Source organism: Ursus americanus, chromosome 21 (assembly GCF_024610735.1).
Source record: "Ursus americanus isolate L20-20 chromosome 21, mUrsAme1.1.p, whole genome shotgun sequence".
NCBI classification, from domain to species: domain Eukaryota; kingdom Metazoa; phylum Chordata; class Mammalia; order Carnivora; family Ursidae; genus Ursus; species Ursus americanus.
In genome coordinates this window covers 26,304,983-26,426,878 of record NC_142147.1, presented here as the reverse complement: position 1 = coordinate 26,426,878, position 121,896 = coordinate 26,304,983, and the positions used below count along the sequence as shown (strand labels likewise).

General features: G+C 43.7%; 4 protein-coding genes across 5 annotated transcripts; 2 read left to right on the top strand and 2 right to left on the bottom strand.

The window, feature by feature from the left end:
- The first annotated feature begins 643 nt into the window (after positions 1–643).
- LOC123800527 (haptoglobin) lies at positions 644–5,028 on the top strand. The gene is made up of 5 exons (XM_045810269.2): positions 644–782; positions 1,908–1,990; positions 2,296–2,397; positions 3,097–3,171; positions 4,121–5,028. Exons 1-5 carry the CDS (start codon positions 778–780, stop codon positions 4,897–4,899), a joined length of 1,044 nt encoding a protein of 347 aa, XP_045666225.2. The 5' UTR covers positions 644–777; the 3' UTR covers positions 4,900–5,028.
- Positions 5,029–6,820: 1,792 nt separating this feature from the next.
- Positions 6,821–14,798, bottom strand: TXNL4B (thioredoxin like 4B). Its single transcript, XM_045810270.2, has 4 exons — positions 14,511–14,798; positions 11,700–11,868; positions 10,205–10,356; positions 6,821–8,425 (listed from the first exon to the last, which is right to left on the bottom strand). Exons 2-4 carry the CDS (start codon positions 11,829–11,831, stop codon positions 8,260–8,262), a joined length of 450 nt encoding a protein of 149 aa, XP_045666226.2. The 5' UTR covers positions 11,832–11,868; positions 14,511–14,798; the 3' UTR covers positions 6,821–8,259.
- Positions 14,799–14,911: 113 nt separating this feature from the next.
- Positions 14,912–32,486, top strand: DHX38 (DEAH-box helicase 38). 2 transcript variants are annotated; one of them, XM_087870559.1, is made up of 27 exons: positions 14,912–15,157; positions 17,184–17,263; positions 17,870–18,057; positions 18,710–18,811; positions 19,359–19,506; positions 19,665–19,783; positions 19,928–20,004; positions 20,449–20,604; positions 21,124–21,285; positions 21,475–21,582; positions 21,967–22,079; positions 23,062–23,199; positions 23,597–23,783; positions 23,922–24,107; positions 24,483–24,623; positions 24,972–25,082; positions 25,170–25,286; positions 25,471–25,578; positions 25,973–26,085; positions 26,449–26,657; positions 26,750–26,904; positions 27,338–27,493; positions 27,591–27,725; positions 27,908–28,033; positions 28,552–28,647; positions 30,491–30,612; positions 31,993–32,486. In XM_087870559.1, the coding sequence occupies exons 2-27, from the start codon at positions 17,220–17,222 to the stop codon at positions 32,075–32,077; spliced, it is 3,402 nt and encodes a 1,133-aa protein (XP_087726685.1). In that variant the 5' UTR covers positions 14,912–15,157; positions 17,184–17,219; the 3' UTR covers positions 32,078–32,486. The 2 variants fall into 2 exon arrangements, with proteins under 2 accessions (XP_087726685.1, XP_045666235.2); XM_045810279.2 differs by having other exon boundaries at positions 17,184–17,523.
- PMFBP1 (polyamine modulated factor 1 binding protein 1) lies at positions 32,141–79,478 on the bottom strand. The gene is made up of 21 exons (XM_045810296.2): positions 79,413–79,478; positions 74,364–74,519; positions 66,014–66,256; positions 62,868–63,089; positions 56,933–57,103; positions 55,828–55,938; positions 52,731–52,857; positions 52,472–52,629; positions 50,780–51,020; positions 48,611–48,800; positions 48,319–48,472; positions 47,108–47,275; positions 46,701–46,838; positions 42,305–42,469; positions 41,594–41,761; positions 41,109–41,276; positions 40,168–40,271; positions 39,537–39,611; positions 37,116–37,354; positions 33,563–33,573; positions 32,141–32,296 (listed from the first exon to the last, which is right to left on the bottom strand). Exons 1-21 carry the CDS (start codon positions 79,461–79,463, stop codon positions 32,141–32,143), a joined length of 3,216 nt encoding a protein of 1,071 aa, XP_045666252.2. The 5' UTR covers positions 79,464–79,478.
- Positions 79,479–121,896: the final 42,418 nt, after the last annotated feature.

Genomic DNA, 121,896 nt, shown 5'->3' with positions numbered 1-121,896 from the left:
CAGGGTTGTGAGATCGAGCCCCATGATGGGCTCTGCAATCAGCGAGGAGTTTGCTTGAAACACTTTCCCTCTGCCTCTGCCCCTCCCCCCTCAAATAAATAAATATATCTTAAAAAAATAATTACAGGACTATAATACCATGAGAACCACTGCCATGGAGTGTGGTTTGTGTCAGCCTACCCTATAGGTTGAACAATTCTGTGTGATTTCTTACAAAGAGCTATCAGAGAAGACACAATAAATACATTTTACAGATTTCAGGTTGGAGAACTTTTAAGCAATAGGAAGATGTCAACACTGGGTGGGGAAAATGATTGTAAAAAGGAAATGCTTTCTTTAGAGCCCTGTCTCAGCCAGGTTGCAAGAACGTCTATAATGGGTTTAAAACAACACACAGAAGGGCTTTGTTTTTCAGTGCTGAAAGCGCTCCAAAACAAAGACACAAATTGACGCTTCCTCCCTCAGTCCTGCACACATTGGTTGGTTTCGGGAAACCCTTTGGCAGCCACATGGGGTCATAGTGTGGCCAGGCTCCTTTGGGGTTTGTAAAGAAACACCAGGGGAAACTCAAGTGTGAAGCAAGAGCTCAACTCTTTACAGGGATGTTGTTTGTGGCTCTGTTACTGGAAAATGCAATGACCTTATTAACAAGGTCAAAGTTGTGTAGACACAGCAATTACAAAATCAAGAAGGGGGTGGAGTGAGATATTGGGGGCATAAAAGCATCAGTAGGTGGCTGCCACAGCACTGCTCTTCCAGAGGCAGGACAAACCGAAGATGAGGTGAGTCCTCAGCTCTGCTGCTTCCCTCTTCCCCTAGATGACTCCGTCCTTCTCTGTATACATCCTTCACCTCCGGGACAGCCCGGTGTAGGAGAAACCAAAGGACAGGTGCAAAACAAAGCCAAAGAAATAGGGTAAATGAGTTAAATTATAGCAAATTAAGTGGTTTCGTGTGCTAAATCTTTTGCTTTTCTGCATCCATGAGAACGTGACTTACTCCAAGGGACAGCTCTTTCCTCGAGGTTACAAAGTTTTCATGCTTGCAGGGGACGCCTGCCAGCAGCTCCCATGGTGGGTTTTCTGGCAATTTAAATAAATTTATTAGCAGATTTTTTTGCTTTTTAAAAAATGTATAGGACCAATAATAACACATTTAAATGACCCAATGACGGCACTGGAATTTTATCAAAATAACAGAAATGTTGCAATTGCAAGACTACAAATTTAACATAGCCAAGGTATCTCTGTAGAGCTGGGCTCAGTCAGCAAGATGGGGGGCTGGTGAGTGGGGCCTGGGCACTGATGCCCGTGTCCTCAGTCAGGCCTTCAAGAAGCCAGTTATCTGCCCGAGAACGTTTTTTGGCATTTTGGAGTTTCCCGAAGGCAAATTATCAGAAGATAGTAGGAAAACTATGTAAGTGTTTTAAATTCTGTATACTTAAAACATCTTATCATGGAAAAATTTAAAAAGTAGAGCGAATAGCGTAAGAAACCCGTTTTCCATCTTCCAGTTATCCACGTTTTATTAGCAGTACCCTGTAGCCCAGGACCTCAGGGGTGCCTGAGGGAGGCTTCTTTTTGCAGGGGAGCTCACCTATTATTGGCAATTTAATGTTTGCGAAATGCCGCCAGAAACTGAGGCCCACATATCTATGTGCCTTCCTGTCTTGGTGGCTCCTCTCTGACGCTTAGGTAGAGTTCCCAGTGGCGCAGAGCACGGGGAACCCAGGTGTCCTGGGAAGCTGCACGAGTGTGTGTGTGGATGGTGGCAGCAGACAACTTCTTGGCACTAACACTTCCACAGAGCTTCTTCTCTGGCTGCCTAGCGGGAGGGGTGTGAGCGCGCACACGCGCATGTGAGGCAGGGAGACCAGTTGCTCACTCCTTCTCGTCTTCTCTTTGCAGAGCCCTGGGAGCTGTCGTTGCCCTCCTGCTCTGCGGGCAGCTTTCTGCGGCGGACACCGGCAGTGAGGCCACAGATCATGGAGGTGGGTGTCTGGTCTGGGCGGGAGCCTCAAGTCCCAGCACTGCTGTGTCCCCTTCTGACCCTATCAGATCTGAGCCCTCTTTGGTTAGAGCCGTTCCTCCTTCTGTGCTCATCTCTGGTATTTCAGTCCAGTGAAGAACACCGGGGAGCCAGCCAGGATGAAGGGGAGATGGCCTTCCATTTGGCTTCCATTTGGGGTGGAGGGTGGCTGATGTGCACGGCAGCTTCTTCTCAACGGACTTTTCACGGTCTCTGGGATCAGTTTCTAAGTCTCAACCTCCACCTCCTATGACTTTTTCTTTGCAGAGGTCAGTGTCCCAAAGCCCCCCGAGATTGAAAATGGCTACGTGGAGCACTTGGTTCGCTACCAGTGTAAGCCCCTCTACAGACTGCGCACTGAAGGAGACGGTAAGACCTGGACACGTGTCCCTGTGCCCTCCCACCCCGGCCTTTCCACGATGAGCGGGGCCAGGGGTGATGGGCCAGAAAGCTGACACGTTCTCCTTGGACCAGAAGAGGTAGATTCTAATAAGGGTTTTGTCACCAGTGACCGGCCTTTTGGGCAAACTAACTTAGCCTCAAGTTTGCCCCTTTGTCAAGGGGAGGTGATGCCATGTAGCCTACTCATCCCAGAGGGAGATCTCCATCTCCCAGAGGAGGTAAAAGAACCAAGGGTGGCGCCAGTGATGACGGCAGGTGGCCCAGACCTAGAACTGTGCTCCCTGCACTAAGGGCTTCACATGTATCTGCTCACTGAGGTCTCATGACCCCCCCCCCCCGAAGAGATCCTGTTATTATTCTCATTGTGCTGACGAGGAAACTGAGGCACAGAGACACTGAGTAACTTGCTCCAGTTCAGGTGGCCTGTAAGAGAGTCAGAATTTGAACCGATTCCTATTCTGTACTGCGTCGCCACGACCACAGATCTGCCCTGTGGGGCTTCCCTGTTGCCCCCAGCACGTGGCTTCTAGCACAGCGCTCCTTCCTTTCCCCTCTTCCCTGCCCCTTCCTTCTCCTCTTTCTCTAATTCTCTTGAAACACCTTCCCTCCTCATGCTAGGTCCAGACTCAATTTCTCTTCCAACTCATTTCTTTCCGTTTGTTTCAGGAGTGTACACCTTGAACAGTGAGAAGCACTGGACAAACAAGGTCACTGGAGAGAAACTGCCTGAATGTGAAGCAGGTAGGAAGCCAGGGTCCCTGGGAAGCCGACCAAGGGAGGGTGTTGAGAGTCTCCTGCATGGGCGGGCATCTTGATCAAAATGTCCCAGACTGGTTTCCTCCGAGCGTATGAGAGCCAAGACGGGGAACCAGGGAGAGCCAGAGTCAGGCTGATAAGTGAACATTTAGGTGAGGACACTCCCCAGGAAAGTTCACTAAGGATCTTGCTCATTTGGACCTTCAGGATATTGGCTGAATCCACTGTCTACACTGCCCTCTAGGGTCAGGCCCTATATGTACACATAGGCCATCCAGGGAGCCCAGGGTCAAGTGTAAAGCGAGCTCCAGGAAGAATGAGTTGCGGGAGGACAGAACAAAACCAGATCCACAGAAGTGTGATGCAGGCTGGAGAGGGGTTAGCACTTCTGTTTCTTGTTATTAGGAAGAGATGTTGCTCTTTCTGTTTCCCTCCTGGGACCAGAGGATTTTGACTGCCCCCTTCTATTAGCGCTGCAGAACTACTAACCTGCCTTGAATTAACTGCAATATGTGAAATCTGATTTCCAGCCAGTGCTGCAACAGATCACTCTTTATTCAGAGAACGAACTATTACAGCTTCTCATCCTTACAAGGAATTTCAGGGAGTTGTGTTCTTTTTGTGATAAATTATTTAAACATACATCAGCCAGGGTTTGAAAATCTCAGCATTACTTTTTTTTTTTTTGAGTTAGAAAAGCAGGAACTAGAACTGTGTCTTAGTGATGTACACGACTTTATAAAAAAGAACCATTTTAAACTGTAAACAACGGAAATGAGAGGAGCAGGTGGTAAAGGCAAGGCATGTCAATATTTCTAGCTGTGCAGAAATTAACACGACAGTTTAGACAGTAGCAACTGCCACCGCCGTCCCCCTCTTCCCCACATCGGGAGACTCACATTCCTGCTCACGACTTCCCTGCTCTCCTTGACAGTATGCGGGAAGCCCAAGAACCCGGTGGACCAGGTGCAGCGCATCATGGGCGGATCTGTGGACGCCAAAGGCAGCTTTCCCTGGCAGGCCAAGATGGTCTCCCACCACAACCTCACCTCGGGGGCCACACTGATCAACGAACAATGGCTGTTGACCACAGCTAAAAATCTCTTCCTGGGCCATACGGATGATGCGAAAGCGAAAGACATTGCCCCTACTTTAACACTCTATGTGGGGAAAAATCAGCGTGTGGAGATTGAAAAGGTGGTTCTCCACCCCGACTACTCCAATGTAGATATAGGGCTCATCAAACTCAAGCAGAAGGTGCCCGTCGATGAGAGGGTGATGCCCATCTGTCTACCTTCCAAAGATTATGCAGAAGTGGGGCGTATAGGCTATGTGTCTGGCTGGGGGCGAAACTCCAACTTTAATTTTACCGAGCTACTGAAGTATGTCATGCTGCCTGTGGCTGATCAAGACAACTGTGTAAAGCACTACGAAGGCAGCACGGTGCCCGAAAAGAAGTCACCCAAGAGCCCCGTGGGGGTGCAGCCCATACTGAACGAGCACACCTTCTGCGCCGGCTTGTCCAAGTTTCAGGAAGACACCTGCTATGGGGACGCTGGCAGCGCCTTCGCTGTGCACGACCAGGATGAGGACACCTGGTATGCGGCCGGAATCCTGAGCTTTGATAAGAGCTGTAGGGTGGCCGAGTACGGCGTGTACGTGAAGGTGCCCTCCATTCTGGCCTGGGTTCAGGAAACTGTTGCAAGCAATTAATGCTGACTGGCTGGCAGCCCTTGCCCGAGGGCAAGAACTCACGCTGGGGGAGGGGGAAGTGGATGGGAGCGGGGAGTAAAACATGGCGTGAAGCGGTGCTGAGCCAATAAAGCGCTCTCTTTTGAGTCATTTCCGTGTGGTTTTCAGCCTCAGACCATTTTTGTTCTCATTTATGGTACAGCAACAGCTAGGTGGGACAGTGCTAATATACCGGGAGTGTGGCAGAAACCACCCCACCCCAACCGGAAACCCCTAAGGCGACATACAACCGTCCCGTACTGGGGTCGCCCTCAGTGACCCAGTGCCTACAAGACAGAGGCCTCAGAAAGGTCAAGGTTATCCGTGTTTCACAGACAAGGAAACAGACTCGGAGAAGGCAGGTGATTGCTTAAGGCTACACAGCTGGTAAGCAGTGCGACTGAACTCCCCGTGCAGCCAGGCCGGTCTGAGCACGAGCCTCAGCTCCCTGCCCCGCACCCTCTGGCTTCTGTGCAGTGCAGTGAGCGAGGGACGCGTGTGGGCTGAGGAAGATGCTAGCTCAACGTGGGAAGAAGACGAGCGTTCTGACCCAGGCAGAATCTTACTATTTGTGCTCCCACACACCTGCCCTTCAGAAAACGAAGTAAGATGGGGTAAAGGCAGCAGTCCTGGACTTGCTGGGTCCAGATCGCAGGGTGGCCATACGTCGGCCAAGGGTCTTCAGTCCCTGCTTTCCTTCCTGAGCAGCTCGACCTGGATCATCTCTAACGTCCCTACCAACAGTCTGGAACTTGGTAAAGAGTTACAGGTCTCTTCCTCAATAGGGTAGGCTTTCCCTGGGGGGAGGAAACCTATCCTTTACCAGGAGCCAAATGCAAGCCATCTGAGTCTTCCCTTTCACAAAGAGAGGCTCTTCTATTAAGGGTTTCCCAGAAGAATGGTTTCAGAACCCTTGTAAGCAGGAAGCTCTCCTAACTTCTTCCACTCTTTCTGGCTGTTTAAGCCTTCAGAATACACTGACCTTTCACTAAGATACCTCTTGTCATATGGAGATGGGGCCTCTCCTTCTCACTGGTGTAAAATGCCCCCCGGTGTCAGTGTTCTTACACCAGGGCCCGCCCTGCACTGTGGAGCTGTCCTCACATGCACGCTCCAGATCCATCAGTGCTTTTCAACAGCTTAGAACTAGTGGACCAGTGGAGATCTTACGCTTCTATTCTAAAATCTGTGAAAGAGAGAAGAGCCAGAAATGGCAACATACTACACAAACATAAACAGACTGCCTTTCAGAATAGTGTTACGGCTTTTTTTTTTTTTATCTTCAGCATTAAGTTTTCTTGAAGAAATAAACCACTCCACTTTTCTTGAAGAATTATCTGATTGCATTAAGTGGCTTCTGGCCACTGTTCAGGAGGAAAATAGCAAGAGGAAAAGCCTTTGACATTTTCTCAATTCACTTATCTTCTCTGGCTTGCTCCCCAGCAGCACCTCCTGCCCTCCTGGGCTAGCCCTTGGGTTTCAGTGACACTGAACTGCATGGAGCTCTCTGAACACGTCTGCTGTTTCCAGCATCGGGCCTTCTTCCTCCCGGCGCTCTCTCCCGAAACGCCTCCCCCACTTTCCACACAAGAACCTCCTACCCTCCTTGGAGGCACAGGCCTTGTCTCCTCTGTGAAGCCTGTTCCGGCTCAGGAGTCACTTGTATTTCTGGAGCACCTGGCATAGTGCAGGGCATTCAGTAGGAACTAATCAGTACTCGAGGAATGGAAAGCCACTAAGGTAGGAACAAAAACACAAATCGGAACTTCAGAGAAACATTCCCTGAAGACCTCAGCAGAGGAGACAGGAGACTTTTACACATACAAGTTCTGAGTTTTTGCTGGTATTTGCACACTTACCCCATGTCAAATACCGTGTGATTAAGCTCTGACAGAAAGTCCAATGAACAGTGACAGGCAATGAAGATGTTTTATTCTGTCAAAGGGGTCTGGAGGGAGACAGGTCCAGAGCTCACTCAGTGGCTCAAAACATCATTAGGGACCCAGGTTCTTTTTATCGTTCTTCTCCCCACATTCACTTTTCACGCTGGTCCTCATGGTCCTAGGATGGCTGCTGCAGTCCCATGGATCAGGGTAACCAGAGCAGGAAGAGGGGCAGAGAAGGTGGTGGCGGCTCTCTTCTTTCATCAGCGAAGGATGCAAAAGCCCCCAGCAGCCTTCCTTCTGTGCCCCATCAGTGGTCACCTCTTCCTGCCAACGAGGCTCAGAAAGGAAGCAGGTGGTAAAGGAGGGACGCACTTGCAGCGACAGTGCTGGTGTGCACGGAGCTGGGCTTCTGTCAGCCAGGAGGCCCGAAACTGCCGAGCAGGTTGATGCTGCCTGGCCCACGGCCCTCCAGCTCTACATCTCCTTTCATGTTCTAGAAAGTCAGGATCCAGAGGCTCTGTGAGGTTTTGAGAGAAGCAGTGACTTGTCCAAGCAGTGGCAGGTTATGCCAGGGATGCCGGAAGAGTGAGAATTCTTCATAAAGTTATTAAAACAGGCAAATACCATAAAGACGTTATTTCTAACAATTCTGACATCTCTTTCCAGTCTTGAGTCCTTGGAGTGAAATTCTCTGCCTCAGAGAGAGGCAGACTCTGACTTCTGGGAGAAACCTGCTCCTACTTAGTATAGGTAGTTAATTTTTTGTTTAGCTCAAATTGGGTGCTGGATCATAAAGGTTCAAGGTCTCACTTCTTAGGCTATCTGATAACATAAAAACTAGTAAAATGAGCAAACCAGGCTACTGTTTTAGAAGTCTAAGCCAGAAAGTTTCCAGAATAAGACAAATTTGCCCACTATCCGTAGAGAATCATTTACCCAAGAGAAACAGGGGTAACAGGGACTGGACATGGGAAAGCACGCGATACATACCTGAGTGGAGGAATGGGCAAGGGCGGCATGCGTGTGTGTGTGTGTACACATCTAGGGTACAAAATAAGTATTTCTGTTCTTGTGGGAACGGATTTTCTATTTCACTTGTGTACCAAATAAACGTAGTTAAATTAAACTATACTAGGCAACGTTTAGAAGGATTCTGTATCATCTTAAGGAATAAAGAGAAGCACAATATAAATTTAAAAAATCACGCTGGGAAAACGGACTACGGTTGTCTTGACTGCTCTGAGGTTTGCAGGGAACAGACATTTTAGCAAAATCCTGCTCACCACGGTACCAGTGTGGCCTTCTACTCGGGGGTGGGGCATTTTCTGTCCGAGTCAGACCTCTTCTCCGCTGGAACGCTGAACACCTTTCTGAAGGAATCCAGGGAGACAGCGTAGCTGGATTCAGGAACTGCTTCAAGATGCGCCTTTGTCTTCAACTTTGAGTAGTAAATGTGCTAAATGTCTTGATAGAGAAGGTCATATTTGGGAATATTCTTGGGATCAATAGGACTTTGGACAATAAGTTTTCCCCTCATTGCTCCTCGATAAATTACTTCAATCAAATCTATGAAGTCCTGCTTGGTTTTGAAACTTCCCACAAACTTAGTGTGATCTGGAGACCTAGAGAGCATGGAAGAAAAACAACCTTGCTCAGAACTTTTGGCGATTACTCGCAGCAGAACTTCAGGATAAACAAAAGGAATCGTCGCTGTGACTTTCTTCTTGTCGGGGAGACTTAAGACATAAAGCCTGACATTGACTTCTCTGTTTGCAATTACTGGGCCCATTTGATACAGGACTAAAACCAGTGCTGTCAGCCACTGGGGTGGCATGTGGGCCCTATCATGTGAAGAGCCTCCACTTCAAAATCTATTTTAATCACTTCTTAGCTCCTTATCCGGTAGAACTCCCTGGATGCTGGCGTGGGCACAGTTTGCTGCTGCTGCTGTTGGCCACGCCGTGTAAAGCCCATTACCCGGTCATCATCTCTGAGTTCCCCTCACTTACACGTTTGAGTGGTGGGTATGAAATCTTTGTTTTTTATTTTTTTACTATTTCAAACTTCAAGTATGATAATTGTAGAACTTTTTAAGGAAAAAAAAATTACCAGTGAGGCCAGAGGCTGCATTTCGGTACTTGTCCTTCCAATCTGTGTGTGTGCGTGTGCATATGCATTTCTTTTTTTCCCAAGATCATGGCAATTATATCATGCAAACTATTTTGTAATGTGCTTTTTCAACTAACATATAACCTACTACTTTCAAAGTCATTAAACTTGCATCCACAACATTATATGAAATTGATATCTAGTATCCCTCTGTGGACATCTATGTTCTTTCCATGTATCTTGCTTTCTAAATAATGACAGGATGAATATTCATGCAGCCAATTTTGCGCACTTTCATGATTATTTTTCCTTCAGAGAAATTCCTGGAAGTGCAATTGCTGGGTTAAAAATTTTACTTTTTTTTTTTTGAGAGAGAGATAGAGTGCATGAGTGGTGTACGGGGAGGAGGTGGGAGGGAAAAGGTCTTAAGCAGACTCCGTGCTGAGCCTAGAGTCCGACACAGGACTCGATCCCACAATGCAGAGATCATTAACTGAGCCGAAATCAAGAGATGGATGCTCAACTGAGCCACCCAGGTACCCCCAAAATTTTACAGACTTTTAAGATGGTAAATAGTGTCATAAATCACCCTTGAAAACGACTGCACTGACATAATACTTAGGTCAACTGTATCCTAGGAGAATAAAAAGCTTTAAAATACTTAAAACAGGTAATATTTAATGCGCCTTCAGAAAGAAAAAAACAGGAACACAGATCTAGATAAGCAGACACCTCACCCACAGAAAGAAATGGTAAGAACTACTACACACTGAAAATACACATTTAGTATTAAGATGCTGACTGGATGTGGCAGCAGGTGTTCAAGATTTCACAGTGCTTACTCTTGACAGAATTGGTTGAAGAATGACTTCTGAGTGGCAGAAGACAGGACAGTTGGCCAGAGAGAAGCATGTTTTAGTTTGCTGGAACGTTCCTTTTCCAAATGCAGTCAACCAGTCCCAGAAGTTTAAGTACAATGACATTATGTTTTAAATAAAATTCCTGGGAAACTTTTAAAAAAGCTGTTGTGTAGTTTCTACACTCAAGGAGGGTCAGTGCTTCCCAAATTGTACAATCTTTCACGCTTCAGTAGGAGGTTAAAATCTGCCAATCATACTGGAAACACTCTCTTTTTTGCACCCAAGTTTCACACAACAAAGGAGTGGATCGGCTGAGGGAACAGCAGCAACACAAGGCTCACAGAGCCACCAGCACAGGCAGGAGAGTTATCGCGACTACTGGAGTAAAAGAAACTCCCACCGCTATAGTAACTTCAAGTCAATCGAACTTACCCATAATCCACTTTCATATGCTGCCCATTGAAGAAAAACACAGTAGATGGAATATAACTGATGTCAAAATAGTGCGTATAAACGGGAGTTCGGTCCACATCTACCAGATATATGGCAGCCATTTTACTCAGGTCAGAGGAGGTCTTAGAAAGCTGCAAACAGAGAGAGAGACTTAGGTCACAATACGAGAGGCAGCTAAGGTTTCTCCTGTGAAACTTTTTGCTGGGATATTCTGTTTGAAAGAAATTCCTGGGGCGAGAATCTCTGCTGAGTTCCACATTAGACACAGTATAACCTTACCATTCAGAGTCTGAGTCTCTGTTGGTAGATGTGTCAGAGGGCCCTGGGTAAACTGTGTGAATACATTTCTCCCTTTAAAAAAAAAAAATCTGTTTTTGATTATAAAAAGTTTTTATAAGCTTTTTGTGGATTTATAAAATCCATGTTCATGTAAACAAGAACAACTCAGAACTATGTACTGTACACTGAAATTCCCCCAAATCTCTTTCCTTCCAATCCCCCCATGAATGATAATTGTAATAAAAATAGTGAAAACTTGCACGGCATTATTATGTGCTAAGTGTCGAAAGTGCTTTACACTTGTTAACGCATTCAATCTGTACAACATTCCTATGAGGTTATTATAGTCCCCATTTCTTAGATGAAGAAACTAAGGTAATCTGCCTCCAGTCACACAGATAGTAAGCAGTACAGCTAGGACTTGAACTCGGGCAGCCTGGCTCCGTGATATTCCCTCCTCTCTACCGCTGAGGGTATAATCCTCTGGCCCCTTTCCCCCTCAGGTTAACATGTCACACACTCATTTTTAATCACAGTAATAAAGATTATTATACAGGATCCACATTGCGGGTGGCAGCAACAGAGATGCTGGGAAGAGGTCTCGGTTCTGGGGTAAGTCTCTCTCCATAATAAACAGAGCCAGGAATAAACCCATTCTGTCTCATACTCCCCTTCTTAGTCATCAGAGTATGAAGATGTGTTATGAAATCGGAGATCATCATCAGGTACACACTGGAGGCAATACACTAGAAAAGCTTATCTGCAGGCAGAGAAAACGATGTTCAAACCCAGCTCTGCAGGTTAGTGGTTCTGTCCTGTGGGCAGTCACCTGACCACCCTGGCATTCATCTCCCCCCATGGGAAGAGTAATTATCCCACTGTTGTGAGCACCAGGTAAAATAATGTTCACAGACGCTTGTTAATAGTGTTTCTTCCTGGTCCTCCACGGCCTTGCTGGTAAAAGTGAACTTGGATGGCTGCTGCTGGAGAAGGACATCTAGGACAGGTTCAGCACAATCAGAGATTTGGGGGCTCAGCTCAGGGAAGGCACATGACCAGCTCCTGGGGAAAGTGTGCCAACAAATGAAAAGCTGTTTCTCTTGGCCTGGCCACTCTCTTCCAAGCACTTTGTAGATACTGAAGTGAGAATATATATATTTTTAATAAAAACCATTTATTTCAAAAATTCACTTACTATATCATCTAGCTGCAGACAGACAGGATCCTCATCTCTCCCAAACCTGAGGACCAACACCTTCTCTGCAGTACTTTTTATTGCTTGGTCTACTTCTTTTTTGCTAGTTAGCTTGGGCAATAGGAAGCTCATCTTGAAATAATCCAAACAGTAATCCTCACCGTCAGTCCTGAAATACAGTTGCAATATTTAAAAAAAGATGAAGTGCATGAGCCCTAATTTAAAAAAAAAAGCAACTTAATTTTTGGAGTAGGTAACATACACATATTTTATTCCCAGAGGAAAAAATGGAGGCATACAACACAGTATCAAAAAAAAGTAAAAGGAAAACACTAAATGCACAAACTGGTGGCAAGTCCACCAGCTTAAAAAGAAGCAATATAGAAAGGTACACTGTGAAAAATCTCCCTCCCCCTGTCTGCCCTCAACTGGCCCCATCTGCACTGGCCTATTTCTTCCCACGCACCATGCAGCTACTTTCATTCACTTCTCATGTATCTTCCAGTTTTGTTATGCATTTACAGGAAAATATAAATATGCATTCCCATGTTTTTCCCTCTTTTACCCCAAAGATAGCCTACTCTATTGGCCAGTGTGCCAGCAGGAAAAAGATGACATTCCCAAATTTGCTAATTTAAGAGATTTTCATGAAGGCAGGGTATAGGAAGAAAACAGGGTGCAGTGCTGAACTGGAGCTAGTATGGGCAGGGTGCTGTTCCCACCCCTAGGCCTGAAGGGGCCATGGGAGGGCGCAGTTAGCAGAAATGTGTAGTGGGGACTGCAGGGTGCAGAAGGCCCTCGTATAGGAGGTCAGCCTGCAGTGAAGGGATGCAGCCACTCTTCTCCCTCCCTCTGATCGTCTGCTAATGTGCCCACAGGCTGACTCAAACTGGAACCAGAGGGCAGGGGAGATGCAGAAGGCAGCCCAGTCTCCTGGTTCCAGAGCAGTCTAGAGAAGGAGGAAGAGTGGAGCTGGAGAGGCAAATGACAGATGTCCGTACACATAATTTACCCACTCTTCTGCACTTCATGGTGTTTTAACACACGAAGATCTTTCCATATCTCTACAAATATTGTCACAGTGACATACTATTTTGTGCATGGACCATACATTTTTAAAAAATTTTTAAAGATTTTATTTATTGAGAGACAGCCTGTGTGCACATGAGCAGGGGGGAGGTGCAGAGGGGGAGAGAGAAGCAGACTTCCCTGCTGAGCAGGGAGCCCGACAGGGGGCTCAATCCCAGGATCCTGGGATCAGGACCTGAGCAGGTGCTTAACTGACTGAGCCACCCAGCCATCCCATTATGCATGTACCATACTTTTTAAAGTCTTTTATTGATGGAGTATTATCCTGAGTCCTGGTTTAAAGATTCTTGGTGCATACCTTACTAGTTGCACCTCACCACACCGCAGCAAACAGATCATTTAAGGGTGTGTGTGACAACCACACACAAAAAGTAAACAAGTCATAAAATACTGAGATAGAAGGGATCTAACTCAATCCCCTCGTTTTACAGAGTTGTTTGCTTACGGTTTTGGTTCTAGCTACAACAAGGACTAGAATACAAGTCACGAAATATCTAGTGCAGTGTTCCTTCTGCTATACTAAATTCCTACTTTTATGGTTGAGAAACTCTTTGATCAAGGCGCTTTATTTTTGAGTCCATCCACAAGAAATTCCATTGAGATACCTGACATTTTCAATTTGGTCCCAAAGTTGGCTAATGCTATGAAAAGGGAGGATTTCTTTATTTTTGTGTGTGTGACAAGTCACATTTTAAGATACTAATAAAAATTCATATAGGAAATGAAATCGTTCCCATAGTAAGTCCTACTTTAAACAGGCAAGCTGATTGCCAGAAGAGCTTTCATCAAATGTCAGTAGCAGAACAAATTATTGATGAAGGGGACAGTCAAAGAGAGGATGGATCTATCCCACAAGAATTCAAATAGCACCCCCAGTATGTTACTGATAAAGAGGAGGAAGTGAGGGGAGGGCAAAGCTGTTCACTGGGGTGAGGGGACTGGATAAATTTTGGAAGGAAGAGAGGAAAACCGATGCCACACCTAAGAATATGTTCATAGCAAAGGATACCAACAGAGACTTCACAAAAGAAGAGGTACAAATGGACAAAAATATTTGGAAAGTTAAGCTTTACTAGTAAAGAAAGAAAAGCAAATTAGAAGATTTGACAAAGCCATTAAGTTGGTAAAGATGAAACAATAATGCGAGAGTGTGAACGAACACTCATTTCATCGTCCCCGCAGGAATGCAGGGAAACAAAACTTTTCTAGGAAAAAAACCGTCTGAGCAACAATTCCATTTCTGAGAATTAATTCGACACATCCACAAAGATTTATGTAGAAAAAAAATATTAACACATTCTTAGTGGTGAAAAACTGGAAACCACCTAAATAGCTCAAAATAAGTGACTATAAACGATAGTGCAATCCTGCAACGTACTATTACACGGACACTAAATATTGTGTTACAAATGAATATTTCAGATACCGAAAAGTTCTCATGATAAGGAAATTATAAAACAGTATACAAAGTGTGATCCCACTGCTCTACAAAACCTAACTATAATACAAATGTATACTTTGCACAGAGAAACAACTGGAAATAAATAACCCCAAACACCATCAGTGATTATCTCTTCGAATGAGACAGGTGGTTTTTATTTACATCGGAGAGAGCGTTTTTCCTTTTCCAGGATATTCGAGATAAATAAATATACATATATTTAACGAAGCCTATGGCTGGGCTACTCCTGGCCTACAACTGCTAAGGAAAACCATACTTACTTTATTTGTACAAGTCACCTCCCTCTCTTCCACTTCGGGACTGTCCGCAACTCTTCTCCAAACAAGTCGGGACACCGGCGGCTCCTTCTACGCCAGGGATAACCCACAGTAGCCCAGCCGCTACCAGCAACTCTCGGTGACCACTTAAGGAAACGGAAACGGAAAAAGAAAACGCACAGGCGCAGTAGGTAAACTTGGGGGTCGATCTCCTCAGTAGTCCAACAAGCTGAAGTGGTTATTCTAGTCATAGCCCACTTTGCCCAGCTTCGGCCGGAAGCCGTAGAGTCACTTCCGCCCTTATTAAACATGACCGATCTCCTTCCCTCACCCTCACTCTGTTCTCGCCTTTCAGACTAAGTGTGATTGGTTGCAACGAGACTCGGAAGTCTCTCTGATCAGAGTTCCAGAGGAGGACACTCTAGCCTTGAGTGCTTTCGGTCCCGCCCTTGGAGCGAGGAACCGGCTTTTTCCGGGCTGCACTCGATGGTATCTTTGGATGGATAGAGGGGATCGCCCAAGGTATTATGGGACAATAATGGCCGCGTTCAAGGTTTGGTACTGGATCTCTAAGGCCGTCTGAGTGAGGGGTGGTGGTGCCGGAGCCCCAAAATCAGGGACAGAAGGTCCTGAGAGTCGGGCTTGGTGAGGTGAGTGTCCCTGCTTCCTTCCTGACCTGCCCTTCCACAATCATGGCAGCTCCAAGCGGCGGATATCGGTCCTTCGCTCAGGTTCCTGCCCGGGTTTGCAAAGTCTTGTCCGTGCCACTCAACTTGCCTTTTTCACCTTAGAGATGCTGCGCTGGTCAGGCCTGGCCCATCCTTTCTCCTTGATCTGGTCAGATCCTGCTGCCTGGCGCGGCCTCACGGAGGTGCAGGGATGCTGTCCAGGGGTCACCCTGCACCCTTCCTTAGGTTTCTGCATTAGCCCCCTCCCAGGCAGAGGCCGAGCACAAGTAGGGATCCCCTCTCTCCCTTTTTTCTGTCATAGTGGTGTCTTTACTAGGTGATCTCCGCTACTAAAGGGCGAGGATTTTTATTTTGTTCTCTGTTCCATTCCTATTACCCAGAACAGCAGCCGGCTCATAGAAGGCAGTCAATGAAAAATTGTTGAATGAGTAAATCTAATTTTTATAAATTGTTGGGTTTTTTGTGTGTGTCTCCTCTGTGGCTTCTTTGTCTTTTATCATTATCCAGAATCCAGTCCTTTAACTCCTTATTTATAATCAGAGCTAATTAAGTATTGTCGGATGCCTTGTCCTGGGCTGTTGCTGTGTTCCTTTGCTGTCTCTAGAAATGTTTGGCTTCCCGTTCTCCATTCATCAGTTTAAATTCATTCATCCATTTAGTCATCAAACGTTTATTTTGCCTGGGTACAGCAACAGCAAAGCAGACAAGTTTCTCTTTTTCCTATTATGGGAGTATATTTTCTAGTTCAGACTACTGCTGAGCAGAACATGTTTACCTTCTTATTTAGATTTCCTCACATGCACACAGATGTCACCAATATGTAGCTCTCCGTTTTCTCTTATGCCTGATGGCATTTTTTCAAAATGCAACTCTTGTATCTATGTTCATATTATGTGTCCAGTATGTTTGGCATTATTTCTCTATAGAGCCATGCATGTTAATTAGAGCTGGGCAAAACATTCTGGATTCCAGTGGTACCCAACACCTTGACAGTGCCTTTGCTTCACTGACTTGCTGAAAGAATTATCCAAGCACACAGAAATCAGTGTATGTTTATAAGTGGATGGTGTGTAATGGGAGGTAAAGAGGAATTTGTTACAAGTTGAGTGTCGGGAAATCTTACAATCACCCTAATACTTTTCGGGAACACCATTTCCTAACCTAATGTTTCTCATCAGTATTTTTGGTGAACATGAATTGTTATTAAACAGATTTCAACTGCAGTGAGGTAATTTTTTTCTACAAAACACAACTGGTCCCCAAAAAGCCATTAACGTATGGATCACATGGATGGTAGCCTTATACCCCAGTGTGGCCTCTACTGTATCTGTAGTTTAAAGGGAGAGAGAGTTAGAAGAACTCAAGTAGAAAATGTTGAGCCCCTATTGGTATATGGGAGCACAGCAAATAAAATAATGTAACACCTTTACGTAACATTGTATGCTTACAGAGAGTTTTCACAAGCACTCTAGTGTTTGATTCTCACAATAACTCCATGGATTAGATAAAGCAAAAAGTATTTCTGTTTAAAAATCAGTATTTCTGATATAGAAATTATGCCTAACCATATATTATCTGCTTACAATCATACAAGTAGAAAATGTCAAAAGCTTGCATTCTAATTGAGGATTCTGACTTAAAATCTAGTGGTGTTTCCCCTCCAGTCCCTTTCTAGATGCTATGATGTTCTAGCAGGTGTCCCTTAGTGAGGTCTATTCTTGCGTGGATGATACCCTCTTGGATCCTGGTGTTTGGTGTGTGTGTGTATGTGTGTGTGTGTCTATTTCTGATGTGTGTTGGGGTGGAAGTCGGAGGATCTTTTGAGATTGTCAGTAACTTAATGGAAAGGTCTTGGCAAGAGGTAGCTAAACAAAGCCTGGTCTTGATGGGGAGGTTAGCCCCCTGAATATACTTCTAACTACAGTTATCCTGGGTTATAGCAGTACATCTTACATCCAGTACAAAATGGGTTGTCTTCCTTCCACAGACATTCCAGAGCCTGTCATGGAGGACACCAGCGAGGATGCCTCGATCCATCGATTGGAAGGCACTGATCTGGACTCTCAGGTTGGCGGTCTTATTTGCAAGACCAAAAGTGCAGCCAGTGAGCAGCATGTTTTCAAGGCCCCTGCCCCCCGCCCTTCATTGCTGGGACTGGACTTGTTAGCTTCCCTGAAACGAAGGGAGCGAGAGGAGAAGGATGATGGGGAGGACAAGAAGAAGTCCAGAATCTCTTCCTACAAGGACTGGGAGGAGAGCAAGGATGACCAGAGGGATGCTGAGGAGGAGGGCAGTGACCAAGCTGGCCGACATAGCCGAAAAGACAGGTAAAGGCTCTAGGATGGGTTGACCCAAAGGGAACGAGAATGGAGACCAGAAAATAACGTCTCATGTTTATGTCTGTTTTCTTCTTGGACATGTAGACCTTTATGATTTTATTATGATTCTGTAATATTGAAGGTAGATAGGAATTGGTGTTTTCTTCAGATTTGTGGGGAACATTCAAAGGCAGCTAAAGAAGAGAGGATGGGGATTAGAAGTGCTTTGGGTTGTTGCTGTAAGTAAGCCTGCAGGGAGATAAAGTGGAAAAGGACAGGTCAGCCAGCCAGAGGTCTGGGGGCAAGGTTTTTCTCCTATGGAAGGGCCTTTTACCAGTTGCCCTCCCTGTTTCAGACATTATCGATCTGCTCGGGTAGAGACTCCATCCCATCCTGGTGGTGTGAGTGAAGAGTTTTGGGAACGCAGTCGGCAGAGAGAGCGGGAGCGGCGGGAACATGGTGTCTATGCCTCGTCCAAAGAAGAAAAGGATCGGAAGAAAGAGAGATCACGGGATCGAGACTGTGACCGCAAGAGAGACAGAGGTAACTGGTCGGCATAGTTCCTATGGCTTGTTAAACATTTGAATTAACATGTCAGCCTCTTTCCTGTTGCAGGAGTTTTTCTAATGCCCAATAATTAGGGAGCCCTGTTGGCTTTGATTTTGTCAGGATTGGTAATAGCAGGCAGTTTAAGAACTGTTACTTGCAACAAAGCTGCTTTGCTTGAGTGTGTGGTCCTCATTTTATCACCACAATTGGTGGTAAAGTTGATAATGGGTAATACATCTAAGAAATCAGAATTTATAACAGTGTTGGTGATAGAGAAAGGACAGTGCTGTGGAGCAAAGCTACACATAAAAGCCAAAGCTGACTTTGCTCAGTATTGTTTTAAGTTTTATAGCTTATAGACTTGTAACTCTTAAGCATCTATTCACTGTAGACTTGTAACTATTGTTTTTTGAATTCTTGCAGGAAAATAACTGTTACTGTGAGTTTGAAACTTTCTAGCCAGTTACTATTTTTTCCCCTTGAAAGAATGGGGATATGTGAGTTTCAGGAGCCCATGGATCGCATTAGAGCAGTGCAGGTTGCACCTGTGAGTGAGTGGGAAGGCCTGTCCTTTCTCTAGGGTGAAGACGGGTGGAAGTTAGGATGGGACACATATATCCTAAGCTCTGTGTGTGGCTCTTGACAGATGAGCGGGATAGAAGCAGACACAGCAGTAGATCTGAGCGAGATGGAGGCTCAGAGCGCAGCAGAAGAAATGAACCGGAGAGCCCGAGACACCGACCTAAAGGTAGACTGAGCTGTCGCTTGTGGTGATTTGTGAGGGGTTGAGTGTAAAAGGCGGGGTAAGCGACTCCCGTCCTCAGTTGATTTGCTGTGGACAGAGTCAGAATTGCTGATTCTGCTATGAACTTCTTGGACTACTTGGTTCTGAGTCAGGTGGGGGGGCCCTGGCCTTGTCGAGATGCATCTGCTCCTTTAAGCTGATAGGCTGGTTGGCTGAATGGCCAGTTTGCCAAATGGCAGGAAAGAATAGGGAGCTGGGGAAGAGGATTTATTACAAATAATTATTTTTATCCAGGAGGAGTATGTTTGCTGAGAGAACTTGGCTGTTCCTTCAAATGTTGTAAATACACTTAAAAAAAAAAAAGAAAAATGTTATAAACCCATGAAAACTGGACCATTAAAATCCAGGTATCTTTAAAAACTGTCCTAACCATCTTACCTGTTACAAATAGATACGAAGTTTATATGTCGGAAAAGAAAGAAATTTGGGGAATTGACTTTTGGTTGATAGCTCTAGATGTTTCTGGTGGTTGTGTTTTTTGTGGCCCCAGATGCTGCTACTCCTTCAAGGTCTACCTGGGAGGAAGAGGACAGTGGCTATGGCTCCTCCAGGCGCTCGCAGTGGGAATCGCCCTCCCCGACACCCTCCTATCGGGATTCTGAGCGGAGCCACCGACAGTCCAGTCGCGATCGGGATAGGTGATGTTCTGGGCAGGGCAGCCTGGTTTCCCTGGGTGGGTGGCAAAGGGTGGACGTGAGGAGGGATCTGGGGATCTGGGCGGGGCGAGCAGATGGCAGCTGGGGAACATGTCTCGGCTTAGTGACTGCTAAGTGATGCTGGCTATACTGTTGCCCAGGTCTGTGAGGAGCAGGTATTCAGATGACACACCTCTGCCAACCCCATCCTACAAATACAACGAGTGGGCCGATTACAGAAGACACCTGGGGTCCACGCCCCGTCTGTCCAGGGGCCGAGGTAAGGCAGGGAGGGAGGAAGAGACAGGAAAGTAGGATGGCTCGTCCTGGTGGGCCGAGCAAAGCAGTGCAGCTCTACAGGGATGGTGGCCCTAGGGGATGAGCTAGGGTCATTGGGACTGACCTGCTACGTGTTCTCCTTCAGGAAGACGCGAGGATGGTGAAGAGGGAATTTCGTTTGACACAGAAGAGGAACGACAGCAATGGGAGGATGACCAGAGGGTAAAAGCTGGACGTCTCTGAGGGACTGAACGAGGGGTGGTGGCCCTCTGTAGGCGAGTGGGCCATGAGTGACGCTCCAGCGGAGCTAGACTTTGATGATGGAGGTTAACACGGGGCAGTCTCGGGAGCGGAGTCCTATTCAGTCCCGAAGCCCTGGAATCTGTTTACAGAGGCACAGGCTCCCAGGGAAACTTCTCACCGGATGCAGGGCCGACCTAACTTTCTAGTTAAGTGCTGGTGCCACCGTGTGGTAAATGTAAGATGTGCCGTCACTAGTCAGTCCTCGTAGTTCTCATCTAGGTGGCTCATCTTCCAGCAGGGCAGCCCTTCCCCGGCCCCGTCTGCACACCAGTGACTTCTTCCCAGACCTCTCCTCTCTGGCCTTGTCTTTCACGTAAACGCCATCTGTCCCTCGTTCTCATTGCTTTGCCCCCTGTGCTACAGCAAGCAGACCGGGATTGGTACATGATGGATGAGGGATACGATGAATTCCACAATCCCCTGGCCTACTCCTCGGAGGATTACGTGAGAAGGCGGGAGCAGCACCTGCATAAACAGAAGCAGAAGCGCATTTCGGCTCAGCGGAGGCAGATCAATGAGGTGGGCTGCCCACAGTCATTGGAGCTGACTCAGCTGGAGTCGGGGGCACGTGGTGGCAGCACAACTCGCCTCCCTGTTGCTGGTGTACCGCGTGTCGCTGTACCTCTGGAGGCAGAGGAGGGGTGGGCGTGGAACTTTTCCGCAGCTTAAGATAAACTCCCAATTTCTAACTTCTTTCTTCTGCAGTCCTTCCTCCAGGGCGGCTGTGGATGGGAACTGATAGGGTGGGTCCTGGCACTGTGTTCTTTGTGTCTCAGTGGGGCTGGGGACACTTGCCATGTGTCTGTCTGTATAAAGGTTCTGACTTAGATATAAAGGGCTGCTTCTTGGAAAAAATACTGTCTGTGATTTGGGATTAGCGACTCTGCTTTCTAAGGAGCTGCAGGGTACAGAGGCCCGGGACACCTCTGTGGCGTCCCCAGGCCCTTGGTCAGGACTCGATGGATGGACTTGCCCGGTGACCTTTCAGGATGCCTTTTGGTTGCAGTCTGAGCATGGTCTCCCTTTGTGTCATCGCAGGATAATGAGCGCTGGGAGACCAACCGCATGCTCACCAGTGGGGTGGTCCATCGGCTGGAGGTAGACGAGGACTTCGAGGAGGACAGCGCGGCCAAGGTGCATCTGATGGTGCATAACCTGGTTCCTCCCTTTCTTGATGGGCGCATCGTCTTCACCAAGCAGGTGAGGCTCCTGGGGCCCGAGAGGAGCCAGCTCAGATAGAACTAAAGTGAAAAAAGAAAGAGGGGGGAGAAAGGCCCCAGCCTGATAGGGTAGCAGTCTGTTCCGTTTACTGGGGCTGCTATGAAGTGGACCTTCCTGTTGAGTTCAACCATTAGTGGGGAACTTCTCTTCTTCCTCAACCTTCCGCAGCCAGAGCCTGTGATTCCAGTCAAGGATGCCACTTCTGACCTGGCCATTATTGCTCGGAAGGGCAGTCAAACAGTGCGGAAGCACAGGGAGCAGAAGGAACGCAAAAAGGTTGGTTTCATGTCATTTGGGGCTGGGGAGTCTCTGTTGTGAGTTTTTTGTTCTGTTTTGTTTTTGGTCTTTCTCTTTTCTTTTTAGAAATTGTATTAGATCTCACAGGTAGGGTTCCTGTTGGAAGTTCAAGAACACTCACAGAGCAAGAAAGAGCTGTTGGAGGAGGGGATTGTGTTCCTCCCCCGGGGCTTTACTGAAGACAACCGCAGGACCTGAGGCTTGGGGAGCTTGAGGTTGAAATGGGGAAGCAGGCTCAGTGCCACTGCTGCCTTGTGAAATTTACCACCTGCTGGATGAAGCGTCTTGTCAAGTGGGATTGATTTTCCATTGACCACAGTGTGTTACACAATGGAGCCAACTTATGTTTTGTATTTTTTTCAGGCTCAACACAAACACTGGGAGCTGGCTGGAACCAAGCTAGGCGATATCATGGGTGTCAAAAAAGAGGAAGAGCCAGATAAAGTTCTGACAGAAGATGGTAAAGTGGACTATAGGTAGGAGTCTTGGTTAGCAATGGGCTGTCTCCAAAGACTGGGGCACTCAAGGACACTTGCTGGGGAACAGTAGAATTTCTGGTTCGTGAATAGGAAAATTGTGTCTTCTGGTCCCTTCTGGTCCCTTCCTGCTGGTCTTTCTCTCCTGCCATCTTTAGCTTTTCCTGAGTATTATTCCTACTGCCACCACCGCTACTGTTGTAGGCGCGACCCCTGCCTGCTGGCCTTAGTCTCGCACATGCTCTCTCCCTGCAGTCTCACGACAGTCCCATGGGGTAGGTGCTGTCCTTCCCATGTTCTGTGTGCGGAGGATGAGGCCCAGGGAGGTTAAGTAACTGGATTGAGGTCACCCAGCTAATAAGTGGTGGAGTGATGATGAGACCCAGACAGTGTCGCTTCGGAGCCCAGTACCTTAGCCACTCTGTTTAAGTGCATTTCAGATGTTCAGTATTGGAAGGTGGGCTTTGCTCCCTTAGGTTTCAGTTTAATGGAAGGAGGAACTACTTTTAACGGTGGTTCGAAAATAGAAAGGATTGTCTTATCAGAGGGTGATATCCCTGTTCATGGAGGTATTTAAGCAGGTGGTAGCTAGCTGCTTTTTGGGGTTCCCACCTTGGGTAGGTGGCTGGACTCAAACATCTCTCGTGAGTCTCATCCTCTGAACATTCTGAAGTCTTGCTGAACTGGCATCCGAGTGAAGAGTCTCTGTACCTGTGAGAAATGACCCAAATGAGAAGTGGGTACTCCCGATCAGCCCTTGTTAGCTTGTAGTTAACCTAACCCTCCGGCATTGGTTGTTGGCTGTCCCGGGGTGACGGTGAGGAGCATCTCAGGTTACCTGGCTGCTCTGGGGTCTCAGAGATTTCTGTGTGTCTTGTTGAGGTAGTTCTCGTTCTTGGGTGTCGGAAGAAGGGCAGGAACCCAGTCAGGAAGAACAATGTGGGAAATTGTGCAGGGTGCTTAGGCTGCTGTGTGTTCTCAGGACAGAGCAGAAGTTTGCAGATCACATGAAGAAAAAGAGCGAAGCCAGCAGCGAATTTGCCAAAAAGAAGTCCATTCTGGAGCAGCGGCAGTACCTGCCCATCTTTGCTGTGCAGCAAGAACTACTGACTATCATCAGGTAATTCCTGCCCAGGGCCTGGGTGGGCCGTTGTTGAATCAGGTGTCCCCTTTGTCCCTCGTGTTTACTCGCTAGCTCTTTTGCTTTGGGGCATTGCATCTGATGGAGCAGACAAAGAATTCTTTCTTAATGTGACATGGGTGCCCTGGGCTACTTGCATGAAGCAGGCAGGACAGCACTGTTTTGTTATAGTTCACTTGTTTAACCCCCACTGTCTTCTAGACTTTCTAGGAAGTGTCTTGGTTCTGGGCTGTTTTCCCAGGGAAATCCACCTTTCTAAGCAGGCGTGCTCCTTGCATAGCCAGATGTGGGCATAGGAGGTGGCCCCATCTTTTCGGAGGCTCCCAGGTGGCCTTCCACTCAGCCCGATGGGCCCTTCGTCTTGTCTCCCTTGTAGAGATAACAGCATTGTGATCGTGGTTGGAGAGACAGGAAGTGGTAAGACCACTCAGCTGACACAGTACTTGCATGAAGACGGTTACACGGACTACGGGATGATCGGGTGCACCCAGCCTCGGCGTGTGGCTGCCATGTCTGTGGCCAAGAGAGTCAGTGAAGAAATGGGGGGAAACCTTGGTGAGGAGGTGAGTGGATGTGAGGGCTGAGCTGTGTGGCTTCCATCTGTCTGAGCTGATCTGCTAAGGCCTGGACCCAGCATGGGGTGTGCCAGCAGCGAGCTAGGGCCCAGGGCTTCTCCTGAGCCCTTTCTCTCTGACTTTCAGGTGGGTTATGCGATCCGCTTCGAAGACTGCACGTCAGAAAACACCTTGATCAAATACATGACGGACGGGATCCTGCTCCGGGAGTCGCTCCGGGAAGCGGACTTGGATCACTACAGTGCCATCATCATGGATGAGGCCCACGAGCGCTCCCTCAACACGGATGTGCTCTTTGGGCTGCTCCGGGAGGTGAGGGCTGTAGGGTACAGTCTGTGTCCCCAGGGCTTTGAGCAGCGCGCTGTTGGTAGTTAGTGACCCAGGTGCTCCCTGGGCTAGGCTCTTGCCTAGGGAGGATGACGGGTCTCTGACAGGCCAGAGCGTTCCCTGAGGCCTCCAGGTTGAGACCCGGTGTTGTAGTTTACTCTGTTCTTGCTCAGCGTAGTGACTTGTGGTTCTCTTGTCTGTGGCTCCCTGGCTTCAGTCTTCAGGATTCTTAAGAGTCTAATGTGCCAGTGCGTCAGCTTCGGTCTCCGTTTCATTTGGGAGTAATGTTGATGAGACTGGGCAGCAGGTGCCAAGGGTTCCAAATCTCTGGGGAAGCCTCAGACTGACCTCTTCTCTTAGGTGGTGGCTCGGCGCTCAGACCTGAAGCTCATTGTCACGTCAGCCACTATGGATGCAGAGAAATTTGCTGCCTTTTTTGGGAATGTTCCCATCTTCCACATTCCTGGTCGTACTTTTCCTGTTGACATTCTCTTCAGCAAGGTACCAAGGCCTCCTTTTTTGAACTGATCCTGACCTCTGATGGGAACCCAGCTGGAGGGCGTGGGTTAGGGTACTGAGCTGGGAAGAGTCTTGTGGGTACCATGGGGTAGATGGGGCAACCTGCAGCTAGCTCTAGGGCTCGGAGATAAAGGGCTGTACTCTGGGGGAGGTTTAGTTTTATTAGAGGAGAAGTGCAGGGCCCAGGGAGGGCAGGCAGGCCCATCTGTAGCCCTGGACGTCCACCCCCTCAGCCCCACACCAGTGACTAGCCACTGGTTCCCATAGGGGTGCCGGCCTGCATTTCCCTTGATAACTTCCCTCTGACTGTGTCCCTGGCTGGTGTTGCAGACCCCACAGGAGGACTACGTGGAGGCTGCAGTGAAGCAGTCCTTACAGGTGCACCTGTCAGGGGCCCCTGGGGACATCCTCATCTTCATGCCTGGACAAGAGGACATTGAGGTGTGTGCCTTGGTCATGACTGATGAACGGGTAGTGTCGTGCTTGTGAGGGGCTCTGGCAGCTCATGGCTCCTCTCTCTGCCCTCAGGTGACCTCAGACCAGATTGTGGAACATCTGGAGGAACTGGAAAATGCACCTGCTTTGGCCGTGTTGCCCATCTACTCCCAGCTGCCGTCTGACCTCCAGGCTAAAATCTTCCAGAAGGTGCGACAGCAAGAAAGTCTGTCCTGGGTCCCCACCTTTGGGTCTCCTTGGATTCTTCCCAGGAGGACGAGAGAGAGGGTGTTACTTTTCTGTTGGGGGAGGGGGTTGTGCTCTTTCCCCTGTGGAGTCTGTCCTACCTGCGGGCCTACAGCCTGCCCTCCCTGTATGTCCTGCCCGGCTCTAGGCTCCGGATGGCGTTCGGAAGTGTATCGTTGCCACCAACATTGCTGAGACGTCTCTGACTGTCGATGGCATCATGTTTGTTATTGACTCTGGTTATTGCAAATTAAAGGTAAGGGGAGACACGGGCACTGGGGCCGTGGGCCATCACCCACAGTAGGTCAGCAGGTGGGAGGGCAGGCCCCGGGTCCTCAGCGCATGAAGTAGGGATAGACTCCGAAGTGCTGGTGCTATTTCAGAGGCTAACATTTGAGTGCTGATTTTGCCATGCACTTGACTGATTCAGTCTTTGTGATAATACCACAAAGTAGACGATTTAATAACTCAATAAAGATCACAGAGCTGATATATGTGGGGGAGATTGCTTACGGTTCCTGGTCGCCTGAATTGCTAGAACACTGTGCTCTGTGATGTGTAGCAGCCTAGGCTGGTCTGTGTTTGTCTCAGGGCTGCCTCCCTTTGCCCCTTGCTCTCTCCTTCATCAGCTCTTTACTGTCCCCTCCAAGGTCTTCAACCCCAGGATTGGCATGGATGCTCTACAGATCTACCCCATCAGCCAGGCCAATGCCAACCAGAGGTCGGGGCGTGCTGGCAGGACGGGCCCAGGTCAGTGTTTCAGGTAGGAGCCCTGTGCTAGCCTGCTTTCTGGGGCAGTACCAGGATGGCGGACTGTGGAGCTGGGCGGTGGGCACTGGACTGTGAGCCCGCACAAGGATGCTGGCCCCAGGATCCCTGAGGCTGGGCACTGGTGGCAGCACTGGCACGTGTTGGTCTTCTCGCCATCTGCTGCTGAGCAGAAGCAGCAGCCTTTCCAGGCAGCTGTGGTCTGAGCGCCTTTGGGCTTCAGGCAGCCTGGTGCGGTAGGCCCCCGCGCTGGAGCACAGCACACTTCCCTTCAGGGTGCAGGGGACAGTTGAGGCAGCGTAGCTCCTCCACCTTGGCCTGCTGGAGATTCAGGAGGGCCCGGTGTTGTCCCCGGCAGGCTCTACACGCAGAGTGCCTACAAGAATGAGCTCCTGACCACCACGGTGCCGGAGATCCAGAGGACCAACCTGGCCAACGTGGTGCTGCTGCTCAAGTCCCTCGGCGTGCAGGACCTGCTGCAGTTCCACTTCATGGACCCGCCGCCCGAGGACAACATGCTTAACTCCATGTACCAGCTCTGGATCCTCGGCGCCCTGGACAACACCGGTGCGCGGGCCCGGCGGCCGGGGAAGACGTGGGCTTCTCTCTCTGTTGGCGTCACCGCGTCCCCTCAATATCTGCACTTGCTCCTCTCCCAGGTGGTCTGACCTCGACGGGGCGGCTCATGGTGGAGTTCCCGCTGGACCCGGCACTGTCCAAGATGCTGATTGTGTCCTGTGACATGGGCTGCAGCTCGGAGATCCTGCTCATCGTGTCCATGCTCTCCGTGCCGGCCATCTTCTACAGGCCCAAGGTGGGGGCACGTCGGCCCATGCTTCTCCTACCCCAGTGGCCGCCGCGCAGGTTACGGGAGCTTGAGGGACTGGAGGGGACTGGTTTCTTTCTGTATCATTAACATGGGGTGGAGGGACAGGAGTCCCAAGTTTCCAAAGAATAATCTTGCTGTTTTCTGGTAAGCAGGTTGGGGTGAGGGAAAGCATGGGCTAGATCAGGGGTTCTCAGAGAGTGATTTGGAAATTGGCAAGAGCATTTTTTATCTTCTGATAACAGTTGTGCCTGAGCCCTCATGTTTTAGAGTAAATATTTTGTTGAAAGCTACGTAATTTCCCTGTGTTGTCAGGATAACATATCGACGTGTTTGAAGTTGTGTGTGCAGCTAGGGGCAGGGTCTTCTCAGCGGGCCTGGACTCCCTGTACTCGGAGTGAAGGTCCTTTTTCCTTCCTAGGGCCGAGAGGAAGAGAGTGATCAGATCCGGGAGAAGTTTGCTGTCCCCGAGAGTGATCATTTGACCTACCTGAATGTCTATCTGCAGTGGAAGAATAATAACTACTCCACCATCTGGTGTAATGATCATTTTATCCACGCCAAGGCCATGAGAAAGGTAGGGGCAGTAGCCCGGATGAGCAGGATGTTGGGGTGAGGGGTGGTAGGGAGGAAGAGGGGGGCTCCATCCTTCTCTGCTCCGTGTCCTGCTCTAGGTCCGGGAGGTGCGGGCTCAGCTCAAGGACATCATGGTGCAGCAGCGGATGAGCCTGGCCTCGTGTGGCACTGACTGGGACATTGTCAGGAAGTGTATCTGTGCCGCCTATTTCCACCAGGCAGCCAAGCTCAAGGTGAGCCCGGAGGAGCCCTTTCCTGGCCTGGTAATTGTTCCAGGGCAAAGGTCTTTCTCATTGTCCAGTCCTGCAGATCTGGGCTTTCCCCACCAAGGCCTTTGTCAAGACAAGGGATCGAGTGGCTGCCCACGTGGGGCCGCAATTTTTTGATGTGGCTACCTGTTATGTCTCTTCCCTAGGGAATTGGGGAGTATGTGAATATCCGGACAGGGATGCCCTGCCACTTGCACCCCACCAGCTCCCTCTTTGGAATGGGCTACACCCCAGACTACATAGTGTATCACGAGCTGGTCATGACTACCAAGGTGAGTCTTTTCCGACAGAGCTGGTGTGATGTAGGATACCTGGCTGGGCCAGGCCTTTGTAACCCTTCATTGCCTTCCAGTATGAGTTTTGAGCTCGGGAGACTTGAGGCCACATGTGTTGCTTTGAGGGGAGTAGAGAGATTGGTTTTCAGTTGGGTTTGGGGGAAACTTATGTAGAGTTAACCTTTAGATGACAGTGGCCTCAGCGATCCCAGCGGGATTGTTTCCTGCTTCCTGCCTGCGATAATCAACCCCTCTTGGTGTCATTAGATGGGCCTTCTGAGGGGCTAGGCCTTTCCTCTTGGATACTAGGGGGCATGTTTTCGAGCATGGAGGAATTTGAATGGGAGAAAGGATTAAAATTCCAATGTCTGGGGCTTGTGTCTGTCTTTTTCAGCCTCAGTGGGCTGGGGGTCAGGCCTTTCCCACATAGGTCCTAACTGTGGACTTGTATGGGAAGGACAGCCCAAAGCATTGGCTCTTCTGTGACCACCACTTTGTGATCCTTCTGCCTGCAGGAGTACATGCAGTGTGTGACCGCAGTGGATGGAGAGTGGCTGGCGGAGCTCGGCCCCATGTTCTACAGCGTGAAACAGGCAGGAAAGTCTCGGCAGGTAAGGATCCCACGCTTTCCATGGAGGTTCTCCTTGTGTGTGGGATCCATTTTCCCCTCACCCTAGTATTGAAGAAATGTCATCATCTCACCCCTACTCTCCTTACTTCTCTCTCAAACACAAAAACTGTGATCGGGCCAGGTTGGTCTGTTAGATTTCCACTATCTGCTCCAGTTGCTTGGTCTGCCCAGCATTCTTTTTTTTTTTTTTTTTTTTTTTTTAAGATTTTATTTACTTGGGGCGCCTGGATGGCTCAATTGTTAAGCGTCTGCCTTCGGCTTGGGTCATGATCCCAGGGTTCTGGGATTGAGCTCTTCATTGGGCTCTCTGCTCCGCTGGGAGCCTGCTCTTCTTCTCCCACTCCCCCCTGCTTGTGTTCCCTCTCTTGCTGGCTATCTCTCTCTCTGTCAAATAAATAAAAATCTTTAAAAAAAAAAAAAGATTTTATTTACTTATTTAGAGAGAGAGAGGGGGAGAGAGAGAGAATTTCAAGCAGACTCCACTCTGAGCACGGAGCCTGATTCAGGACTTGATCCCACAATCCTGAGACCATGACCTGAGCTGAAATCAAGAGTTGGACATTTAAGCAATTGAGAGTCCTTTAAAAAAAAACCTTATTACTGAAAAGTCCACATATTCATAAAAGTGTAAAAAACAGTATAGGGAGCCATCATGAATTCATCACCTAATTTCCATAACGATCAACATTGGTCAGTCTGGTTTGGCTTGTTCCCACCCTCCTCCACACACCATTTTTTTTTTCTGGAAAAACTTTAAAGCATATTTCAGACACGTTATTTTGCCAATAAAAACTTGAATAAGCATCTCTAAAATGACTTAAACTTGTTTTCAAAATGTAACCTTTATGCCATTGTTGCTTAACAAAATTAATCCTTAATGTTATCTAAGTTTCCAGTCCTTATTCATATTTCTCCTTTTCTCCCAAAGATAACTTTTTATGATTGATCTGCTTGGATTAGGATCCAAACATTACAATTAGTTATTATGTTTGTTAAGTTTTTTATTCTAGAACATGCTCTGCCCCCATTCTTTATTATGGTATTGATTTATTGGAGAAACCGGGTCACTTGTAGAATGTTCCACATTCTGTATTTGGCCGATTGCTTTTTCATGATGGTGTTTAACTTGTGCCTCTATCCCATGTTATTTCTACAAAATAGCAATTAATCTTAAGGCCTGGTAGGATTCAGGTTTAGCTGTTTGGGGCAAAGGTGCATAAATGCATGTGGTGTTGTGAATGTCCTTTTCGATCCTGTCAGGAAACATGTAAGGTCTGGTGGTCCTACTCTTGAGGATGCTGGGACTGATCAGTGGTTCTGCCTGATCCCTCCAGCAGTTCTCTAGCTGCTGCTCCGTCTCCTCATGGTCTTACTGTCCATGGATGGCCACTGCTCGGAGCTATGATTCAGGGCTGCAGTGTTGGCAGGGCTCTTGCTTCTCCTCTTGTCAGTACTCTCCACACTGGGCCCGCACACGTCTTCCTTAAGTGTGTTCTTCCCAGCCAGGTGGTCATGTCTTCCCAGTTTCCTGTACCTCCTGGCATCACTGTGCGCTTGGTAAGAGAGTGAAAGTACTGACTGAGTTGAGTGGAGTGCTGAGACATGACAGGGTTAGGACTGAACTGTGTAGTGTCTGGCTTGAATCAATGAGGACAACAGGCTTCGGCCTCAAAAGACTAGGGAGCCTTGGTGTTGGGGCGGGAGCCATGTGGCCCCGGCTCTGAGAGCTGGCAGAGAACACAGCACCTGGCTTGCAGCAGGGAGAAGGGTGCAGACGAGGCCTCCTCACTGGTTGGTCCCCGGTATGTCTCTCTCTTTTCTAGGAGAACCGCCGACGGGCCAAAGAGGAAGCCTCTGCCATGGAGGAGGAGATGGCACTGGCTGAAGAGCAGCTGCGAGCCCGACGGCAGGAGCAGGAAAAGCGCAGCCCGTTGGGCAGTGTCAGGTGAGCTGGGATGGAGCCTGTCTGTGGGAGGCTCTGGAGGTGGAGCAGGCCCCGATGCAGGGTCGTGATCTAAGTGAAGTTGACTGTAGGGCCGAATGGCGACAGAGGTTGACCGGTCCCACATGGAGGCATGGGGGGAGTTCTAGACACTGTCACGGGTGGTGAAACATCTGCAGCTCCTGGTCACTGTCACGCACTGAGGCCTGCGGTGGGCTGGAGAAGTTACAGCTTCACTGACAAGCAAGGACTTGGAAGTCACGGTGGGGACAGCAGGGGAGCCTTGGAGCCTTGGGCTTCTGTGTCTCTGCTGGTGCCCGGAGTTAGGTCAGACTTCACAGGTGAAGCGCACGGTTCTCCACAAGACTGCCTACAAGTCAGACACCAGCTGCAAGCTGGGGGGTTGCCAAAGGCCACTCTCACTTCTGACCAATTCGCTATAAATTTGGGGATCCCTGTGGACTCCCCCATTCACTAATTTGCTAGAATAACTCACAGAACTCAGGAAAGTACTGTATTTATGATTACGGTTTTATTATAGCCAAAGGATACAAATCAGAACCAGGCCAAAGGAGAGACGCAGAGAGTGAGGTCTGTGATAGTTCCTCACACAAAGCTTCCGTTGTCCTCAGGGCCGCATTACCCTCCTGGCATATTGGTGTGTGATAGTATGCACGGAGCATTGCCAGCCAGGGAGGCTGCAGTGTCCAGAGCTTCAGTGTCCATGTTTATTGGGGTTTCATTCATGTGGATGAGGGGTTGAGTAAGCATCCATGTGATTGACTCACTTTCCAGTCTCCTTCTTTCCACAGAGGCTGGGCTGATACCATGAGGCTCAAAGGACAGCCCTCATCCTGAATCATTTCGTTAGGAGAAATTATCAGATGTGGTCTGAGGGCCCACCACGCGTAACAGAGACATTCAATTCCTTGGGAAATCCCAGGGGTTTAGACATTACCTCCCTGGACCTGGGGACAGGTGCATGGGAGGTTCAGTGGTAGAAATCTTGCCTACTAGGACCTGGGGACAAAGGCCGGCTAGATTCTTTATTAGACAGATGGAGGGGCAGCCTGGTGAGGTGGCTGGGAGGCTACCTCCATAGCTAACTTGGGAGGTAGATTTTTTAACAATTCCTTTCGTACCTCCTAACAGTCCTTGGTGGATATCGGAATGAGGTGATATTTTATTCTGTTCCCCATTACAAATGAGGAAGGCAGCGGGGGGGCGGTGGTGGAAATGTGCTGGGGGAGAAGACCCTCCAGTCCCAAAGCCTGCTCCCATACCAGTTAGAAACAGCAAGGCCTCAGGCGCCTCATTCTCCTGTGCTTCCTGGTTGGAGTGAGCAGCAGTGTGATTCCTCATCCCTCTTTTCTGTGTTTCCAGGTCTACAAAGATCTACACTCCAGGCCGGAAGGAGCAAGGGGAACCCATGACCCCTCGCCGCACGCCAGCCCGCTTTGGGCTCTGAGCTGAGGCTTTGCCTGCAGAGGATGCAGCTATGCCTTGAGTCCTGAGCCCCTGAGCCCCGTGGCTAGAGCACCCGGGGCCTGCCATAAAACCCTTTCATCTGCGCGCTTTCATCTGTGTACATCATGGCCCCTGGGGGAAGCTCCTGCAGGGGCCAGCTCTGCAACAGAGGGAGGAGTTCCTCAGTGCAGGCCCAGGGTTGCAGAGCAGCTGAGAGCTGCTGGGGCCAGGAGAGGGGGCCAGACCCATTGTATCCGAATAAACCATTCCTGGGAGCTTGGTGTATAAATGACTTGGCCGTGACTATGGTTTTTTAAATTCTGTGTAAAGCAGCAAAATAGAGCTAGAGGGAATTGTAATTTGGTTATAATTCAGGATTTGGAAATAAATTTATTGTTTGTAAAATGTTATTGCATTTCAGACTGTTCCTTTTTCCCTCACTGCCCTAAATCATGTAATAAGTAAGAAGATGGGCAGGACTTCGACTTGACTTTCCTTGGATGGATCCTTCTAAAACCTCAGGTTGCCTTATTTCTATTCTCCAGGTAGCACCTCTTGGAGGAGGGTTAGCAAGGTGGGACACTACTGGAAGGGAAGGATAATGGCTTGGGGCCTGAGGGTACCTTGCTCTTCCCAAAGCTGGTGGGCAGGGCAAGGCTGGCCAGTGGCCCAAGTGGGAAGTTGGTGGGCAGCCGTGTACCCTCTGCCCTTCCCCAGGGGTGGGTTGGCTGCGCTATTGCTCAGAATCGCAGAAGTTTCTGCTCCGCACGTGGAAGGGTGACGTATTGGCAAAAACAGTATAAAATATTTCTTACTGATTTGCACATAAAAGATGATCCTTGCTGGATCATCTAGTCTTTTATTAAGCAGCCCGTATCTGCTGAGGTGGCTTTTTGGGTATTTGGCCCTTTGCATCATCCGTGGCCCTTATTTTGTGATCCCCTGGGGTGGGGCTTCTGGCACGTGCTGGTTGCAAGGTTCTGTGTGGGGGCTGAATCACTGGCAGGCTTGGCCTGGGGCTCAGAAGCACCTTGATCCCAGGCCAGCAGTGCTAAGCTCCAGCCTCTTGGGTCATACTCTTCTATTCCCTTTCTCACTTTGTTCCTGGGATGTGAATTTAAAATTTAAGTGTTTTATGGATGAGTTTGGAAGCCTGGCTTCACCAGCCAGCACCAGCTACCACCTCTACTTCCATTCTTTTTACCTCTAACTGCCTTTATTGGGAATTCAGGTAGAAACTGACTTTTCATGGCTCTGGAGTGAAGACAGGGCTGCTGGCTGCTCATCTGGGAAGGCTTCTAATCTTGGCACCAGGTTGGAGGGCTAGCAGAACGTGTCTACCTGCTCTGTGGAAAGAAGTAAGCTGGGTATGTGATCTATTTACAGACTTGGGCTAGGGATGCAACAGAACAGGGCAAAAATTGAGGTTCCAGTGAATATAGCTTTGTCACTAACGAACAGGCTGTGACGTTGGTCATGAACTTACCTTCAAGTTCCCTAGGTCACAAAAATGAAGCCAGAGGTTAAGAAAACCATGGGTCAACCCCACCTTCTCATTTAAAAACAAGGAACACCTGGCAAGGACACCTGGCACATACAGGTGCCACAGGCTGTGTGTGGGGGTGCTCCCCACCCCCCAGAAGCGCTTCCTGAATGTTTTGGTGTTGGGACTTCTGCACAAGAGTCTGTCTGGACCTCTCTCTCTCATGTTTTCTTTAAATTATGGACGTTTTCCATTCAGATCCACCTTAAAGTTCCTTCCAGCTTTAATACTCTGATTCTTACCATTTCTTCCTCAGATAGTAACCAATTTCCACCCCCCTATAGATACAAAAGCATGTCTGTGACAATGGCCCTGAAGTGGGTTCTGGAGACTGGCTTTCAGGCTTCCTGATGTGAGGGAACAGTGAGGCCGCTGAGCCGGACGTCTTTCCGGGGCCCCTGTTGCTCTCAGTCACGTGCATCTCCCCTTAAATGCCTAGTTGATGGTAATGGTACTTTAGACACATGAAAGATGTCAGCAGTTGAGGGTCTCAGGCTGAGATGGGGGCTCATTCTAGGGACCCCAGAGCTTGCTTGCCAGGTCCTGTCTATGGCAGGAAGCTTCCTCCTCCACTGGGCTGTGTAGAGAAGGCTCAAAAGCCAAGAGCTTATGGGGCATCACGGTTGGTGCAGAGAGCTTCTCCTTCCCTTTTTTAGGGTGGCAGGTTGTGGTGGCTGATGTCTGCTCTGGGTTTCTTCAGCTCAGGGGAGGAAATTATACTCCAGGTGGGTAGAAGAGGATCTGCTGCAAAGGATTCTGTGGGCCCCAGGTATCAGAATCTGAGTGACATCTTCCCACTGGGTGGCTGAAGCACTTATTTTACTGACAATCCCCTTGGCTAAAGCCAGTCCTAGCTTCGTAACTCTTTCTTTCCTCTCTTTGGTTACTTCTTAGAGCAGTTTTAGGTGCATGGTAAAATTGAGCAGGAAGTACCAAGATTTCCCATTTACAAGCACAGCCTCCCCACTATCAACATCCCCCACCTGAGTGGTTCATTTGTCACACTCGATGAACCTACATTGACACCTGATCCCACAGACCCCATAGTTTACGTGAGGGTTCACTCTTGGTGTTATATATTCCACAGGTTTGGGAAACGTATAATGACATGAATCCATCATTAATCTATCATACAGAGACCATTTCTATTATTAGCTCTTCAAACTACTTTTTTAGAAACCCCTTTGGTTATTTCTTACAGAATTATAGTTAGCTTTCTTGCCCTTTCTCTTATCTTTAGAGAAATTACATTTCCCTAAATTCAACGCCTCTACCTCATCAGATCTCCCTGGCTAGGCTTGCAAGGCCAGATGGCTGGATGACATATCCTTTTTTTTCAGCTCTGCTGCCCCTTCGCTCCACGTAACTCACTACCTGCCGTGCTCTGGTGTAATCACCCCACAGGAAGTGAAAGATAACTTTGAAAAAACATGCAACATTCAAAGTATCCAGCTACTATTGTCTTTGGCTAACATACATGATGCATTTTCATAAATATAGAGACAGAATGCCTTTTTTTTTTTCAGTAGACTGTACTGGGGATTTTAATGACACTGAAATTTTGTTTGAATAAATGGGCCACAGGCTAGAAGCGGGAAATCATTTCATTAGTACCAGGTTCTTGACTTTTTTTTTTCTTCTGGAAAATATATCCTTACTCTAAACCCGATGGAGGGGGGGGTACATAGTCAAAAACAAGCATAAACGGGGCGCCTGGGTGGCACAGCGGTTAAGCGTCTGCCTTCGGCTCAGGGCGTGATCCCAGCATTCTGGGATCGAGCCCCACATCAGGCTCCTCCGCTATGAGCCTGCTTCTTCCTCTCCCACTCCCCCTGCTTGTGTTCCCTCTCTCGCTGGCTGTCTCTATCTGTGTTAAATAAATAAATAAAAATCTTTAAAAAAAAAAAAAGCATAAACAAGCAGACAACTGTCACAGCAGAGACTATCAGTGATGCCTGTCACTCCTGCCCCACGCTGCACTTTTGGTATTTGCCCTTGCCAAGTACTGGTGGGGCATGCTATGTAACATGTCTTGGCTTTTGTCTGGCTGGGGAGGGAGGCAAGAATATTTAAGAATCCTTACCAGCAAATGGGTTTCTTCACTCCTCCTGCCGCCCTACCCTGAGATGCAAACTCTTTCATTTCTTTCTCTTACTTTACCTTAGTAGCTATTTCTCTCAATTTCCTACAGACCAGGAATATAAATTCCAGACATGTATTCAGTTTAACAAAATCCTACCACAATAACATAGTTTAACTGTCCTTGGAGTTTGTTGTAATGGAATTTTACTTGTATTGAGCTGGCTGGGGAGAAAAATAAAATTGTTAAAAGGAGAAATGCAATATGGCGGAAAGAAAGCAGATGGCTATCTCCCTCCTCCGTTCGGAAAATGTATCACTCATTTCTCTTCCTTTCTTTTGGATCTTGGGATTACTTTCCTTTTTGAGGTTGTTAAGATTTTTTTCCTCAAATACCAGACAGATGGAAAAAATAAAGGGGGAGCTAATTATCTCTTGTTGGTGTAAAAACTAATCCAGATAATCCAGAGGCTTGTTTTGGGAATTACAGCTCTCCCATATATATGAAAGAGACTACGTCTTTTAGAATCCAGAGAAAACAGGGATGAACATGTTGCTGGGGGCTGGAGGGGGCAGAGATGTCTGCAAGACGCCAAGAGCTCACTGAGACTGCTATGCTCATGTCTTTATTTTATAGTTTGGGTCTGGAGATGGTAGTATGGTTCCAATGCTCACTCCACGGGAGAAAGTGGGCAAAACTCAATAAAATGTTAACATCTTGCAAAATAGGCAGGGACCTTGACACATTCCTGTAAGAGCTGATCCAGGTCAAGAGAGAGGGACGGAAAATCACTGTCCTCTGAAAAACGTACGTGGAAATGATGCTCAGGGCAAGGTGCTGATTCTAGCAATATGAGGAACCTGAAGGAACAGGGAGGAAATGACAGTCTTGATTTGAGGAGAAATTAATGAGATGATTCCTCAAGGACTGGCCTCATGGCTGGGCAGCCATGGGGTGACTTCTTCCCTCTGGGATAATGTGGGGTCTACAGGTGACAGAAAAGGTATCTATGGATCCAGGCTGTACAAGGGAGCGGGATGCTCTTGTGCGGCTTTCAGAACACGTTACGGGAGGAAGATGTTTATTCTGTCTGTGCCTCTCTTGTCCCCACACTTTCCAAAAGGGACTGGGTCAGGGGAAGGGATAGGTCTGAGAGATGAGACACTTGGCTGTCATCAAAGAGTCTTAGATAAGAATGAGCCTTAATTCACTCACCTCTTCCCTCAACATACAAGGAAACAGTGATCTCTGGTCCAGAGTAGCTAAACAGAAGATCTGTCCCCCAGTTCCTACTTTGAATTCCCCATCCAGTGATCTCTTCTTGAGAAATAATATCAGGAGGTTGCTATTTCTTTGAACCATGGGACTAAGAAAGACGAGATCATATACATAGCAAAAGACAAATGGCAGACATACCTGAGCAGTGGGGTATCCCAACAAACTTGGTGATGTCCATTCTTTGGCTCACATCCTGGGTCGTCCCCCTCCAGCCCAAGGTGGCACACAATTTTCCCTTCTGTATGGGCTCTGTCTTGCTTGGACCTAGGGCTTTGGTGTATAGCCTTGGGTGCCCGGTTTTCAGCTTCTTCTCCTCTATCTCAGTCTTCAGTTTCTTGTTTTCCTGCTGCAGATGGACCATTACATTGTGGAGGTGGCTGGGGAAGGAGAGGGAAGGATAGGAGTTGTTTGGTCTGCTTCAGCATCTTGGTTTCCCACCAGAAAGGGCAGATAAAGGTGCCACAGGAAGGAGGGCCATGGACATCCAGGTCTTTTCAGAGCTGGTGCTCTCATACTCCAGAGAAATGGAGGCCTATGTGTATTCTCTGGAAGAAGCCGAGCCCAGGATTGAGGCGGACACAACACCGGTACTTCTGAGCCACTGCGTTAGGTCAGCTCAGGGCCCATTTTCATATCTGTCAGATGGGGACAGGTGACTCTGATCTGCCTTCTGCACTTCATCTAAAGCTTCAGTTTGACAAATGATAGAAATTTGATTTGAAGAGCTGGAAGGCTGTCATGAACAATCCCATGTGCCTGGGCTGTCCCGGCTGTGCCTGGGAAACACTTTCATCCAGTTCGGATGCCAAAGCCAAGTTCTTTCCCCTCCCTTTGCTGGAAGGTTGAAGGCACAGGGGATCCTAGCTCTGTTGAGAGCCTGGGCAAGTAACTTGTCCCCATCTTACGGATAAAGAAATGGTGGCAGTGATGTAGGTGAGGTGAAAGAACTTAGCATATCTCCTGTGGCTCCATAACTGGTCATATTTCTCCAAACCGATGTCGAAGGCAGTGGGTGACTGTGGGCTCTGGAACCAGACTTCCAAGTTGGAATTCTGGCTATTCATGAGGCCACGGGCAAGTTATTTAGCCTCTGGGTTCCTCTCTTTCTTCATCCATAAATGGAGACTTTAATGGTACTGAACTCATGAGTTCTTACAAAGATTAAATAAACTAATACATATAAAGCACTTAGAACCGTGCCTCGCACATGTAACAGATAAATATTATTTGTGTCATTATTATTATTATAAAAAGATGGTTTTTCTTCAAACAGGTTCAAACTCAGGAATGAGTTCTTTGTGAAACAGAACTTCCTGGAGTTTGGCACACTATAAGAAAAAGCCTGAAATGCTCTGTTACCTTCAGATTTTTACAATTTCTCTTTTAGCTAATCCCTTTCAGAAAATGCTTTTGTCCTAGTGGAAAATTTCATGGTCTTTTCTAGAGGGAAATAAAATAATTCATTCTGAACTTCTCTGGGCCTATGCTTTGCCCTCTTGCTCTCTATAAACCTGGCCAGTGTTGAAGACACCCCTGGAGCCTGTCGTGTCATCGCCACACTCCATATGCCACTAGGCCTGGAGGCGGGGTCCTCACCATGGCCTCATTCCCTGGTTCTCTGCTACTCTCTCTGGTCCACTCCTGTCAGCATTCCCCATGCCTTCAACCTCCTGCACACGCTATCCAAGCCTCTCAATTCCTGACTTATGTATTCCAATGATCTTGTCTTCTCCTTAAACTCAGCCACCATCCTGTGGTCACAGCTCAGAACAGAGCTTTCCACCTGGGGCTGATGAATGAATTCTAGGTGTGCTGAGATGTGGACACCCTCAGCTCCTGGGGCAGCCACTGGTTGGTCAACTTCATCACGAACAACTCATCCCAAATTCTTCCACTGTGCCAAACAAATGTGGTTATTTTCTAAGTGTTCCCTAACAAAAGGTTGGGAGCTTGTCATTATCGGTGGCTATACCATCTCTGAAATCTTGGTTTTAGACATCCATACTTTCATCTCTGTTCCCAAACTTCCAACACTCCTCCCACACCACAGTCTGCTGACCCACCTTTGACCATGAGGATGACGCATGGCCACAGAGGAGGGTGGAGCAACAAGTAGAAGGAACTTAGGTCCCCAAATGACCATGTGGGGCAGAGGAACCTCACCAGCCTGGACCCTTCATCTCCCAGGAATGGTTCTTCCATGTTCTATGATCCTTCATTTGGAGGTCTCTTTGTTATAGCAGCTTAGCCTCTACCCTGCCTTTCAGTTCCTGTTTCCTTCTTAGTATTTTTGTCCTCTGAGAATCATAGCAGGTAACAGTGGGAAGGGGCATAGAAACTAGTAACCCCTTTCTGTATTGTTGGTGAGGGAAGGCCCAAAGAGGTGAAGTGATATGCCCAAGGTCTCATAAATGCAGATTCATAACCCGGAATCTTTCCACAGTCCCAGCCCTTTTCTGAGGTCAGATGTATGTATCTAATGATAAACCCAGCCCTGGCTCATGGCTGACCCTTCTCCTTAGGACCCAAGCAGCAGCCTGGGTGGTGTGGGTGACTTACTCTTTTTCACCAGTCAGCTTGGCAATATATTTGACCTGCTCACGGAGCTTGTTTCCTAGTTTCTCATTGGCGATCCTGTAATAAAATCCATAAGAGAAAGTTCCCAGACATGAGGAAGAGCACGAGCTGGCTGGTTGGGAGGCTGGTGTTCTCAGCAAGTCATCTGCTGAGCCCTAGACCCCAGCTCGTCACCTACTCTCCAGAGCTAGAGCCTCCCTAGCACCTGGCAATTGAGGGAAACTTCCATTCTCAATTACTATGCAAAATCACTGTGATCTCAGGTGAGTTCAAGGGATCCAGGCAGGGAAGCCAGATTTCAGGTTGGGAAGAGGAAATCTGACCCACAGCAAAGCATCCCTTTTATCTTGGAGCTGCCCTGTTTCTAAGTCAGCAGGTCTTCCTGATTCTGCCCGAAGAGTTGAGGCCCCTCCATCTTATTCCCAGTTCTTGAATGTGGGCTCTTACTGAGTTCATTTCCCTAGAGGGCAGTGTGTGTGTGTGTGTGTGTTTGTGTGTGTGTGTGTGTGTGTAAGAGAGAGAGAGACACACACACTATTCTTTGGCACATGTGCAGTTTCTCAGCTCAGCCCAGGCCTTGGAACCCTGCCTTACTTTTTACTTCCGTACTTACTTCTGCTCTTTTGCCCATTGCTCCATGTTGGACATAATCTGATCATTCTCTCGGCGTAATCTGCAGGTGTCTTTAGCTGCAGACCTCTGGGGCACACAACAGGGCTTTGGTACAAGAAGAAAATGAGATTGGGGGGGGGGTATAGGCCTGTCACCTCCCTGCTCCCAAATCAGTTCTCTTCTCTCTTCCTGGAAGAAGAAACATTGGTTCTGCTGTTCAACCCTAGGCCAGAGTTGGACCTGCCACAGCAGGATCTCTACCTCCAGCAGTGCATGCACACAAAGGTGACATCTCTGAGCAGGGCACCGTTTATAGTAGAGACAAAGTAGATGTGTATACTTACAATAATGATTTTTGGGCAATGGCATTAAAACATCTTGCTTTTAAAAAGCAATATGTTAAGCCAATTTTTTAACAGATGAAAGAAAAAATATCTTGAGGAATGGATGCCTTTTTTTCTAATGCGAGCAAAGGCCCTGTGGCTACACCGAGATATCCTATGGCCTCCTGCCATGAACTTCACTGCTCAGAGACTGGGGCATAGGGCATACTCAAAGATCTCTTAGCAGATTCTGCTGCAGTGTAAGTGAAAGTGTCAGGATGGGCTCTGGAGGAGGACAGCCCAGGGGGTTATCTAAGTCAGGGATGGCTGGTATACCAGCTATCCCTGACTTAGATGGCACTCTCTTCTCTGGAGTGGGCCTTTGTTTTGCACACTATCTCTATCAACGAAGGCACAGGAAGACAGTTGGGTTGAGACAAACTGCTGTGGGCCTTAGAGCACCCGGACCCTACTTTGTACTGAATAGAGTGGCCTAGGGGGTGTCCATTCCTTGCTCTTAGACACCCCCACCCCCGCCAAGGTCGGTTTAGTATCTAGGCAGTTGTGCATGTGCTGGGAGGATCTGGGAGGAAGTGACCGGAAGCTGAGGAGTGCCCACCTCCTTCTCGTCTGCCAGGAGGTTCTCTTTCAGGGCTGCCATTTCCTCCTGGAAGGCCTGGAGCTGCTCCTCTTTAGCTGCCAGCATCTTGAGGTCACTCTGGTGCTGCTTCTGCCACTGCAACACTTGGTTGCTCATCTCCTCCAGCTTCTTGTCGAAGGCTTGCACCTGCTCAGGGGCGCAAAGTAAGGAGGGAGAGTCCGGCCGGCGGCAGGCTGCTCTGAGCCCAGAGCCTCTGTGACAAGGCAGAAGGGTGCTTTCTTGGCTTTGGGAGACTCCTTAGGGGGCGCTTTGCTTCCAGTACCAGCAGAGGGTGCCCCTGCTCTGATTGTTGCCGCCTTTACCTGAAGCTCCCTGAGCCAGCAAGTGGAGGCAACCGGTTAGCCAAAGGGAATGGCTCTGTACTAAAGAATTTCGGGGCAAGAGGAGACCGACCCTGGGGACCTGGAACAGGAAGGCAGCCTGAGCTCCTGGCTGCTTCTCACCTCTAGTTCGCTCTGCTGTTGGAAGCCCTGCAGTTTTTTTAATTCCATGTTGAGCTTTTTCATCCTCTCCTCGTAAGCAATGATTTCATCTTCCAGCTGAACTTTCCTCTCTTGGGCCTGTGCCAAGCTTCGGTGCAGGTTCTTGGTCTCTGAGGTCGTATGATTGAGCTTCCAAAAAGACAAAGGGGATGAGAATGGCCGTCACAGTTCCTCGGGCCATTCTATTGAGTGCTAAATGGAGAAGGGTTCTAGTCCCTCCCCATACTCTGCTCAGGGTGGCACAGACACCTGGTCACTTGCCTAGTGTCCCAGAGAGGGGTGGGAGGTGACAGTGGTTGATTTGCTACATCCTCGTTCCCCTACCCCATTTCCTCTTTTTCCAGTTCTCTGAACTGATCAGCTAGGCATGATCAACAATGGGTGGGGCACAAATTGCCCAGACAACCTAGATTTGGGGAAAACTTTGCCCCTGGGTCACCTGCGGGCAGAAAGACTCGTTAGATTTGGCCTCATTCTTTGCGTTTTGCCGCCCAAAAAGAAGACTCACTACGAGGAGGCAAGCCTTCCCTAGAAGGACATCCCAGCTCATGCAAGAGTTTGCAGATCGTCCTAGTGACAGCCAGTTGTGCAGGGGTTGACTCTTGCACTTCTTGTACTACTCAGACATTTCTTTGCCCCAAACAGCCCTGGAGGTGAGAGGATATGGCTTACCTTCTCGAGAGTTTGTGTCAGGTCATCTTGGCAGGCGATTGACTTTCGGGACAATTCCTCATAGGCTTCTTTACTGACCATGTTCTGGAGATATTGCTTCTCCTTCTGCACAGCCTTCTCCAGCTGGATCTGCAGACTTTCTAAGGCCTCCTTCTGAAGGACTAGCTTTAGGAGGGGGAACATCACTATCAAGGTTCATGCCTATAGAGGCATTCTCTCTGTCTTCAGGAAATGGACAAGAGCTGGGCTCTCTTCTCTCTGCGCTAACATGCAGAGCAGTCTGTGATAAGGTCCCCACCCTCCCCTCACTGTTATAAAAAGAAGAGCTGCCTTTCCAGGCAGGTGCTCTTCTGCACCCCTCTCCCCACACTTCCCCTTCTAAGTTAGCAGTTCCCCCACATACAAGGGGTACTGGCAGTACTGGGCCATGATATATCAAGTACATGAATAATCCCTTTCACAGACTTTGTAGCCTCTAATAAAGATCTGGAATTCGGTTCTAGGTTAGGAACCATGATACAACATTTCATTTGTACATTTTATGGCTTCCTTAGTTCCTGACATAATCCACTGGACTTGATGCACCATGAAAGCAGGACTGTATGTGCTTCCTTCACTGCAGTATCCCCACTGCCTATAGCTTAGTGCATGGCACATACTATGTGCTCAGTAAGTACTAAATAATTGTTTTTGACTGAATGAAATATTTTGTATGGCAATGTTTAGAATTAGGGATGCACTGAACATGTAGTTCTGGTAAAGCATGTTTCAAAACTGAAGTCTGTGTCTTAAACTTGGTAATAAGTATTCATGCTATAGTTAAAAGGAATTGAGATCTGGAGTTAGAGGTTGTGGTTCTGTCATTTAATTAATCACTCGGAGCCTCAGTTTCCTCTTCTGCAAACCAGTTACTTTCAACTGTTTCATAGAGTTTTGGTGATGACCAAATGAGATTATATAGGTGAAAAGGGCTTAGTAAGGTATAAATTACTATATAGCTGTGAGTATGGTCATGAACATGCTAAGTAACTGGACATATTATTAAATACTTTTAAGCACAGGGTAGAGATCTACTTCCAAATCTGGAAGCAGAAGAGAGACCTTAGAAATTCACATTCCCAACTTCTGTTCTTTGGTATTTTATCTGCTCTTTGATATTTTAATAACCCACATTCTCTATGTGGCCATCTACACAGAAACACACTCCACTAGGTTTTCTTCAGTAACTGCTCCGTGCTTGAAGTTTATTTATTTTTTCAGATGGAATTTTGAGTATCTTCAACTCTAGGAATTGGTGAGATGAGAGAGTTAGATTGTACTTCTGACTCTATATTTACATGTCCCGGGAATGAAACCATTCCTAAAGATCAAATTATTTGGTCTTCTGCAAAAAGAAATGCATCTTTTTTTGGGGACTTCTGAAAACATGGAGTCAACTGGGTCTGCCCAATAAACCAGGGGAATCACTGAAGAGAAACTGCAATTCACTGTAAGCTCCTGATAATTAGTGGCCAAAACAGGAAATTCATCACAGAGGTGAGATAACAAAAAGAAGGGTGGTGACATAAATTACAGTGATGCTAGAAGCTAAAACTGAAGCTTAATTAATTAATTAATTGTGTATTATTATTTATATGTAATAAATATATATTATTTATTATTTGTACTATGTATTTATTGTTTTTACTTTTAAAAAATTACCAGCAGAAGATGGGTTTCTTTGGGAATGAAAGCGAATTGCAATCTGGGACAAAGAAGCTGTGGCAAAACCATAGAGAAATCTGGGGCAGGGAGGAGTGGTATTTTTTTTTTTTTTTAAGGAGAAAAGAGGTAAGTTGGGAAGGCTGTTATGAACTAAAAGTCCATTGGAGTTTGGAGGCTTTATTTTAAATTTCTCTAACATCAGTGGTTTAGTTTGGAGAAAGATACTGAAAACCTATCTATATCTATATCTATGTCTATATATATGTAAATAATACAATCAAAGAGTTTTAATAAAAATTATCATAAAGATGTACTCTCTCCCTTGCCAAAAGAGTTAGGCCTAAATAGATGGTTTTATAAGTGAGTTTCACTAAGTCATCCTTGATTCCTTGCTTCCTCTCACATTCAGTCCATCATTAGTCTGGTCAATTCTACTGCAAAAACACATCATGAATTTGCTAACTTCTGTCTTCACTGATGCCACTAACTTGAATGGCAATAGCGTCCTAACTGGATCACTCATTTCCCTCTCTGCAATATATTTCCATACATTAGTCAGAGTTCTATTTGAAAACCTAGCTCAAATCACCTCTCCAGCCCCTTTAAGGAAATTTCATCAATGTCTTTTCATTGCTCTTAGAATAAAACCCCAAACTGCTTAACAGAGCCCACAACGTCTACCACTACCTATCTTTCTACTCTCCTCCTATACCAATATCCCCCTTGATTACTACACTCCAGTCATACTGACCTTATTTTACTATCTAGAACATTCCAAGTATTGTTTTAAAAGAGTAATACATGACACACAGTCAGGACTTGTACTGGGAATGTAAGGATGGGCCAAAATTAGGATCAATTAATTAATTTTATTCATCATATTACAAAGAACATCATACCAAAACAGATGGATTCCATTAATCTTAAAAGCAAGAAAAGGATGCTACTGTTGAACACCAAACTGTAGGTACTGTCCAATGCAATAAGGCAAGAAAAAAAAAGGAATAAATAGTCTAAAGGTTTAGAGAATTTTTGTTGCTTGCAAATGATATAATCATCTACCTAGAAAATCCTTGAGAAGCAACTGAAAAACTATTACTGCTTAGAAGTGAGTTCAACAAGAAGTCCAAACAGAATAAATATGTAAAATAAATTAGCTTTCTTATTAATAGCAATTAATTATAAAATGTAGTGGAAAAATGTCCTAGAATCAAAGAGATGAAAAAAATGTCAAGACCTCTTGCTTTCACATGGTAATTTTAAAAATTGAGATATGGAATATTGATGAAAGAAACTGCATTTTAGAATGCAAAACTAAGCCTCTTTCAATGACTGTTTCAACTGATAATACATATGAGGTACGCTTTTAAAAAGTTGAACATGCTTATACACACACACAAAAAAACCCCTCTCCTCTCCTGATTGCCATCAAAGGAATTCTGAAATGAATGCATTACTTCCACACTTACATGGCTATCTTTCTTTTGGCAAATATGACAACAGCCCATATTAAATACTCAGATAATATCCCTTACATTCAGTGAGGTTCCTTGTGGATTTCAGTGACTCAGAACTCAACTCTGGACCACAGCAAAGGAGAGATTTATATATCTGGAGGACAAAACTCCAGAAATGTCAATTTCTGTGCTATCTAATATGGTAGCCACTAGCCACACGAAGCTATTTACATTTTAATAAAACTAAAATTAGTTAATATTGAAATTAAAAATTCAGTTTCTTAGTCATACAAAGCCATATTCCAAGTAGTCAACAGCCACATATGGCTAGTAGATATTTTATATTAGAGAGCTCTCATATAGAACTTTTCCATCACCACAGAAAGTTCCATCGGGCAGTGCTATTCTTATACTTTGCATAGTCCATAGTAATCTAAGATAACATTTTTTCTTCCTAAATTATAAAGGAATCAGAGCTTCTTTGTCTTTCATTTGTAACCCAAGAGACCACCTATCAAGATGCTATATTTGTTTCCTGCAGAAAGATGAAATATATTCAGTTAGGGAAAGTCTTGCCTTTCATGATGAAGTTCGGGAAAGAGGTTAGGTGTTAGAGCTAGATGATCCAGGTTCAAACACTGGTCCATCTTATTGCTTATTAATCAGTTACCTTGAGCCCCAGCCTTTTTTTCCTCTGTAAAATGAGGATCATAGTAATCTCTATCTTATTGGGAGTCAAGCAGATGGAAGGCATGTAAAGGCCGTAAGTAGATGGTTAATAAATGATGACTGACTTCAAGCATGGTGCCTTGTATATGCTAGATGCCATTTACTCTTTTCTGTCATCTTTATTTGCGTAATGATAAATAGCTGTCTCCCTTTCCGTCCCTTTTTAGTGCTTTGGCACTATTTTTGGTAGTGTTCCCGAGCAAATTGCCCACAGTAGACTCACTCAACTCTGGTCTGAAATGTTGCTGTGGAAGATTGCTGCCAAAGCCCAGATAGTTTGGGAGCTCCAGCAGATATTAAATAAGACCCTCCACATGTGGGAGAAACATTTCCTTGGCTAAGCAAACGGGTGTGGAAGGGTTACCCCCACTTCAGGGAGACAAGTGGAACTATAGGCGCCACAGGATGCACATTGCATTTCTGTTGGAGGAGAGAGAAGTGCTCATTTCAGGTCAAGGGTCACAGGGTTCAAGTTTCTCACTCTCTCAGGGTTTCTGTCAACTCACCTCATTATTTAGCTCTTGGATGACTTGCTGGGAGGCGTTTTGTTTGCTGAGAGAGGATTCCAGTTGCGTGGAACATTGCATTAACTGTGCTTTGACATTCTCATTTTCCTCCTCCAACATCCTCAAATTTTCCTTTGTCTGCTCCCCCATTAGAGAACAAAGCCCAGAAAAGAGGTGTTACCTCAGACTCCCATAGAAGCCTGCTCCTCCTTCCCACGCCCACAGCTCCATTCTGCAGCCTGTGGTGTCTTGGGCCTTCTCTCTCCTTCTCACTTGCCTTTCTTACCTTCCCTCCCTTCTCTCCTGAGGTTTGAGCACCCATGGCCTCTGTATGCTGCCAGGCTCAGTGGGGCTCAAGCCTTGCCCTGGATTCACGAACCCAGCTCTTCCTGGACTCTCCTTCTCACCATTTTTTCTTTCTTTTTTTCCTCCTGTCGGAATGTCTCAAGCTCTTGCTCCAGCAACTTCTCCTGTTCTTTGCTTTTTTTCAACTGCTCCCGTTTCTCCTCCAGTAATCTTGTCACCTCTTGAAGCTCCTCTGTTAAACTGCTTTTGGCAGAGGCTTGCTCCCTGTGCTGAGAAATAAAGACTGGCCTGAAAGAGGGTGCCTGGGTGGCTCAGTCAGTTAAGTGTCTGTGTTTGGCTCAGGTCATGATCCTGGAGTCCTGGGATTGAGTCCTGTATCACGCTAGGCTCCCTGCTCAGTGGGGAGCCTGCTTCTCCCTCTCCCTTGGCTCCTCCCCCTACTTGTGCTTGCTCTCTCTCTCTCTTTTGCTCTCTCAAATAAATTTTAAAAAACCCTATTTTTTTTAATTTTAATTTTTATTTTTTTTAAAGATTTTACTTATTTATTCGACAGAGATAGAGACAGCCAGTGAGAGAGGGAACACAAGCAGGGGGAGTGGGAGAGGAAGAAGCAGGCTCACAGAGGAGGAGCCTGATGTGGGGCTCGAGCCCATAACGCCGGGATCACGCCCTGAGCTGAAGGCAGACGCTTAACCGCTGTGCCACCCAGGCGCCCCCCCTATTTTTTTTTTAAAGACTGGCCTGAAAGGCAGTCTTAGGCTATATATTTTTGAAAAAACAAAACAATCCCCCCCAGCAAACAAAGAGAATGAGATAAATATGAGGGTGACTCCTTGGTTATTTAGCATAGGTAATAAAAAAAAAGTTTCCTCAGATGCTCAGCAATATTTTTTTTTGTTCAATTAGATATACCAACTTATTTTATTTATAGATCAAGTTCCCACAGCATCAACCTTCTCTCCCACTTACCAAATCTTTCCACGTAAAAACCTCTTTGAATAAAGTTAAAAAAAATCTTAGAAAAGCACACAAAGAATAATTCAGAGATCGAGGACTTTAAAATGACTGACAAGGATAGCTTTTGAATCATATAAAAAAACCCAACAATGTCCTCCGTTTTCAAGCTTAGCCCTTGAAAATGCTTGTTATCAGTCATGGGAACTAGGGCTGATAGGCTGGCTTAGCATTCTAACACAAATTCTGGACAATTAGTTTGAATGGATTGGTGGTGGCATCTTCCCAAATAAAGACTAATATATTTAGTCTCCAGCAGAGCAGATGCTTGGGCTGGCAGCCTAGTTGCCCTCTATACCTGGTGTTGAAGGAGTTTTAGACGATCTAGCAATTCATTCAGCTTCATTTCCTGCTCAGTCGTTGTCTTCTGAAACTGCCTCTTTTCTTTTTCTGAACTTTCAAGCTTCCTCCGGACCTCAGAGAGTTCTAATGTCAGCTCCTCTATCCGTTTCCTAAAGCAAAATGGCAACAACAGGAAGACAGACTCCAGTGTCTGTGCTGGCAGATTGTGAGCCGGCTGCATGGGGCTTGCTATCTCATTCCCGTGTCCAGATCCGCTCCCCAGAGACAGAGCCTCTCTCTGGAGGTACCTGTTGGGTGCGAGTTCCTCTCCAGCCATCAAGGAATCCTTCTGCAGCTTCTGAAGTTCTCTCTGCAGCTCCTGGATGGTCTCTGTCTTCTGCTTCTCCAGGAAAAGGTAGCTTTGCAGTTTCCTCTGGGCATCCTCCAGGTTACTCTTTGCCAGAAGGGTCTCTTCTTTGTACTGGGTGGCTTGCTGAGCTACGGAACACAGCAGACAAGCCAGGCACATGTGCGTGGGAGAAGGGGGTGTGTGGGAAGATCAGACTGTCAAATAAGACCAGTTAAAAAGTCTGTTCCTTCATTTTGTGACCTACTTCAATTTCCAACCCGTCCTCATTTTTCTCCATCTCATTATCACTCCTCAGGAGCTCTGTTATCTGTCTTCAGCTACCCCCCAGCCGTAGACTGCTCCTGGACTAAAGTTAAAAAATCAATATAAATTGCTCAGTATCTCTTATGTGACTCATCCTGTCATTAGGGACAAATCCTGACCCTAACGGAGTTTGGAGTCTCGTGAGGAAGACATAACTGGCCCACACGACATAGAGAACACAGTCATGTGAAGTGTGCACTCACTGTGAACTTCTGTGAAGCAAGGTCAATGTGGATGAGAACAGTCGGGGATGGACTTAGGGAGAAACAGAGATGGCTGGGCCTGAGAATAAGGTGGAGGAAAGGAATTCCAGATGGGGGGAATGTTAGAGCAAATGCATGGGAATGGGATGGGGGAAGCAAGTAGGAAGAGGGTGGGAAGAGATTGGTTTGACTGGGAAGGAAAGTGGGAAGGAGTGCTGGGAGACTGCTGAGTGAGTGTATGGACAGGAGAGGGCTTTGGAGGATTTTGAAAGCCAGAGAGAAATGTTTAGAGTTAATTTAGTGGGTTCTTGAGCAGAGACCTGGCATAAAGAGTTTTTTAAGAAAATTGGAATGTATTAAATGGAGAAAGACTTCCTACAATATCCTTTTAGCCCATGCCCTTGCCCCTACTGGGTATAAAGGGAGAAACATCAAGTAAGTTGCTTACTGGAGTTTCTCTACACCAAATATGTTACTACATCCTAAAGTTTCTACTATAGTTTCTGTTTTAAACATCACCCTTGTCTCCATTTCTCAGCCTGGGATACTGGAAGAAAAATGGTGTCATTACAGAAATAATGATATACCTTGGAATAAGAAAGAGGGATTTCTTTTTTAAGCGGGGAAGAGAAAGTTCAGTTTAGGGAATGATGAATTAGATGGGAAGGTGGGTTGCCCAGGCGGAGCTACTCTCTAAAGACAAGAGTGACCACAGGTGCCAAGTCAGAGCTGGGGCTCTAGGTTTTGGAGTTGTCCCAAGAATGAGAGTAGAGGGAGGAGGGCAGAGTTTGAGGGATGGGTGACTACTGTCAGAGAAGGAGGGAAAAGAGGAAACAATGGTGAGATTTGTGAAAGAAGAAGGGACCTGCTACATCTTCAAAGCTGGGAAACAATTGTTGAGTGTGGAAAATCAACAGCACACACAGATGCACAGTTAAAGGAGGGTGGGGATGGAGGCCATACCAAGGACCTTTTACCCCCTAAATTGATATGACACTCACACAACAAAACATTTAACCCTTTAAAGCATACGGGTCAGTGGTTTCTGGAATACTCACAAAGGTGTGCAACCATAACCAGTACCTAATTTCTGATTGTTTTCATCCCCCCAGTGGAAAGTCCACACTTAGGGCAAGAAGTTATTGGTGACCTCTGAGAAAGCAGTTTCAGCAGAGGAGCAAGGACATGATCCGCTGCACAGGCTGTGAGGAAAAGAATGTGTTGGGGGGCAATAAAGGGGAGAGAAGATATCTAAAGTGGGGGATGAGTAAATGACGAAGGTCCTGGAGAAGATGGGGAGGAATGCCATGCACAGAAGCAAAGTCCTGTCCTCCCTGTGATGGGGAAAGGTGAACTTCAACGGATGCTGCTGAGAAAACAGTACACATATGCTTTCAGCAGTTCACCTTCCCAGTTAGGGGTGAGCGAAGGAGCTCACAAGGGCATTGTGATTCCTGTGAGATGTCCCATGAGATCACAAGAAGGTCTGGAGTGAAGAGTGGAGAAAGGAGTAGGAAGTGGCCATTCAGAGAAAGAGGGGGGACTGCTCTAGCCCCGAGGGTTTGAAATGTGGTTGGGACACCATCTGCTGGGGGCCTCACCAGCCAGCTTCTGTTGCTGTTGGGCATCTTCGAGACAGTCCTTCAGCTTTTGGATCTCAGCTCGCAGGGCCCCACACTCTGCCCTGGACTTATCCTGCTTCACTTCCTGGATGGTGATTTCAAGTTCTGCTGCCATTCGTTGCTGCTTCTCCAACTCCATCTCCTTTTTCATGAGGCTGTTCTGAACCTGTGCCAGTTCCTTCTCAAGTTCATGCAGCATTTCATCTTTCTCTTGGAGGAGCTGAGGAAAGCAAAGCGTGAATGCTGATAGAGGCCTGAGCAGTGACCCTGGGAAGCCAGGTACAGATTATCTTGAACCCTCTCCAGCCACCATCTTCTCTTTTCTGGATATCACATAGTCTCCTACCTCTGCTCCCTGCCTCAAGTCAGGCTGTTCCCAGTGCAGCAGCCAGAGTGGGGCCTCTGAAAGCATAAGTCAGATCTTGCTCTGCTTCTCCTCAAAACCCTCCACTGGCTCCATTTCTTTGGAAAAAGGCCACTGTCCTTACAGCAACCTCCTGGGATGCTCATGATCTGGTCTGACCTCAGCTCTTGCCACCCCTACCCCTCTTGGCTTCAGCTTGTCTCCTAGAATATTCTAAGCAGACTCCCACCTGAGGGCTTTTGCACTTGCTACTCCCTCTGCTTGGAATATTTTTCCTCAAGAACTCTGCCTGGGTGGCTCCCTCACTTCATTCAAATCTCTGTCCAAATGTCACCCTATCACAGAGGCCTTCCCTGACCATCCTGTGTGAAACAGCTACCAAGCTTTTGTAGGAATTTATCAGTACCTGGCATTACATTATATATTAGTTTTGTGATTTGTTTATTGTCTGTCTTTCTAGAATGTAAGGTCCAGGGGAGTAGGGATGTTGCATGTGTTATTATATTCTTAATGCCTAGAATGGTGCTCGGCATATCACAGGAGCTCAAAAATACTGGTTGAATGAATATATGAATGACTCAAAGCTGTTTACCCAGACTCCTGGCTGTGTGTGGTCATCTCTCCAGATACTTCCATTTTGACTAATGGATCCTCTCTGAACCTCCAAATACGGAGCCTGAATGATCAGCCAATTAGTTGGGTGATTTCTGCTAGCTCTGATAAAAGTGTAGTGTTGAACTGTGCTGACTACACAAACTTGCATTGGTTTTACAACCTTTCTTTCCTTACTTCCATTCCTAGGCTTTTCCAGACCTTGATTTATATTGGCAACTACAGATCTTCTAGGGCATAGTTCCATTAATATTTTCAAACTGTCTGATATGCATATTCATAAGATATTTGTAATTTTATACATCGAAATTCACTTGAAGTTCTTAATAAGGCTACACAATATTTAAAGCATTTCTTTCCACTATCAAGCATAAACGAAAGCATAAAAAAAACAATGCAAGTGTGTCCCAAACTCTCTACCATGTAGGGCTGGGGAAGAACCTCTTATAGAGTCAATATCTCTATTAAGGTCCCTGGATAATGGTATTTTATTTATTTATTATGTGCTATGAAGTCCCAAAGAAGTGCTTTCAGAACTGCCTCTGGACCTAAAGAACCTGCTGTCTCATTGCTCATGTGTTGATATTCCCCAAGCAATCACCGTGGGTGCACAGCTGCAGGACTGGCACTGGCCAAGGTCTGGCCTCACACCTATCCTGTTGGTGGTTCTAACCAGGGAGCTCCTCTTGCCTTACCTTGTCTTTCTTCAAACCCAGCTTCTGGGTCTCCGTGAACTGCATCTGTAGCTCCTGCAGCCGCCGTTGCAGGATGACGACCTCCTTATCCTTCCTCTCCATATGGGCGGATGTCTCCTCCCGCAGCCCGTGCAAGTCCAGCTCCAGCTTCATCATGTCTACGGCGGGAAGGGAGAGAGTGCTCCTTGCTCAGAGGAGGGCTCTGGCTCCCTTCTGCCTCTCCCCACTGTGTCCCATCCCCCTCTGCCTCCCGGTTTACCCTTCATGATATTTTTCTTCTGCTCTGACACGGCCTCTAGCTCCATGCGCAAGTCCTTCACCAGGTTCTGGTATTCCTCTACGTGCAGACACTGGCTGTCTTTCTGCTCCTGCAAGTGCTTCAGTATCTGGGCAGATAGGACAGGAGCAGGGCAGGATGAGAACATGAGGGAAGAATGCTTTCTAAAATGCTGAATGTCCAGAATTGGCAAGTCCAGAGAGACAGAGAGTGGAGTAGTAGGTGCCAGGGGCTGAGGGAGGGAGGACAGGGAATGACTGCTCACGCATACAGGGTTTCTTCTTGGAGTAGTGAAAATACTCTGGAATTAGTGGGGATGGTTGTCCAACCTTGTGACTATTTTAAAACCACTGAACTGTACACTTTACATAGTGAATTTTAGGGTATGTCAATTATATCTCAATTAAACAAATTAAAATAATAAAAAAAGGATATGGCAGACTATCACCCTTATGCAGAATGTGCACAAAAGCCACCACTCCTTCTGCCCTACAACAATTGACAGTCAATGATGGAACACCTACTATGCGCCAGGCACTGTCTTAGGTGCAGGAGACAGTAGAATAAGAACATAGAAACATATACTTGACCCCATGGAATTGACTTTATAGTGGGGTGAGACAGACAAAGAGCATAAGTAGTCACTTGTAGAAAATTTAATAGTTGATAGGTGCTATAGAAGAAACGGAACAGCAAAAGGACAATAGAAGTGTATAGGGGGAGAGGGTTGCCATTATAAATAGAATGGAGAGTTTGGCCCCACTGAGAAGGTGCCTCTGAGCAGGGACTTGCTGGATGTGAGGGAGTGAGCCATGTTGTAGTATCTGTAGGTATCTGCAGACAGGGGAGCTAGCCAGTGACCAGACTCTGGGGAGAGAACGTGGGGGAGGCCATGTGGTTAGAGGGGTGAGTGATGGAGAGAGTGGGGGACATGAGGTGAGAGGTTAGTGGGTGATCATATCATGGGGGGCTGGTAGTCCTTGGGCAAAGACTTTGGCTTCTACTCTGAAGGAGAAGGGAATGGGCTATAACTAAGAGAAGGAAGAACACATGGCTGAGGAGGAGCAGTTAGTCATCTGGGCATCAAGGGATAGTTATGTGATTTCAGAGTTGTCAGTAAGGGAGGACTGCAGCATGAAGATGGAGGGACAGCTGGAGAAATATAGGATGGTCGCCATATGACCTAGGTGTGGGCACTGCAGGGGCTCAAAGTCTTACTCTATGCCAGGCCAGCTGAGATCTGGCATTAATTGTGACCTGGGTAGTTCCATTCCTAATAGAATATCCAGATACCATGAAAGCATTGGACAGGACACATAAAATGGCAGGGAAAAGCATATTCTGTTTCTTGGGGAAGTCTGCATCATTTAAAAAAAATGGAGTAGTAAAGAAGCATTAGTGTTTAGTCACTATAGAGTTTCAGTTTTGCAAGATGAAAGAGTTCTAGAGAACTGTTGCACAACAGTGTAAATATGACTTAACATGACTAAAATATACACTTAAATGTCATTAAGATGGCAAATTTAATGTTATGTGTTTTTGGCCACTATACAAAAAATAAAAGAGTATGGGAGAAATAAAGACATTTTTCAAACAAAAAAATAGAAGTGTTATGAGATCTTCCTGTAGGTCAGGACGTGAATAACATGGAACTGACCTTTAAAATAAATATTGACAGATGTCCAAGGAGGAACTCCAAAATTCAGTACTGATTCCTCATTCACTCAAACTTTCTGGCATCTGAAAGTCCTGGAAAGAGGAGTCTCTGTCCCTCCACTAAAGGACCGTTGGAATGCTTATATGTGTTGTTTACTCTCTCTGCCATACTCCCCTTTGCTGCTATTTCAGGATTAGCAAGCCTGACCATAGTATGGCCTCAGGTGGCTGGCTTTGTCTTGGACTTCAGGTTCAGGTATGACGAACTTAAGATAAGATCTCAACTAGGAAATGCAAACTGGTGCAGCCACTGTGGAAAACAGTATGGAGGTTCCTACAGTCGCACTACAGGGTATTTACCCAAAGAATACAAGAACATGAATTCAAAGGGAAACATGCACCCCAATGTTTATTGCAGCATTATTTACAATAGCCAAAATATGAAAGCAGCCCACATGTCCATCAATTGATGAATGGATAAAGAAGATGTGATATATATATATATTGGAATATTATTCAGCCACAAAAAAGAATGAAATCTTGTCATTTGCAGCGATGTGGATAGAGCTAAAGAGCATTGTGCTAAGTGAAATAAGTCAGTCAGAGAAAGATAAATATCATATGATTTCACTCATATATGGAATTTAAGAAACAAAACAAATGAGCAAAGGGGGAAAAAAAGAGAGACAAATCAAGAAAGAGCTCTATATAATCTTAATTATATAGAACAAATTGAAGGTAACCAGAGGGAAGGTGGGTGGAGAATGGGTTAAATAGGTGATGGAGTTTAAGGAGTGCACTTGTCATGATGAGTACCGGGTGATTATGGAATTGTTGAATCATTATATTGTACACTTGAAACTAATATAATACTGTATGTCAACTAACTGGAATTAGCATAAAAATTAAAATAAAAAAAAGATCTCACCTAGGAGAGCACTGAACCTAGTTTTGACTATTGGTTGGTCAAATCTTGCTATTTGTTTACATGGTTTAAATGCTTATTCACTATTAGAATCAATTTTTGAGATGGCTTTGAATTTTGAAAACACCGAGTTTTGGAAGGACTGAATTTGAATAAATAGTCTTCCCTAAATTTGGTGCTTTTCAACTCCACTTGAAACTAGAAAGCTGGATGGTCCTCTTGAACCTAGCAAGCCAACTAGATTCTCTGTCTTGTTTGGGCATACTGCTGAAAGGGGGTTAAGAAGCTTGTGCAATTTCAAAATTTAGCTCTAAAACTGAATACTGCCAGACACATTCATTGGGGCTTGGCATACATTACAGTATCCTTGTAGCAGGACCAATTAAGTCCACACAAATATAAAAATATGATATAAAAATAAAAAATAAGTAAGAAAACCCAGAATCAAACCCAACTCAACTTGACCCCCCAGGCACAAATAAGCAAAAGTTCTCCTACCTTTTTAATGTCTTCACAATCTTCTGAGGAACTAGGAGGATGTCTGTGGGTGGCTGTATAGGAAGCAAAGTCCGCTTGTAGTTTTATCAAAGCCTCTTCACGCTCCAGGACCTGCAAATGAGTGTAGATCAGTTATGCTGAATGATCAATGTAATGTGATTATTACCAGTACTATTTTGGCAGGGTGTTTCTTTTTTCAGCCTAAGTTTGTTGTAATATTATGTAATTCACCACACACTTCCTGTGGGCTTGGAACTGAGAAAGAATTCGGTTCTCAATCTTACATCAAAGTTTGGTAAGGTATAGACAGTGGTTTGTCTGGAGTCTGCCAGTGGCCACATTTTGGATTCCCTCCTGAACCTCTGTGTGGTCCAGTTTATGAGGCAGAAGTTTCTTTAAAAGCTGTGATGCGAAGACATCTAATCTATCAGAGATGGGATTCAAAGCTCAAGAATTAAAGAAGGAAGTTTTTTATGGAGTGTGTGGATGTGTATGTACTTTTTAAAAAATTTAAAAATCATGAAATTTTTGTTCTTGGTTGAAAATAATTCAAACAAAACCCCAAGCATCAAAAATAAGTGAAATCTTTCCGCTTACTCTCTACTCTCTCATTTCCACTAGGGGGCAGTGGGCACTATAGGCAATAAACAGTATGTACTTGTATATTATAATCAAAGACTTTAAAAAACAGAAGTGGAATTGAACTATACATAGGATTTTGCAACTTTTCTCAACAATATATCACAAACATCCTTCCATTTAGTCCTTATAGTCTGCTTAATCCCTTTTCTTGGCTGCATATTATTCCACAATATGGATATTTCTTGAACCATCTTTTAAAAAAGTCTCTTCAACCATTTCCCTATTGATGAGCACTTAGGTTGTTGTGAGAGATTTTAAGTCTCTTTAGAATCCCACACTTAGTGTGGGTTGGGGGGATGCAACCATGGAGAATATGAACAAAAGGTTGGGGGGGGGCAAGTATATATAAAACATTTGAGGAATCTGGCTGACAGAAATTACTTTAGGTGATTCTTTTTCCCTCCTTTCTTTCCTCATGGCTTTATTTTTGGTCTCTCAGAAAAATATTCTAGAAGTCACTTACCAAAGCGTTACTGCAGGCTAGTTTATTTCGAAGTTCCTGGATTAGATCATCCTGTTCAGAGACCTTTTGCCAGACTTCAGACAGCCGTTTCAGGGTCTCCTGATGCTCTTGAATCATACAGGAAGAAGTGTATATACGCACTTTTGAATGATCACCCTTGTTCTCAGGCTCCTGGGATATTTGGAAATAATGAGTTGGTTTTGTTCATACTATTTGAGTTAACTTCAAAATGCCATGTGCACGGAAAATCTCTTATATCTGTATTCTGAAAGTTCATGTTCATATATGTGAATCATATCTTTTTTTTTTTTAAAGATTTTATTTATTTATTTGACAGAGATAGAGACAGCCAGCGAGAGAGGGAACACAAGCAGGGGGAGTGGGAGAGGAAGAAGCAGGCTCATAGCGGAGGAGCCTAATGTGGGGCTCGATCCCGGAACGCCAGGATCACGCCCTGAGCCGAAGGCAGGCGCTTAACCGCTGTGCCACCCAGGCGCCCCGAATCATATCTTTCTTAATAAAAGAAAAAATTAACAAGTGCATGGTAAAAAGTTCAAACTGTTGATAAGTGAATACACTGAAAAGTTAGTCTTCCTCCATCTTGACCCTCCATGACTCAAGTCCCCTCCTCTGTGACAGTCTATATTACTAGTTTTGGGGGGTATCCTTCCAGGGATATTTTATGCATCTTTGTATATGCATATATGCACATGTATATAAGCCCCTATTTTTTTCCCTACACAAATGAAAGTCTTCTAAAATGCTATTCTAACATTATGTTTTCACTTGACAATTTATTTAGGATATTTTCCATATTGTTACTTGTATATTTACCTGACTTTTTAAAAAAAATTAATTTCAAATTGCACAAGTATATATATATATATATTCTTTCTAAAACATTATACCATTATAGGCAAGTCTAAATTTCTCTTTGACTGTACTACCTCTAACCCCATACTTGCTGTGTTCTCCAGAGATGACAATTTGTGCATATACTTCTAGAACTTTATCTATACACTTACATACATATAAAGGAATTTGTAGAATACAGATAATATTATGTTGTCCTTTTAAAATATAAAAATAGATTTTTTTCAGTCAAAAAGATGTCTTAGAAATTTATCTAGGTTAGTACATGTACTTCTGGCTCTTTTAAATTGCTTTTAATTGTGTTTATCCAATCTCCTATTGATGGGAATATAGATTGTTTCCAAGTTTTTTTCTAAAATGAAGCTGAAATGAATATTTTTGCACATAAGTCTTTGAGTGCCTATTCTAGTATAGTATGGATTAAATTCATGAAGTAGGATTGCTAACACATATTTAAAATTTTGATAGATATTACACAATTATCCTCCAAGAAATTATACCAATTGACACTGCCCTCAGCATGAGTATGTCCATTCTCCTATAACCATTTTTCTCTAGGTCATCAAAATCATGCATGAAGGTTACTACATGCACATGGGTCTGCACTAACAACGAAGTGAACTGATTTAGATAGCCAGAAAAGAGCAAAGAGCTCCAGTTTGGAGAGTAGATCTTTCCCCATTAAACTTGTTTCCCTAACTGGGCTTTTTCAGGCACAGTTAGAAATAGTTTATGTTCACTGAGCATGAAAGCTATCCATGAGCAAGCTGCAGTAGGGTCAGTGAGAAATCTAAAACTGACCATAAATAATATTCTTATAAATAAATTAGTGTGTAAGTGGGCAAAGGAATGGAAAACAATAGAAAAGTTAAGAAACAGGAAGATGATATCTACAGGTCCAATGTCTTAATACTACAGGATGAAAAATAGAAATTAATTTAAAAGTAATAGAAGAAAAATTCCCTGGATTAAAGAAATTGTAGATCTTCAGATTAAAAGAGTCAGTTAAATGTTGAGAGGCTTAATAAAAAATAAACTGAGAAACCTTGAGTCTAAAACCCTCTAGAATTCAAAGAGATAAAACTGGTGACTTCCAAAAAATGAGAAACAGACCAAAATCTAACAATTCCTCTATAATACTGGATGGTACAAGACAATGCAGCAATAATTTCAAAGACTTAAAGGAAGGTGTTTCTGAAAGTTTGTCTATCCAGCCACATGAAGACAGAATAATCTTGTTCAGACATGTGAACATTGAGAAATCTTACAACTCACAATTATTTCTGAAAGAATTAAGAAGGAAAAGTCCAAGAATTTAGAAGAGGTGGAATATACTGCTTAAGTAATGATTAAAAGTTGGTTTTATTTGTAATCTTAAAGAAATGCACATTTTATGTTGTATAAACAGTTCCAGAGATTAAAAGAGAGATGATGGGGGCGCTTGGGTGGCACAGCGGTTAAGCGTCTGCCTTCGGCTCAGGAAGTGATCCCAGCGTTCTGGGATCGAGCCCCATATCAGGCTCCTCCGCTAGGAGCCTGCTTCTTCCTCTCCCACTCCCCCTGCTTGTGTTCCCTCTCTCGCTGGCTGTCTGTCTCTGTCAAATAAATAAATAAAATCTTTAAAAAGAAAAAAAAAATAAAAGAGAGATGAAAACTTTCCAACTCATTTATATTAGGGTAGCATAATCCAGACATCAATATGAGATGAGAGCACAAGAATTTGAGTGATCAAACTAATCTCATTTCTGAAAATAGGTACAAAAAATAAAACTTTAAGAAATTTAGTATAGCAGTTTATTGTAATGATATAATAATTACATATAATGATATATAATTATTATTAAAATAAAGCAAAATAATAAATAATAAAGTAAAATAATAATATATCATGATCAAGCAAGGTTTATTTCAGGAGCATAGAGATTTCCTATAAATGAATATCTATTAATGTAATTCACTTCATTAAAGAAAAGAAATCTATGATAACCTTGATAGCTGCTAACAAAAACATCTGATAAAGCTCAACATTCATTCCTGACAAAAATTCTCAATAAACTATATATAGATGGTCACACCTTCAACTTGAAAGAGAATATTAATAAGCAGCCAAAAATAAACATAATACTTAATAGAGAAATACTAGAATGAGTACTTTAGAACTCATTAAACTCTATTAAAATACTTTAAAATGAGAAGCAAGCCAAAGATGTTATAATTCTACATTGTTCTGGGGGTCCTGGTCAATGCAGTAAGATGGAAAATAAGTTGTATGAATATTGAAAAGGAAAGCAATTATGAAATACCAAGCAGTCCATTGAAAATCTGGTCAGAGAGTTTAATAAGGTGATGCAACAAGAGTTTTCCTATACATCAGTAATAGTTAATAAAATGAAATGTATAAGAGATCTCATTCACAAAATCAGTAACAACTGTAATATAGCTAGGGATAAACTTAGCAAGAAATATGTGAAATCTATAAAGAAAAGTATAAAGTCTTATTGAAGGGTGCATAAAAAAACTTAAATAAAAGTAGAAGCATGTCATGTCCCATAAAACATACTAATTTTCCCCAAATTAATATATAATTTGAAAGTAAGTCAGCATAAATCTAAATTTCACCAAGAGAAGATGTACAAAAATGGCCAAGAAGTATTTGGAAGTCAAGAACGGGGGGGAGAACCTGCTCTGAAGGAACTATCAAAACATATTATCAATTAAAGTTGCTAAAAAGCTGTAATCTTGGTGCAAAAACTGGCAAATAGATCAAAAGAACAGAGTTCAGAAAGAACCATGTGTACACAAGGATCAGTATATATACTGAGTTGGCAATTCAAATCAGTGGGGAAAGGGTTCAACAAATAGGGTTGGGACAGTTGGAGACCCCTTTTGGTAAACATAAAATTATGTGTATCTATAGCTATGTACCTACGTATATATGTAGATTATCTATCTATCTATCTATCTATCTATCTATCTATCTATCTATCCATATCAATTCCAGATGGACTAAAGATAAAAATATAGAAATACAAAAATATAAAAGTGCTAAAAAAAATGAGGTAAACCTTTGTAATTTTGGGGGTAGAGAAGGCCTTCCTAAACAAGAAATAAAACCTAGGGGCGCCTGGGAGCCTCAGCTGGTTGGGTGTCTGACTCTTGATTTTGGCTTGGGTCATGATCTTGGGGTCGTGATATCTGGCCTCCAGGCTCTGTGCTCAGTGGGGAGCCTGCTTGGAATTCTCTCCCTCTCCTTCTGCCCCTCTCCCACTCTCTCACTCTCTCAAATAAATAAATAAATCTTTAAAAAAAGAAAGAAAATCTAGAATCTATAAAGGAGGACTGAGCAATTCAATTCCATAAAAGTTAAAAAATTTCTGTATGGTGACAAATATCATTAATAAATTAAAATGAAAAGTTACAAACTGGAAGAAGATATTTGTAACATATGTAGTAAAACATTATTACCTGTAATGTATTAATAAGCTCCTATAAGTCAATACAAAAAAGACTAAATACCTAATAAAAAATAGGTTAAGGATTTAAACAAGTAATCCATCAAATAGAAATCCACATGACCAATACGCTCATGAACAGTGCTCAGTACTTTGTTAGGGTGGTGGGCACTGTGTTGTGCCTCCAGACCCCCTTCAGCAATGAAGGACTTACTCCCCCAGCTGCTGAGAGTGCTGCCCCGAGACAGCCCTCAGCTGTCAGCCCTTTCTGGGCTGGTGAAAACTGCTCTGCTCCAAGTCATGCCTCTCCCTAGGGGCAGCTCACATCCATAACTGATCAACATGGAAGTAAAAGGCCAGCTCCCTTCCCCCTAATTTGGGACCCCTTTGTATGTCCATCCAGCCCCAGAGCTCCCACAGGGTTGGCTGAGGCCTTTGTTGGGACTGCATCACAGCTCAACTTCTCCCTCTGCTCAACCCTGCTTCCTTCTCCTTCCTTTCACAGGTGTTGACACCAAGGGCTCACTCTAACAAATGTACTGCATGCCAATCTGTCTCAGAGTCTGCTTCCTGGGGGAACCCAACCCACAACTGTTAGAATTAAAGGAAATGAAAACTGTAATGAGAAAACATTTTCCCCCCATGCATCAGTTGAGCACAACTTTAAAAGACTGAAAACATACCATGAGAGTTGGAAATAAGTTCCCTTAATTATTGCTGGTAAAATTGTAAACTGGTAGAAACATTCTAGGATTCAATTTGGAAGTATCTTTAAACATTAAAAATAAGCATATCCTTTGACCCAGCAATCCCACTTTAGGAAATTAGCCCATAGGAATAAGGATGTTCATTACAGCTTGTTTGTAATAGACAAAATAGGTCAGTAGATGGTATAGTCATACCACAGAATACAAGGTAGTTACTAACGTTGTCAAGATATACGTTTAAAAAGCAAGGTGTAGAACCACATTTATAAAAAGACCCATTTATGTAAAAAGAAAACCCTAACCATTTATATATGTGACTGTGTAACAAAAGACTGAGGAAGATTCCCAACAGATTATTCAAGTGATTACCTAAGGCGAGAAGGGTAGGGTAGAGGAGGCTGAAAGCAGACTTTCACATTTAATCTCGTGATTCTGTCTAGGGAGCCTACATTGTTGTATTACTTGTGTAATTAAAAAAAGCAATTAAAAGAAAAAGAAAGATTCAGGCATTTTGGCTCTTGTTATCTTTCATGGGTTTCATCTCCTGTTTGATCCTGAAGTCATGGGTTGCATGAGTCCTGTGACCAAGAAGGGTCCCCCAGCCAGGCCCCCACGAGAATGTGGAAGATTTGAGAGCTCATTTGGTATTTTGATTTTTGCCTTATTTGAAGTGCTGGCACTTTATATTAATTAAGGAGCCTCAAAATTCCTAAGGAGGACTCTTAAAGGAGATGTGAAGGCTGGAAATTGAAAGCTGAGGGGTACAAAATTTAAGGGAAGGAATAACACTGGTTGAAGGTTTGGGTTTCCCTCAAAGAAAGCAGGGACTGTTACCTGGGGACCACCTGGGAGCATGCCCACTTGCTGGAGCTCCTAGGCTGAGTGGCCTGGTGGGGGTCCTACCTGACTGACGATCCCGCTGAGCTCCCCCTCCAACATCTTCACTTGGCACTCCAGTAACTCAATGTTGCTTAGGGAAGTCTGGTATTTATCCCTGTAGAGACTTAAGCTCCTTTCTAGGGAGACGATCTTGTCCCCGGCCAAAGCAAGTTGCTCCTGTGCCAAATGGAGCTTCTCCCCTGTGTTCTCATTATGATTTCCCATTTCCTCCTCATAGAGAATCACCTGTTGGTGTAGGAATGAAACCGCACTGAAGTCATGGAAGCATCTAATGAGGAAAGGGTATGGCCATAAGGACCCCATGCAGAGGAATCTTATGTCTTAACGAGAAACCCAGATGCATAGAATAGGCCCAGGACAGATTTAAAAGCTACAATATATGATACCAGAATGTTAATGATTAGAAATTAAAACAAAAAGATTGTCTTATTTGGATGGTAAGCTTCTTAAAGTCAGGGACCATTATCTTTTTTCCATTCTGTCTCACATGTAGTAAAAAGTCAATAAGGTCTTGTTAATTGATTAACGGGAATGAGTCTGTATAGCTCCATTTTTTTTTTAAGGGCTTGAAATGCCAGTATTCTTTCCTTCCTAGGTATTCTCTTAAGATCTAATTTAGAAAATGTGGAGCCCCTCCTGCACACAGCACATTTCCTGAGAGATTGAGGGGGAACAACCCCAAGTTCTTCTGGGACTTGGACAGTTCTTATTTAGATTGCTTCTCTTCCTAATCGATTCATTAGTTGACCAACTGACAGATATTTATTGAGTGCTCATAAACAATGTCTTGGGTACTGAGGGGATATATACCCATAAGACATAGGTTCCTCCCTCAAAGAGTTTACAAACTCTCACAATTTGGGGAAGATATCATTTATAATAACCGTATATAGCTGAGTATGCTCAACTGTATGGCTAGAGTTACATGTATTGAAGGAGTTAAGCGCAGGAGGGTCATCGAGGAAGGTTTTATTCTGGTTCAAATAGGTCAGTGTAGAATTTGGATAGAACCTGTCCTGTTGGTCTAAGCTAATTATGCTTGCTGCCTGCCATTTGAAGTTCCTCCTAGAAAAAGATCATTTAGTTTGAGATGTTGATCAGATAAGGGGAAGAGGGAAGGAGTATTTTATATTCAAATGTTTATAACAGAAGCTATCAGTGACTCCCCCGAGGCACTCACCATTCCTTTGGATGCTAAACCCATTCCAACCACAAGCATCTTCAACTCTTTGCCTGAGGGATGCTCTGGCCTCAGGAGCCCACTCCAGCAGAGAAGCAAGAAAAAGCAGGTTACAAGTATGGGGGGGGGGGTTTAACACCCTCAGGTGCAGCCTTCAACCAATGACTGGGTGGTGAGCAGGGATCACTCTGAGGCAATTCCACACTACCACCCCAGGTTCTCCGGAGGGATTGGATCTCAGGTGCCCAAGGCAGTGATCTTAATACTGATTTTCTTTATAGGCTTCCTGTCTTTCTTTGACTCACTTCTCCGCTCTCCCTCTGGGATCACAACTACTTTACATTCATCTCCTTGTTTTAGGCTCTGCTGCTGGGAAACCCAATCTTACATAGAAGTTTGATGCTACTGTGCAACAAAGTATTGGGGAAACTTGGCAGAATGCCTAGAGTAATTTTTTCCAATGTTTTCCCAGCTTGAGATCATTTTCAGTGACTGCTATTTACCAGATCCCACATCAATTGTCCCCCTCCTCCTTAGTAGTTGAGCCATGTCACTGAAATACATTTCCTTGGCTTCCTAGGAACTAGCTGTAGCCATGTGACTAACTCTGGCCAGTGATACATAAATGGAAGTGCTCCTTGGGGCTTCTGGAAAGTGTCCTTAAAAGAGTGTGTCTTTTTTTCCCCACCTCCTTCCCTGCCCCCATTCTGATTGTTTGGAACACAGATGTGATAGTTGGAGCTCCAGCGCCACCTCAGGAGATCTACAAAATGGAAGTTTTGAGCTGATGATGGTGGACCCAAAAGATAGGACCCTAGGTACTTGATGACACATGCAGTTCCCTTAACAGTCCTAAACCACCTATTTCCAGACTTCTTTTATATGTCAGAGAAATAAACTATCTGAAGTCACTATACCTTGGGGTTTTCTGTTAACATGCAGCCAAATAGAATTGCAACTAATTCAGGGTTGCTCTATCCAGGCTGGACTCTTGTTTAAGAACTGGCCAGTTTTAACACAGCCCTGCTTTAGTTTTATTAAACTATGGTTTGTGTGTACAGACTTTGTCCTCAATTATACTTTGTAGGATAGGCTTTCTCTGTTTCTCTACCTCGCAATCCTTTACAACAAATTCTCATAATATTCCCTTTTAAAAAATTCTACATTCTGCAAGTCCTCATAAAGCCCCTGGAATTAGTCCTTAAGCAACAGCACCATCCTAGACAGTGCTTGGAATTCTATCTCTAAAGGCGGAGGAAGAAAATGCTGGGGGAGGCTGTCTGCCTCATTACTCAGAACCCATAGTTTCACTGCTGCTAGCGCTACCACTGCTCAACTGGTTTAAATTCTATAGTTTTGGTTTTTGGAATTTACTCAGGATTCCACAAGGATGCTCTTTCTGGTTTAAAAAAATACTATCTTGGGACACAAATGGAAATGAATGTCCAGAATATACCTAAGTCTATATGATCTAAAACTCCAGCCTGAAAAAAATGACCGATCTGGTACTCTCAGTGATTGACTCAGACTCAACGTCTGGTTATCTTATCAGCCATCCAAGTGCTAGGAATTTTTATATTATCAAAATCTGATTTTTCTAAAAATGGTTCATTTAATGGACTTTATACCTTTTTTATAACCCTCAGAGACCTAGAGTCTTTTGCATTTAAATTGCAATGATAATAGGATGGAAATGACGGACCTATATGCATACCACACACACACACACACACATCACATGTCCCACGTATATTGATACTGGAGCTCTCACCCAATTATGCCATTCTCTTTAGTTCCCTCTGTTCAGCTTTAAAAAGATTAAGAATTGAAGAGGGAAAGTTGATAAAACCTGCTCAAGATGTTGAGAAGCTCTCCTCTGTAAGGCCAGTGTCTGCTTTCTAGTAGGTGTGGCCTGATTTCTGCAAGTACATGGGCATATGAGACATTGCCATAGTTATTCTATCTATACCTCATCTTCTTTCAGTTTGCAGTGATGGTGGAGAAGAACCAGGTCAGAAGTCTGCTTCTCTAGGACAGACTGATACTGCAGGAGGGAACAGTAAGAAGTCTGCAACTCCTCTGTGCGAAACTCCAGTTCTTGCTGAAGGGCTAGCAGTTTTTTCTTTAGTTGTTGGAGTTGTCTCAGATGGCACTGTTTACTGGGCTCAAACTCCATCCGGGACTCCTCGAATGCTAATGCTTGTTTCTTATTCTGCAGTTGAGATAGAATACATGGAAAAAAACTTTAGGTTGTCACTAAGTATGCATTCATTCTTTGATTTTTTTAATTTGTTCAACCATTGACATCCATCTATCCATCCCTTCATTCACAGAACACTTAGTAATTATTTCTCTCTATCCACAATGAAACATCATTTTGTATTTCCATCCTGTAAGGATGATTTGAAAGAAGAAAAATTCCTAGTTCTTTCCTACTAGTTAGATCTACCATTCATATTATTTAGGCCAGAAGAAAAAACATACACCTAAAGGACCTAGAAGGTAATATAAAGATACACACGATAATATGTTTTTTTTTTTGTCTTCACATTTAAAGATAACCCAATTGATCTAGAACACAATGGATTTCTGGTCAGAATTCTTGGACTAAACTTGATTTAGGTAAAAGGGTAAACTCTTGGGAAAACAGCTTTCTGGAGTGCTGGGAAATGGGAGGCAGAAATTATCCAGGCACATCTGGGCACTGACTCTGTTGTCTCCTCCTGAAGGAAGATGTGACCTTGTAGATGCTGAGTGTGTGCATGTGTGTGTATTTGTGTGTGTGAGAGAGGGAGTAAGAGAGAGAGAGAGAAAGAGAGAGAGAGAGGGAGAGAGATCTCTTCCTGATAATCCACAATCAGCTTGAAATGCTGCTAGACCTATCCTACATTTTCATTCATTCATTCAATAAACATGTTGAGCACCTACTTTGTATCAGATATGCTGCTGGTAGGACACATCCCTGAGTTGTTTATTTCAGTATAGGTGAGGCCTTTGCGCTGAAGTTTCTATATTTTCCTGCCCAACATCCCTGACGACATGTGAAAGAGAAGTGGATGAAGAGGGTAGCCCATGGGCATTCCCTAACTCCCATCTCTGCTTATTATCCTTCTACTTATTCTTTAAAATACTGTCCAGTTTTTGCTCTCCTTCCTGTTTTCCCTGCAAAGCCATCTTTGCACCAATATCATAGACTTTACTGGCATGTCTTCAATATGGCGTTTCACATTCTGCTTTGCATTGCAGTGACCTCTGTGTATCTTATCTTCTAATTAGATTATAAACTCCTAGAGGGCAGGGGCCATGTCTGCTTCTATAGGACCTAGACTAAAGGTTTATACACAGCTAGGTATGAAGGAAAGTAGGAAATTAAATAGAGAATAGGCAATCTCATTGGCTCCCCAAAATTTGAGCTTGTGGCCTTGGCCTCATTAACAGAGTACTTTCAAACTTTCCAAAAATTAACTTTTTTAAACAGTTTTATTGAAGTATACTTTATATATCATAAAATTTAACCACTATAAGTGTATAGTTCAATGATTTGTAGAAAATTTATGGAGTTGTGCAACCACTATTACAATCTGGTTTTAGAACATTTCCATCACCTCAAAAAATTCCCTCTTGCCCATTTGTCACTCTTGTTCCTACCCCAGCTCCAGGCAACCACTAATCTGCTTTCAGCCTCTATGGATTTGTCCTTTCCAGACATTTCATATAAATGGAATTGTATAATATGTTGTCTTTTGTGACTGGTTTCTTTCACTTAGCATAATGTTTTAAGGTTCATCCATGCTATAGCAAGAATCAGTATTTTGTTCTTTTTTATTGCTTAATATAATAGTATGACTATACCATATTTTGTTTATCTGTTCACCAATTGAGGGACATTTGAATTGCTTCAGTTTTTGGCTATCATGAATATTGCTGCTATGAGCATTAACATAGTAGCCATGGATGGATGTGATATTTTCCTTTAATTAGTTTGTTTAGCAAACATCATGGTGCACCTACTATGTGTCAAGCACTGTAGTAGGTAATGAGGATATAGCAGAGTATAAAACAGACAGAATCACTGCCTTCATGCAGTTTGCACCATTGGGCGGGGGGAGGCAGCAAGTTAAATAAGTAAATTATGTAGTGTATTAAAAGGAAAAAGTGCTATGGAGGAGAGTAAAGCAGGGGAGAGAGATGAGGAATGCTTGCATGGAGGCAGCTGTAATATTGAATTAAGTATTTTCATGGAGGACCACATTGAGAAGATGACATTTGAGTGAAGACTTGAAGGAAGCAGGGAAGGAGCCTGGTGGTAATCTACAGGGGGAACACTTCAGGGAGAGATAATAACAGGTGCTAGGGCCTGGAGGTGGGAGGTGCCTGGTGGTGTCTGAGGAGCCACTTTGTTCTGGCGGGAGCAGAGAGAGTAAGGGGGAGAGTGGTACAAGATGAGGTGAGAAAGGAAAGAGAGATGAGCTCCCTTAGGGCCATGTAGGCCATTCTAAAGACCTTAACTATCCCTTTCAGTGAGATAAAAGGACATTGGAGGGTACTGAACAGACAAGTGAAATGATGTCCTTTAGCTGTTACAAAGGACACACTGGCTGTTCTTCTGCAAATCAACTGTAGGTGGGGGGCAATGATTAAAGCAGAGAGACCAGCAATGAGGCTGCTGCAAGAATCCAGGCAAGAAGGGATGGTGGCATAGACCAAGTTGGAAGTTGGGAGAAATGGTGGGATCATGGATACATTTTGAAAGTAGATCTCATGGGATTGGCTCCTGTGTTAGATGTGGGATGGTGAGATATGATGGTCATCCAAGGCAGGATGAATCCAAGGTTTTGGTCTGAGTAACTGAAGATGGAGAATGAGAGTAATTCTGTGAGAGCTGGGACTGAAAAGAGGGAAAATTTTCTCTAGTGATAGTGAGTGGGGATGGCTCAGGTAAGATAAGGGAGGCTCAGACCAGCTCAGAACCGTAAAGACAACAGCTGATTGCGTCAGTTCATTCTGAATGAGAAGACTGAAAATGGACCACTATGGTCACCAGCAAGAAATTTTAGGCAAGGAGAAGCTGAACTCTTGGCCTGGATATCTGGTGTATGTGGCTGGAGCAAAGTTAATGATATTTCTTTCTTAAGCCAAACAATGCTGAATTTTGTATTTACTCTGTGCAGCTGTAATTGCTAACATTTATATTAAATGTTTTTAGTTACATGCTCTCCCTCTTTTCAAGATAAGAACGTTGTTATTCTCACCACTCATCCATGAAGGGATTGGGAGTGGTGTGTGTGTGGGTGCTCACGCACACATACACATATAGGGGGATGTTCTCAACAGCCCAAGTCTTCTGTCTACACAGGTAGGCTGTGAGGTGGGAAGTTACTTGGAAAAAGACATGGTCAAGGATAAATACCTAATGTGGCTAGAACCAAAGCAAAGGAGTGAACATCCTGAGGTAGGGTTAATTCAGAGAACTTATTTTAGTGAAGCAGATATCCAACAAAATCCTTATCAAATTGGGGCCAAATTCTGTTTTTCTTGGCTTTGTTGAAGTTGACTTGATCTCTGACAATTAAGAAACTGGATTCCTGGTCCTTCAAGTGCTTGTGTGTAACTGTTGTTTCGGACCTGCCTTTCCACTGATGGATATATATGACCCAGTTGAAAACTAACTGTGGTCTCTACATTGTTCATTCTTTCTTAGCTTCCCCTTATTTTCATGTCTCTGTTTTCTCTTCATTATACAAAAGAATGGAAGAAGTGCATTTTTTTTTAAGTCAAACCCTTTCTTTAGGACTTCCCCTTCTAGTATGTGGCACATCATCTATTCTTAAGTGTGTTTGTAATTGGCCTTTGGCTTAAAAGACACATGTCTTTTCCTATGTGTGTAAAGCTTAACAACCTGTCAGTGATACTGGTGAACTGTTAGTAATTTATTTTCCCCAGACATCATGTTGAATCTTTTGGGTTTAATTTTGCTTTGAGATAACATGATAGACCAACTACATGATGAGACTTCATCCAAATTTTCCAGTATAGGGCAAACATAGCACCTGACCAAATTTGTCTGGTTATAAAGATCCAAGAACTGCTCATATCTGCAGAGAAACTAGAGTTTCCTTGGATGAGAATTTTAAACATTTGTACACTCTAGATACCTATGGGTTTAGAGGTATCTAGTTTCAAAGTCTTGGAGAAATGCCTATGCTTATTTGAGACCTATTAAATTTCTACTTATTTATCCTTAAGTATTCAAAAGATTATTCTTCTTAATTCTAAATGAATAGAAAATGACATGCTATGGATTAAGCCTACATTTCACTCATATATGTGCCAGAGAACAGTGTGATAAGGTATCAATGCATTTCCTATTGCTTCTTTGTCTTCCTTTTTTAAAGTTTTCTTTCTAGTGAAGACAGACATTTTATTGGATTCTGCTTTGACCTTTAAACTGAGATTTGGAGAAAATGAGCAAGTTGGAAGTAATCTTCCAGAAGTGAGATTAGTTCCTGAAGTTACCATCCAGAGTCGGACATGATTCTGGAGGCTGTCTTGTCCACCATGTTTCTCAGATAGATTTCTATCCAGGCCTCAGCTGTCTTAAAAGATGGAGAGCACTGGCCACCGGTAGGAACCTGGTCCCATATTTAGTCAATTTTTTAGCCCTACTTATGGTCAAAGAGATTATAGCTATTGCTCTTTCCTTGCCTATGTGGCTACTTGATCACAGAAGGAAATTAATTGGCTTGGCATGATTTGCCTTTTGAGAAGTCACTTTGGTTTCTACCCAATACTTTGTGCTTTTCAAGTTGATGCTAATTGATTGATGTTAAGTTCTATATTTTCCCTGATATTGAAGTTAAGCTGACAGGTCTATAATTACCAGGATTGTCCTTTTTCCCTTTTTAAAAAGATGAGCACTTCATTTACCCTTTTTCAGTCTACAGGGACTTTCTTTATCCTCTTGAGTTCTCAAAAATAATCGCTAGCAGCTATGTAATAACACCTGCCAATTCCTTAAGTACTCTTCAAAGTATGTCATCAGGTCCTGCTGATTTGCCTAAAGCCGGCTTTTCAAAATACTTTTTAACCATTTTATTCCCTATTCCAGTTTGCACTCTCTTCTGTCTCAGGTTGGCATTGCTCTGGTAACTAGATCCCTGCTGCTTTTTCCCCTTCATTTAGGAATTGAAAGTCTCATCTTCCCCCAGTCATTGTCATGAACTTTTTCCCCTATCTTCGAGGTGTTAAGTGAGATATTTTCCCTGTAACCCTGGTTTAGCCTTTTATCACTAGATAGGTTTATCAGTTACTTTTTATATCTTCCACAGAGTATGTTTCTTGTACTTCCTTGTATTGGTAGAGTGTAGAACTGGGTATTTAAGTGACATGCATTTGTTTTGGATACATCTTCATGGCTTAGACATTTTTCTCATCTGTGATCTCTGCTTACCAGAGAGTCCCTTTAAAGAAAAAAAAACCCAACCTCTTCATTTTGGAATAATTTTAGATTTACAGAAAAATTGCAAAAGTAGTATACAGAGTTTCATATACTCTTCACCCTTCTTTCCCTAAGCTTAACATTTTACATAATCGTGGTACATTTGTCCCACTAGGAAATTAACATTGGTAGTTTACTATTACCTAAAGTACATCTTCATTTGGATTTTATCAGTTTTTCCACTAATGTTTGTTTGTTTTTTTCTGTTCTAGTATCCAATCTCAGATCCCACATGGCATTTAGCAGTTTCACTTAAAAAAATTTTTTTTTCATTCCCGATGACTCCAAGTGATATTTCTGTGTCATAAATTCCATCAAGAATGTATTAACCCATACTTGACTAGTGACTTTTATCTTCAGAAATCAAACTTCTTTACATAGTTTTATGCTAAGAACTGTGCCTTTTATCCACTTCAAAAATAAGTTTGATAATCTGGGCTGTACTAAATATCAGGGTATTCTCCCCATGCCATGACCAGGGCCAAAGGGGTTTGGGGAATTGCTTAGAGAGACCCTTCTTTTTCTGATTTGATCATCCTTTTATTATGATATCTCTGTTGTTCTTTTCTCCTTTCACTTTAATTGAGGCACTCTTCTGGTTCATCAACAGGGTCAGGACTACAATGGCGCAAGCGAGGTGCAAATTTTGGGGAGGCATTCCATCTCAAGGTGGGGCAAGCACAGAGTTGGCACCTGGGGAGTAAGTACCCTGTAAATGTTGCACCCTAGTACCTCATTTGCTTTGCCCTCATCCTATCTCTGTTTCTGGGTTTTGGAGCATAACATATTCTTGATTTACAAGGTTACTCACCTCCTGCCTGCCATCCTTGTACCTACACATAACATCTGATGTAGTATTTTAATTTTCTCTCCTAACTGTAGTTCTGAACTATGACCTCTGGCTCACTTCTCCAGATCCTTGTTAGATATTAGTCAAAAATTCCAGAAAGTCTCAGGTTTCCCCTCTGTTCCCATATTACATTTCCTTGTAGAGGGCAGATCTTGCAGGGATTTTCTGAGTGGATGAGTATAAGTCTACATCTAATTGTGTATTTGTATGCGTAGTCTGCAATTTAAATTCTGCACTAAGTGCTAGGGAAAAAAGAGCCTGTTTTAAAGCTTATTTCAAGCTGTTAGACCTTCTTCTGGGCAATTAGAATAATAAAATGGGATTTAATACCTTTCTCCCTCCAAGTTGCTAGGTACCTTATAAGCCACATGGCTTTCCCTGACTGGGGGAATAAATAAACTTGGACAGCAATGGTGAAAATATACTAAAATGTTAATATTTAGAAAGAAGTAAATTATGATAATATTCTTCCTGAGATCCATTTAGGAAAACCAATGGATTTTTCTGTTTGTGACCTCCTGGGGCAAGGAGTAAGATCTTATCAGTAAGATAAGGTGGAATTGCTTTGTCGGTAACATTTTTAGGGCATTGCAGAAGACCAATCTGGGGTTTCTATAGGGAGGTGGTAAGTCCTGGAAGAACTCTAACAGACCCAAATAAGAGAGACCAGATCCTTTACCACAGATGTGGAGGACAGTGGAGTCTTACGCAGCAGCTAAGGCTAACTTGAGGGTCTGGAGACAGGTCTGTGCAGCCAGTACCTGCTTCGTGTTTGCCAAGGACTCAAGTCCCTAAAAGGAAATGAAGACTGCAAGTAAGGCATTCTTGCAAATCCAAAGTTTGGAGAGAGCTATGGGAAAATATTTCCCAGCTGGCTCCCCTGCTTATGGGGATACATTTAGAGACTGGTTTAAAGACCCTAGCACTAGAGTTTCCAAAGAGAGAAAACCTCAGGCTGAAATGAAGCTGCCTCAGCTGATGAACTGCCTAGCCTACAGGTCAGTATTAGCTCAAAAAAGATGATCATGCCAGAAGAGGATGATCGTGCCACTGTTTATACATGCGCAGCACAAGTGTTACTGAGTGTCTTGGTTTGCACACCTCTGGAAACAAGCCCTGTGGCAAGGGACAGTGTCAAGTAGGAGTTTATGAGGGAAGTGATCTCGGGAAACTCAGGTAGGCGGGTGGAGAAATGAGACAAGGGAAGGAAGAGAGCTGCGGAAGGGTGCGTTATCAAGCTGGTTCCCACGGTGGGCAGCTGGTGCAGGGTCCTGTTGAGGAACGTCAGGGCAGAGCAAAGAGTATGCCTGGAGTGTTCTATGACTGTGGGGCAAGAGTGATAAGTTAAAAAAAAAAAAGAGTGATAAGTTATTTAACCACCTCCCTTCCATTGGTAGAGGGCTGATTTTGGGGGCATTAGCCATTCCCCATTTAAGCGTGTCTGGTTGTTTGGGTTCCTGCATCCAGAAGGAAAGCTTGTAGGCAGAGAGCTGCCTAAGGGGCAACAAAGATCACCTGCTGCACTGATGAGCAGTGACACCTCTGAGCAAGTGGGACAGTTGTTATTTTCATGGTTGACTTAGAAGTTTGTCTAAAATCCATTAGGAGATGCTACTCTCCTTATATAACTATGATTTGGTCTTTTCAGGGCAAATGGGCCTCAGATGCTGCAAATCCAGGTGTGAAAGGCCAGATAAGGAAAAGACAGGGCCTAAATGTAGATGACCTTGGCGATAGCTAAATGAAAAAATCCTGAGGGCAGGAATGGGGTTTTCGTGTGTGTGTGTGTGTGTGTGTGTGTGTGTGTGTGTGTGTGTGTTATTGGGTACATGTGTTTCATTCTCTCTCATTGCTTGCTCAATAATGCTCTTGAATGACTAGTGGAAGAATTTTCTATTATTGTTCCTGCCCAAGGGAACAGAGGGGGAAGTCGAGGGAGCAGAGATGGGTAGCAGCTGCTGAATCCCTTACGTGGTTGCTGCTCATCATCGCCTCCTCCACACAGAGCTGGTTCTCCTGCAAGGTCTTCCCCTGTCTCTTGCAGACATCATGCAGATTTTTGATGTCCACTTGTAGGCTCAAGAGCTTGTTGTTCAGGCTGCTCACTTCTCTGTCTCTCTCCCCCACCTAGACAGTCAGAAAAACAAAAGCATCAATTATAAACTATCAAGAAAATGCTTACTTTCGTTCACTTAACTGGTTGACAGAGACTTTAAATTTGCTGGAAATTTGTCCATCAACTCTTAGCTGTTATTACTCATCCAGTATAACATTTACACAGTATCCATTTGCGAGGTGTCTGAGTGCTCTGCATTATTCAGACAATTACTTATTTACATTAATTAATCTTCACCCACTGCTGTGGGTACATCACAGACACTTCCCCTGTTTTTCAAGAGGAAGTCAGTGCCTAGAATAATTCCAGGCACCTAGCAGACTGTCTATAAATATTAATGGCTCTGCCACTGATGAAATGAGCATAGTGAGATGTCAAATGAACTTGTCAGGACTATAGTGAATCAGTGAAGGAGCTGATGTGGATTCTGAAGTGCCTTAACTTTCTCTCTACCCACTAAACCAAAAGACCTCCCTTACCCGTGAACCTGTGTATCTCTGTGGAGATGTACATGAAGGAGAATAAAAGTAAAATCCCTGGGCTGATTGCATAAGATAATCTGTCTTTGATTACAAGTGAAAAAGATTAGCTAATTACAGGTAGGTCAGAATGGAAATTAATGATAGAGATCAAAATAGAGAGTGTGGAGCATACCAAGTTGGGTGGGGTTGGAGGTGTAGAGCTGTGGTAAGAAAGAGGGTGCCCAATCTCACTAGGACGCCACCTTCCACTCCCAGTGTTGTGAGTGGCCACGGTATGAAAAGAGATTATGAGGAAGCCCTTTGTGAACCTGTCCAGTGCTTTAGTCCTATCACTGTGCAGACTCTTCATAACACTCAAGAGGACAGGTCCTACCACCTCTGAGTTTTAGATGCTGGAACTGAGGCTGCTGCTTTTATGGTAGATGCTTGCTTTAGATTAGATTATCCAGAGCAGGCTCTTTGGCCAGGATTCCCGGCATCTATTAAAGAAACGCTCCCAAGAGAAATTAACCAGGAAGTGGAGGAAGCAGGACAGGAAAGAGGGAGAAACCAACGAAGGGCATGATTTCAAACAAAGTCCTGCAGGCAGTAGCTTTAGCCTGATCCCACAGGGAACTCTGGAGTGTAAGCTACACCTCAGAGTTTGTCTTGATTAGTTGCAAAAGCTGGTCTGTCAGACTCATTATCAGTCAGTCAGTGGCTAAGGGCTGCCCCTTGGGATATAAGCTCTCAAGGACTTCCAGCTCTCTGCTCTTACGAGCAAAGTGACCCCAATAGCCCAAGGGCAATTCTTCTAAGAGAGTTTCAGGTGCAAAAGCACACAAGAAGCCATGGGTGCACAGAAATGGTAAAGTGATCCAAACGGTGGTGCCCAAGGTCTCGTAGCTGGTTAGCAGCAGAATGAGGAGAGTTCTGCTCTTCTGACCCTGTAGCCAGTGATCTGCCACCATATCCCACTGATTGCTTTGGCTTCTTAAATATATGAGCTACATAACACTCATTCCCAGGGGAGCTGAAGACCTGATATGGATATCGTAAATCAAGCCTTACTGGACAGGTCAGTTTAAGAGACCTCTGCACAAGGCCGAGGGGGGCCAGAGGATAACCATGAGAATCGGACACCGCAATGTCAGAGTATTCGGAATTCAGAAGGTTTCCCAGAAGTGCTGCTGTCTCAGCTGATTTATTTCTTCATTTCCATTTAGTACCTGGATTTTTTTTTTTTACCACTTTACAGTTTAATTAGGTTAACGGCAGCTCTGTCATTAAAAGGATTTCATTATCTCAAAACTCTCTCTCTTCCTCTCTTGCTCCTGTCCCTTATTCCTTACTTTCAGAAAAATAACAGTGTATGTCAACTGCCCCAAGCATGTAATTACCATTACTACAATTTACCAGGGACTCTCTTAAGAGAATGTGTGTAGAGCAGCTTAAAAAAAAAAAAAAAAAGGTGTATGGACACTGTTTTCTAACTAGAAAACAAAATCCTTGACCCAACAAGGAGCAGCAGTTTGATTCTAGTGCTTTAAATGCCTTTTCTCATTGCTGCCACACTGGAAATAGGGAATAGAGGCTCTCTGGGGATTGGGGACCCTAGGGATCTCCTCCCCTCTTGCCATAAGACTCTTTCTTTGGCATCTATAAGCAGATTAGGTGACAATACAATGCCTGGTCTATGGAAGTGTCAAATGCTCTATACTCTTGCCTTAATGCTGAATATATGCATCTTAAAGTGAGGACCGTGTCACCAGATTGTTCCATATGGAGCCTGGCACACTGTAGACTCATTAACAAAGTAGCAATGATATACAACTTGAGCCTCTCCAACTTAAAAGCTAAATGCCCTCTCTCGTCAGGCCAATAAAAAACCCTTCTCCCTCTAGTTTTAGATGTCTTCTGAACAGAAGCCTGCCTGCCCCCATTCTAATGCACCAACAGGACTTCAGAATTGGATATTTAATGTAGATGATCTCATCTAATTTGGACATTAGCATTGACTCAGAGTCTCTGAGGCAATTTCTTCATTCAGAAAACAAGAGGCTTGGAATAAATAATTCTTTCTTTGAGGATTCCGTAAACCAATTGAATAACAAATGCGTTTTGTTGGATGTCAAAAGAAATTTGCTTTTGAAATCAAAACCTAACCATTCACTCCAAAAGTCCAAATCATACAGGGGTTTTTATTCATCAGAACAGGCTTGAAAATGCTGGGAGAGCAATGAAGTGATTCCCACGCACAACAAAATATTTTTTACTGTAAGAAGAGGATGTGCTCACCTCAGAAAGGCAAGTGTTTCTGAGGTTCCAGTAAACCTAATTTCTTGCTAATATCTTGCACAGAGGTCACTGTACCCTATTTCTAATCCTATCTACTTTATGAAGGCTAAATTCCAGGCAGATGTCTTTTGAGTATCAATATGCGGCAGAAATTGATTTAATCTGACATTTCATCAATCAAAGCTTTGTAACCAGTACTGGGGTGTGAGCGGAGCTGAGAGTCATAATGCTGACCCTCAGGCACCATCTGATCCTGTCCTCGATGTGAAGTCATTAACGATGGCTGAAATCACAAGCCTCTGCTGCTAGGTGAGTTTTCACTTATGTAAGTTATCCACTTAGGCACCCCAGTTTTTCTTATGTGAGGTTGGGACCTGGTCACTCCTTGAAGGACTGTGACATCAGCAGTAGCTACCAACCACAGGTAAAATGGTGACTGCTGCTACCACAGTTGCAATCATGATAGTTATTGGAAGATTGTTTACTGAAGCAAATTTTCTGTTCTGATTCAATGGATCTTTTTCAAAGAGCATGCCTTCTTGAACATACATTTCCAAAGATAGGAAGAAATTTTGCTCTAGACTTCAAAATATTGACAGATAGTCTTGTGCTTCTTGGAGGAAGCTGATGTTAAACTGAGGCTTAGGATTCAGAAGCACTCCCAAAAGTCAAGAGCGTTACAAGGATTTAAGATGGCAGCATTCCATCAAGGATTTGGCACTTGAACAAGCAAGCTTGGGTGGCGGTTTCCAGAGTAATTTTGGAGTCAACCAACAACACCATAAAAGTCATCATCTTTGGGAAATTATCTTTATCTGAGGCTAAAGACAAATCTTTAACAATGGAAAACCACTTTTAACCACTACTACCATTCAACCTGTATCAATTTCTTGTGAGAGGTATGTTTTAAAAAGCACAAAACCTTAAAAATTATCATTGGTTCAGGAATTTTTATATTTTACTTGTGTAATAAGAGTTTACAGTTATCTACAGTAATTTCAAGCAGTGTTATCAATATTACTAACTTGATTCCTGAGTTTACTTTTCCATCAATAGAAACATTGCAGTTTTTGATTACTTATGATGGGAATTAATGGGCATTTATACAAGGTTTTGCCCGTGAGCAAAAATTTTGGAACCAATTTTGTTTATCTAGTGAAGAATGAGTATATTTTATTGTGTTCTAAATTCTTTAAAAATTGGCACACTACATAAATATACAGTTCAGGATACACATGGCATGTGGCAGTGGTCAGCCACTTATGGAATATGGGCTGATTTTTATTGGCACTTGGGCAGTTGCTACGTACTTTTCTCCATCATATCCTTGGGAGAAATTATTTTACTAGAAAGTAAGCTCCATAAGAACATGGATCTTTCTCTGTTTTGTTCACTGCTTTATCCTCAGCCTCTAGAACAATGCCTGGCACATGGAAGGTGGTCCAAAGATATCAATTGAATGAAGAAATGCCCTTCTAGAAAACCCATACCAGATCCTTGTTCCCTGCAGAACATGCAGCAAATCCTGTACAGCTCCCTCCAGTAATCCAGCAGGAAAGGAGCTGAAACACCTCTTTTAGAAAGAGTTCATCTCTTGATAGGAGGGCTGTTAAAAGCATATGTCACGTGGGACAATCCTATACTAACCTAAACATCCCCCTTAAATGCTTTCTGGAACGAGGCAGGGAATAGATAAATACAGTTTATATTAGTCTAATATCAAAATATTAGACTAATTAGAACACTTTATTTCCATAGCATTCCAGATAAAGAGACAATGTTGGCAACAATAGTTACTATCTTTTAAATGCTTCCTATATCCCAAGAACTAGTGTTTTACATGTGGTATCTTACTTAATCCTCACGGCAAACCTTTGAAATGGGTGTTAATTATTCATATTTTCTAGGTAAGAGAAAGGAAGCTCAGAGAAATTAAGTAACATGCCCAATATTATACCTCCATTAGATATGGACCCCGACCAACCTAGCTCAAGTCTGGGCTCTTAAATGATATGGTCTGCTGCCCACCTCCCTTTGTGATATTCTGGGATGCTTATTACTAGAATTTTGAATCGTGAAACTTGAAAAGAAGTTCACTGTAACACAGGTTCAACTCCATGTATGTAGGAGAGTTAGGAGCCTTACCTCATCTTTCATTTCCTTGGCACCTCTTAATTCTCCTTTAAGCTTTAGCATTTTCTGAGCTTTGTTATAAACCTGCAAAAGTCCAAGAATTTAAAATGGTAAAAGTAGAAATGAGTCTGGCCCTTTAAAGGTTTTCTCATCTGGATGTTTGCTCTCAGCAGGGAGCTTGGAAAAATTTCCCGAACTGTTAGCGATACCTACTTGTCTGTCCATCTGTGTTTTCAAAAGTGTGTTAACACCTTCACCAGACAGACAGAACCAAGAATTTACATCTTTTCCCAAAAACCGACACTTGGTGGACTAAATTATTTCTGAATTCACAGTTTCTTGGAAAGCAAAAGTTCTGAGATGATCTTACTTTCTATTCTAAGTGTTCAATGGCTCAAATATAGTTAACATTATGCACTAATTATGAACCAGACAGAATGTGCACAACCCACCTTCTTTCTCAGGATAACCCTGGGAAGTAGTTATTATTACTATCCTTGTTTTACAGAGAGGAAACTGAAGTCCAGAGAGGCTAAGTGACTTACCCAAGGTCACACGGGCTGTCTTACTACTTCTTGAGCAGCTACCATTAATTTATAACTGTTACTTTGGAAATACCTGATGATGTGGTTTTTTCAAAGCCTCAGGTTACTGTAATGTCGGTGCTTGTAAAGTTACGAAACTTGCAGAGTGCTGAGAATTATCCACATAAAAAGTCTCAAGGAAAACCAAGGATTTTTGCACATGAATGTGTGCAAGTATAAGATGATGCTTTTCAGGTCATAATGCACTGACTTACTAAAATAATCTAATTTATTATGTTTTTCACTCTACAACTAGAGGAAACTTCCGCCAGGCACTTACCTGCAGAATAGTTCCAAGAATGAGAAGCTATCAAAATACTCATTCTTTGTAATGAACCACATCCCCCACCCCTAATATAAGCCAAGAGGAAGAAAGAATGCTGGTGAGACATGGAATTTGGAATGTTTTGTGGGGTTGTGTTCTGATGTGTTGCATTGTTTACCCTCTTTAGTCTTTGTGCACAGAGACGCATCATGGGAATGGGAATGTAGCTCAGGCCTATTCAGTTGGGAGAGGCCAGGTGACGTTGCAGTAACAAACAACCCCCAAATCTCAGTGACTTAAAACCAAGAAAGTTTATTTCTTACTGTGCTACATGTCCTTTATGAGTCAGCTGGAGCTGCTCTTCAGCTGGTAGAACCTCATCTGGTATGTTGCCTGTTGCCATGGCAGCAGAGAGGGAACACACAGGTTCTTAAAGTGGAAGTGACACGCTTCACTTCTACTTACATTTCATTGGCCAAAACAAGTCACATGGCTATGCCTGCCTTCTTCCTTTATGCTTTAAAGGAAATGTCGGTGAATGTCACAAATAGTGTCTTAGCCGGTCCTACTGCTATAACAAAATATCACAAACTGGGTAGCTTATAAACAACAGAAATTTCTCACAGTTCTGGAGGCTGAGAAATCCCTGACCAAGTTGCCAGAAAATTAGGTATTTGGTGAAGACCCACTTCAGAGACAGCTGTTTTGTTTTGTTTGTTTGTTTGTTTGCTTTTTGTTTTGTTTTGCTGTGACTTTACATGGTTGAAAGGTTAAGGGAGTGATCTGTAGTCTCTTTATAAGGGAACTAATCCCTTTCATGAGGATTCCCATCTCTTGACCTAATCACCTCCCAAAGTCCCCGCTTCTTAATACCATCATTTTGGGGATTAGAATTTCAACACATGAATTTGGAGGGCGGGGCGGGGGGGAACAAACATTTAATCTACAGCACTAGGCAAATGAGAAGATTAAAACTAGTGTGGCATAGAAACACTAAACTGGGCTCTAGGCCACCAAGCTTTTAAACCTGGTTTAGTACCTAAGTCAAGGAGTGGCCTTGGGAAAGAAAGCACTCATTTCTCCAAGGCTTTGTTTCCTGGTTCTAAAAACTGTGTGTTTGTGTGTGTGTGTGTGTGTGTGTGTGTGTGTATTAAATGACCATTGTCTTTTCTAGCACTAAGGCTTACTGATTCAATGTTCTACCTTGGTGTACATCTTTCTCTGGTTGGAACCATGAATTCAGCCCAAGCATCACACAAAAGTTGGAATGGAACAAATATATCCTTGAGAATAATATTCCTCTACAGGCAGACCTACAGGATGGTCAGGAGATGGCTCTTAAATCAAGTGAAATCTTATCTCAAAGACAGAAAAATGACTGTCTAGATTGTGATGACTTCATCAACTTCGGAATTACACAGCTACGGTTGCAAGGGCCAAAAGTGTTTGGAAGGAAAAATGGAAGGCAGAGGCTCTCATATTTGCATGAAAAGACATTGGGCTTTACTAACTAAAGTGAGTGATAGGAAAAAAGAGAGAACTAAGTTGTGTTCCATGAGGGAGACTTGGGAATCCTGTGAATCATTAACAACAGCAGTGGGCAATTTGGAAGTGCTTATGATGAAAAAAATGGAAGGGTTATATGATAAATTTTCAATGCATTTGACAGTAATGTTTACCAGATGGACAAGGAAGAGTGCTTTGAGGGAGCCTCAAACGCTTTATAAAATGGTCATGTGAGGCTTCACTATGCTCTCTGAGGAGTGTGGCAGGAGGAGAGAACTCATTACGGAGGGAGGGGCTCCCTACCTGATCCGTAGATACTGATCTCTGGGTCTAGCACTTGAATGTCTTCTCTCTTCTCAAACCCTTATTCTGTGTCTTCTGTGGCGCTGTCTCCTGCATCGCTTTTCAGACCTTCACTTCCTCATGCCCCATCTCTTCCATTGGCATATCCAATTCTGCTGCATCTGCCTAGGGAAATGCTTTCTTGTATTCAAAAGTTATGCTGCCTTTCCCCCCCAAGCAAGCCTTCCCTTGGTGACAGCTGTGACCAGAAAAACAAACAATTATAGTGAAAACAGAAACTTGGTCAGAGCATCTAGGTGATGTTTGTGCCTCCCAGTAGGTCTCAGCCCACACTCACAGCACCTTATAGATTCCCAAGAAACTTACCTTACGTGAGTGACTAGTTTAGTAGGTATGAACTCAGGTGTGCAAAGAAAAAGCAACTGTTTTTCTATTACTCCATCTGGTTACTGAGCCCCATTTTCACCAAATGGCAGAAAGCAGAATCTTAGTTTTTTCTGAGAAGGTGCCATCATTTTCAGGTTAAAAATAATTCATGATTCCTTCTACCTTTTTAAGGTCTCTTCAGAGTACACTTAAATTCTGGGGTTCTAGGTTGGATTCTGGCATCAGAGGTGGCTCTGGTCCATGGTTATGGGCATGTTTCCCAGCTGGAGTACACTGAGATGTCTGTGTCCTGGTCAACAGGTTGCATGTACTGCATCTTTCTCATACTGTGGGCTTTGGTGCTGCTGACCCTCTTTCATTCTCCAAGGACACTCCTAATGCAGAGAGAGAGACACACACGTCAGATTGGTCTTAGGCCATCTCTTCTTAGGCCCGCCCTAACATCATTCTGTGTTTTGCCTGGAAAGGTGTTGAGAAGAAGGGTATAGAATCCTAAGATCTTGCTCACTTTCCTGTCCCCCATTCCTGGTATTGATCAAAAGTATTTTCTGCCCCTCATTTGCTAAGCCTATCTGGGATTCTATTGTTTCCCTGACTCTTGTCCACATCATCAATCTCACGAGGGTCTAATTCTCTTGCTTATGCTCAAATTCCCCTCTCTTTCCTTTTTCCTAACTCAGAGAGGCTTTGTTTAGTTTTTGGAAGATGAAGGAAAAAGAGTACATGTGAATGAATTCGATGAAGTACAGGTTGAGTGGGCAGGATGGTAAACACGTGTTAGTGTTTTATACATCATCTACCCACATGAGGTTACACTAATGCCATAACCACAGACTGCTGATACTAGCTCTCTCCCTAAGGAACTGGTAATTAACTGCCTGGGTGTAGGGATGGACTATTAGCTTTAGAAAAATAAACTTTGGTTATAAGAGAAGTAAGAACTGGGGATGTAATGTACGACATGATGTCTATAGTTATCACTGCTGTATTGTCTATTTGAAAGTTGAGAGTAAATCCTAAGTGTTTTCATCACAAGGAGAAAAGCATTTTTTTTTGGTTTTGTTTTGGTGTCTATATGAGATGTTAACTATGCTTATTATGGTAATCATTTCACAATATATGTAAATCAAGTCATTATGCTATACACGTTAAGCTTATACAGAGCTGTATGTCAGTTATATCTCAATAACACTGGAAAAAAAATTAGGAAATAAAGTTAAAGTAATCCCTGGGGGTTAATCAAAACCAATAGGTTTACTTACACTCAGCCATAAGTCTTTCCTTTATTCTTGCTGGGTTTTAGATTTTTCTCCAATGTTCCACAATCTACCAATGAAAAAAGTGTGATCAGTTCTAGGGCTCTTAATTATTGAAATAATGAGATGATGCTCAATGTTTCCTCTATTTTTAAAAATATGTGAGGACCATGAATTGATAGGGATGCTCCTTGTATAATAAATTATTTCTACCCAGAATGCATGGATGGAGCCATAGTATGCAGAAACTTGGCATGAACAGAGTCTACCTCTTTGGATCCAAATTCAGTTCCAAGAGAAAAATTCCCTGTTCATGTAGGGCATATCTGATAGGGGGAGGTGGTAGGAGGAGATGACATGGGAGATGGTTTTATCAGGGCTTGGGGTTCTGCACCATAACTCAGTGAATAGGAACTTGACACCAAGGTCACCGATTGGGTCATAGTTCAACACCAGGACCGAGGCTTTCCCAGAAAAGAAGCATGGCTACTTGGGTCTTCCCAGAAGGAATGTAATGGCAGAAGAAATGAAGGTCCAGAAGGAAAAAGAGAAGGGGTTCCAGGATTTATCAGCCTCACTGTCACAGATGAAATTCTCTCCCCATGGCTATCTTCTTTGGTACTTTTCAGAGAGGCTATCAATGGCCTATTCCAGCACCCATACTTCTTATCTTCCTTAGTAACAGAGCCCTAATTTTATTGGGGTGTCCATGTGCTCATCTAAAAGGCTATGAAATGAGCAAAGGGAAGAAAAGAGACAAACCAAAAAACAGACTCTTATCTATAGAGAACAAATAGATGGTTACTAGAGGGGAGGTGGGTGGGGAGATGGGTGAAATAGGCGAAAGGGATTAAGAGTGCACTATCTCGGGGCACCTGGGTTGATTGAACAACTGACTCTTGGTTTTGGCTCAGGTCATGATCTCATGGGTCCTGGGATAGGGCCCTGCATGGGGCCCCTGCCTCCACCCCATGCCGGGCCCCATGGGGCTCCCTGCTCAGCAGGATGTCTGCTTGAAAGATTGTCTCCCTCTACCCTCCCTTCCCTCTTGTGCACATGCTCTCTCTCTCTGATAAATAAATAAATCTTAAAAAAAGAGTACACTTATCTTGATTAACACTGAGTAATATATGGAGTTGTTGAATCACTATATTGTACACCTGAAACTAATATAACACTGTATGCTAACTACACTGGAATTAAAATAAAATAAAAATAAATAAATAGAAGACTACCTATCCCAGACTCTCCTATAGCTAGCTAGGTATGGCTGCATGTCTAAGTTTTGATCAATGAGATGGAAGAGGAAATACTGTGGGAACCTTCCAGAAAATCTTAATTAGTAGTAGTGCACAGCTCTTTGTTTCTTCCTCCTTCCTGATTGCTTGGAATGCTGATTTCACCCAGCAACCATTTGGAACAGGAGGAGATGCTCATAGAGACAGAACAGAAAGAGCCTCATCCCCTGAATAGTGTGGAACCACCGTTCCAGCCCTGGACAGAGAGAACAATTTCTATCTTAAGTCACTGTTATTTTGGATGTTTTGTTTCATGCAGCTGAATCTAATGGAAATAAATGGACAAAGTATCCTTATTTATGTTCTTCTCAGAGAGACCTTTCTACAACTCACTTCCCATTTTTAGCACCTCAACAGGCTGCTTCTACTGTACTTTTTAGAACCCCCATTTCATTATGGACCAACGCTTCACCCCACAGATATTTTTCTCAAATGCCTCTTCCTTTCCTTGACACTTGACTTGGTTTTCTCTTGATACATCAGCTCTTTGCTTTTACTCTTTCTTTTTCTCCACTTGATGTATGGAGTAGGGGGATCCAGAGTGGGCAAAAGAGTGACATACTCTATCCTCCTGCTGACACCATCAATATTTCCATGCCATTTAGTAAAATTTCCTCTGTTGAAGTATACACTCCTCTAATCTTTGTTGCCACTATGATTGACTGACATGGCAAAAACTCTCCCACCTGATTGTTCAGTATCTTTCCTTCTAAATGAGAAATCTTTTTTCTGCCTGTCCAAAAATCACACACCTTCAAGACCCAACTCAACTGCCATTTCTGTCATCTTCCCTCCAGCCACATGTACTACTAACATTTGTATGGCAACTACTATATGTCAGGCACAGTTATATACATAAAATAACAGAATTAATCCTCACAGCAGTTTTGCTGGGTAAGTAACCCCTCATACTCTTACAGGACTTTATATAATTCTTTTAACATAACACAACATGCCTTTATTATGGTTATTTGTGATTTGCTTTGTGTCTCCACACAGCTAGCAGTGGTCTACTCTCATGAAAGATCGGGAACATACAGACCTATCTGAAATAATTTTAGATTTCCAGAAAGGTTGCAAAATAGTCCAGAGAGTTCCAATATACCTTTTCTCCGGCTTTCCAATGTTAGCATCAATAAGACATAATGTCAATATGTCTTATTACTGATGATGTTAACATTGGTCATTTGGTGTCTACTGAGTTCATCCACTGTACTGTTATACTATTTTCTTCGTTATAATTAATAACTTCTTAAGATGGGGGAGATACTTTGAGAGTATATAAATATCCTGTTTTTTCTGAAATCCTCAGCCACTATTTTTAGCAAGGTGGATCTCACTTGTGACAACTATTGCTGCAGTGTTGTAGCAGGGATTTTATATTTCCTTTATTCTTTCTACATTTATTCATTGGAATTCTTCCTAAGGAAGAGCTGCCCCTTCTCATTTATTATTTATTTATTTATTTATTTATTTATTTATTTATTTATTTATTTATTTATTTCTGTATGAACTCATGGCTATCTATTTTGTTCTATGGGTTATAATCTAATATCATTGTTTATTTTGTTGCTCAAATGTTCCAACTTTAGCCATTGGGAGCTCTTTTGGTTTGGCTGTTAATTTTTTTTTAATTAATGAATTTAATTAAAAATATTAACTTTATTAATATTATTATTAATATTACACACAGAGAGAGAGATGGGGGAGGGGCAGCGAGAGAGGGAGAGAGAGAGAATCTGAAGCAGACTCCCTGTGGAGCATGGAACCAGACCAGGACCCTAAGATCATGACCTGAGCTAAAATTAAGAATTGGCCACCTACCGACTGAGCCACCCAGGTGCTGAGCCACCCAGGTGCCCCAGCTCCTGTGTCCTTTCAGTAAGTCCCGCTCTTTTCTTGAGTACTTCCTTACTTTATGGCACTTCAAGATGCTCCAGGCTCATCTTTTATCTTCCTTGCCCCAGGCACTTCTTAACCGAGTCATGGTTCACATTTTGAGTCATTATGTGACTTAGGGCAAGTTACCTTCTCTGAGTCTGTTTTCTCACTTGGAAAAAACTGGAGTAACTACCTACCTTACAGGGTTGTTTGGGGATTAAAAAAAATTATACATATGTAACAGGGGTAATATTAAAAAAAAATGTAGTGGCCTGTTCTCCTTTGCCCTTTCTAGCATCCAATCTTCTTTTTGAGTTGCCCCAGGCTGCCTTCTTCCTGGTACTATCCAATAAGACTTTTCCCTTGAGAAAGGATTTTCTAGATTTCTTTACCTTCTCTCCCCCTGTTAGCCCTCTCTACCTTCTCCTAGATTTCAAAGCGTTCAATGAAAAAGCAAAGGCCTTTTGGAAGCAATGTTTTTAGCTGGCATTTGCTTGGATGCCTGCTCTCCAGCAGGAGAAGGGTTAAATACTTTGGGATAACTTCAGCATGGAACTGCCAAGTCTCTTAGGTTCAGCTCAGCAATCAAACTGCATAACCTAATAGAGCCCCTGGTGCTACGGGAAACACAAGACACTGATTTATATTTTAATATCAGTAATTTCCACAAGAGCAACATTTCTGAGTGTCATTTTACAATTTCTGTCAAATGCCAGCTCAGTTTTTCTTAATTCTGTTTATTGTGTCTGAATTTGCAACCTCATCCGCAATGCAGATTCTTGGCTCCCAGGAGAAAAGAGCATTTTCATTTTTCTCTGGAATGGGAGGGATGGGGATAGAAGCAGAAACAGTCCTATAAAATAATTGGAAATGTAAATGAAGTACTGTTTATTAAGAATGGTTATGAAGTACTTTTAGTTAAGAAGAAGCGGGGGGGGGGGGGTTTGTGGGAAAGTACTGAACAAAATGCAAAAAAAACGACACACAAAAGTTGTTGCTTGAGATCCAAACTGGAATCGTTCCTTCCAGAATGGAGAACTGTTCTGTACACTGCAAAACTGAGAAGAAGGAACCAATATGGGGAATATTTGACCACGTTTACTGTAAGTAAAATGGTTGCTATGGCCATTAGCACTGCAACAGGTTATAAAGTGCTTTGGGATCCTTAAGGATCAAAGGTGCATGGCTACATAAATGCCAGATGTTGCCATTAGGAAGAAGGAGCCTGGTTCTCTCCTGTGTTCTTTGAACATCTCATAAAAGTAAGAACAAAGCTGGTGCTGTTGGCACCAAACCACATCTCCTCAGTGTGCTGACGGGGTGGGAGTGCTTCCTGAGGCTCCTGGCTGCACATGTGTGCCCTTGAACAGCCAGTGTCGTGTCCACGCCCCCCCTTTCCCGTTCCCTGCGGGCCTGCAGCTCCAGTTTCTACATCAGTCCTTTTCCAGACGGTAATGAGCAACCTCTTGTAAGAGCACAACATAATGCTCCTCTTTGAGGCCTGAAATTTAGCTTTGGCTCGAGAGGATCTCTCCTTTTCTTGTTACAGAAAGCCAGCCAAGAGTCTGAAGCAGGGCACCGGTTAACCATGAAGCTCCTTGCGAGGCTGCTCAGGGCCCTTCCCAAGCAAGAATGTTGTTGCCTCTGTAACCCTTTTCTCCGAAGCCACAGCTCCCTTGAGGTCAGAGTGAGCCCAAAACAGTTTGCTAAGACCTCGTGCTTTTCACCAGCATCCTTCAGTTTCATACACTCCAAATCCAACATCATGTCTCATTGCCAAACCTCTGGCGGAAGCTGTGTTGAGTTTCTCAGTGGAGCTATCGACCACATTGACTGAAGCGGCAGCAACGTGTTTCTCCCCGTCCGAAAGGGTAAAAATAACAGGAACAAGTTGTCGGAAATGAAATTTCAATTCATCCACGCCCTTTCTACACTTCTGCTGCGACTCCCAAGCAGGGATCAATAGTGTTTAGACAGCCAAGGAGATTTTTTCCCCTCTTAAAGCACCAGATCAATAGTGGAAAAAAAAAAAAAAAGAAAAAAAAAAAAAAAGAAACAAAATCCTCCAGTCCTCTGTATGTGTTGTAGTAAATGTGAACAAATCAGAGGCCTTCGGCTAAACGGATTGACTGAAGGCAGCGGCAGTCCGGCGCTTTGTAACTGAGAGCGCATCAACAGCACAAGCGGCAACAAGGGAGGAAAGCCGCCAGGCTCAGGTGAACCCCAGCGCTCCCACAGTTCCGGTAACAACGAGGCTGTAAAGGGAATTTCTGTCCCCAAAATGAAGGGAAGGAATGAAACTTTCCTGGGTGTGTTGCAGCATGTGTGCCTGACTTTTAAAAAAAATTAGAAATACCCAGTTGGGACCATTCATGGAAGTACATTTTGTGGGAAGACAGCTTGGGCCATGGAGTACTCCTCACATCCTCTCCATTTTGTCTTTTGCTTTTGATAATTAATTAATTAATTAATTAATTAATTTTTTTGGGGGGAGGGACAGAGGGAGAAAGAGAGAAAGAATTCTAAGCAGGCTCCATGCCCAGTCCCAGCCCAGTTGCAGGGCTCAAACCCACAACCCTGAGCTCATGATCTGAGTGGAAATCAAGAGTCCAAAGCTTAACCAGCTGAGGCACCCAGGCACCCCATCTTTTGCTTTTTAAATGTTTATTTATTTTTTTATTTAAAATGCTCAGCTATGTATGGCTTTTTCTTCTTACTTCATTCTGTTTATTCCCATAGGCTGGCCAGCTCTCAGACGTCCCCACCTGGAAAGATCCTGCAGGCTGAATTTCTGTCAAAGGTCATTTCTTCCACTCACCTGGTTTCCTCTTTTGTCCTCACTGATCTCTGAGGCCTATTTTAGTTCATCCTCTTAATCCCATTATTCATAAGAGAGAGAAACTGGGTCAATGCTCAGTTCTGCTTTTCCTCAAGTGATTTACCCACAAGCAACTTCTCCTCCCACTATGACAATTTCTGTATTTTATTCCAACCCTTTCCCCCCAACCAGAGACAATACAGTATGCAGATATTCACATGGAGAGTCTAGTCATTAGAGGGACTTCCAAATCTGGTCCTTCTGCTTCCAGAAGCAGGCAACCAGTGGATTGAAGCTGTAATTATGGTGAGAGAAGCTGAAGACTTCTGAAATGGGTTGTCACGAAACAGTTCCTTAATTTCACCTAGCAAATCCAAGCCAAGGACTCAAAAGACTGCCATGTAGCTGGTACTACTTTATGGGATTAAAAATCATTCATGTTGCAAGACCCAAAGATGAACTGCTATGGACATGTGTCCATCAGCCTTTATTATAAAAGACTTGTTATTCTTATGCTTATTGCATCAATTTCTGCAATGAATTAAGATTCTGCTTGAAATAAAGCATTGGTTAAAGCTGGTATAGAAGCATATGAAAGCTATAGCAGGTTAACCTGTACTAGTTCAGATAATATGGTCTTTTGTAGTAGGTTTGGTTAAATAAATGTCTATAATCATAGATAAAAGAAGTGATTCTTACCGATTATGTTATAAACAGAAGCTTCTCTGGAGTCACTTCCTGTCTCTTAAGAGACCATATTTTAAACCAGACCTGTTCTGGTTACAGTTACACGTACTGGCATATCTCAAAGTATCCTAGGAAAGAGGTACACCTCAGTCACTTCAAATAGTCAAGAGATCAGGTGATAATAGAAAAATTCCCTCTCAACGGATATTTCCAAGAGAAATAGAAACTATAAATATTAATTTATTCAGTAATTAAAAAGTGCAAAGAACCTGGTGTGCATTAGGTGAAGCAGAAATGAACAATGACAAATGTAACTACAAGAGTACTGATACCATAAAATAGCCCCCTTCCCTCCCGTAGGGGCTTCATGCAGTGAGTGGCCTAGTGACTGCAACCTCTCCCTTTCTAATGATTCTTCTTATTAGCATTTTAAAAGTTTAAGCATTTGAATATATAATGTAGTCAAGCGGTTCCAAAGTGTGAAAAGTCATTGGACTGGGTTTCCATTTGCCCCTCACTTCCTTTTTCTTTGAGAGGAAGGTTGGGAGGGGCAGAGGGCAAGGGAGAGAGAGAATCTTAAGCAGGCTTCCATGTGCAGTGCAGAGCCCGATCTCACAACCCTGAAATCATGACCTGGGCCGAAATCAAGACTTGGATACTTAACTTACTGAGCCATGCAGGCACCCCTGCCCCTCACTTCTAGTCTCTACGCATCCTGCCTCTGCTCCATGCCCCTGCCCCTGGAGGTGCACCTGTGGGCCTGTCAAGCAGCTCACTTGCCCTCTGGCCTCTGGTTGGTTTGGTGGATGTGGAGCACCAGCAGGAGATCAGAAGGAGGGAGGGCTGTGCCATATTTGCACATAGGCCTTCAGATCTGGCCCTGGCAGCTCCCTAGCAGTGACTGAGGCTGGGGTCCCACTTCTGTCAGGGGCCCTTCCAAAGCAGCTGCTCTGCTGTCCACTTCAGTTAGCTTTGCCTCCACCCCTGGCCCTTGAGGTCTGGGGATGGTCTTACTCTACCTGGGCATTGCATGATAACGTGTAGCTTCCTTACATGCTGCCCATGCCTTTATACCTGGTTCCTTGATAAAACATTCCACGAATTACTCAGCTTGAGCATGCCATCTCCTTCCTGCTGGGACCCTGATTAATTAGGTAAATGGTGGAAAGTCCCATTAGCTGGGGACTTAGTCGTATTGGTTTCCTAGGGCTGGTGTAACAAAGTACTACAAACAGGATGGTTAAACAGTAGAAATTTATTGTCTCATAGTTCTGAAGGCTGGGAGTCTGAGATCAAGGTGTGGCATGGTTGGTTCCTTCTGAGGAGGGTTGGGAGGGAGAATCTGTTCTGTGCCTCTCACCTAGCTTCTGGAGGTTTGCCTGCATGCCTCCCATCTCAGCCTTCATTTTCACGTGGCGTTCTCTTTGTGTGCATGTCTGTCTCCAAATTTGCCTTTTATAAGGACACCAGTCATATTGGATTAGGGACCCACACTACTCCAGGATGACCTCATCTTAACTAATTACATCTGCAATGACCCTATTTCCAAATAAGGTCACATTCTCAGGTACTGGGGGTTAGGACTTCAACATATGAATTTTGGGGGACACAATTCAACCCATAACAGCATTTAAATATCCTCAAGTATCTTCTATTATACTAAAAACAAAACAAAACAAAAAAAACCCACGACTCCTGACCTCTACCTATCAGCTCCTCCCTCCTCCCCACTACTCTCTACTCACCTTGATGAATAAATTGTTTGCATTTGCTGTCTCTTTATTTTTCCTCCACTACCCTTCTCCTGCCTCCATCCGCACCCCCCACAACGCCCCACCCAGTGGCAGCAACTCTGATTGGCCGAGGTCAAACTTTTGTTGTCAGATCCAATGGGCTTTTTTTGGTCTTTATTGCATTTGACAAACTTGACACCAGTGGCTACTTCCACCTCTAGAAACACTTTCTGTCCTTGGTTTCTGAGAACTGCTCAGTTTTCCACATGCTTTTCTGACTGCTCCTCAATTTCTTCGGCCAATAAAGTGCCTCTTCTGCCCTGAAATGGTCCCCTGGCTCTCCCTTGTCTTGTCCTTCTCTTTCTCATTCTACACCCTCTCTAATCTGTTCTATCCACTGTCCTGATTTCAATTATTGTTCACGTGAGGCTTCTCCCAGAACAAAATCTCTAGCACAGATATCCATTTGGAGCTTCAGATCTATATATGCGACTGCCCTCAAGACAGCTATTCTTGATTGTTCCACAGGTTTCTGTAGTTCAACATCTCCAAAACTAAACTTGGAATCCTCTACTCCAAACCTGTTACTCCTCCTGTGTCACCTATTTGATTTACTAAACAAACACATAAGGCATTTATTATGTGACAGTATTCTGAGCACATCACTATTAATACATGTAATCTGCATAATGACTGTATGAAGAGGTATTCTGGTTATCTTCATTACAGATAAGAAAATGAGGCACAGAGAGATTAAATAACTTACCCAAGACTACACAGCAGTAAGGGGTAAAGCAGAGATTCAAACCCAGGTAGCCCCAACTCTACACTACCTGGAGTCTGTGCTCTGAACCACTATTATAAGTTGCCTTGGTGAAAGGTACCACAACTCATTCCATCTGTTCAAGCCCAGAATTGCAAGCACCATCTTGAATCTTTTCTCTTTCCTTCCCTCCTTCTCCCCCCCTTATCAACTCCCAGTCCTCTCATCCCACCACTCACCAAGTCCTACCTGTTGTATCTTTTAAATAAATCTTTCAATTGGCCCTCTTCTCTTCATCCCAAATGACCCTCCCTATTCTTCCAGCAATTAGAGATATGACCATGTCATTTACTTGCCTAAAACATTTCAATAATTCTCCACCATTCTCATGATAGGAAGATTCTTAAAATAGTTTATGAGGCCCTCCTTGACCTGTGTCCTGCTTTCCTGACCCTCCCTTCCCTTCTTCATATTCCCCATCATAGTTTTATTGAACTATGCTCAATTTCTCAGACACACCCTGAATCTTTTGCCCATGCTGCTTGAGCTACACGTATCATTTCATTTCCCTCCTCCCATCATCTTTGGGCTAACTCCAGCTGGTGCCTCAGGACTCAGGGTAAATAGAATTTTCTCCACAAAGCCTTCTTTGGTTCCCAAAGCCTGGGTGTTTCCTCCAAGCATGTGGTCCCACTCTTATCCCCTGAACATCCCTAACAAGGCAGTCATCACACAATATTAGAATTGTAAGTATACTTGTATTTCTCTCTACACTGTAAACTGCATGGGTCAAGAGACTATATTTTTCTTGTTTACCATCTTAACTCAAGTGAGTAGACAAATACCTGGCACATAGTAGATGCTCAGTAATATTTACTGAAAGAATAAAGAGCCAACTAGCTACTTTATAGTGAGAAATCACTGTCATGGGAGCTGGAATACTTGCAGTCCATAAATCCAACACCCTCTCTGACTAACATCAGAAACCAAGAGGTTTTGGGGGACAGAATCAGAACTAAGGACATTTAAAAAGTCTAGTGTTGAATGGCAACTGGCTAGGACAACGTCACGTAACTGTCTCAGATACCAATGGGGCTGGGGCTGTCAATCTGTTGGCCAAGATTCCCTCTCTCCTAGACATCCCTCCTAGACATCTGGAGGAGTCCAGAAATCATTCCCTCTGTGACTGTGTTTTTCTTCCCCCTCTGCATCATGAGATTGATAAGCTCTTAAGTAGGATACTCTGGTAGGGTCAGGTCATCAGATCTGAGAGCTAATCTGTTTCTCTAAGGCAACTCTGGGTATGGTTCAGCTCTCTTAGAACAATCTTTTTCTCATTTACAAGTTCCAGGGGAAGCTCCTGTGTAATCTATTATGAACTGGCAGACTATCCCAAAGGTTTGCTATAGTTCAGAGCTGTAGTGGATCACTTTCCTTTGGAACAATCAAAAAAGACTTTCTGGAGGTGGTTGCATTTGATCTTATCTTTGATTCTGATAAGGGCAGATGGGCTGTATTCTGGGATACTGGGGAGAAATGAGAACTTCCAACTAGAGCTAGAAGAGCAGGAGAGGCAGGACTGTGAAAAGCGTTAGATCCTAGAATGCAGAGTCTGGAATTTACCTAGAAACAATGCAGAGGCGACAAGGAGCAACAGGGAGGCAGTTTTAAGCGTGGGAATGACATCTCAAGAATTACTTCAAGCACATTAGTCTGGTCTCTGTGTAGAGGACACAGGGTAGACAAAGGTAGGAAGAAGAGAAGGCCCAGAGAGCTAGACAACAATTAGGAGATGACTATTCTCAAATTAAAACAGCCACGTGAACAGAGGTGACAGACAAGAAATCTGTTTCTATAATTTGTCACTACAATAATATAATATTATATCCAAATATATAAACACATCATACTGAAGTTTATTAAACACTGATAAAAGCAAACAAATAAAAGAACTTCATTTCTGAAGAAATATTTACTAAATGAAGCCTGGCCAGGGGTAAGATTTAAAATTGCCCCATTGGGACAATACTGTATTTCTTGAATGGTTTATTTTTTTCAGTCACTGGGTGAGTCTACAGATTAGATTTGCTTACGGTGGGCTCCAAGAACTGTCCACATTCAACTGGGTTAGGTTAAAGTAGTCTGAGATACGAGTCTAGTAATGAAGACTTGGAAAACTTTTCGATCTACACAACTACTGCTGTAGTGGGATCCACCCTGTATCCTCTGGGATTATTTGCCCAACATTTCATTTACAACCCTAAAGGGTTGAGGTGAGGTGAAGGTAGGGCTGATTTTGGATGGGGATAGAGCGTGGGCAGGTAGACTACTTATATCAAACCCATTTGTATTTCGGTCTTTTTCCTGTAGCTGTTCTCCAGTGATCCAGTCACGGAGGGAAGGGAGAGTGAGGTGGTTACATATGGGCGCTGCTATTGTTATGTTGGAAAATACTTTTTGATGAACAGTCATTTCCTTCCACTGCCAGAGGGTGTTGATAATGAGCAAATTACCTTTTACTCCCTCTGGTGTGGATGTGAAATTGGCTGTTAATAGAGTTGCTAATGCTACCGGGTTAGCATGTGATTGTTCTATTTTAAGCCAATTTAAGGTATATTTGGGGAGTAGCCAATCAGACATCTTGCTAAGATATGGGCCCAACTGCAGCATTTAATATCAAGAAACCTGCCTCACCCACAGATGTGGCTGTGAGCGGAAAGTGCTGAACATGCCGTCATTAACGTGAAATGTTTTAATACAATGTCTTTTTTCCTTTGTAGGTACAAGAATGGTCTCATTAGGCAAATACCGAATGTTTGCAACATAGGATGGGACCCATTTCAAACCCCAATAATATAGAATGCTATCAGCCAATGATGTACTTTGTTTAATCTAACAATGGGTTAATATCGGTCATTTCATTACTGCTTGTTATGCAGTGAAAGCTTACTAGAAAATGAAATGTTCAGAAATTAGTTGAAAGGAGCAAAAAAGGTGAGAGATTTTACCGAGTTATATGCTCGATTGGGCTAATTAAAGGCACAGATGCATTAGTAGGTTATGGGAACCTCTTTGATTTCTAAAGATGCTTGCCTAGAGGGGGATGGTGTATTCTATCCTACGTGGCATTGTGAGCCTCAAGGGAAGGGAGCATAGCTTTTCTTTCTTACATTCTCCCTGGCCCTCCCCCTGCAGCATCTAGCACCACCTGGCACCTGGTGGCTGAATTGAGTGCATTACTTGGGGAAGTTTCTTGATTAAATAGGATATTCTTGAACAAAGCACTGTTGATTTGTGATTTTTGTGTTTTATTGGCTTTTCTTGTTTTAAATGTAAAGCTCATTAACTACACACAAAGGAGGAAACAGGTATGAAGGACGGAAAATAAAATTCAACTGATGTGATACAGAAAGGTACTGTGTGTGCCATTCTGGTTTGGATTAATTGGGCTTGGCACTACTATGGCTCCTGTCACCTGATCAGTTTACAGGGCTGAAGAAATTGCGGGAATGGAAAGTGCTGGTGCCTAATAATACCCTCCACCCCCAACCCGCTGCCAAAATGCCTCCCAAGGAAATTCTAGGCTCATGATCTCTGAGTTGCTATAAAGATCGGTGGCTGTGGAAAACTCATCCTTTATGATCTTCCGCTCATTCAACAAAGGTTTGCTGAGAGCTGCCTTGTACCAGGCTGGAATCCAGAAGCGACTAGGACAGGGTCCCTGACCAAGGGAGCTCAGAGTGCAATGGGAGACACTTATCTAAAAACAATATACGGTGGTAAGTAGGCTGGTAAGGGGTGACTAAAAGCTTTAGCATTTGGAAAATACTTTCAGACTTGACTTTGTTATTTTTCCCCCTAAACAAACACACATGGTACTTACAATGTTTCAGGCACCGCTCTAAAGACTTTAAAAATATTAATTCATTGGAGCACCTGGGTGACTCAGTTGGTTAAGTGTCTAACTCTTGATTTGAGCTCAGGTCTCAGGGTGATAGGATCAAACCCAGCCTTGGGCTCTGTGCCCAGCTGGGTGTCTGTTGAGATTCTCTCATTCCCTCTTCCTCTGCCCCTCCCCCTGCTCTCTCTCTCTTTCAAATAAATGAATAAATCTTTAAAAAAATTAATTCATTAATTCTCATAACAATTTTTGGAGGCAGATACTATTATTATCTTCATGCTATAGTTGAGGAAATTAAGGCACAGAGAGGTTAAGTAACTTGCCCAAGGTCACAGAGCTCATCAGTGCAGAGTCAGGATTTGAACCCCCACCATCTGGCTCCAGAGTCCATGCCCTCTGCCACTACATGCTGCCTTTCTTTTAAGCCAGTCCCTGGAAGATAAGTGGGATTTAAACAGATGAGAGGAGGGAAATGTGTGACATGAGTATTTCCAGGGTCAGCATTTCAGGCAAAGGGAAGAGCCTGTCCAAGAGTCTCCATGTCTGATTCTATGTGGCACACGAGAAGAACCCCCAGGGTCAGAGTAGCAGGATAAGTGGGGTGCTGTTTGGCATGTGGGGTGCCAACAATGGAGGGACGGGCAGAGTAGGGAGCTGGCTAGGAGGGCTGAGAAGGGTCTCACAAAAAGAAAGCCAATAAAGAGACCTCTCTAAAGGGGAGAAGGCGGAGAAATGATAGTGGGGTCCATGGTGTAGCTGCTACAGAAATTTAAGTAAGATGAGGAAAATCAGGCCATTATTTTGGAGATCAGGAAGCCACAGCTGACCTTTGTGACCTTGTGGCTAGAGCAAAGGAGTAAAATTACCCACAGTTGACCAGAAATTTCTAGGAGGAGAGAGTGGTGTGAATGTTTTTCTGTAAGTTTTATAGTAAAGCGAAGAGGGGAGAGAGAGAGAGGAAAGGGAGCAGAAGGGAAGCTAGCGAGCTTAGCTAAGGATCAGAAAAGGGGAAAGCAGAGAGTGAGGGGTGAGAGAGAGGTGGGGTGGAGGAAGCATCAGGGATGAGTAAGTTTGAGGTTTGGAATTTCTCCCCCCAAAACTCAACCTGAAATTGTCTCTGGAGAACAACTTACTCTATTACTATATTAATTAATTATTATTAAGTGCTATTTTGTTATTATTAATTATTATGATTTTTCAGGCAGTGGAACATAACATACAGAGGGTCAGATGCGATTTAATACAGGGAGCTTTATAAAACATCCTAGGCTACAAGGACTTTGAGAGAAGACTGTGTGTCCCCAGCAGAGTGCCAGGCAGAGAGCGGGTTCTCAGAATGTGTTTGTTGACTGAATAAATGGGTTTTATTTACATTTTTATTGTGAATATTATAAAAAAAGAATATGGCACTGATTTTAAAACACTCGGAAACACAGTCATAAAAACTAACATTTTATGGACTGCAAGTCATTTTATGGAAATGTTGCAAATACATATATCCATCCTGCCTGAGACCTTGAAGTAATAGGACCATTATAGGATTTCTCATTGGGTCATCAAAAAAGTTTCTGATCTCATATTCCTCCTACTTTGCAGACAGAATCTGTATTTTATTAAAGGTAGGAAAAATAAATTGTTCTTGAAGCATAGAGCATAGTTAAAGGTGTTAAGAAAATGTAAAACAATTTTACTAGTGTCTTGACTACTAATTTGGATAAATGTTTATTCTCAAAATGTTCTAGCATTGTCTTTCTTTTTCCAGGAAGGTCAGTCATATGCCACTAAAAATACATTTAGTACATTTGAGAATATTTTTCAAATGATTTATTGGGGTAATGTATGGACTATTTATTTAAATATATCTCTTATTTCCAGTAATGCCACAACCTCATTATAAGCGACTTGGCTCATTGCTTAAGCAAAATGATTTCGCTATTTAGGACTTCTCCTTTAAAAATAGGCTATTTTCCTCTCACCATTTACCAGAATTCAGGGTCTATTTTTAGAAAAGATGGGTAAGGTCATAGCCCTAAGCCTTAGGGAATTCCTCTAGAAGTTGTGTCTGTTGTACATTCTGGTTCATTTTTCTCCCTTCCTGATTCTCCAGAGTGGAGGGAATTCTCCACCTGAGGTGGGAAGGCACAGCCCCTTCTCTGGGGAATTGTGGAATCCTCGGGAGAGGCTCTGTTCTGTATTTTCAGTGGCAGGCACCTAGCCAGTAAAGTATGGGGCCTGGTGTTAGCAGTAAGAAATCGCTTTGCTCTTTGGGGATGTCAGAGCACTATTTCACATATTAGCAAATGAAATTTGCTAACTAGTGAGTGTGCAATGCATAATCATGTGGTTGATACATCCAGATGCTTCGAACACCTATGTAAGTTATGAAGCAGAACAATAAAATGATGACATGTGTGATCCCTTTGGGAGCTGAAACATTCCCGGTGTGGCATCCAAGAGTTCCCTCTGTTTCATTCTTCTGACCCTTTCTTCCTCCTCAGAGATAACCACCACCCTAAATTTCATGATTATTACTTATCTGATAAAAAATGCTTTTATCACATATGTAGGTATCTCCCCCCAGCAATATGTTATTTGAGTTTACTTGCTTTTGAGCTTTATAAAAATTTTATCATACTGTACTTAACCTTCTGCAACTGGCTATTTTCATTCGAAAGTTGTTTGCCAGATTCATCCATGTGGTTGTATTGAGCTGTGGTTCACCTGTTTCACTGACATATGACAGCCTATCGTGGGGATATGGCACAGTTTATCCACCATCTTGGAAATGTGCAGTTAGGTTGTTGTCGGGTCCTTAGTTATGGCAGAGCGGGGCTGCTGTGTGCCTTCCTGGGCATTCTCAGGTGCTTATGCAAGTGTTTCTCCAATGTATATGCCTGGTTCATAGGCTTGTGAAAATTTTACTTTATAAGATAGTGCCGTGCTGTTATTCTCAATAGTGCTGTTTGAATTTCTTACCCAACTTCATGAAAAATATGTCAATGCAGCTATGATTCAAAAAGAAAGGGAGTTATAGGTGGGCAGGCAGGCAGGCAGGAAAGAAGGGAGGGGGAGAGAAAGGGAGAGAAAAGAGAATTCCTCCAAATTGCTGGAGGCCAGGACAGAAAATATATAAATTTCGTCAGGTGTTTTGTTCTATCTAATGATCCAAATTCAACTGTTATAAGATGTTTAAAATGTTATTGAATTGAAAGATGAAAATATTTGTTAAATCCAGGTGGTGTGCACATTGAGGAAACTGGTATTTTCATTTATTGTTTGTGAAGTGTTAATTGCCTTCTTTCTTGAAAGTAATTTAGCAATATGGAACAAAAGTCCTAAAAAAAAAAAAAGAACAATTGACTTGGCAATTTCCCTGATGGGATTTTATTCTAACGGGAGAAAAGAATACATATATGAAGATATTTGCTTAAGGATGTTAACTGCAGAGTTACCGATAGCAAAAAGAAAAGAGAAATAATCTAAATGTCCAGAAGTTGTTGGTTAAACAACTATGCAGCAATTTAAAGTAATGGAAGGATGTGTATATTATAGTGTGTGGGAAAAAACCCAATTATATTTATACAGACCATTCTACATATATGACCCATCCAATTTTTATAAAAATAACTTCTGTATTGGGGTGCCTGGTTGGCTTAGTTGGTTGAGTGTTTGCCTCTTGACTTTGGCTTAGGTCATGATCTCAGGGTCGTGAGATCGAGCCTTGTGTTGGGCTCTGCACTGCGTATGGAGCCTGCTTGGGATTCTCTCTCCCTCCCCTCTGCACCCCCCCGCCCCCCTTCCTTGCATGCTCTCACTCTCTCTAAAAAATAAAATAAAAAAAAACTCCTATATTCTACGGGAAAAATTATGGATGCAAGTACATCAAACTTTATAAGCAATGTCAGGATTTTAGGCAATTATTATTGCTTTTCTGTATTGTTTGTTTTTTCTACAAGAATAATGTATTAATTATTTTGATTAATTAAAGAATAATGTGTTACAGTCTATTTATTAAAGAGAAAGTGTGGAGACTTTTGATACTTCCTACACTCCATTATCCATCACTGGATTATCCTTAGAAATTAAAAAAAAAATTTATTTATTTATTTGAGAGAGAGAGAGAGAGAGAGAGAGAGAGACAACGAGCACAAGCAGGGAGAGTGGGAGAAGGAGGAGCAGGCTCCCTACTGAGCAGGGACCATGAGGCAAGGCTTGATCCCAGGACCCCAGGATCATGACCTGAGCGGAAGGCAGATGCTCAGTCAGCTGAGCCACCCAGGTGCCCCTCCTTAGAAATTTTTGCATCATAGATGGGCAGCTAGTATGAAGGCTATCTTTCCCTTTCTCTCTGGAGATGTAAACTGATTTTATATCAGCTTAAAAATAAAAATGTAATTATATAATCTCCTACATGCATTCCATTGAACAAAAGGTCAAATATCTATATTGCTCTTGATCATATGTCCCAGCTCCAGTCCATCAGCCTGGATCACACAAGCCAGCACCACTACCTCCCTTCCCCCAGGTTTTCCTCCGGGTAGTTTAATATTTCTAATCCCATTTGTCATTACAACATCCCCATGAGGTGGGGAGAGTATATAGCAGCAGGTATAATAATTATCAAGGCCTCTACTCCTGAAAACAACATTATACTATATATTAACTAACTAGAGTTTAAATAAAAATTTGAAAAAAAATTATGAAAGCCGCTTTTTTTTTTTAATTTGGTATAAGACCGGTCAGATATTTTCATTTTATAATCCCTGGTCTCTTGGAATCTTTGAAAATAATGATGGCCAGTAGTTCAGCAAGTTTATTAACTAATTCCCTTAAGATTGGGGAATGTGTGTTATGTGGACCTGCGGATTTACATATTGTACCATGTTTTCAAGTATTCCCTTACCTGGTTTATTTCAATGTCTATATTTAAAGTCTTCATTGCTTCCTAATTATGCTTCCTTCCTTTATTTTTCTTGTTAAAGACCAATTTAATAGAGCAGCTTGGTATCTCTGCCACTCAGAGTTAGCATTAATTTTCACTCGCCTTCTCATTCATTAGTCCAGCCACTTCATTGCCCGTGCATTTCCCTCCTCAGCCCGTTTTCCTTGCCTTTAACCTCTTTGGTGCTGTTAACTCATTCTCCTTTCTATGCTGCTCTTACCTTTCTTTTCTTGACAAGCCTCAGAAAGAGTTCGTGCATTCACTTTTTTTTTTCTTTCTTTCTTTCTTTCTTTCTTTCTTTCTTTCTTTCTTTCTTTCTTTCTTTCTTTCTTTCTTTCTTTCTTTCTTTCTTTTGGCTCTTCCTCATCCTTTCTCTATTTCCACAGTGGGCATTCTTCCATCCTTAGATCTTTTCAAGATTCTTTGTCAAGCGGCTCCTTGCATTTTTTATTCAAGGCATTCTGGGCCTTTGTGGCTTAACTGTGATTTGAAAACTTTGTGCCCTTGCCTGTAGTGCTATCTGGGTTTCCTAATTCACCCAAATTGGATTTCTGAAAATCCTTGAACTTGAGCAAGTTCCTTAATGTTTTTAAATACAGAGATCAGGTCATATCACCAGGGCAGTGGTGTCTCACGGTCAACAGCATCAAAGACCATTTACAGGAGGGAGAGAGTCAGCACAGATGTGAGGTCATTGTTCATGCCTTGGGCAGGATATAGACATTTTCAGACCCAGATCCATCCTCAACAAAGAAGCTAAAGTGCTGTTGGTATTCCAGGTTGTTGACATTGATCTTGGTTTCCTGGGCAGAGAACACACCACGGATGGCAGGCAGCTTGCTGTTTAGAAAGGCAAGATTAATAAATGCTGCTAAGAGTTTCTCTTTCTAGTTGACATTAGTTAACAGAAAGAGAACAAGTGCTAGATTTTACACTCATCAATTTGGATGCATCATTCCACAGCGTTCCTTCATTCTGTTTTTGATAGTGTCCATGTGTAGACATGGTGATCTGTTGGCAGATATATAATTTTGAGACAGCTTTCCTTTCAGTCTGTGGCAGCCATCGTGTCACGCTGCTCAGGTCTCCCTTCAGTAGAGAACTTGTCATAAGGAATGCAGCTAGCTGATAGCCTCTAGCTGCGAGTGTCTCCAGGGAAGCACCAGGCCAGTGACCAGGCACGGTGGTGGTACCAGGGCCCAACTTTTCTGGCCACTGCAGGACTCCTACAGATGATATTTGCACCAGATTGCCCTGTTGGGCTTTCCAAGCCCTTCTGCAGCAGCACAGCAGTCTGAAGCTCTTCATACCCCATTTTCCTTCTTTCCCCTTCTTTTCACAGATGTCTGACCTCTGTGGTGGTCTGAAGGCTCTCCCTGCCTACTCCCACTCCCTTTCCCCTTTATCTTTCACAGGTGTTAATCACACTAAGTGTCTTGCACTTCTAACTTCATCTCAGCATCTGCTTCTTGGAGGACCTGAACTGACACCAGGACCCAGCCCCCTCTAACCTTGCCTGCCAGGCAAGAGCTTAGTCATCCTCTCTTTTATGTTACTTGATGGAAAACCCAAATGCTACACAGCCACAGAATGCATTTCAGGCTAAACAAATACAGAATTGGGGGGGTCATCTCCAGGCTGGGATTATATGTACTATGATTCTCACTCATTAATATGGGTAATTGATCTCTTTACAGTTTGATCAAATTGGACAGTTCGCAGAGAAAGAGCTTGTACTTAAACCACAGGATCACTAGGTGACGCTGCTGCCCCACACAAAGGCGAGAGCCTGAGCTAGGCTTGGCCAGAACCATCCTGGGCTCCAGGTCCTGCCGTTTCCTTGGCTGGATAGGGGCCTACAGGTCTGTAATCCACTGCAGAAACCGAAACAGTAATTTCTGGATCCATGAACCCAGGCTCCAGAAGAGCATGTTAAATCTCTCTCTCTGTCTCTCTCTCAGAGCTTACAGAATTGGGTGTGTATGTGTGTGTGTGAAGGAGTTCTCTGGAGCCCTTGACTTGATTTAAGAACTAACCACGGCTGCTCCAAGTGCCCACCCTCAGATCTGACTGCTCACCCTTTGGATCAACAGACCAACTGAAAGTTCATCAATCCCTGCCCCCAGATCTGGGGGAACCCTCAATCTGAGTGGTGTTGACACCAACATCTTTACCTAGAGTTCCTCAACAGAGTTGCACATCCAGGCACCGCTCACTTACGCTAAAGTAGAGGGCTCAGGCACTACGTCTTTGCTTGGTGTCTTCGCTGCTGAATGTAGCACACACTCCTGCCTGGCCAGGATTCTGGCTTCGGTGCTGCCATCTTTTATGCTGCCTCCCCTACCTGTTTACGTGCATAGTCAGCAATCTGAAAACATCACACCTGCCTTGTAAATCTTCATGGACAAAGCTGCTGAGTGGGACTAAAAATTTAACCCTGCAATTCGCCCCCACCGCAGCCCTGAACAGTTTCATATGTTTTACAGGCACAATCCTCCTTTCTTAGAGCTGCTGGGTTGGCACATTAGTGAAGCCGAGTTTTAAGAAGTTGTTTTCTTACACATAGGATGACTATTTGGTTGCATAAAAAATACTTTCATATTTAGAGGACTGAATTCATTCATGTTTCCATTGGGTAGTCTCCAGAACCACAACCATCAATCCATTCTTTACGTTTCTCTAATATTGCCCAATCTTTTTTTTTTTTTTTTGTCACATTTGACACCAGTAATGGTTAAGAATTTCCCAGAAGACTTCTGGCTCAGTGCCTTATATAGAGACATTAGGAGTATGTCAGAGGGATAATTTTTGAAAGATAGCCCTAATATTGTTAATAGGTCCACAATCCAAGTACAGTGCCACTCAAGTTTTCTTGATTGTAAGAATACAGATTCCCAGGCCCATCTCCTGGTGATTCTTAGTGGGTCTGGGGAATATACTCGAGAATATGTATTTTAAACAAGCAGCCCAGTGATTCTTATAATCAGGAAAATTCAGAAAACCATGCCCCACTGAACAAAGTGGGTTCTAGCTATGAATCATGATTCAATTCCAATCAGACACAGCAGAAGCCACAGTGTAAAAAAAAAATTCTGGAGGGGCGCCTGGGTGGCACAGTGGTTAAGCGTCTGCCTTCGGCTCAGGGCGTTATCCCGGCGTTATGGGATCGGGCCCCACATCAGGCTCCTCTGCTATGAGCCTGCTTCTTCCTCTCCCACTCCCCCTGCTTGTGTTCCCTCTCTCTCTGGCTGTCTCTATCTCTGTCAAATAAATAAATAAAATCTTTAAAAAAAAATTCTGGAGATTTTAATAGCTCAACAGAGAACCATCTGTGAGTCATGGGATGCCCTCACCAGGTAATTGGGCACCTAGGGTCATCGCAGCCACCTGGAAACTTCTGATAGCAAAAGCACTGGGGAATCTTTTATTAACATATTTAATGTGCTTGACTAAGGGGAAAAAGTAGAGAAAACCAGGAGGGCTTGTTAGCAACCTCTCCCTGTGTAGTGCAAGGCAGAGAAACAATGCTTGCTTTCTCAGGAAGGGTTCAGTTTAACTCCCGACTGTCTTTCTCTGGGGAGAAGCCAGCAGGCATATACAAGCCTAAACAGTCTTCGAAAAAGGGCTGGGGGTCCCTGCGGCCCCGTGGGCAGTGCCTGGGAGGTATACACAGAAAGTCTCATAGACCTCTATCAGGGAACACAGTTGTGGCTTCTGTGAGAGAGCAGTCTGCCATGGTACATCCCATGCTGCCCTCCTCCTCTCCTGGGGTCAGCTTGTGAATACCTGGGGACCCCAGAATATTGACCCACCCAGAGCTCCTCATCCCTTCCTCATGGCTGAGGGGTGAGTGCAGCTCTTTCCTGGCTAAGGGCTGACTAAGATAAAGCAGTGCAGAACCTTAATGGGAAGCTAAGGAACCATGTACCTCAGAGAACCAAGTGGAAACTTTGATTCTTAGGCTCTGTCACTTTGCACTCAGACATCACACCTGTACACAAACCACAGTAGGTAAGATTCCAACTTGCCCCCTCCCCAACTAAGTTGGCCACTGCATGGGGAGTTTTTTGCTTGGTGGCAACAGCTAAGTGAAAATGCAACAGTCTCTTCTCGTCTGCAGATAGATCATTCTGCATTGGGGTATACCTTTTTGTTTTCTATCCCTGAAAAGATTCTGGGGGTGGCTTTTTTTTTTTTTGCCTTTTTCATAAATAAATATTTTAACTGGAAATTTCCAAGCATATGACAGGCCTAGAATGTGAACTTGAATGTACTGTAATAGAAATCATCAGTTGCCATGGCGACGTGTTCCAAGAGCAGATTGCACCGAGTCACATGGGCAGAGAGTGCTCAGTAATACTAACACATCAGAGAGCGAGGCCACTTAACCTCAATCGCTTCCAGCTATTGTGCAGAATGCAATTGAATTTATTCCTAATTTCTGCCAGTGCTAAGGAACAAAATTTCCCTGCAGATTTTAATCTTACTCAGGCAGCACCAGCCAGTGCTCAGACACTGTTCCGCACCAATATTCAGCCCAGCTACTCGCCCACTTTACAGCTCTATTTTCTTATTCTTATTTTTAATAATAGCTTCCCTCTCCCTGCTGGATCCTGAGCGTCCCTTTGCCCTGGGGAGAACTCCCCTCCTCCCTTCTGAATGGCTGCACGGTTTCTCTGACTCCATTCTGCTAATACAAGGAACACAGCTTTATAATAATACTGTTAAAAAAAAAATGACAGGGCTCCACTCAGCAATAGCTTTTTCCCCCCACCCCAAACCCGTTGTGAAATAGAATTCCCACCAGCTCTGGGTTGCACCTTGGAATGGCACAATTAACAGCCCCATCGTAAGAGGGCAAACTGGTGGATCAGTGAATAATAGAATCAAAGTGTGTATTTTCAGTCCCTGTCACAGTCTCCTCCCCCTCCACACATAACACCCCCCCCCCAACAAGGAGAGCAACACAGATTAGCAGGAGGTACAACAGCCGATCACAGAACACTCATTTCAGAGCTTATCCCCTCTTATGAAGGCTGATAAATCAGAGTCTCTCATATGGACAGTTTCAAGTTAGCAGCGTCATCGATCTCCCCTGCCCCTTTTAAGTTATTTGTCTTATTCACTTCCAGAGATGCTATCAGAGATGCCAAATGAGCCTTTGTTTTCTGTGCTCTTGCTCTTCCCAGGGTGAGTGGCTGTGTTGTTGTGGGGAGCTAAGAGGCATGCTTCCGGGGCCCAGTTCTTTGTTTCCAACCCAAGGTCACCTCTCCCTGTCTGTTCAGGTGTTGTCAGAGGTCTGCCTGCATTCTGAGGCACAAGGCAGTGTCCTCCCTGGCCGAGTCTCTGCATGGCCCTACCCTCCGATGGCCGCCTTTTACGAATGTCACTTTAAAATAGACATAAAACCCGCTTTAATAGCTAAATGAAGACAAGGCAGAATCCAGCCCTTAGAAAGTCCACGCTGAAGGTCAAGCAAAAGGAAACTTTAAAACATAGGGGATGGTTTCTGCAGTGACTTCCTTTAAGTGGGTGGTTTCCTCTAATAAGGGGGGAAATGTAGTTGCAAATCACTTACCTGGTAACGCTGTTTTAATGCTGGGCTGCAATAGGAAACATGGAGGGACGTTGAGCAGAGAGGGAACAGCAGCATGGAATTAGGACAGACTGCTGGTGGTCATTGCTGACTCTACACAGAGAGCTTGGTGACTATGGAAATCTTCATGGACCCTGCAAGAGAAAAATAACCAGAGAGGAAATGAAGAGTAGTATTTCAATGAAGTTTATATCAACAAGGCGACATTTGGATGTGGAGAGAGAAAACCACATGCCAAGCTGTTGGTCGCATACATGGCTCTATGCCTGTCCTACTGTGCCAGAGCCTCTGGAAGGCCTTTGCCAAACACCTTCACCCCACACCTGCCTGTCCATAGGGCAAGATAGCAGGGTGTCCTAGGGAGAGCCAACCCTTTAGTTTTTATCAGGGACTTTACATCAGCCTGAACTCTCCTGGCTAGCAGGGGAAGCCCTGTCCTCATAACTGGCAAACTGTGCAGGTATTTACAAAATTGAACATATTTTCTAATCAAAATTGGTTTGATTTATTCTGGAGCATCATTTCCATACTTACTAGTTTAAAATATTTGCTCTGTTGCTAGAGCTGTTCAAGCAGTTAGAACCTTGGAAGGTTCCGGGAGGATGTCCAATCTGTATCCAAGCAATGTCCTTTCTGGCAGAGTAGCCTTCTGGACCCTCTACCCATACGCAGGTATGTGGCTGGGGACCACTGAGCTTCATGGCCTCCTACTGAAGAAAGATGGTGAGAGTACGTCAGGAAAAAGTCCAAGAATTTAATCCCTGATGAATTTCATTAAAGGGAAGGGCAATCTGTGCTATTATGCTAATACTTGGAATAGCGATTTTATTATGTTTGTTAATCTATAGTCAAGGAATAACATTATTATAGTTCTTATAGCCTTTCAAAGTACTTCCACAACTATTAGCTCATTTGAACTGCATAGCAACCCTATGATACAGGTGGGGCATATTTTACAGGTAAAAAATTAGGATGTAGAAAAGGTGGGATTAGGACAGAATCACACAGAGTAAGGGTAAGATCTAGATTTCAGGACACTTGATGCAATGCTTTTCACACCATGGGCAGGCTGAGGGCCAGAGTGCCTGCCTTTTCTGAGGGAAATGGCTCAAAAAGGCTCCTTCCTGCCAGAGTGCCTGCCTTTTCTGAGGGAAATGGCTCAAAAAGGCTCCTTCCTGCCCATGGGTGAATGGCTAGGGCTTGATGCTTGAGCAGAGGATAACCATCTGTGGGTTGAGCATGAAGGGGCCAAGTGCCTCTGACCAAGTTTGGTGTGGATTCTATTCACTAGAATTCTCCAGATCAGATGGAGGCAACCCAACTCAATTCAGTCTTCTCTCTTGGGAATTGTGGATCATGGTGGCAGATGAGAAGGCAGGTCTAGTTCTCCTTTGCAAGAAGCCTGCTGTACAAATCTGCCTAAGAAGCAGTGGGCCTCAGAGTGAAAGTGTCATTTGAGGTTTTGATGTAGACAAGTTGACTCTGCCAAAATACAAACCATTGTATCTCCAGCTCTCTGGTAATGGAAGCCCCAGACATCCTCAGCTCTCTCATCCAAAACCTTTTCCCTACCTTATCCTTGCTGGTATGGGATGGGGTCAGAAATTAGTTGAAAGTCTGATGGATAAATTACTTAGCAATAAAAAAACCTCCCAGAGTTTTAGCACTGGCTTTTGAGATGGCTGGTGGGAAAAAATTCCTGTACTCCTCCAAGTTTCTATGGAGCCTATGAACCTCTATTGCAGAAAGCAACCTGAATGTGGCTGGATACTATTTAGATATGTCGATCTATTTTGTCTTTCTTTTCGTCTTTTCCTTTCCTTCCTACAGAAAAGTAATTTGATTGGTCATTGCCTCTGGGGAGGCATGCCACAAGACAGGGTGAAATCTTTCTGGCTTCCATATTACTAAAACTTGAGTTCTTAGGGCAAAGTTTCCAATGGAGGTGTTAGCAGCCCTAAAAGGGGCTTTGGGAATGTAGGTCATGAGTTTTATTGGTAGTTTAAATGAACGGAAGGTACTGTCCACATTTGTTCTCTAGGGGCTAGAGATGTTAAATGTCCAATAATGAATGGGCAGGAGCTGTTCTGCACCAAATGCCTATGGTGGCTTTTTGTCAATTTCAGAGAGGGGTTTTGGAGCACAGGCCTAGTGTCTTGAAGAAACATAAAGGCAGAAGGATTCCCCAGGGCCTAAGAGAGATTTCCTCACAGCTGGAAAGAGTGAAAGGGGAGAAGAGAGAAGAGGAAGGGAAGAAGTAGAGAAAAGTCTTGTGAGTTCTGACTGAAGAGGGGACTTGCTCCCTGAGACCTTACAATATGTCTACATAAGGGGCAAGACTTCAGAGCGAAGTGCATGCATGGTACATCTAGACTTGGGTTTTTCAACCTTGGCACAATTGGCATTTTGGTCCAGATAATTCTTTGTTGTGTGGAAGCACAGGGGTTTGGCTTCCATGGAATACCTATAAAGAGTTAATGCACATCCAGAATTTACCGTGATATCTGGTATTCTTTTTCCCATCTCTTGCATTGGGAAGGCAGGACAACAATCCGCTAGTGATGGGCTCTGCTTGAAGGAAACAGCTCCTTCTTAGTTGGGCATTCTCTATCAGGCCTTGGGGGATAGCAGACCGTCTGGGGAAAAGAGGAGTAGCCTGTGGGCCCCAATTCTGTATGCTGCTGGTGACATACACAGAAACCGTCCTCCGTGAGGTCCCTGGGTGTTTAGCTGGATTATGGTCCTCTGTCTGGCTGACTATACACTTATTGCTCTTTTATTTATTGTTTCACAGTCTGAATAACTCCTTGTTCCCATCCCACCCACAGGACAGATTCGCAGAACTCCCCAGATTGCCGTAGAATCCTCATTTGTGAGTCCATCATTGCTTTTCCAGCTCTTTTCCCAGCACGGCTTCAACACTGGCCTGGAAACGTCTGCTGGAAAAGCTGACATTTGGCTCTGCCTTCTCAGTTCTCAGACTTTCCCTTGAGAGGGTGATGAGACACTAATTTGAGATCATAATTTTATGCTGAACAGTTACCCTTAGAACAATGCATTTTGGATTTAAATTTAAATTGGAGTTTGAGAGGTGTGAAAGTTAGAGGAACTATGTCCACATTTTCATTATAGATACTCCTCATTCCCAACAGTTGTTAGAGAGATCTTCAACACTTCCCACTTTACATCTGGTTTCTAATTCAGTTAGAATCGTGTATGCTTCCTCTGAATATGATAGTTAGGAACAAATAGCGATTGTCAGAGTAATTCTCTCCAACGTGATAGCAAACACTTTTCTGGAATACAGAAGGGCTTGGCTCTAAAATAAATAATAATAAAGGATTCAAGTAAAGTTGCCCAAACCAGTCCTTTAACACTGGGATTGGTCAGGGATTGTCCTGAATTTCCAGCTTATAGTCAACCACAACATTTACTTTTACCTCTAGGCTTACTTTCATCTTAGGAAAGGGCTAATATTTACTAATTACCCACTATATGGCTAACCTTTATACACATTATCTCAATTCATTAAATTTTTTTTTTTTTTTTTAGAATGAGAGAGAGAGAGGGAGGGAGAGCATGAGCACAAGCAGGTAGGGGCAGAGGGAGAGGAAGAGAGAGAATCCTAAACAGGCTCCATGTCCAGTGTGGAGCCCAAAAAATACTTTCCAAGCTCATTATTTTGGTCAGATATAGACTAGAAGACTAGATATATTGAAAGGCCACTAATTCTACACAGTAGGTCATGGCTGAGTGGCAGAGTATTGGCCAGAGCGACAAAATCCCAAGACTGAGGTGCTTTCACAGAGGTGGCTTCCTCCAGGAAGCTCTCCCAAATCCTTTTTCTTCATTTTCCTCCACCAAACTAAAGTTAACTCTCCTATCCTGGAATTTTCACACCACTTTATTTCTAGTACTAGATACCCAATACCTAGTACTATTTATTGATGTTCTATCTCCTTTTTAGAGAGAACATTGCCTCTTTCACTCGTCTTGTTGTGGATGACTTGACTAGGATCTTGTACTCAGAAGGTAGAGTAGCCTGAGTAGATACGCTTGAATGAATGAGCCAACGGGTGAACGAATGAATAAATGAATGAGTTGATATGGGATTTGAGCTCGATTTTGAAGGACAGGCAGTAATAAATAAATAATCAGTCATTATAAATTAGAAACCATCTGGCTAGCATCCATTTGGAGACCTTACTGAAGTTTTTGACTAGCCATGCTAAGAACCTTGCATTTTTTCTCCTCTAGGTCCCACCCTGACACTCATTAGAATTGTTTACAAGTAGCGTGGACTTCAGTGACATCAAGGCTTTGTTGGGATAGGGAGTTGGCACTTCATTGCAGAGACCCCATTACTTGCCTGTAGGAGGCTGTCACTTCTCCAAAGTGCACTACCTCTCGTTCCAGTCTCTCACTCATGCATTCCCCTCCTGACTGCTGGGAGCACATAGGCATGCTGCATGTCACCTGCTCCTCTGGCTCTTGACAATCTCCTTCCTTTGTTTCCAAATCCTACGCAAATTGCTTGGTTGACAATCAAAGCCTGCTAACATCAAACAGCTGCTATAGACAGGTGTGCTCTACAGTTACCTGCTGTTTGCTTTCCTCAGCGGGGACTGATATGACAAACAAAACCAGGAGCTGGGTGCCAACTTCCTACTAGCGTTTTTCAGACTGGGAAATTCACCCTAAAAATAGCCTTCCTCAGTCCTCATCAGTGCGTGGCTGGGTGGGATGCTATACAGCCCTACTGATTATTGCAATGCTTTGCAGAAAGCTGGGAATCACAGTGGCTGCATCCAAGCAAAGAGGCTGCATAGTTCTGGAAGTCTTGATTTCTAAAGAACACCCAGGAGCCTTAAAATATTTTCCAGATTTTTCTTTCTTGTTAATGTGTTAATAGGAGTGTTGTTTCCTGCTTTCTACTTTTAGCAGTTTTCCCATAGGTCTCAGGTTTTGACTATTGAAAGTTGTTTTAACTATCCTAGAGTTTAATCTCCCATGATTGGGGGGTACGAGGGTATGGCAGATTGGTGGAGGAACGGATTCCCGCTTCTTCTTCTTTTTTTTTTTTTAAGATTTTATTTATTTATTCAACAGAGATAGAGACAGCCAGCGAGAGAGGGAACACAAGCAGGGGAAGTGGGAGAGGAAGAAGCAGGCTCATAGCGGAAGAGCCTGATGTGGGGCTCGATCCCAGAATGCCGGGATCACACCCTGAGCCGAAAGCAGACGCCCAACTGCTGTGCCACCCAGGCGCCCCCAGATTCCCACTTCTAACATTCCTTCCTGTTATGCTGTGTTATGCTAGCAACCGTCATTTTCCATACTTTCTTTTACTCATTAGGTGCTTTTGCACCTAGGGCTCCGGATGTGATTTAAGTTCTGCTGGCTAGATATACGTGCATGAATTGTGGAAGGTGACATGGGGGAGCCCATGTTTTCTGGGGCCATTGTTTCTCTGACAGCACCTTATGGCTGTATTGGGATTTTTGATGGTGGTCACTTCCTGACTGTACTTCTTTCTGATCATGGCAGCTTCCTGGTCACAAACCAAGCAACAGTTTCCTTGGTGGTCTTTTGCTTGGAGTCAGTTCTGAAAGCTCCGCTTAGCATCTGTCTCTTCAGCTTTTCTCATAATTTTGTAAGTCATTTGATATCCCACTTGAACCTGCTAAAGTGAATTCTCTTCTCTATGACTGACCCTTAATCAACACCGTGCACAATTGGTCTAGACATTCATCCCCCACTACTTGGCAGGGTGCACTGAGGTAATCAGCCAGCTGGCTGGGGTGAGAGCCTCAGGCTGGTGGCTAGGAGAGAGGAGGAGTACTGTCTTCCAAGGAAGAGCCTGTTTGCCTCTGTGCTTCTGCTCAGGCCCTTCCTCCTGCTTGGGATAGTCTTTCCTCCACCACCGTATCCCTCCTCCTTTGAGAGCCACTCCTTTTCCTAAGCTGGAAGTAGTTTTTGCTTCTCTGAACTCTATGAACACTCAGGACACCTCTCTTATGAGATGATGTACGTATAGACCTGATAAAATTTGACAGGAATGAAAGAAGAGAGGAGAGGATGTATACATAGCTATGCTCCCTGGCTACAGCCTGATCTACCATTTTCCATCATTTGCCTTCAAATGGATTTTGGGGCCTTTCAAAGACCTCATACCAGTTTAAATGATGACATCAGAGCAGCAGCACTGCCCAGCAGAACTTTCTGCGATAATGGAAATGTTCTAGATCTACACTGTCCACTGGGGTAGCCCCAGGCACAGGTGATTATTATGCTCTTGAAATGTGGCTGGTGTACTGAAGAACTAAATTTTAAAATTTTGCTTAATTTTAATTAATTTGAATTTAAGGAACCACAGGGGCTAGTGGCTGCCACATTGGAGAGTAAATTAGAGTACATACTATTTTGACTGGCACGTGGGGCAGAACCCTCCAGATGTCATTGTTATTGTTTATGGGCTGGGAATTTGCCTTTCTGGCCCAGGACCAGCTTCGGAGAAAGCTTAGGAGAAAGACAGAAAAGTGGAAGCTTCATGGGGAGATGACAAACAAGAGATTAGCTTTCAAATACTCTTTTCCCTAATTTTTAAAAAAAGATTTATATTTATTTATTTGAGAGAGAGTGAGAGCTAGAGAGAGAGTGAGCACACACAGAGGGATAGAAAGAGAGAGAAGCAGACTCCCTGCTGAGCAGGGAGCCCAACACAGGGTTCGATCCCAGGACCCAAGGATCACGACCTGAGCTGAAGGCAGGCACTTAACCAACTGAGCCACCCAGGCGTCCCTGCAGAGTGGCCTCTTTTCATGAAGTTCTGAAAATGTATGTGCAGGGCCCTTTTATTTATAGTATCTCTTTCATAGAATTCTTAGAGATCAGGATTTCAGATCCTAAGAGAAGACAGTCCCTGGATTTAGTCATTTCTGTAACAAATCTGCCATAGGAGGATATAATCACCAACCATACTTGGGTTCACTCTGCTAAATGCTCATATTCTTATTTAAAAAAACAGAGAATTCTCTCAGATATGCAGATTATTTCTTTTCTGCTGGGCACATATATTTACACACAGACAAAAATCATACATTTGTGATCACAACTTGTGAATCTAGAATTTAACGACACTAGGGGAATCATCTAAATATCAGCTTGATCGCTGTTGATCTCCGACCAGTTTTTTTTTTTAAAAGATTTTATTTATTTATTTGACAGAGATAGAGACAGCCAGCGAGAGAGGGAACACAAGCAGGGGGAGTGGGAGAGGAAGAAGCAGGCCCATAGCAGAGGAGCCTGATGTGGGACTCGATCCCAGAACGCCGGGATCATGCCCTGAGCCGAAGGCAGACGCTTAACCGCTGTGCCACCCAGGCGCCCCTCTCCAAACAGTTTTGGATGGACTGCTGGGAAGATAAGCACACCTGCATGGCCTAGAATTCTGAATATAAAGTTCAGGTGCCTCCTTGGCATGCTAAATGGCTTTACTGAGGGAAGTGCTCCTGCATGCTCAGTTGGAAACCTTCCCTCTCTCTTTCTCCTTGTTCACTCTGCTTCCCCCTCCTTATTCCCTGTCATGTACCCCCCATGCTGTGCACATGTCGAGGCGTAATTTCACCCTCCAAAGCAAGAGTTTCTGTGTGGTTCACTTGGAGGAAGGAGAGGATGGACAGGACTGGCAATCTCTCTCCTTCTACTCCTTCTGCAAGGTCCTCTTCTCCTTCTCTGTCTTCTAGAACTCTATCTTTTCCCTCATTTTAAATCCCCATCTCTCTCCAACTCCTCCTGGCTAAACACATGAGACTTGCTATCACCCAGGGCTCCTCTGACTTTAATCAGTAAGTTGATTATGTGCTGTAATAAGCCTCTCAAACATCTCCTCTTAGAATAAACATAAAGAATTAACTTTAAAAAGTTTTTTAAAATTTATTTGAGAGAGAGAGAGAGAGCACAAGCAGGGTTAGTGGCAGAGAGAGAGGGCGAAGTAGGCTCTTTGCTGAGCAGGGAGCCTGAAGCAGGACCCCGGGATCATGATCTGAGCCCAAGGCAGACACTTACCAACTGAGCCACCCAGGCGCCCCAGGGATTAACTTTTTATTTTGGAAAATATCAAATAACACAAAGGTTGAAAGAAGAGTATAATGAATCATCCACTTCAACAATGATTAATAGTTTACTACTTTTGCTTCATCCATCCCACATCTACTTTTTTGCTTGAGTTTTTTTTTTAAAAGCAAATCTAAGTCATTGTATGTATTATTTCTCCTACAAACATTTCAGTAATTATCCCTAACAGATAAGAACTTGAAAAATATCATTGTCATGCCTAGCAAAATTCACAAAAATTCCTCTTATCATCAATATTTAAATAGCAGGCCCATCACTTTTGTGTAAGTAAAAATTGATACCTATTGCCTTTTGAGACTGCAGTTAGGCAGTAGATTTCAAGATATAAGATGCCTATACCCTTTGACTCTGTGTTCCACCATGTAGAAATTTATCTTAGCATATACTACATCGACTGAACTATGGTTTATGATAGTTTGAAATGGAAAACAACCTAAATGTTCATTTACCCAGGGTTGATTGGGGCATTTATACTAGGCAATTAAAAGAAGCTGGTAGCTCTATGTGCTTTGATATGAAAAGCTACCTAAGACATTATTGAGTAAAAAAACAACAGCAAGGGGGCGCCTGGGTGGCACAGCGGTTAAGCGTCTGCCTTCGGCTCAGGGCGTGATCCCGGCGTTATGGGATCAAGCCCCACATCAGGCTCCTCCACTAGGAGCCTGCTTCTTCCTCTCCCACTCCCCCTGCTTGTGTTCCCTCTCTCGCTGGCTGTCTCTATCTCTGTCGAATAAATAAATAAAATCTTAAAAAAAAAAAAAAACAGCAGGAAGAATATACAGGAAATTTCTGGGAAGGACCCAGAGGGAGGGAGTAAGAATAAGACAGGAGGGAAATTCCCCTTTCACTTGAATGTAACTTCCTGTACATTTTTAATTATTTTTACTATGAAGATGTATTACTTTTATAGATAAAAATAGTTAATAAAAAAAGTATTCTCATCACGACAAATTTGAGGAACTCTGATTTTATGTTTCTGGTGGTTTCTTATGTAAATGCGGTGCCAGAGATTACTAGTGTGCTTGTACATCTGGTTCTCCTCTTCTTCCTCCTCACTGAGGAGGATGACATTCCTCTGCCCCCTGAAGTTAGGGAGGGCCATATGACTAATTCTAGCCCTTGAAGTATGCGTGGAAATAATGTATGTCACTTCCAGGCTGAGGCATTTAACAGTCAATGTGCCTCCTCTGTGCTCTCTTGTTCCCTGCCATGTTCACTCTAGGGACCTCCTGTTGAGATGACAATGTCCCCAAATAGATGTACCAGGGTCCCTCAGGCATGTGCATGGAGGACCCCTGATGTTCAGACTTTGCATGAACAAGAAGAAAGCTTTTGTTGTGTTAAGCTACAAGATTTCAGGGTTTGTTACCTCAGCTTTGTTGATCTTGTCCTGACTGACAGGGTAATGACAATAGAACCACTGGAGGCACATAAGAAACAGGTTTCCAGAGACTGCATTGCATACCCTAGTGACATTGTGTGGAGTGATTATAAACCTTTCCCACTAGCTAATGTTGGGATAATCATGCATTTGGGCCGCAAGAAAGGTAAGTACAATTCCTAGGTGCAGAACTCATATCCACCATTTGGCCATGGTGGTGACTTAACTGAGAACATTTGCACAGCCAGGAAGACTGTCCTCAGATTTGTAACTTAACACATATGTCCAATGATGTATTTATGGTCTATCTTCTCTGAGCCTCCTTGGCTCAAGATAGGCAGGAGCCATCACAGCTCAGCCCTGCCTATCATCCTTGATGTCCCATGGCATAACATACGCAGGCGAACTTTAGAAGCATCAGGTGCTCTGAAGGCTGGAGTTTCTTCCTTTTCCACTGCTCTAGGGTGACTGCTTATGAAGTTGGAAGCTGTAGTGACAACAACCAGGGAGCCAGAAAAGAAATCTCACTGCTTTGTTTTGCTTCAGTTCCAATCAATGAACAGAATGAATGAATGTCCTCACTAGATGACTGCTTGCTATTGGAAGATGAAGCAGAGTTCTGAGAAAGTAAGTGAGGGTGAGTAGAGGGTATGGCAGAGAAAGGACAAATCTGGAGGCACAAGGGAAAAAACACAGCTAGATCTGAGCTCAAATTCTGGCTATGTAGCCTTAGGCAAATTACTTAGTCTCGCAGAGCCTCAGGTTCATTTATGGGTTGTTGAGAGGTTGAAATGAGATAATGTACATAATAGTCCTTATAGAGTGCCTGGCAAACAGGAAGAACCAGTGCCTCTAGGTAGGGGGCCTCCATGACCTACATCTATTTATACCTTTTGGAGGTGAGCCAATGCCAGGGGAGCATCAGGATGCCCACTCTCGTAGCTGTGATATAGACAGTCTAGAAGGGCAGCTCTATAGGGTAATTCCAATACTGCATTGGTAGCTCACCATTAATAACAATGCAACAATGACTGAAACTCAGACAGCCTATATTATGAGCTCTTACACTAGTCTAACCACTTTCTGTTAAGCCTTACAGTAGTCCTGTGGGTATGACTATTGTCATTTCCATCTTGTAGATGATAAAACTGAGGCTCCAAGAGGTTAAGGGATTTGCCCAAGTCCACATAGCCTATATTTGGTAGAACTAGGCTTAAAACCCAGGGAGCTTGATTTGAGAGTCCACACTATTAACCATTACCTCCCAAAGTACTGCTCTCAGCTAACTCGATGTGGTGATGATGACTATAGCTAATAGGAATAACCACAAAGCTGGCTAAGATATGTTTAGCTCCTTAAAAGGTTTATAGTAAACTTCATGTGCATCATTTTTCACCCAGAATACATGTGATATTGGAATTTTTAAAAATGTATGTAGGAAGGAGATTTTAAGTGGGAAAATACAAGTTCTTTGCACCTCTATAGTTTCCATGTTGGAAAGAATATAAGGAGTGTCAGGAAGGCAATCCCATGCAACATGGCTCCAGTTACCTGGAGTACTATTTTGTCCTGATAGTCAGCCTAGAATGGTGGATCAGATGGTGGAGAAGCTTAGGGGCTCAGCAAAGAGGTCTGGGATTTGTCTTGAGTCACTGGAGGTGATTGAGGAGGGGATAGACATAATGAAATAATGTCTGCTACTATTAATCTGGCAGTGGTGTGCAGGGTGAAGGAGAAGAGAGGATAAAGGCTGGGGGCCAATGAGAAGGCTATTGTGGGAATGAGGGAGCAGCTAGGATTGAAGCAGAAGGAACAAAAAGAAGGGGGTGTCTGGAAATGAAAGGAATAACCAACAGGACTTGGTGATTCATTGGCTCCTGGGATAGGGGAAGCAGACACAGGTTTTCAGGCACAGGAAGAAATGATTTTGGGAGACAGAAGATAGACACACTGAATTTTAGGTAAGATGGAAACACTGAAGAGCAGTGGCTAATAGGTGGCAAGAGATACTGTGCTGGAAGGTAGAGGAAACTCAGTGTTAGGATTTAGTAGAGAAATGGGAGCTACAGTGGTGAGAATTAGAAAAGGTTATGAGAGCAGGACTGAGAACCAAGAAATGGGGAGAGGAAGGAGACCCTGAGAAGTGGGCAGAGCAGTGAGTATCAGCATCAACAAAGAGAAAGGTAGAGATCAGCTCATAGAACCTCACTAGAAGACCATTGGTGACATTTGAGAGTACAGTTTCAATGGTGCTTATTAGGTCTCCAGGGAAACAACCAATTTTATATGTATATAAATACATAGTTATAGATATGATTTATTATATTATAATGCATAAATATATTACTATATATTATGCATATATTATATACATATGATCTATTATAAGGAATTGGCTCACACAGTTATGGAGGCTAACAAGTCCTAATACCTGCTGGTGGCAAGCTGGAAACCCAGAAGAGCTGATATGTAAGTTCAAGTCCAAACACCTGAGAATCAGGAGACCTGATGGCATATATTCCAATTCAAAAGCCACCCCACTAGAGACCCAAGTAGAGCAGATATTTCAGTCTGAGTCTGAAGGCCGGAAAAGACCAATGTCCCAGCTCAGGCAAGAGAAGTTCCCTCTTGCTTAGTCTTTTTGTTCTATTTAGGTCTTCAGTTGATTGGTTGAGGCCCACCTACATTGGGGAAAGTGATCTTCTTTGCTCGGTCTACCGGTCTACCGATTCAGATCTTAATCTCATCCAGAAACATCCTTACAGACACGTCCAGAAGGTTTGACCAAATGTCCAAGCAGCCCATGGCCCAGTCAAGTTGACACATAAAATTAACCAACACAAGTGTCATGAAGTCAGTTTTTTGGGGACTCTATAAGGATGCGTGGTGGGGAAAAGGAGGCAGGAAGACATAGCCACCTACTTGAGAATGTTGGCAGCCAAAAGAAGGAGAAAAATCACAAGCTAAACTGAAGGGGCAGCAGGGTCAACCAAGATTTCTTTAAATGATAGAGGAGACCTTTAGACTTGACTCTCTTTTGCTAATCCATATGGACATTCATTTAATCTTTTTTTCCCAAAAGGTTATTGAATTGAATATACAATTTCCATTCTAACTATGTTTGCTCAAAGGTAAGTTTAAGTTAGTTTGCATTTTTGGCAGGCATGCGAACTATTGGCAGTAAAAGATGGCTGCAAAATGATCTGGGGCAAAGGAAAAATCAAGCCCATGATCTAAAATGTGTTGTGGATGAGAGTGCACACTGCTTATAAAGATTATCAAAGTTAATTGTTCTATGTTATTTGTGGCTTTTTGTCATTGATGCAGAAGGGATCCAGCTTTTTTTTTTGCCAGCATGTGTCGACATGCCTTAGCATTTACTTAAATATAAAGAAATACACCTTCCAAACCTTGGTGCCAGATGAGTCAGAAGCAGTAAAGGGACCTGCAGTTTGGTCAGCTGGACCAGGTGGCGAGTCAGCTGTGGCACAGTGACATGTCCCTGTCCCAGAGCAAGAGAGCAATGCTTACAACCCAGGAGTCCAGACTCTGCAAAACCTTAAGGGTAAGTAGTGACAAAATCCTTTTTGAGCCACAGACCATCTGCTAGAATCCTAGTTCCATATTTCACCAGTGCTGTCCCTTTCTCCCACATACATCTGCTCTTACGTAGATCCCGCACAGTCAGCTGGGCCTGGGCGCTCAGTCCTGGTCAGCCTTCTTCCTGGAAATGACATTTTTCTCCTCTCATCGCTTAACCTCTCTCTTTTTTTTTTTTTTTTAAGATTTATTTATTTATTTTAGAGAGAGAGAGGGTGGAGGGTGGAGAGGGACAGAGGGAGAGGGAGAGAGAGTCTTAAGCAGACTCTGTGCTAAGTGTGGAGCTGGATATGGGGCTCAGTCTCATGACCCTGAGATCATGACCTGAGCCAAAACCAAGAATCAGATGCTTAGCTTAACCCACTGTGCCATGCAGGCACCCCTCCTCACTTAACCCCTTAGAACAGACTATGCAAATACCTCTCTAACCATGCTTGTGTCCAGAAAGTCATGTGCATATTGTACCTGGCCAAACATGCCCATTAACTGTCATTTCTTGGTGGTTGCACTGTTTCTTTACTTTTCTTTAACAGAGGGTCTGCTCTATTTCTGGTTGAGACTACTCATTGATTTACATGATACCCCGAACATATTTTCAGGGTTATCACTCTATTATTTATTATTATCATATCACAAGTGTACCTCAGAGATATTGTAGGTTCAATTCCAGACCACCACAATAAAACTAATATCACAATAAAGTGAGTTGAGTAAGTTGTTTGATTTTCCTGTGCATATAAAAGTTATGCTTCCACCATACTAGTCTGTTTAGTGTGCAATAACATTATGTCTAAAAAAAGAATGTACATAATAAAACAATTGCAACAGTAACATTAAAGATCACTGATCATTAATCACCATAACAATAATAAACAACAAGGGGCACCTGGGTGACTTAGCTGGTTAAGCGTCCAACTCTTGATTTTGGCTCAAGTCATGATCTCAGGGTTGTGAGATCAAGTCCCACATTGGGCTCCGTGCTGGGTATGGAGCCTGCTTAAGATTCTCTCTCTCTTTCTCCCTCTACCCCTCCCCGCCCCCCATCTCTCCCTCTCTAAAAACAAAACAAAACAAAACAGAAAAAACACACAAAAAACAATAATATAATAATAAGGAAAAGGTTTGAAATATTTTGAGAATTACCACAACGGGACACAGAGACATGAAGTGAGCAAATGCTGTTGAAAAAAATGACACTGAGAGATGTGCTCAATGCAGCGTTGCTACAAACCTTCAATTTGTAAAAAATGCAATATCTGTGAAGCTCAATAAAGCAAAGTGCAATAAAAGTGCTCAGTATAATGCTTTTGTTAGATTATTTGAGTATAATTAATTATTATAGTGTAAAAATATAATTGAAGAAAAAGATTATAATTAACTACTCTATTACATACTTCGAAGTTGCTAAGAAACTAGATCTTAAATGTTCTCACCACATGCAAAAATATGGGACACAGTG

Coding starts and splice junctions, on each gene's coding strand:
- LOC123800527 (XM_045810269.2), top strand. Junction 2,398..3,096: donor ACTGCGCACTGAAGGAGACG/GTAAGACCTGGA, acceptor CGTTTGTTTCAG/GAGTGTACACCTTGAACAGT. Junction 3,172..4,120: donor ACTGCCTGAATGTGAAGCAG/GTAGGAAGCCAG, acceptor TCTCCTTGACAG/TATGCGGGAAGCCCAAGAAC.
- TXNL4B (XM_045810270.2), bottom strand. CDS start 11,831: ATGAGCTTCCTATTGCCCAAGCTAACTAGCAAAAAAGAAGTAGACCAA. Junction 10,357..11,699: donor GTCTGCAGCTAGATGATATA/GTAAGTGAATTT, acceptor CTCTGTTTGCAG/CTTTCTAAGACCTCCTCTGA. Junction 8,426..10,204: donor CATATGAAAGTGGATTATGG/GTAAGTTCGATT, acceptor CATGCTCTCTAG/GTCTCCAGATCACACTAAGT.
- DHX38 (XM_045810279.2), top strand. CDS start 17,201: ATGGAGGACACCAGCGAGGATGCCTCGATCCATCGATTGGAAGGCACT. Junction 20,605..21,123: donor AGCGGAGGCAGATCAATGAG/GTGGGCTGCCCA, acceptor GTGTCATCGCAG/GATAATGAGCGCTGGGAGAC. Junction 24,624..24,971: donor TTGACATTCTCTTCAGCAAG/GTACCAAGGCCT, acceptor CTGGTGTTGCAG/ACCCCACAGGAGGACTACGT.
- PMFBP1 (XM_045810296.2), bottom strand. CDS start 79,463: ATGCTAAAGCTTAAAGGAGAATTAAGAGGTGCCAAGGAAATGAAAGAT. Junction 48,473..48,610: donor GAGGAACTCGCACCCAACAG/GTACCTCCAGAG, acceptor ATTTTGCTTTAG/GAAACGGATAGAGGAGCTGA. Junction 39,612..40,167: donor CAATGGGCAAAAGAGCAGAA/GTAAGTACGGAA, acceptor ATTTTATTACAG/GATCGCCAATGAGAAACTAG.